Source organism: Strix aluco, chromosome Z (assembly GCF_031877795.1).
Source record: "Strix aluco isolate bStrAlu1 chromosome Z, bStrAlu1.hap1, whole genome shotgun sequence".
NCBI lineage: Eukaryota > Metazoa > Chordata > Aves > Strigiformes > Strigidae > Strix > Strix aluco.
In genome coordinates, this window is record NC_133971.1 from 47,498,615 (window position 1) to 47,642,793 (window position 144,179).

The 144,179-nt window shown below is 38.8% G+C and overlaps 2 protein-coding genes across 7 annotated transcripts; one reads left to right on the plus strand and one right to left on the minus strand.

Moving 5' to 3' along the window:
- The first annotated feature begins 5,919 nt into the window (after positions 1-5,919).
- Positions 5,920-19,653, plus strand: LOX (lysyl oxidase). 2 transcript variants are annotated; one of them, XM_074811991.1, is made up of 7 exons: positions 5,920-7,024; positions 7,520-7,628; positions 8,903-9,040; positions 11,264-11,420; positions 13,961-14,056; positions 14,192-14,307; positions 15,855-19,653. In XM_074811991.1, exons 1-7 carry the CDS (start codon positions 6,292-6,294, stop codon positions 15,859-15,861), a joined length of 1,356 nt encoding a protein of 451 aa, XP_074668092.1. In that variant the 5' UTR covers positions 5,920-6,291; the 3' UTR covers positions 15,862-19,653. The 2 variants fall into 2 exon arrangements, with proteins under 2 accessions (XP_074668092.1, XP_074668094.1); XM_074811993.1 differs by lacking the exon at positions 15,855-19,653 and having other exon boundaries at positions 14,192-14,311.
- A 4,183-nt stretch (positions 19,654-23,836) lies between these two features.
- SRFBP1 (serum response factor binding protein 1) lies at positions 23,837-100,848 on the minus strand. 5 transcript variants are annotated; one of them, XM_074811995.1, is made up of 9 exons: positions 100,491-100,848; positions 90,429-90,553; positions 77,313-77,401; positions 76,296-76,368; positions 47,446-47,517; positions 27,476-27,557; positions 25,769-26,513; positions 25,320-25,357; positions 23,837-24,606 (listed from the first exon to the last, which is right to left on the minus strand). In XM_074811995.1, exons 3-9 carry the CDS (start codon positions 77,390-77,392, stop codon positions 24,419-24,421), a joined length of 1,278 nt encoding a protein of 425 aa, XP_074668096.1. In that variant the 5' UTR covers positions 77,393-77,401; positions 90,429-90,553; positions 100,491-100,848; the 3' UTR covers positions 23,837-24,418. The 5 variants fall into 5 exon arrangements, with proteins under 5 accessions (XP_074668096.1, XP_074668097.1, XP_074668095.1 ...); XM_074811996.1 differs by lacking the exon at positions 100,491-100,848 and adding an exon at positions 99,837-99,853; XM_074811994.1 differs by lacking the exon at positions 90,429-90,553.
- Positions 100,849-144,179: the final 43,331 nt, after the last annotated feature.

Below are 144,179 nucleotides of genomic sequence, written 5' to 3' on the forward strand. Positions count from 1 at the left end.
CACAGGAGCTCTCTGCCAGTTCTTTATTACTTTCATCATTGCCTCACCTTTTATGCATTCACATTTGCATTATGAACGGCATTATTGATTACTATTTTAATTGAGCCTTTGTATGCACCTTATCAGTATAACACAGACTTCTTTTCCAATGTCAATTATGAAAATTCAGGAATGGAGTTAAGGAACTCCTTTCTGTTATTTTTACAAAGTTAGCTTTGTTTTAGAGATATCACTGCCACACTCTCTAACTATCTTTGATGACATGCATAGTAAAATCATGTTCCAAAATTTCTGCCAATGTGTTCTGCTCTTATGTTACGTTGGACAGTGTTCCACTTTGTGAAGATTTACAAGGACTTCTCCCCTGCTGAAGAGGAAAGGAAAATGACAGATTTGAAATGTTATCCATTCCTCTCCCTTTATATATAATGTTCTTAATCTCAGAACAATCTGGTGAATGCCTCAATTCAAAACTAATTGTTTTCTCAAGTCTTCCTCATCTTGGACTTACTAGATTTTTTTTTTTTTGCTTTTGTGCGAAATACGCAGAAGGGAAGATTCATTTTGGAGCCCTGCCACAACAAAGCCATGCCTGTGTATAGAACTGCTCAGCCAAATGTTTGCTTTTGATGAATTTACTTAGGTTTTCCAAGTTTATCATTATAACCTCTTCTCGGTATTCAAAAACTTAAATAAAATCAGGTAGTTGTGTCTGAGATGGTAGGCAGTTGAGAAAATGCCCTGCTTATGAAGACAAGTCAGGACTGAACTCCCTAAACAAAAAAGTACTGTTTACACATGCACTGTACAAATCTAATTTTAATTTTATTAACCTTGACAAATGAAACTAACTTGTACCTATCATAGACATCAATGCACAGATAGTGGGTTCTTTGAGTGTCTTGAATTTCTGTTCCTTTGTACACACCATCAGACAACTTACTGAAATCAAAACAAATACACATGGTTATACTACTGATGGTAAGTTTTGCATACCATTGCAATGAAAGCTTCAAATACAATAGTTAGGGAAGCTCTCATTATAGACGCTGATGTGTAAGAAAAGAAGGAGTAACTCTGGTGGATTTTCAAATCTCTGATTGAATTTGCAGTAGCTGCCTATTTATCTATCTCACTTTTTTAGAAATCTCACTTGTTATAGAAACCTTTGGGAAACTAACAGAAAACAAATAGAAAAGTTAGAAAACAATATGCAGGGATGAAACACACTATAAGGTCAAGAAGGGAGAGGCTTTTTGTTTAATTCTCACTCTGCTCTTTTAAAATCTAGGTTCAATTAAGAAACCATGTAACTGCATGCTGCGAAACCATTCATATTCACCTTTATCAACTCTAAACTTAAAAAATACTGCTATTAAAACCTCATTGCAAAACCCTGATTTGACAAAAAATCTACTGACATCAGAAGGCTTTTGAGCAACAGCTATCTCAGGTAGTGTAGATGATTTTCTTGATAATGCTGCCGGATCCTTCAGAGAGAGACAAGTGTGCTTAATTTCCTTCACTGGGTGTAGACATGTGCAATTCAGTAGCTCTACCCACAGTGTATAAAACAAAATAACTACAAACCAGTTTTGTAATGCAGATAGATAAACCCAAAATATTAGATAGGGGCTAGGTGGCATTTTGGCTGATAATTTTGAATGAGGAGATTACCTACTAATAAAATTCTAACCATTTTCTTTCTTCAACAAATTGACAAGTTCATTGAAGCAACAAAAATCTATGTGTTCCTTTATAAAAAAGTCTGAAAGTTTACTTTTGCACTTTACTTATGGTCATAGGAAGCTGCCTGATTAGTGACTTCAAAATCAGACCTACAAATGGTAGCTAAATTTAAGTAGAAGGTAAATTTTTGTGAAAATAAATTCTTACAGTCTGCTCCAAAGACTACTGATGTCAGAAAAAGTCTATAACCCTGATCTCTAATTAAGCTGGTTTGCTAAAAAAAAATCTCATTACAGATCTGAATCTGAAAATACTCAGTGTTTTTAGTTTCTAGTGAAGTTCACATACTGTAATCTTAATTCTAACTATTAAGGGGAATTTATAATTAGGAACCTTTTAATCCAATGCATTGACAAGTGAGTTTCTGAATAAAGATATCCAGACCTGCTGTGAAACGTGCTTCAAAAAAATCCACAGTGTTCTAATTTGCAACAAAATTACCCAATTTTGAATATTTTAATGCAAAAAATTACAAGTCGTAAAAAAATTATAAGTAAGATCTGCAAAAAAGATAAATTTGAATAATCTAATTTCAACTCAGTGTTTATGCAAACAGGAGAATCAGAATAAGTTCTTCATCTACTCAAGCATAACTTGGATGAGTAAACTAAATTTTTCTGAGACACAAAAAACTGAAACCAACGCCTACTCTTCAAGCTTTTTCTCATAGTGACTTCTAAATAACCAACCCTTCGATCCCAAACAAATAAATACCAGCTTCAAAGAAATATACTCAATACGTATTAAGTTTGTCTACTTTCATGTTAGGATTTTATAAAATTATTTATATTTCTTGCTTCACATATGTGATTCTAGCTAAGCATCCCTATTCATTACTAAACAAGAACACAAATTTGCGATCCTATAAAAACAGAACTGATGATTTTTTAAAAATAACACTAAAAGTAACAAATAATGTGATTGGTTAAACTGTCATTTAAAATAACTTCCCTTTTTCTACACTATCACACTTTTTTCATTCATACACTCTACGGTAGGTTTAGAGAACCTTAAAATGTCTTTCTTAGGACATGTACTAAGACATGCCAAAGTCAAATAGCTTTGGTCCTGTTTGGGGTTTTATTGTTGTTTTTTTTTCAGAACTGGTTTATGTTTTTCCATTTTTGAGATTCAAAACTGCTGTTTAACAGTGGTGTACACATAAGGAGGACTCAAAATGCCACACATGCCATTGAAGACATTTTTCCATTCATAACCTTTGAATGAGGATTGCAACAATCTACCAATTAAATTTAAATATAAAATACCTTCTGATCTCAGGTTTTGAGAAATTACTGTGATTACTTACTGATATCTGCTTCAATTAGTGTCATTTTCTGGTGAGGGAAATTTAATTTCTCAGTTGATATAGACTGTATTTGTTTCTGTAGATGGCAGAAATCAAAATCCCCAGTGCAACAAGTACCCAGGCATACCAACCATTCCAGACAAAAAAGAAAGGGGTAAGCAAATGCTTAAGTAACTAAATGAACTGTGATCCAGCATCAGAACTGGGCTTTGCAAAGAAGCTCTATTATTCTCATGAGAAAGCTTAATACCAAAGTACTCAATGGTCTTTAGGGCATTTTAAAAGCAATCACAGTACCTGCCTTGCTTACAAAACTTCCAAGGTATTTCAGAGATTTTCACTCCATACCTCTCGTCACAGACACTGGTGGGCTTTTTGATGGTCTAGACAGACCCAAGGTATAAAAGCCAGGTATAATTAGGTAACCTGTGAGGAGAGGACTATAGCTGAATGGACATAGGCACCTGATAATAAGGGAAGGACATGATTCTCTAGAGATGCTGATAGTGCTTTTCATGCATCATGAAACCTGAATTAACTAACAAATAAAAATTGTGCTATGGAACAAATGGCAAACAATGTGAATGGCTGATAAATGGGCAGAACTAGCCTCAACTATGTTTTCTCCATTTTCATGAAAAATAGTTACTTAATCAGGAAAAAAAAAATGGCTAGAATCCCACTGTGCGGAAACATTGTCTAATATCACACATTGGGCAACAACCTGCTGTTTGTAACACTAGTAAGATTTAGAGGAAGATTAGAAAGACAGAAACCTCATTCCTTCAGTGTTGTATTTTCCCTATCTTCAACCTTTCCATTTTACTCAGTCTTAGTCACTGATTGTTCCAGCAAACCTTTAAACGGGAAATAATATTGTCGAAACCACAATGAGAAAGATCAGAGGGGATGAGCAGCCTGCAAATATGATGAATAAGAGAACCCAAACCCAACCACCCCTGTAGCAGGCTGCCTGGACTAGTACTAACTGGAGCACCAGGACACAACCCGCTTGTGGAAGGACACCAATTACTGGTTCTGGTTGGGGGCCCAGACCAGCAGATGCTCCTCACTAGCCTGGTGCTGGCTAGCAGTGGTAACAAACATCCACTTTGCTATTGAGGGTATTCCCAAGTAAGAAGACTTTGCTGTCTTTGATGCATACCTGCCTTGTGCTCGTCAGTGTTCTCCAGAGTCGGAATTTTTACAGTTAACTGCTGATTTCCCAGGGATTCTAACCCTCCAGGTTGTTTGGGTGACTGGGGCGGGGGCGCGGGGGGGGGGGGGGGGAGTAAACACTGCTTAAGTGAGTCCACTAGGCTGCACACTTGTCTGCAGCACAGGCCTCCCGAGATCAAGAGCTGAGCAAGCAAGCCTGACTTGGTGAGCAGCTGGTACCAGACACTGGTCACAGCCTCTGACCCACCTCTCCACAGGGGTAATTCTGACGCCCAGGATGGCACCACTGATTTCAGGGGCTGTAAAAAGCCACTTTAAAGCTGAGTACTACTACTACTACTAAGTGGATAGCAGTGTAAATCAGCATTCACAATCCATCACAGCCACAATGCAGGACTGCATTTTGCAGGATTTTGACTATTGTTAACCTTTTAAAGTAATATGCAATTAAAATAAATTACAATACAAAAAATGACAGGATAACTGTGTCAAGAACATCAAAGTGCAGTGGCAATATCTGCCCAGCCAGTAGCATGTGGACTGTTAACCTGACCTGGGGAAGACAGCAGCGGTGGGAAGGTGCTTTGCATCTGCCTCTGTACGGTAAAAACTTCCAGCCTGGGCTGATCATCTTTGATGGGAATAACTTAAGAAATATCCTCACCACCAAACTTCTGGTGTAGAAGAACTTTTGTGTGTTGTCCTCCATTCCTTTGCAAGGATTCATAAGCAAACAGCCCTTGGAAAAATACACCCAAAAGGAGTTTTGGCTGAAATCCACGGAACTTCATTCGTTTGCCTCGCTGGGTGATTGGACACAGCGTTGATGAACTCTTGTAAAAGCAGGAGGGGAGGGAGAGGCTTTCGAGCATCAGCCTGCTCCTCTTCCCCAGCACGGTTTTGGGGAGATGCTGGCTGAGCCAGACTTAGCTGGTGACAGGGCTAAGCCTCTCCCATGTGAGATTTCACTTTTCAATGAAAACTTACTCCGGGAGGAGCACCGCCAGTATATTTCTCGTGTGACTCATACGCAGAAAACGCAAAAGTCAATGGTCAAGAGTTTATTTGATGGACGTTTTCTCCTAATTAAAAGGTCATTAAGGGGATCCGACTGTTACTCAGAGCTGAGACGAAGGTCCCCAGCAGCTGCTCCAGCCCGGGAGATGTGCCGGCCAGCACATTTTCCAGAAACATGTTTCCTCTCTCGCTAGCGGCCCCTTCCCCCTCTCCGCCACCCCGTTTCTAGTCTCTCCAGCGCTGATGAGCTAATAGCATTTTTCCTTTGCATACTTTGGCGCTGCCCCACGGCATACTCTGGCAGTCTACGTGTGTCTGAGCGCGCCCGCCCGCCGCAGGCTCGGCTCGGCGCGGCTCCGGGGCGCGGGGGGAGGCAGGCAGGCAGGGGGAAGGCAGGCAGAGAGGGAGGGAGGGAGGGAGGATGGGGAGCCCCCGCCGCCGCGCCGGCCCTCGCCGCCCCGTTCCCCCCTCGGCCGCCCCTACGCGGGGCGGGCGGCGGCGGCGGCGGGCGGAGGGCGGGGGGCGGCCGTGGGGGAACTGTCAGGGCCGCACGTTTCCAGCCGCATTACGTGAACAAATGGCGGGGGCGCAGCCAGCCCAGCCAACGGGGCTTGTGTAACTTTGCGAGCGTGCCAGCAAGTTTAAAGTCCCTGCTTTCTCCTCCTCCTCCTCCTCCTTCCCTCGCTCCAGACACCAGCGCGGGCCGGAGGACGATGAGAGGCTGATTGTTTGCTCCGGCTCCCATTCGCAACCCCTCGCCTATAAATACCGGGGAGAAGAAAAGGCGCTCCCGCCGCCTCTCTCGGGCCGGGTTTTCTTCACGACGGCCCGACCTGCCCGATGGCACCGCCCGGGTGCCGCTGCGCCTGAGACCTCGCTGCCCGGCTGACCCTTCCAGAGGCGCATCCCGCACCACCCGGCCTCCCCACACACCACCCCCCCGCCCCATCCCAGGCAGGAAGGCGCCCCTCGCTCTCCGCTCGCCCCCCCGTTTCGTCCGTTTCTCTCCCCCGCCGGCACCCAGGGAAGAGGAGAAGATGCATTTCGCGCCGCCGGGGCTCCTGCTTGCCCAGCTCCACGCGTGCATCTACTGGAGCTGCCTGTGGCCCGCCGGCTGCCAGCAGCCGCCGCCGCGCCGCGACCCCCCGCCGCCCCCCGCCGCCTGGAGACAGCGGATCCAGTGGGAGAACAACGGGCAGGTGTACAGCCTGCTCAGCCTCGGCTCCCAGTACCAGCCCCCCCGGCGCAGGCAGGCGGCGGAGGCGGCGGGCAGCCCCATCCTGCTGCTGCGGAACAACGGCACGCTGCCGCGGAGAGCCGCCGCCCGAGCCGCCGCCGCCGCCGCCACGCAGCCCCAGCCCTCCGCCGGCAGCCGGGGGGGCTCCGGCGCACGGCACTGGTTCCAGGCCGGCTACCAGGCGCCCTCCGAGGGTCGTGCCGCCGCCGGGCAGCGGAGCCAGGGGTCCGCCACCCCCGCGGCTGCGGGGGAGGCCAGGAGCGCCTCGGCGGGGGCGTCGCGACCCAGCGCCCCCACCAGCCCCGCCGGCGGCACCGGGGCTGACGGCAACGGGAGCAGCACCGGGGCCGGCAGCTTGCCGCCCCTCAGCAGCTTCAGACCCGGGCGGGAAGATGTCATGGTGGGAGACGACCCCTACAACCCCTACAAGTATACGGACGATAATCCCTATTACAACTACTACGACACCTACGAGAGGCCCCGCCAGGGCAGCAGGTACAGACCCGGCTATGGCACCGGCTACTTCCAGTATGGTAAGAGCCCTCCTTTCCTTGCCCGTCCCGTCCCGTCCCGTGCCCTCCCTCCCCTCCCGCCGCGCCGCCCCGCTCGCTCCCGCGCACGCCAGTGCCAGCGCGGCGCGTCCCGGCGGGGTGCGGTGCGGGGTCGGGGGTCCCGCCAGCCCCTCACTCGGGGCGAAACCTGCCCGCACAGGCGTTTGCACGGCTCCCGGCCCGCGGGAAGCCCGGTGGGCCGCAGCCCCTGCGGCTGGGCAGGCGGGGGGCTTGGGGGGGTGGGGGGCGAGCTGCGGGGGGCACTGCGGGAAACCCCCCGCGGGCGTCCGAGCGTCTTGCCTGCGATGCGATCTTTGAGAAGAGCCGAAGGGCCTGAGCAAAAGGGAGAGCGAGCTTAATGGGGGACAGGGGTCCGTGGCAAAACGACGTCTCCTAACGATTGGGATGGAAGCCAAGTATTTGCAGACGTGTCCTGGGTTGATCTTGCTGTTATGTGGTTGGTTTGATGAACTGCAGGTCTCCCTGACTTAGTCCCGGATCCCTATTACATCCAGGCGTCCACGTATGTCCAGAGGATGTCCATGTATAACTTAAGATGTGCTGCCGAGGAGAACTGCCTGGCAAGGTAGGCATCACCCCGGCTTTTGCCTGCTTGCTGTAGGTTCTTGTGCTCCTGCGCCCAGCACGGCATACCTGAGGACGCAGTGAAGAGCGGAGAAAAGTGAGGCTGGAGGGCCTGAGGAAACATAGCCCAGTTTGTAACCTCCTTCTAAGCCTGTGGTAGATGGTAGGGTGTGCACGTAAGAAAACAATACTGTCATATTAGAGGAACTACAGATGATTTGAAGAACCTACGTTTTGTGAAAAGTTACATTGCACATTTCTATTATCAGGCTCATTTGAACATATCTTAATTTTGCAAAATGGAGGTACCTAAAAAAACCACTTGAATCTGGTGATTTTCATCTCCCTCTCTAATCCAACCAGATCTATGGCATTCTACTCTGTTAACCCCCCCCCCCCCCAGCATTCTCAACCAGTGCAAATTACTGTTAAAATAATAACATGCTAATTGTTTCCGGGCCTATGCCTTGTAATGTCTCTTAAAACTAAAATCTCCCTGAAAAGTGTTTCAGAGTCTTTTAATGGGTTGAAATAACAGCTTTGCTATGAAGTTAGGTCCTGTGCGGTTGGCAAAGAGGGATTTTTCCTGTTTTGTTTGGAAAGAAATTAACATGGCTGTTTTTAACCAATTTAACTTGTTTGATACCTTATCATGCAAACCAGATTTATTTATTTACCAGCATCATTAATTGATGCCAGACTGTTTCCAGGGTCATGCTCTTTCTTCACTTACTGGTAAAAGAAAACATGGCATAAGAAAGAGTACTTTCTGTGCTAACTTTACGGTGAAGACTAATTGAAATGTCCTTGCTGGCTATCAATTGATTAAAATACTCTCGTATGTAAAAGACCGTAGATAATAGCTTATGTGCAATAGGAAAATACAGCCTGAGGCATATATTATTAATTTTTTTTACAACAGAAACAGACGTTTGTTCTGTGATCTTACATACACAGTGCATTATTTTGGTTAACAGCAACTAATGAAATTGTATTTTTGGTACCAGAGGAATTTTACAGCTAAGCGGTGATCTGTTTCAGAGACAGAGGCAGAGAGTCAGTGGTCAAACTCCTGCTTATATTATTAGAAGCATATCTGAATCTTACTCAGGTCTTGGTCTGACCCCAGGCACTTCTGAGCACACCGTGTGGAATTCTTGTGCATCTCCAACGGGGCTGAAAAGACCTGTGCTATCAGTTACTTCTGAGACAGTATAAAGTGTTTTTTAAAGTGTTTCTTGCCTATAATTACAGCTCTTTTTTGCATTATTACAGTTCAGCTTATCGAGCAGATGTTAGAGACTATGACAATCGGGTGCTCCTGAGATTCCCCCAAAGAGTGAAAAATCAAGGCACGTCAGATTTTCTGCCCAGCAGACCCCGTTATTCATGGGAGTGGCACAGCTGTCACCAGTGAGTGAAGTGCTCAGTATGGTATCTTCTAATTATCTTTTTTGCTAACAAATTGTCACTTATAAGGTGACATTTTCTAAAACTGCAATGGAATGAGGGGAAGCCATGGGGAAACTTTAGCCTTTTACTGTGTGATTAATTTTATGATAGTGGTAATTTCTCTTCATATAGCCACATGAAACCAAAATGGATATGAAGTTTATCTAGAAGTGTAAAACTCTTACAAGTATAAATTCATTATAAATACAAGTCTTAAATCTGTTCTGACAGTGGCACCTTCTCCCTTTAATTATATTTTACATAGGTTATAGTCCAGTTATACTTAAGTTGAACCAGTTAATAGACGTCCCAATCATGTTAAAAAAACTGTGGAAATCCCAAATTGTACATTTACTAGAATGTTCCCAATAATACATCATTGTAAACACTGAACCATACTTGACCTGAATTTTATGGGTTAGTTCTTGACAAGAAATGGCCTGGTCAATATGGACATGAGAAGATACTGAGTTGACTGATCCCAGTATCAGTATCCTTATCACATCATACTTGCACATAGTAGTACTGCTCTAGAAATAGCAAAATTGCTGGAAACACAGCAAGGCAAATGTAGTAGAACATTTTCAACATCCTGGGAGCAGGTAACACTGCAAACTTTTCAGAAAATTCACATTCAAAAGTTAGTTTGCAGGTTTGTTCCAGTAGGACCAATTATAAAATACTAGAAAGCTTACCTTTTTTCCGCCTTACTTAAAAGGGGTACATATGTGATAACATAATACAATTTTATTAAAAAATAATATGTGATGTGGACTTGATTTAAAGACCCCTGGAGTCAGTGGAATATTTCTTGCTAGTTTCAGAGGCTTTAAGGTTTTAATGAAAAATCAGTATCATTACGACAAATTATTTTAAAAAAAGGACTGATATTACTAGTTTATAAATCTTGCAAGGATTAAAAAGTAAAAACTAAATCAAACCAAACAAAAAAAGCCTCCATAAATGCTTTAGTTAGCCCCTACCCCTGCAAAAAATACCACCACCACCAAAAAGAACCCTAAACCCTGGTGCTTACAAAGTTGATAAATGGATGAAATGGATGAGAGCAATTGAAATCTTCCATTTGTAGAAAAGCAGTTTCTTACTCTGCCACAATAGCCAATCTATTGCTATCCAGATGCAGAGTGTCTCTGATGTTGATTCTGTTCTTGGACAGAAAAGACATTGTGTACAAAAAACCTGCATTTCTCGTGATCATTTCCATGACAGTGAAACAAGCTCATTTGGAAATGAACTATAACTGCCAATTAGTTTGGCTAGCCATCAGACTTCAGTGTTAGTCATCACCATCTGTGGACTGGTTTTAGTGTTCTTGACATGCATGCTTGTGAAACTTGTGTGCTCCTCTTTGTTTTAACAATACTTTTGAATTCTGTTTAATTACATCTTTTTCATATACCCCTTGAGCTGAACACATTCATAAATAATGGCAGCCAAATGCTGCACAAACTGCAGGTAGATAGTACAAGTTTAGTTTTCCACATGTCTGGAAAAAGTGAAAACACAATAATAATAGGCATTCAAGTCCACAGTAAGAGCTGGAACTCACTTTGTGTGAGAGCCAGAAAAACCCAAGACTGTGCTCAGATCAAAAGCATTCACACTTTTGAAATAGAGACTGCATTAACTATAGACTACAAAAATTGTTGACATCTGACAAGATCTGCATTGCCAGTACACAGTGGGTTTTGATTTCACTAATGTTATGAATGTGTTACATTGATTGAGGGACATGGAAATGTGAAAGTAAATTGTTGGGGTTTTGCTAGCAAGTAGGAAACTTTCCTGGTATTCATAGTATGTAAGGTAAGCATTCCTAGCGAAACTCTGCCTAAAGGCAGTTATAAGATATACAATTCAAATATGAACTACTTAATACTTGCTATTGTTATTGGAAAAGAGCTGAAGCAGGAAATTTGGAAAAACGGTGCTGCTATGGAGTCTTTCCCTTAACAAATTAAAATCTATTATTTATTTATAAAAGATGGCATTTTTATAGTAATTGAAAATTAGAATAATGAAAATAAAACTTAATTGAATGGTCAGTAATAGGAGAGTATACTAACACACAAGTTCCATGTAATAAATAAAATTTGGCCAGATCTAACAAAAGGTAGATTAAAAAGGAATATGCTAAAATGTTACTGACATATGGTTTAACAGACATTATCACAGCATGGATGAATTCAGCCATTACGATTTGTTGGATGCAAGCTCACACAGAAAAGTTGCTGAAGGACACAAAGCAAGTTTCTGCCTTGAAGATACCTCCTGTGATTATGGATATTATAGACGATACGCATGTACAGCGCATACTCAGGTAACAGTTGGTTCAGAGACAACCAAGTTTCTTCTGCCCCCCTAATGTATCTTTGGATATTTTTTCTACTGATCATCTGATGCCCTAAATTATCTGATGCCCTAACTAGCTCTGAAATTCTCCATCATAGACACCAGGATAGCAACTTGGAGACCTATAATTTACCCAGGTGCTGCTAAATGGGAGTGTCTCATTTAACACTCTGAGGGACACTCATTAGCCTAGCATCACTAGTAACTGAACTGTATTAAAACACCCGACAAGTTCTTGTGGTTATAAGACTGGTCAAGCGAGCTAAAGGGAACACAAGGCAGAGTCAGTAAAGAAGTAATCTCCAGTGTTCATCCCCCAGAAACTGCTCGGTGATGTCCTTGGCTGGTTTCAGAGTTCACAGCTAGTATTTTCTCCCTTACAGAGCATGAGGCTGCAAGGTGCTTGCTGATTCCCTTAATACCTATAGCTACTGGCTGGCAGTCCAACACAGAAAACGTAAACCATACTTTTATGCATGTATAGAAGGCTGTTAGTGAACATGTGAACATAATGATGGGTCATATACAACTGTAAAGCAAGGTGTTAGGACTTATTAAGGGAAGAGGTAAAAAATGGAATGTACCATTATGATATACAAATCCATGATAGACTCCTACCTTAAAATTGCATGGAGTTCTGGTCACCACCTCTCAGAACTGCTACAGAAAAGCTTAAAAACTCAAACCAACCAACCAACCAACCCCAGGAGAACAAGGATGATCAACAGTGTAGTACCACACTAAAAGATTTCTTAGACTATTCCATTTGGAAAACCAGAAATACCAAATCTTGAGTGGTCCTGGATGGAAAGAGGAAATTGTTGATATGTGCTGTTGCTCACAGTATAAGAATTTAAGGATATCCAAAAGAACTGTCAGTCAACAGCTTTAAAACAGATGGGAGTGGTCTTTTGACACATGAATAAAGTATTAAATTCCTTGCCATAGGATGTTGCAGAGATCAAAAATATCTACATGGGTTCAAAAAAAAGTTAGACAAAGTAATGCAGGCTATTAAACACAAAAATCTAATGGTACCCCATGTCTTAAATACGGTTAAATGCCTGGTGGAAGGAATTTGCTCAAGTAAAGGCCATTACACATCCCACTTCTTAGATTCTTTTCTCCTCAAGCATCTGCTGCTGGCACTGTCAGAGACATGACACTGAACTTGGTGTATCTGTGGTCTAACTCAGTGTGGCCATACTTAACACAGAAACTTGTATCCCTTATTCTGCAGTTTTTAATCTAGGAAATAGTTATTTTATCACAGAGAAATGACAACTATGCTTCACTGGCTGATGTGTCCACATTTGATTTTTAAATATAATGAATGATCTGCAATACATAAAGGCTTTGAAGAGGTTTTATAAATATCTTTTCTCCTTCTGTAGACTATGACATCTAACTAAGCAACACAAATATTTTACAGCTGGAGTATTTGTGACACTAGAATCATGGCTGTGTCAGCGTTTCCACTGGAAGCCCGTATTTCAGGGGTTTGTAATTGGACTGTAAAACTTTCCTCCAGCCTCAGACTTGGCACATATACGCGAGAGTCTGAGCTGATCACCAGCTGGGTCAAGAGGGAATTCCTGCAGGACTTTGGTTTTGTGCACTCTGTGTGTTGCCAGAACAGATCAACTTTGCCTAAAGCAATCTGTATTGGCCACAGTTAAAAGACACCAGATTTGAACCACCAATACATTCATATGTGGAGATCCTTACTAATGTTCCTAAGAGAAAAGAAGTTTTCAGGAAAGATTGAACTGAAGAAAGGCTACATTTTCAGATCTCTCAGATTCTTGTGTCACTATTTGCCTGAAGAGACACTATTTCTATGCAAAACTCAATGTGAAAATGGGCCTAGACTGTTCAAAGGTGGCACTTTGGCAGAGTACATCTATTGGAGATTTTTAAGATTCAGCTGGACAGGGTGCTGGGCCATCTTGTCTAGACCATGCTTTTGCCAGAAAGGTTGGACCAGATGATCCTTGAGGTCCTTTCCAACCTGGTATTCTATGATTCTGTGATCTACAGCAAAAAGTGGCATCATTCCTAAGGGTAGAGGCAGGTTCCAACATGGTGGTCAAGTTTGTACTCAGGGACCTCAGAAGCTACTTACTTGAGATTTACAGATATTTAGGTCCAGTCTTCAGTCAGTTTTGATTTTGTGCTCACCTTTTGTAAAGAACAGTGAGTAATAGCATCAACAATATTTACATAAAAGGAGTACTATAATAAGTGATAATAAAATACAGATATCTTACAGATGAACAACTATCAATAGTAGTAATACAGTGCTGTCTATAAAAGTGGTGTGTTAGACTTATGTGTTCTAGTTCAGATATTCAAATAAAATGCCTAGAAAAGATAAGCTTAATTTCCTGAGGTAATTTTCTTAGTGAAATGTGATGGTTAAGTGAACTTCAGTCCGAGTGTCCCTAATGTCTAGAATGTTACTATTCCTAATGATTTTTTGACATCCATCTTGACTTCATTTTTAAGGGACTGAGCCCTGGCTGTTATGACACTTACAATGCTGATATAGATTGCCAGTGGATTGATATTACAGATGTAAAACCTGGAAATTACATTCTGAAGGTAAGGGTATCAGGAGTGGGGAGGTTTGGGTTTTCTTTTTTTTGTTTTGTTTTAAAGAAGCAAATCATGTCCTTTTGAATGTAAGTTATCAGCTCAAACCTGGAAGTAGACAACACTGTGCTTTTTCCCCTTAAGGTGAGTGTAAACCCCAGCTATTTGGTGCCTGAATCCGATTACTCCAACAATATAGTACGCTGTGATATACGCTATACAGGCCACCATGCATATGCCTCTGGCTGTACAATTTCACCGTAAGTACATCCCTTTGTCTTTGCAACTGTTTTATATTCATAGTACTAAAGTTGACAAACAGATTTATAAAGCTTAGAGATTTACTTTATATTGAAAAAGTAACTCCCACCATTAATTCTAGTGATATCAATTTCTTCAGTATGTTGTTTCTTGGGTTTCAGGATGTAATGTGTTAATTCAAAATTCAGATGGTACTTCTCAAAAGTCTTTTTTGGCAGGTATGGTGGGAAAAGTTGCTTCGCTGTTGATAACTGCATAGCTTTCAAATATTGACCTCTGGTAATTATTTCTGTAAGGCTAGCACAGATTTTTAAAAATTACTTAGTCTTGAAATACAATCGTGAGAATTTTGCTCTTGCAATCATGCCATCAGGATATATAGCACTTTCAAAATCGCTGCTACTGTCTGGGCTGCTAGATAAATACCTCTGGCTCATGCCTTCTTTGTATTTGCACTGAAACCTTTCTGTGCTCATTCAATACCCATTTACAGCATCCACACAGAACTGTTGAGCAGTTATGGAGCTCTTAAGACATTCTGCAAAGTCCCACACATGTACGTTTGTTACTTTGCTACTGCTGAGCAGCCATCCTCCCTGAAACAGTTCTTTCAGACATACTCCATTTACAGTTAATTTCTTTTAAAGTTTAAACAATGGCACAATTATGCTTTTTTTTCCCTCTAAAAAGACAAATTAATTTAATATTCTCACCATAGATCTACTGTAGCTTAGTATCTGTGAAACACACACACAAAAAGCAATCAGTCTTCTGTAACACAGAGGTAAGTGGTTCTCAGGATAATATGTAAGTTGCTCATCCAAAATATTTATCATGTGGTCTCATTTGGACTGTATAAGGAGTGAGTATTAACATTGTATAGAGGTTCATGTGAGATAAATGCCACAGCAGTAAATGAAAAGTAAAATAAATGACCAGTATAGTCTGCTATAGCAGCATCAGTGAAACAAACATACTGAATTAATGTGATTACTGCTTAATCATCTTCTAAAATATTCATCCTTTACTTTGTATTAGGAAACCAGTAGTTAATGAGGCTAAAATGAGAAACATTTTTTCATGCCAATGTGGAGATCTGTATTTATAATCACACTTTGGTCATAAACGTGACAAGTTAAATGGCTTCAGCAAAATTGTCTATTTGTTCTTGCCGTGTGGTGGTCAGACTTGCAGGAAACGGAGGAAGAGAACAAAAGGCATCCTGCAGGTGACGAGTGATTATTTTTGGTGGATCTGTGGCAGGAGCTTTTAAAGCATTTCTCTGTAACAGGACTTACTAACTGGTACTTCTAGGAACACCGTCTCTGCTCACATTTACATGGAAATCTATGCTTCATGCCTTTTAGTCTCACCATCTTACCTCTGTAAATGATATTACATAAATATATTCATACAGGGTGAGGAAACAAAATCTGTGCTATTCTTTGTTGACCTGGGCTTTCAAGCTGATAAATGGGTATTAAGCAGATACTCTTTTTGTATCTGCTTGGTCATCTGCTTAACATTGTTTCTTTTCTTTTGACAGATACTGAGAAAAATGCAAGAAAATGGATGAGATGGTGCCAGATGTTTTGAACTGAAGTATCATTATATAAACTTCAATAGGATGTAAACACTATAGAAACAAAACTACAGAACATACACACATACACCCACACACCTTATGTGATTTTGAAGCACTTCAGCTGCTTCTCAACCAAATCTGTAACTGGATTTTAAGCATTTAAATTGGCATTACTTTTTTTTTAACTCATGAAATGTGTGGAACTGGTGATTCATGCACAGATACTTAAAATTTTGAAAATCTAATTGATAAAAACAGGACCATTTCTTAACTCCTGAAAATTTGGAGTTTAGGTAATAATAGACTTCAGAGGGAGTATTACTGGTTGAATGAGTTGAACGTATTCTAAAAATTAGCAAAAATTTATGTAAAATGAATTAAATAAAATGCAATAGAAAGTACTAGTATCAACTATCTCAGAAAATACCAGAATGAAAAACAGCTTACAGTACCATTAAAATAAAACTTGCTAGGACACGTTGATATGAATGAGAAAAGTATGTTCAGTTTTCAAGGAATAACATATAGCAGAGAAATAGATATATATATATATCAGTTATACCCCTGCAAGAAAAGTTACATTTTTAATACATTAGAAGTTTCTTCATTTTCTTAAGTAAATAAACAGATGGGGTTTTGAAAGAAACCTTTCATCTGTGGAAATGAATTAAAGACCTTATCCACCTTTCTATGTTCAAGAGATTTTTCAAGGTGGGGCTTTTAAAAGACTTCTGCAAACTTAATGTGGATGAAAAGAAATACCTGTCAAGAAAAGGGCTCTTGGAGATGATGAAGAGTCCCTGATGTAGTCATCTGTGAAAAACATCCAACTTGAACAGGTTAACCATCAAAATAATACAGGCAATTAACTCAGGTGGCACCACAAACAGAAGTAGGTCAGAATCTCTAACAAAGTATTTTTATCGTGAAAAAGCCTACTACCTGCTTCCCCCTTAAGTACTGTATTTGACTTTTAAAATGTATTATCTCAGTATTCAAACAATGAATTTGAAAATATACTATATGTAGAGGGAGAACAAAAGTCAGTGTATTTAACATCATACTTTAGGCTGTTCAGGAACCAAACACAACATTGTTAAGGGGAAGAAATTCCAGCCCAAATTAAAGTTTTTGCTGAACTGCTTAACTGGTGCTGGGTACACCACTCCTCCTCCCATCCCCAAATTATTTTGCTTTTGCAGTGCACCCTGCTGTAAGCTACAGTAGCTGTGATTTTGTTTTTAAACTGTGAAATAACATATCACAAGGGGATCTGGCGTTTTTTTCAGAAGATTTCTGATCATGTAAAATGAAGGATCTACTTTTGAAACAAAGGGACTTAGAAATATTGATTGGTATTGGTTAAGTTTAATTAGCAGTTCAAAACACCTAATGAAACATGGAAAGCTCAACAACTGTTTTTAAAAAAATGAAAAATACATGTGCTATTTGGTATAGTTAGAAAAATCTGAGGAGTGTGGAGAGGTTTTATTACCACTTAAGAATACTTCAGGCAGTATTTGGAAGTATTTTATGCAATAGAACCCTACGGATTTAATTTGGAAGCTTCATGAATTATGGTAATATCCTTTAAGGATCAACTTGTTCTTTACTACATATATTTAAGCTTATTTCATGATTATACAGTATTTCCTTCTACCTTAATCATAACTTAGTTACAAATTTGCACAACTAGTATGTATACTTAAAAAGAATCTAAGAACCACCAACCCAGTGATTACTACTCAACATTGGGAGTAAGTGCAGAATGAATACCATTTATACCTGCAGGTCCTTTTTTGTTTGCTGAGAGATCCCTTTTAGCCATCAGTCACCAGTATGGGCAATGAACAGAAGCAAAATTTGGAAACTAGATATATTAGAAAGCCATTTATTACATGTGTCTGCAAAAAAGAGGGTCTGTTTAAAGTCTAGGCTTCTGAAATCTTGGCCCAAAAAGTTTTTAAGATTAAGAGGTGTTAAGGGATGCAAGTGCATTCACCTTTCTATAGACATAGGTCAAAATTAGGGTGAAAGTCCTGACAGCAGCTTGGGCAGTGGACACAAAAGCTACTGTAATGGAAGCTAGGCTGTGGGCACAGGCTGCTTCCTGGTAAGAGGTTGTGTGCTCGTACCTCATTGTGCCTGATGCTGAATGTGGGATCAGAGAGCACTAACTGGACACAGAGCAGCCACAGAAATTGAGTTTATCCCTCGGTTTATGAGGCAGTAACCTGCTCACATGTCTATACCCAAACTACTTGCAGAACTCCACTGAAGTCAGCAAGGAGACAGAGGACCTTGAGCATCTGTGTAGGTGGAGCAAGTTGTAATACTGGACTTAGTCCTTTCAGTGGGAATGGCCTGGTTCGGAAAGGTGTTGAACGCCATAACTTTGAATATTGGGGATATTGTAGCTACAAAAATGTAGCTTTTTTTTCCGTAGCAAAATATTGTATTTGTTTTGAAATGTTTGTTAAGCAACATGACAGTGATGTACAATAGCACAAAAATTGCCTAAGATAACATGAACAGTCTATATAAAAAAACAAGGGATTTTAGGATTAAAAAAAATGAAGGAATGTGACTTTAACTTCCCCTGTTTAACTATAGTAAATCACAACGCAGTAGAAGAGTTTATTATATAGCATGTGTAGAAGTAGTTCTAAATAGGGAAGTGCCAACCAGTATTTTCAGTATCTTGGCTCTGCAGTTTTGACCCAGACACCTTAACTTACTTTTTTCATACTGGAATATAGTTATGGGATTACATGCATTTTTGATGAAAAACATTTATAAAAACTCTTTTGATAAAAGCTTATTTTATACAGCAAATTATATTTTGGAATTCTTTTTACCAGACACTGGGCTTATTCCCATCATCTTTGAAAGGCATCTTGCCATTGGTCTCAGTGGGAGCAAAATCAGATTTAAATTTTGTGAGAATTCTAGTATGAATTTGCTGTCTTGCAGTCTCAAATTGCCCTTGAAAAGCCAAATAGTAAAAATGTGTGTGAAGCAATTACCTCCCACATTTCAGATCTTTAGATAAAAATTGCACATAAGGAATGTATTATATATCAGGCTCATTACAGGAGGGGTTTGTTATATATTTTTTTTAATCCTGAAATACATTTGATATTTGCATATTTCTAGACAAAAGTGTAACAAAAATGACAGATTGGTCACCAATGGAACCAACATATTGTGTAGATGATGTTTTTGTGTTAATAAAAGTCTACTCATTTTCTCTCTGCTCCGAAGTTTACTATGCAGTGTCGAATGAGTGCAAATGTACCCTTCTATAGTCATCCATGCAGTTTGCAGTGTACTCATTCAAAACCAGCAGGGTGAATTTCATAAATGAGACATTGAAAGGTGGTTTATCCTGTGTCTCACATTTATGCTGATATGGCATTTGAATTTTCTCCAAATCCTAAAAGGTGCTGAAAGATTTTAACTTGAATTAAAACCAAAGAGTATGTTATTGGGAAGTTTTTATTATGCAACTAAAGGCTACAGATACATTGAAATGCCACTTGTTTTTGCAACTTTTTGGAGGTTTTTCATTACTTCCTTCACTTTTCTTCCAAGAGTCTTAATTTCAGTAACTTTGCATCTTTATCTGAAGAGCTCTAATTTATAATATTCAAGCACTAGCTTTGTATTCTTCATTGCACTTTCATATTCTTGTGTTACATGCCCGTATTATGGTTGCAAGTTTATGTGAAAATGACTTGAATAAAATGTTTCAAGCGTTCTACTTGTTGAAGTATTATACTTACTAAATGCACAGGCCAGATCCATCTCAATGAGAAAGCTTCAATTAAAGTTATTATATCGATATGAAAATGAGGAAGATTCTGTTATGCTGACATGGTCTCAAAAAAATGTCACAAGTTAGAAACGAGAAGGAAGAAGTTGCAAGGCATGATAAATTACCTCTTGTCCTACACAAAGGTTTAACACATGAAGGCATAACAGGATGAGGTATGGTTCATCTGGATATAAGATTTCCTAACCGTATTGGCTGTCTCTGTAGGAACAGGAACTTAGAAACCACTTTCAGAATTTCAGCTCCAACACCTTTAATGGAAGAACATTTGAGCAGTGCATGTTAGAAAGTCTACGTACTCTAGAAAATTGACTAGCACATTTAACAGTTACTCTAAAAACATTTAATCCTTTGTTATTTACATTCTCTGAGTACAAACCAACATCCTGCTGCCTCTTCAATCTGCACACTAAACTGATGAAATAGGCTGAATTGTGAAGCATCTCTTGCCCCTTCACTGAGGGATTAACACAGAAGAGCATCGTTAAAAACTTTGGAATGTTCACTCTAGTAAGCGGTTGTCAAGCACTTAAATATCAACTAATGGTACCCTTGGCTTTGAGTAAATGGAGACAAAAATAATGTAGTATCTTTTAAAAAATTCATAAAATAAATGTAGAATTATTTCAGATATAAACAATGTTGTGATGATGTTTCTATAATTTAACAGAATTATACCTGTACTACCACATATTAGAGCTAAGAGGGCCAAACTGAGAATTCCTGCAAGTCCTAGACCACAGAACCTGGTGTGGATCAGACTCCATGCAAACACAAAAATGCAGTCAAAAATGCATAATTATTGCAGAAAATATATTCAAATTTATTGAAAATAAAGCATCTCCTCGTTTCCAAGTATCTTCTATCTGCTACTCTACTATTTCATTTTCACAGTAGATCTCCTGTCTAGTATCGCAAGTATCTGTCACCAGTCTGGAAAGCAGCCCAACACTTTTGGCTAAGAAACTATTGCTGGAGGTATATTTTCATTCAGGCCCTATTTCTCCTGATCTAATCAGTCCATAAAAACTGATGAAATATTTATGCCGGTTCGTAAATCTTCAAACTCGTGCTATCAATAGTACACCTGTCTTTTTAAAAAAACATCAGATTTAAACTAATACTCTCTTAAACTAATACTGAAAAATCTGAGATCGTTTTGTAAGTCTGAAGTGAAAAAATTGTGTTCCTGAAGCAGTCTAGTAGATTCTTGACAGTATGTACCCTGACTGAGAACATTTCTTCTATGGTATGGTATTGAACTGGAAAGCACGGTTCTCAAGGTTTTTTAAATCTAATCACCACAGAATGAAATAACTTTCCATATCACTACAAAAATAAATTGGTAATACTTTGTGAGAAGTCTCTGTCTAAGCAGTATTACAGATATAAGTTATGTTAAAATCTGTATATACTGAAAATGTTATCTTGTTATGAGAAAATGTTCTGAACTTTATCAACCTCCAGGCAAGTTTATTGTGTTCATCAATCCACAAAAAAATTGCCCAGTTGCACATAAAAAGTACTGTCAAGTCTCAACCATCATTACTTGTTTTTATAGTGCATTAAGGCTGTGATCCAGGTGAGTCACTAAGCACCAGCTCAAGTAGTAACCCATTAAAATATGAAGTAATGCCAGTAAACTAATCTTTCTTCTCTCATGTTATCTTTTTTCTTATCTTTAAAGTAAGACCTCAGAAATGTTTCTGAAGATGAAAAAAAGAGATGTTTTGATAAGTCAGGCTTCCTTCAGGAAGAATTCTATGGCCACAAATTACAGCTGTAAGAATGGAGTAAGAAACTTGCTCAAATGCCAAGCTAAACCAATGCTCCTAGAGCTCTAAGCACAAGCAAAAACCCACTTTAGAACAGAAGCTCCTTAAAGAGTCTTTTTTTTCTTTATTTTTTTCCTTTTTTTTTTTTTTTTTTCCAGTTATTTGCATTATTTACAGTCTTTAACTTTTTGGTCTTTAATGTGAATCAACTCTTAAAATAGGGAGCTCATCTGCTAAAAGAAAGATAAGCTGTCCATGAAAAACTGGATTATAGCTGACGACATCTACCAAACGAAATTTCTCTTGCCTTTTATTGGAACCAGAGAAGTCACATACCAAACATTTGTCTGGCGTAGCATTCAGCTAGGATTTATTTCTTTACTTAGTTAAAGCATTAAGGATTAGCACTGGCATCTGGAAAACTTTCTAGTTTGTATATAGCAGGTAAACGCATGGCTTTTTCTACAAAATATGATCCTTCCCTACAAAACCACAATAAACATGTTTTCATGTTTTATTTTGATGCTTCTGGCGTTAAATGTTGTTCCATATGGTACAGTGAGAATAACACAAAAAACCCTGGGAAATGGAGAGTTATTTAAATTTCTAATTCCTCTGAGTGGCAATGGCATTCAGGAAATTGCCACATATATTGACATTTGTTGAGGATGCAGAAAAGAAAGCCTGGGTGGGCAAAGACATGCCTAGATAATAATACAAAATGGACCAACTTGAACCTTTAGTCTTCAAGAACTTAACATAGGATGGGAGAATGGGCAGAAAGTGCTGGGCTGTAACTACTAAGATACAAAGTCTGCATGGGGGAGAAAGAGAGAGAGGTGACCTTGTCAGCAACAGAGTAACACTGTATTAAAAAAACTAAACTTGTTCCCGCACTTTGCCTTTAATGTCATCCCAAGTGGAATACACTGAGGTATTACACAGTAACTACATGTTTTAAACACATCCGATAACTCCCCTGGGGAGCTGCTGATGGTTAGGGGGTCATTGCTTAAGTCAGTCCTAAGTATACAAAATCACAAGGATTAGATGATGTAGGAAGACTTCCAGATATCATTTAGTTCAAACCCACTGTCCAAGCGGGGTCATCTCGAGATGGCTACCCAGGACTGTGTGTCCAGTCAGGTTCTGAGTATCTCCAAGGATGGAGACTCCACAATCCTCTGGCCACTTGTGCCAGTGCTCCGTCACCCTCACAATCAAAAGGTTTTTCTTGTTTAAGTAGAATTTCTTGTATTTCAGTTGTGCCTGTTGCTTCTCATCCTGCCATTCAATAGCTCTGTATCACCCCTACATTCCCCTGCCCCCCTCCCCATTTATACATGTTGACAAGATCCTTGAGCCTTCTATCCCAGCTCTCAGTCTCTACTCGTATGTCATATACTTCAAGTCCTTGGCATCTTGGCCACCCTTTGCTGGACTCAACTCGTCTGTCCTTGTCCCTTGTGTACTGGGGAGCCCAGATCTGGACCCAGCGCTTCAGATTTGGCCTTACCAGTGCTGAGTACAGGGCAAGGACCACCTCCCTCAGCCTGCTGGCAACACTCTAATGCAGCCCAGGAGGCTGCTGGTCTTCTTTGCCAAGACAAAGACTGTTTTTCATAAGAGTGTAATATATAGGAAGAACTTCTACACCTTAAGGTATTACAGATTTTACAAGTTTACATGGATTTAAGAGCAGACAAATCTGCAGAAAAGAAATCCACTGAGGATTATTGAACACAGTAAGCTGCAATATCACAAGATGTCCCTGAGCTATAAAACTGGAAGCTCGACAAGTTGGAAGCTGGATGATGTATCACTGTGTGCTTCCTCTATCCCTGTACTTAAACTATCCCTTTTCGACTACCATTGAAGCTATTAGGTTAGATGGACCTTTGGTCTTAGGCATTACAAAATGCTATATGAATTGTACAGTGTATTATCTTACACCCACTGCAGTCATTTACTAAGTTTCTGAATTAATTTGATTATGAAAGCACAAGATTAGGAAAGATAACTGTATTTAAATAAACAACACTCTTAAAGATTAATTACAAGTACAGAACTTGTTTCAATTAAGCAGTAGGAAAAGTCCATGAAGAAAAACACAATAAAGCTTTTACTTCATATCCCAGTCAAATGAACTCCCAAACTCAGAATGGCACTTAAAAGTCAAATGTTTCTTAGTGCACAAAGATCTTACAGTTTTTCAGCATTCTTTCAGAAAGTGCAAGTCAGACATGTTGGAGCACCCATATATATCCTCCAGGAAAACAGTATTAAAGACACTCTTTCAAATCTGCAGTATAATCAAAAGACAGAGATCACAATTTAACAGGCCAATATTTTATTGCTCTCCAGAAATTTTCTTGATTGGCTTTTCCAGCTACCTGACACATTCATGAATTTGTGAAGTCTCTTCAAGTTTAAGAATCTCTACTTTTTCTCATTTGAGATGCGTTTGATATTATAGTCCTAGGATTATCACCTCAATACTTTGCATTTTCCCCTCTCTTTTGACATCCAAGTCCTCATACAGTTTAAAGTACACTTTTACACAAAAAACAAAAGCTCCAAAGAATCTGTACTATTTCTACGTGTGACAAATGGTGTTCCTACAAACCATTCATTAACGTTGGGGAGTATTTCATAAATGGTGGCACTACATAATGGGACTTATGAACTGACACTGTATGAGCTTTACATTAATCAACAGACAGCACACTGAATAAATGAAGCAATCTTCATTATTAACAGATGGTAAGTTCTAGCAGTTGCTATTATAATATACGTTGCAAAAGATTAGGACAGCATCACAAAAATGTTCAAACAGCAGTTGTAACTTTGTAAGAAAATACCACGGGATGCAAATCTGCAAGAATCATATTCTAAAATCTCAATTTACAAATAGTCTAGTCATCAAATTTAATCTTTCTCCCTTGGAATGCTGTAATTTGAGACATTTGTTCCCGGCGTCTCTTGCTTGCTTCCCATGATGGATGAAGAGGTTGCTCCAAACATGCTTTCTTATTGTCGCACTTAGCACCTGCAGCTTTTGCAAATGGTTGCTTCTTGAGCTCTGGTTCCTTTTTAAGAAGAGCTGTGCAAGAAGTACAAAATAAAATATTAACTACATCATGAACCTTCATAAAAATATGCTAAAACTACTTTGGGATTGCAGATATTTTCAAGAATCTCTTAATGAGCCATGGGGAACACGTTCATCTGAATGTTCACAGCAAGATTTCCTCATCTTGCAGCTCAGTAGATACTCCCTTGTAGACTGCAGGTAGTTAAGATTTACTATTACTGACCACATTCAACATCTGTATAAACAAACAGCACAATCTCAACTTTTTTCCTCACAATAAACCAATGAGATATTACACAATGTAACTCAATATAACTGAAATTATACCCTTGATGCAATGAATTCCAAAATGGAACCATATACTGTAAATGGAATAAAATATTGAAGGAATTACAAGATAAACTACTTGTTAAATATAATCTGACACCTTCACCTGTGCACAGGTAACAGTAACTGCTCAACATGAAAACAGACAGAAAAGTACTTAGCTGTGTAAACCCTACTTTAAGTATTTCTAATAGTAAAAAATAGGAAATAGCAAACAATATCCACAGATTAAAATGAAAGGTCAACATTTTTATCATTTTAACAACACATGTTAAAATATGTGCCACAAAATCAAAATGAAATAAAAAAACAGTCTATCATGACTAGACTGCAGAGGCAACAAAATCTCAAGATGTTTTTACTCTTATAACTTTACCAGGTTAAGTAATACATACCTGTTCCTCCATTTTTGAGAGGTTGGTCTTTAGTATTTCTAAAAATAAGAAGAGAATGTAGGATTTTTCAAGAAACTTACGACAAACACCCGTGAATAAATTAGAATCATCATCACCAAAACACTCATGCAATGACTTTACAAGCATAATGTGCAAAACCCTTCCCTCTTTGTTAATAAAGAAGTAAAATCAGAAGTATTCAGTAGTGATTTAATTCGGATGCAGGTCTAGTTAGGAATCCCATGTACATGTCAGTGCTAATGTGAATATGAAAAATAGATAAGTGTCAAGAAAGCACAAGAAGACTGCAGAACAGTTTATGTGAAAATGTTCTAAGCTGTAATTGGATGAAGTTCTCCTTGTTCGATAAGGGCTACTAAAAATTATAACAATTTCCATTACTGGAAGGAGGAAGGGAATGGAGAACACAACAGGGGGAAAAGGTTTACCTTTTTCTGTTTTGAGATTTCTGATTAGAGGTAGACAAAGAACTACAGAACATTGATTCTAGCTTGCTTGCTTTTGCATGTGGCTTGCTTTCTTCCATGATCAAATCTTGTGCTGTCCCAAGCACTGTGTTCTTTTCTTTCTTCACTATGTTTTTCTGTAGTCTATCTTTTTCTTTTGCTGAAGAAAGATCAGTAACTGCTGCTATCTTTTTCTTTCTTTTTACTTTGCCAATGAAGAAATCATCATTGCTGTCACTGTCAGAATCTGATGACTGGTTATAAAACCTCTCTTCAGTACTATCATCAAAGTACTCCTCTTCATTAGGATGTTCCTGGTTGCTATCATCATTAATTATTTCTTTTATTGCATTTAATTTGTTCATGCTCATATTTTCTTTCCTTTTTTGATAGCCAAGTTTCCTTCCTGTTTTATTCTGAGTGACTGCTTGCACTTCTACTGCCTGAAATGAAGATTCTTCTGGAGGATATATTCTGTCCATTCCCACAATTTTCTGCTCAGATTCACTCTCACAAACTTCTTCAGACACCCTGTCAGTTTCTATTTTCATACTCATTTTTGTTTTGTGTTCACATCCTTGCTGGTTTTGAGCTAGTTTAACAGCTTGATTATCGAAATTGCTATTGAAATGTTGTGCTGATTTAGATTGTTCTTCTGACTTAGCCATTTTTGAAGGAGTGGCTTTGGTGAGGTTCTTTCTCGCGTCCTTGAAAGCTTTTACAGCAGCTATATAAGAGGCAGAAGAAAAACCTTTTGTTGCAGCTACACATGAGTTTACATTTTTTTTTAATATAATAAAACAATTTTGCAAGTTTAATGTTATATTGAGTAAGCATATTTTGAATGTCCTTATCAATATCTACTGAACACATGGGGCAAGAAATACCTTAGAACACAGCATCAACAAAAGTGAGGAAAATAACTTGAAATTATTACTGAATACACTGTTAAACTTGGGTTTAAACTGCAAACTTCTCTTTGAGTAAATAATTTGCAGCTGACAATCCTGTTCATTTAGGGCATTACTTTGTGTGTAAAAACTGGAAACAAATAGTAAATTGCTCAGATACAATTAAATTAGTATTTGGCATGCTCTGTTATTAACAAAATGACTTAGTGACATTATCACTAGGATTTGACCCTTTTTAACATCATTTTTAGTTGGAAAATTTGAGTTTAAAGACAACAGGAAATAACCTAAAGAACCAAGAAAGATTCCCTAAGGATTCTGGGGATGGTTTCACGGGAAGTTTAAGGGAGTCATTTGCAAATGTCTCCCCTGCAAATGCAAAAAGTCATTTGCATTTTAGTTGCCTTTGGAAACCCAGTTGTAACGCTCCTTCTTTGTATCTGCATGTTATTGTGCTCATTGACAGTTCAGTCCTATTTAATTTAGTGATATTCCATTATATCAATTAGATTTTTAGAGTTCCCATTATAAGCCCTGTTTATCCTACACCCTTTATCTTAAATGTCTTATAGCACACTGTCACATATAAGTCCATTTCAACCAATATAAATGCCTACAAGCTTGTGACACTTGGTTCACTGCAGCCAGTTAAGGTAATTACAGGAGCTTTTTTGTTTTTTACTTTTCTTTTTCTATTGGTTGTTCATGTCAGGAATACACAGGAACAAGTAACACACCAGTAAGCTACTGAAGTCATAAACAATATAATATTTCATACCTTTAAGTTCAGCAAATTTGGCTTTCAAGATGGGGTGTGTTGCAAGTCTTGCAATGGCTCGCTCAGTTGCAGTACAATTTGGCTATACAAAATAAATTCAAAGGCATGAACTCAATAGAACAGTGAATACTTACACAGGTCTGTATCAATTATGCTCAATGCATACTAATGTGATTCTGGACTGTTAACTGCACAGGATGAAAAGCTTATGACACTGTGGTATTTGAATATTTCTTATTCTTCCTGTATTACTGTCATTCTAAATGAGGAAAATCTGACTGCCCATCATTGACAAAAATGTAAGAGGCATATACACCTGCTATTTCTCAGGTACGGAAGAGGTATAACATGATTTTTATTTTAAAAGCATACCAGACACATCTTTCAGAGCGAACACATGGATTTTACATTCACTATTTCTTACACATTGTTACAGACTGTTCGTAAACAAGAAACTGTTTGTAAAGAGGATGTCTCAAACAACTCAAGTGGGACACCCTGTGGGGGAGAAGCGCAGTGGGCCGTTTCTTTCCCCCTCCCTCCTGTTGTTGCCCAGAGACAGAACTTAGGCCTAACTGCACAGGTACAAGCCAGAGAAACTGAGAACCTTCTGGAACAACCTATAGTGCATGTGTAAGAAAGACTATATAAAAGGCAATACCCCATGTGTGTCTTTCGACCCATCACCTATGGACTAACCTGGCTACTCTGTGACAACACAGGATCTAAGGGCGGTGATCCCCCTTTTCCTATCCCCTCCCCTTCTCTTTTCTCTTCCTGTATTGTAGGAAAGTTTTGTTGGATTTGAATTGCAATCAGTCCACGCCAAAACGCCATTATTCATTCTCCGTATGGTTATCAGTTGATTGTTGCCAGATTGTCTCCATTTGTTCACTAAAGTGATCAGTCAATACAGTCAGCAGCACAATTGTTCCTCTGAGTCATTGTGGTGACTTGGCCCGCCCTGCCGCTCTGCCAAGCAGAGACTGGCTCTTCCACCTGCACGCAGGCTCTCGGGGAAGTCAAAAGATTCACCCCTCTCGTAACCCACCACGTGGGACGAGACACACGTGCAAAGCAAATTCATGAACAGGACGTGGCTAACATCTGCTCACCAATGGGAAGTAGCAAATAAATCCTTACTCTCCTTTGAATGTACACACAGCTTTGCTTCACTTATTGAACTGTCTTTACCTTAAGCCACTAGTTTTCCCCACTTTGGCTCTTCTGATGCTATCCTCATCCTGCAGGATGTGAGCAGCTGCTGGGTGCTTAGTTACTGGCTGGGGTCAAACCATGACACAAACACTACCTAATACATCAGCAATGCATGTTTAAAGTATCTGCTTTGCTTGACGTAAGAGTACTCAGTTGGGAAGCTTGGTTTTGTATGCATTTTCTTCCAGCAGAATTATGCCACTTAGTATAAACAGTTATGTATTCATTGCATAAAGACAGATGGACACTTCATGCCAACTACTAGTGCAGAAGAGTCACTTTCAGTGCTTTGTTCTGAAGGAAATAGAGCAGAAGACAAGACTACAGCTACAGCAGAGCCAGTACTTCTAAATGTAGAAACATTTAATTGGTTTGCAAAATGTACATCTTGTTCCTCAACCAATGTAAAGCAAATTCCATTTGTATTTCTTTTGCCATAGTTCTAGAGCGTATAAAATACACTCTGGGTATGTCCAGTCGTATTTTATGTTTGAAGTGCGCATCTGGGAATTCTAGTACTTTCCTTTCTCCTCAAGTCTCTGCTATTACAATGTTATTTCTTCAGGTCAAAAAAAAAATGGAAAAATATTTTCTCTGTAGACTGTCTACAGAACTATGAACACTGGCCAGAGAAGACGGGTCAAAAGACGGGTCCATTTCCAAGGGCCACAGACTGGCTTACTTTCAGTCTAGCCTAGCTCTGAGAACTTGAAATCTGAATTTTGATCCCCATGTGACAGTGCTGCATGCTGCCACCAGATTCCTGGGAGAGCAAGCTCACATTTCTGAAGATCAAACGCTATTTTCTTTGGAGATTTTTCTATAGTTGGAAAATCTATTTCTGAACTTAATTAATACACTTTCTCCCTCAGTTACTTCCTGTGGGTTTTGAAAGAATATACCATGAAGTTCAGAAAGCAGCAGCAGCTTCTGTGCAACATCTGGTGTCCTTTAATTCAAATATTTATAGAAAGGGTGTACATGCCAATCCATACGGAATAACCATATTTTTTCCTTATAGCAAAATACTTCACAAACACTACTCACACTGATAGACAGTAGCCAACATACATACACTATGACATTCACGTTCTTTAAAATTTCCCATTTTTCTGTTTTTTTTGGCACATTCAGTGCTCAATTTATTTTTCCTTAAGTATTTTCCAGTACATAAAACCTTGGCGGAAAATAAAACTTAACAGAAAAACATCAACTGTATTTACAGCAAGAATACCCTTTCCCCCTCCCTGGCCCCCCAGTATGTTTAATTATGCAGATACTAGAATTGTATACATATATTCTCACATGTTCCTGCTATTTCTTGTATTATTTCACACTGTTAATTTCTTCATGCAAGAATGTCCTAGTAATTTCCATAGGAACACTCTTCCTTCAGTGTGCAACTGAAGCGCTGCAAAGTCAAGAAAACAACTGAGCAGTGTATAATCACATTTTTCAGTGAGAAGCTGTAAGCTACATGCTGAACAACAGGAAAGTCAGGGTCTCCTCAAACTTTTTATACTGGTAAGTGATGTACTGCTTCTGTATATAGTATTAAAGATATCTATCTATCAGCATCGACATATTTCATTAAAATCCATGTGGACATTTAACTGAATTAACTGCACTGACCTCTGTATTTTCAAATCTCTTAAAATTAAAAGAAATCCAAACTGCATAAACAAACATTCTTCATCCTGAATGGTAGATGTGCACACACCTCAAAACAGAACTTACCAGTTATAGAATAATAGAGCAGCAGTTGCATAACTTACACACGTACAAACACACATGCATGCCCCACGTAAGAGACACAAACTTTGTACAATATGGCAATAACTGGGAAGAGAATGGTCATTACAAGCTTGGTAAGATACAAACAGATTCACAATGAAGTTTTGAGATGTGCTGGAATAGGGGTCAGAAGTATGGAATGGCTCTAAGAACTGGAAGAACTGGGTAAAAAAAAATGTCAGACAGAAGTTGTGTGGGTAGTACCTGCTTCATACAATACAGGTGTGCACTTGGGCCCCAACAACCCCCAGCAGCGCTACAGGCTTGGGGAGGAGTGGCTGGAGAGCTGCCAGTCAGAGAGGGACCTGGGGGTGTTGATTGACAGCCGGCTGAACAGGAGCCAGCAGTGTGCCCAGGTGGCCAAGAAGGCCAATGGCATCCTGGCTTGGATCAGAAATAGTGTGGCCAGCAGGGACAGGGAAGGGATCTTACCCCTGTACTTGGCACTGGTGAGGCCACACCTCGATGCCTGTGTTCAGTTTTGGGCCCCTCACTACAAAAAGGACATTGAATTACTCCAGCGTGTCCAGAGAAGGGCAACGAAGCTGGTGAAGGGTCTGGAGCACAGGTCGTACAAGGAGCAGCTGAGGGAACTGGGGTTGTTTAGTCTGGAGAAGAGGAGGCTGAGCGGAGACCCTCATCACCCTCTACAACTACCTGAAAGGAGGCTGCAGAGAGCTGGGGATGAGTCTCTTTAACCAAGTAATAAGTGATAGGACAAGAGGGAATGGCCTCAAGTTGTGCCAGGGAAGGTTTAGACTAAATATTAGGAAGTATTTCTTTACAGAACGGGTTATTAGGCATTGGAATGGGCTGCCCAGGGAGGTGGTGGAGTCCCCATCCCTGAAGGTGTTCAAGAGGCAGGTTGACATGGCGCTTGGGGATATGGTGTAGTTGGGAACTGTCAGTGCTAGGTTAATGGTTGGACTAGATGATCTTCAAGGTCCTTTCCAACCTGTGATTCTGTGATAAAGTGAGATAAAATGAGAAACTGAGTGTCTCAGGGTCTTGGGGCAGATGAGATTGCAGGAGTTAAAAGTGTTACCTTGTTAACATGCTTGAGACAGTAGAGCTTCAGGAAGAATTAATTAGATGGCAGAAGCCTGGGATTAATTTGGGAACCTGAAATGGAGACTTCGAACCATCACTTCATTCCTGTTCACATCTACTTCTGTTCATACCCTCTCTGCTATAATTATGACGAATAATAGGAAAGAAAAAGGTCATACTTCTATTCTTCAATTTGCTTTTGTATAGAAGGGGATTGCCTTGTTACAGGTCTCACCAGAAACAGGACTGCTACTAGAATTTCAACTGGGTCAAAGGACACTGCTACTAAACTGGTAATGCTTGGTGGCCCTGCATCTGCCACTTTAGATCATCTCTTGGTTATTTAAAATAATGACATTCAAATGGAGACAGTCAGAAACCCCACTGATAAGTATGCAGTATATGACAAAAGTCATGACACAAAAAGTAGCCTTGAAGCATGTCATACTCAAGTTTCTACACTAACTAGAAGAGCATTTTAATGTTGAGTGTAACAACAGCCTGATTTTATGCAAAAAAACGGCATAGATAATGCTAACCAAGGTAAGTGTAAAAAAAAAAAAAAAAATCCCCAATTCTGGGCCAAAACAAGACGTCATTGCAATACCCTTTGTAGCAGCTTAGGAGAAGAGCTGTCTCTCTACTGAAAATAAAAACCCAGAAAACCTGTTAATCCACACGTTCTTCCCAGAGCTCTAACTAGTTACAGCTGTCCTTCATTATAACAGATGTGGTTAATGTGGAGTCACAGGGTGGCTGAAGGTGCCAGATTGTGGCTGCCACCCAAGTCTATCCCATGACCTCATACTGCTTTGGAATAAGACCCTTGAGAAAAGCTATGTTCTGACTGTGAAATGCTGATCATTCTCCCTCTTTATGTCTATAAGACAGAGAGTATGTGATTTGTGGCCACCAGACATGGTGAAGATTCTTCTATGAGAGGCAATTGTTACCGGTATCACTCATAGCAGCATTGTTGTCTCTGAGTTCCCAACAGCAAGAGATTGTTGACCCTGGCTGGACACCAGGTGCTCACCAAAGCTGCTCTATCAGTCCCCCTCCTCAGCTGGACAGGGGCACGTTGTCTTTGCTGCTCCTTCCTCCTCAGGGGGAAGACTCCTCATGCTCTTCCTCAGCTCCAGTGTGGGGTCCCTCCCACAGGAGACAGTCCTCCTTGAACTTCTCCAGCATGAGTCCTTCCCACAGGCTGCAGTTCTTCATGAACTGCTCCAGCGTGGGTCCCTCCCATGGGGTGCAGTCCTTCAGGAACAGACTGCTCCACCATGGGTACCCCATGGGGTCACAAATCCTGCCAGCAAACCTGCTCCAGCATGGGCTTCCCACAGGGTCACAGCCTCCTCCAGGCATCCCCCTGCTCCAGCGTGGAGTCCTCCATGGGCTGCAGGGGGACAGCTTGCCTCACCATGGTCTTCACCACGGGCTGCAGGGGAATCTCCGGTGCCTGGAGCACCTCCTCCCACTCCTGCTTTACTGACCCTGGTGTCTGCAGAGTTGTTTCTCTCACATATTCTCACTCCTCTCTCCAGCTGCAGTTGCTGTGCAGTTTTTTTTCCCCCTTCTTAAATATGTTATCACAAAGGTGCTACCACCATTGTTGATGGGCTTAGCCTTGGCCAATGGCGGGTCTGTCTTGGAGCCATCTGGAATTATCTCCACTGGACACAGAATAAGCTTCTAGGAGCTTCTCACAGAAGCCACCCCTGTAGCCCCACCTGTTACCAAAACCTTGGCACGCAAACCCAATACACTCACCTTGATAATAAGAGGACGGATCAGCTAGGGAATTCATAAACAGGTCTCTGTTGGATTTGGCAAGAGTTTAATAGAGGGTGGTTCTCCCAAATACAGAAATAACAGAGAGCAATCTCACAGGATTGAAAGGAGAGAAACATCAGCACAAGTGCTTCAGACTTTGCACTGGAAATGGATGGCCAAAACCTGACAGATTTATAAGCAACTTTTACCCAGTTTTCGTTCAAGCTTTCCCAGTTTTGTATGTAACAACAAAATGATGGTACAGGTGTTATAAAGAGGTAGCTGTACAAGCTTATTAATAGCAAGACAGGTGAGAAGTTCTTAACTGCAATTACTTTTGTACGGATCTCAGGAAATCATGCAAGTTTCAACTTTTTTTTTATTGGACTATATACGATTTTTAAAATAGATGGACGAAAAATTTCCAACTGAAGCTAAAATGTATGTCTTAACAGATCTAAAGCTTTTGCAAAAAACCAGGATAATGCCTTGTAATAGAACAACAGAAGAAAAACTGAACAATTTCTTACAAAACATCAGATACACAAGTGAACCGGAAGTCCACCTTCTCTTGTTATTCTTTTCAACACTTGCCACAGTTTATATTGGTTTAGATTGTTTTCTGTTACCATGGCAATATTTACTTTATCTTGCAAGCATTATGGATGTTGAAGACCCATGGAAACATGAGGTACTCTGGCCAATCTTTTCACTCATCTGCAGAACTGCACACAATAGAAGGTAAAGGTCTGGAGAATCTAACTGACCTTGCATTGGCAGTAGCACTGACTGTCGACTTATTGACTTCTGCAGACTCTTGAATCCAGCATCAGGGAGAAGCATGAGATTCTTCTAAATACCAAGGTGCTTACACTGCCCTAACTTCATTTGTATGTCCGGACTAAAGCTGTTCTTTTCCCCATAATTTGTTCATTTATATTTACCTTCAGTCCTACAACCAGTCTGGCTTGCCTTTTATCAAAAAGGAGTATGAAGTATAAACTTGTCTACTCTTCTTTTAAAATAAGAATTTTAAAATAGGCCATAAGTTCAAACAAAAGTAGATTGCTTGCTGTTCTTTGTCTGCATGCATGATAAAAAAATCTTATTATCCAAATGTCTTGAAAAGTTTAAAGGCCTGTTAAGAAGCCTAGCACTTTACAAGTGTTAAAAGACCATATTTAATGGGAATATAAAAGTCAATAGAGTTCCTCTGGATTAACCTGTCACAACCAGTTTAGCCAACCATACAAGTGTGAGCTAAATGCTTATTTTTCAGATTGGGAAATGGTCAAAGAGAAATGGAGTGTTTCATCCAAAACTACCACAGTGATCTATAGCAGAGCTTGGCATAAACCCCAGACCTGCCCAAGTTCAAATTACGTACTTAATCTTCTACTAATACTTTCCTTCTTCTCTTTACGTATAAAATAATTTCTATTATTGTTTCAATAAAGAGAAGTCAGAGCAAAAAAATCCTGAATAAAGCAAGCACGGATTCTTAACTATCTCCTCATGGAGAACGGGGTCAAATCTACGTGTAAACTGAAACAAGATTGTGGGAAAACTCAAATGTTGCTAACTCATCTTCATTTCTTCCAGGGGTAGTAAGACTATGTGTCTACAATCCTCTCAGTTTAGCATCCCACACAAAAAATGTACACATTTTTAAAGAAAAAAATGTTAACTTCTCAAGGTTATGAAAGAGGACATAAAGCAGGCACCATGCCAACTTCCTCCCACAGTTGTGGTGGTCTAACTCATTGGGATGACCAACACTGAAAGCTATGCTGGCCTTTAAGAAAACCTAGAAGCATGCTGAACGTTACTTTATGCTATAGACAAATGGGTCTATGATGTGGACAAATTCCCAGTGGAAAGCAATTGTGAAAAGAGTACTCCCCCTATAAGAATCTAAAAAAATTATTAAGAAATATCTGTAATGTAAAAATATTACACAATTTGAATTGATTATTCACTACAATTAACCTGTACAAAATATGTACAGTTCTGACTTACAGCAATGTAACATCAAGTACATAAAATGTAACCATATAAAGGCTACATGCTTTTGCTTTTTACATATAGCTTTGTATAAAATACATGAAATGCATATATTTTGACATTTGAACACTATAAAATATATGTTTTGCCAAGCTGAATAAAAATTTGTCACACAGCACAGTAAAATAGATGCCACTGAGAAAACAAACAAAAGCCCACAAAAAAACCCCAATCAACCCCTCCCCCAACCCAAATCACCTGAAAAAGACAATCATACTGAGAAACTAAACTGGAAAGCAAAATATGATGAACTATAAACCCAAAAAATGGACTTCAGGGGAACAGAAACAAAATGCATCTTGGATAACAGGGAGTAGCTGTGAACAATACTGAGAGAAAGGTCTTTGCCACAAAACTCACATAGATTTCTTCAGAGAACATAATGAAATTTGGAGAAAAGGTCATATATAAATTAGTTTGACAACCACATCAGATCTGAAGCCACAACTGACTTTTGCAGAAAAGTGAAGTTGACAGATCATTTGCTTGTAACTGGCCATCTAGAATGAGGGTCTGGAGACTCAAAACAGGCAACTGGTTATTAACTCTGAACAGGCAGTTAAGCTGACTAATCTCAAAATGAAATTTGAAAGAACCACTATTTGGAAAAACAAAATTTTAAAAAGTGATTACTTATTTGTTATAGAAAAGAGAGCAGAAACACAAAGTAGACCAACAACACTCAGGCAGTGCTGCAAACTAAGCAGGAAATAGAACTGTTCAAGTTCACTAAGACCTGAACGCATTTGAGCTCCCAAGATCCAGCTGTGCATCAAGGGCACGTCCAAAGACTGAGTGGAAGCAGATGGCAGCAAATAAACTAGTGATATACACGCATGAGCTCTGCATTATTAAAACTATTTAATGAACCAAGAAGTTCACAATATTCTGTCTTGAATGAACTTGAGAAGTTTCAGAATTGAGATATCAATCACTCCCATTATGAAGTCAATTTGGTGATAAAACTCTGTACTGAACTTCCAGGGATGTAATCTTAAGACATCCTTAATGGTATTTCACTGTAAAACAGATGCTCAAACCTCAAATTATCACTTGTCAGATCAGCCTGATACAGTACCATATGTATAAGCACATATGCATAAGCACAGTTTAACAGAGAAAGTAGACGTAGTTCAGATCTTCAAATATAAAACAGATGAAAAGTTTCAAAACTAGCTAACATTTGAAAAACAAGCTCCAATTTAATCAGGTATATTTCAGATAATTTATACTGTAAAAGATTTATAAGGTAGAAGATGTACAATGTATTTATCCCTGTCAACAAACGCTGCCTTGCTCAGACCTTCACATTTACAAGCACTACCACCAGGGAACACACCTATATATAACTAAAGTATTGTCAGGTCAACATATTCAGATAAAACTCTCATGAGAGATGTATTTATGTTCAGAGCCCTGCTGAAGGAACTAAATGCGAGAGAGATCCAGGGTTTGGAGGCACAGACGACTTAAAGACTTCACGAACTCTGCACACACTAGCCAGGGGTAGGCCATGTTATAATATGCTATTCAAAACAAGACAGAATTTCTTGGCATACCACATTGCAATTTTCATGCACAATTGAAAACAGATTTCTTTTAATCTATATGTTTTTCACCCACTTTCTGAAAAAGACAATGGAAACACAAATTCTGTTCACTGAAAAGCTATTAAAACATCTGAGATAAACATACCAGTTCTTTGGCACCAACATGTAGATTTTCCATCATTAAGTCTATTGAGGGAATATATGCATTTGAAACTTACTCTAATGATAAACACATGTCAGATATATATGGAAGTCCTGATATTACTTGAGCATATCAGCAGATGATGGATGTAAAATAAATGGAAATCCTGAATGCTCACATTTTATAGCAGGCACATAGAACAGTCACCTTCATGGTTTAGAGGCTCTTGGGCATCTTCTAGGCCATTAACATTATTATTACTGAAGTCTGGCATGCAGAATTTTCCTAATGTGTAATCACTCAACCATTTCAATAGTAATGCAATTATTTGTATTCCAAACCCAAGGAAAACTAGACCATCACTCTTTAAATTTAATGCTGTTATCCTTTCACTAAGTGACTAATTACCTCACGTTTCCCATACCTTCTCTTACCTATTAATCTTGCCATAGAGGGGCAATATGCTGTATAATTATGCTCTCATTTTACCAAGCTGTAACTTTTTAACGTCTTAGCAGCTCCATTCATTCACATCCCATAGATGAGATTTGTCTTTAAATAGAATTCCAGTAATTCAAGAACTTCTAATTTTTCTCCTTCTACAGTTAAGTTTTAAAAAGTTCAAGCCATAGGGCCTCCAGCATTTTTCATCTAATTTTCCAGTGTTAATAGACTGATGGACTTCATATTGAGCTGAAAGAGCCCTCCTAATTCTGTAACTTCTTTTTTTTTTTTTAGTCTTTATTTTTATAAGCATCAATTTCTTAATTCTGAATTGTAGCACTTTAAATACAGATCTGGATAGGAAAGGGGGGAAGAAATCAGAATGTTTTTATACTTTATTTTTATGATATATAATGAAAAACTGATAGAGTTTCATTTATAAAAATAAAAAGAGCAAAAGACAGCAGCAGCTGTTTTTCATTTGAGAAATATCAGGAATGTCAGATTTAATTTCTTCTGATTTTGTAATGCAATTCTGGGTCAAGCATATATACAGAAAGAGCTTTTCCAGTTAGTACTGTGTGACTAGCTGTCAGTCTTTAATGTGATTACAATTGTTTATGTAACATTAAAGACATCTTAACACCTTAAGTCCTCTAAGCAACCAAAATAATGAAAGATTCCAATTCATGTATGTTCTACCTCACGTTCTCGTTCCTTGCATTTATCTTCTGTGACAGCTCTGTGGTGCTTCTCAAAACAAGATCAAGAGGTAATGAACTATGGCCACCTTTCCCTCATGATACACTGATCTCGGTTTCTCACACAAAAATCCTGTTGGAAGTTAATGCTTTTAAAACCACCTCCAGTAAGTTGAAATTGCTCAATGGGTACTAATACTTAGAGGATAAGCAGAAAGACAGATGGCAAGACAGGGAAAAGATTCTGCTTTCTTGTTTGGTTGATCACATCCTTCTCCCTGCCCCTTCATGTGGATCAACTTTATAAATAGATTACTTTTCCTATGGACACATAAAGGATGTAATTCAAAGATTCTCTCTTTAGTATCCAAATGAATTAAGGGTAACTGAAAACTCTCATTATCAATACCCATCCTAAATTAGTAGCTTCTCTAATCTCATTTAACATCTGTTTACAAACATCACTCTGACTGGCAGCTGTAGAACATCACCAGCACCAAACTTTTATGAAAGTTGAAACTTCCATTCAAAAGGCTTCTTAGTGCTTCTCTTTTCCCATAATACATTTGTGCCGTTACACTTAAAATACAGTGCTTCACAACACAGCATCACTTTTATGCATGTAAATTCTACCCCATTATCTCAGTAAAGATGGTACCTTTCATTAATTATATTGAAGACCTGGCAGAAGGATGATACTTACTATATCTGTGATAAAGTTTTATGCCAGGTATTCTAGTTTCTCCCCACTACTTTTTTCAGGTCAAGGATTGGTATGGAAGCATTCATACTTTACACCCTTTCTCTGTAGCTTAGTATTGGAGGTGCCAATCAACTAGGATTGTAGGCAGTTAGATTTAACTTTGTTATTTATTTGATCAAGCTGTTTCCTCCTTGGCCTTTAAGAGACATCCTGAAAAGCAGCCACATGCCCACTGTTGGTTATGTCATTGTGAACCAAATGTTCCTCCATGCATATCATCTTCCCCTTGCTTATAGTTTAAGTATTCCTTTATAGCCTTTAAAATTTTCAGTGCCAGCAGCCTGGCACAATTTTGATTATGATGCAGCTCATCCTTCCTGCCAGCTAAACACCTAAATCTCTCCTTTCTATACTCTCATCCATGCATTGACATTCTGTACCTTTGCCTGCCTCTTGGGCATTATGTGCAAGTCTGAACAGTATTTTGGAGATGGATACCAAGAAGATTCTGGAACTTGGCCTTCCTTTCTTTAAAAAAAAAAAAAAAAGCCAAACCAACCACCATACCTTGAGAACCTCTTGTTATGCTACATTTTTTTTCCTCCATTTTTTTCAAGGAAAGCATAAAACCAAAACTACTTCTAACATTTTCCTCTATTGTTCCCATGATAGCTCACATCCAATAAGATATTTATACACATCACTTAAATACTAATTTAAAACAGAAATGAAAGTTGAGAGTTGCTTGTCATTCGTGAGTGCTATGATGTAAATCTTTCCAGGACTGAAAAAATATAGCCATATGCATGTGAAGCACCATGCATCACAACATCACTACCAAAGGCATATCTGAGCTTAAAAACACTGCTCTTCCCCACCCATCTTTCTATCCATTTATGCTCTTGCAAGTATGTTTATTGTGTCTGAATTACCTAGATAATCCAAGCCAAATATTGCTTACAAAAACGTGCACTGACTCCCTCTGAGCTTTTTTAAGATTAACCAATTAAGTAATACAACAATATGCCTGCCCACATTCTGGTCTGACACAGTAAGTGAAATTAACATATTCAAAACAAAAGCAACCACATCGCTTTTGAGAACAAGCCTTGTCTAAGGACAGGAATACACTTCAATAATCTTGAACAATCAGTTTACCAGGCAACAAAATTAAGTAATACAACTTCACAGGAATGCAAATAAATGGTAGAAAAATCCCTGGACTAGTAATTCAAAATTTGACAGGAGACAGCTTTTTTTGTGTCAGATAAACACAGTATCTTTGAAAAACTGCCAAAGGTACTTGCAGTTTATTTAAATACTGAACTTCATAAACATTCTTTCCGGAATGGACAAAATCCAAGCCATAATTAAACTGAGATCACTGCAATTGCTACTCTGCTGTTGAAGATGATGGTAACTTTGGTCTAGTCTATCTCCTTGCTCTCAACTGGTGACTCTACTGAGGCACATGTGTGGCAGCCTAGTTTGAATGCAGAGGGGCTAATGGAGAAGACATATACAAATTGGCCCAGAGAAAGTAAGGGAAAGAGTGGTGGTGGGGATGGAATGGCTAACCAAAGGTGGGAGGGCAATAGACAGCACACAGCATAGACATGAGCCTGAACTCTCCCACTGGAAGCCTGTGAAGGGATTGATACTGGCTCGGCTAGCAGTCAGATGGACGATCAGGTGGAGAAGTATGTGGGAGAAGAGTGGAGAAAGACGTAAAAATTGACACACTTAGGTTTTATAGTGACACAAAACTTGCAGTGTTTTATAGTGACATAAAAGTTGCAGCTATAGCAATTGATTCTAGGCTCTAAAATATAGAGGAATATATATATAAAAGTCATGCTAAACAGCTTGCAGTTCAAGTGATCAAATCTGGAAGATGAGAAACCTTCAGGAAAAGAAAACAAAAACCGATCGGTCACACAGAGAAAGTATTTACGCTTGAATGTGATATTCACCACTGAATGCAAAATTCTTCACTTCATCAGTAGTCTTACAAAGACCACAGACATTCCTGTTTAATGTTAACATCTGGTGTTTGACATGGAAAATTCTCAGGAAACAGTGGCTTCATACATTCAGTGTAACTTCCATTCAGATTCAAAATACTCAGGACAAAAAGAATTCAACTCTGCAACACTCATTCCCAGCATCAAGCCAATTATTTTAGCCTGTGTTACAGGAAACTGTGCTATTAAATCAATGCAACACATTTCCAAAAACCATAAGATGTTGACAGATACAACTATTACACAGAGAAAAGTATAGCTGGTATCTGATATGCAAATAAATACCTTTATTTCCATACTGAAATAAGAAAGGAACATAACATTTTAACATGTATGAAAATAAATGGAGTATTATTATTTTACTATTTGCAGCATAAACACATTGTTGGAGAATGAAAACGTCTTTATATGTACAAGGCACTACATTCATTCTGAACCAAAAGTAAGTAAAGTTTATAACAAAGTTTCTAATAAATGAATAAAAGAAGGCAGGTGTAGAAGAGGAATGAGATCAAGATTGTTAACAGAGTCCAGGCAGGTGACCATTAAGCCATTAAATTATCACATATTCTTCTTATAATTATGCTCTGATTGTCTATACAATTTCTAATTTAAGAAGAATGTAACAACCAGAATTTAGATAAAAAGAGAATGAAGTTTTTATGGGTCCCTCAAAACCACTAGCCCCCACATTGCCAAAATCAAACCACAAAACAGCAAAGTGCAAAGAATTAACGATAAGCATATTATCAAAGCTGATGGACTATCACATCTCTTTTACACAAAGACTGATTCATACAGTAGTCCTCTCCCTATGGCTTATGGATTGCACACAAAATATTTTTGTAAGCAAAGAATGTTAAAAATCCACGTAAGTACTTACGTAGTTATGCTGCTATTAAAGGCATTAACAACAGAAACAGAAGTTTTGTATCAATAATAACATCTATCCTAATCAGAATGTTTTTGGAGCAAGTAGAATTCTTCAGGGGGGGTTGGGAGTGCAGTAAGAAAGGAGGAGGTTGTGGAAAAATCCCCCAAAGCTCAAACTAAAGACAGCAACTATTATGTACTTGATCCAAAGCCTTTGAAGTTAACGGAACGTCTTCAATTAAACTGCAAGAGACTTTGCATCAGGCTCCTTTTATGATTTAGTGCATTTCCTCAGATTAAATCCACAGAGAATACAGACATTTTGCTTTCATATACTTTCCACTAGAAGGTACATTTTAAAAATAAATTAAGGCAAAGATCACAAGTGTACATTTAGGATTGTCAGCTAAAATAGAAACTTTTATATTTTTCAAAGTTAGACAATACAGATAAGACTGTTCCTCCTTGGATGCAGATGTGTTTAATCAAAAGTTCTACTCAATTCAGAAATAACATCTTCCTTTCTTTCCCTGTCACACAAAGTACTAGCAGTATCACGTTTAAAATTTCCATAATAAATAAGTGTATTCATTAGAATAAATGTTATGCTTTTATTGATTGTGTAACCATGTCTTGTATGTGTTAAGTGTCTTGTAACCAAAGATTACCATCTAGTGATATACTCCAGGGAACTCGATGCTCCAAATAATTACTTACTGACTGTTCATTAATGTCTCAAAGTTAGTAGCCTTTCATAAACTGCCTTTCACAGATTGATGGTGTAAAACACATTTTCAGTGTAAATCTACAAAGAAGAACATAAAACAACACAAGCACTGTGACTGCCCTATCCTTGCTCTTTTTTTCGTTACAGATGAGAGAGAGGTTGTGAACTGATAAACTGCCTAGTTTCAAGCTATCACCTGCATAGTTTAAAAAGAAGGTGGTATGAATCTGAGAAATGCTATTTTGATAATGTGATTTAAACACTCTTTTGAAAGACACGAAGGTAATACATAATCAGTCCTGTAACTTCATCCCCTTTTGTTCCTGTCTGTCCTGAGCAAAATTACCTTTCTACCTCTTTCTCCTGTCCTTCTTGCACAAGGACTTCCTTAGTCCCACACCAGAGATCCAGTGAATGCATGGAGGAGCTTGGGAGGTGAAACAGGTTTCCTCACATGTGAAGCAGTAGAACTCTCATTTGATAAATCACAGAAAAACTTTTCTTACTACTGTTAGTATTTAGCTGGTTCTCCAATCCCAAATTCATTTGAAACATATAGGTAACGAGCCACAGATATAAAATTCACTCACGCCTGAAATAACCCCCAGAACTTTAACTGTAGCATAAAAGTCTCTGGGTATCCATTAGAAATACCTGGACCTAAAGCTAGACAGCAGTAATGTCATCTGTACATCTGTCCTCACCAGGCAGCTTAAATTTTTAGTGACCAAAATCATACTGTGCACCAGGCTGCTCAGTCAAATCCTGGCAAGTCTCTCTATGGCCATGCATGAGCTGCCTGAGATCCTGTTTCTAAAGCCTCTGAATTCCTTTTAAATTCCAAACAAGACAAAATTGGTTCGTGAACAAGAAGCAATCCAAAATAAGCTCATGAGGCCTCACATTAGCAAAAAAAAGCTTCTAAGAGCTAGTAATGGCTTACATTTCTGGTCTAGAAGAAGTTTCTCAACACATTTAGAAATTATGGAAAGCTTTTCAGTAATCTTCAGACTCAGAGCAACGTGGCATGGCCCCAACAAATTTGAAGATCACAATATACTCAAAATTTCCTGGGCAGAATCCTCTTTGCAGACCAGCATCTGCATGATTCAAACATGACAGGATTAGAGTAACAGGTGAAAATACAGGACTTAGTAGGAAAAGGTGGTGCTCTTCTCAAGGAAAACAGATTAGGGCTCAGTGCAAAAAAAGGAAAACTGTGCTCCTAAGGTTATGTGAAGATTGTATCTGGAAGCAAAGAACAGAAGATGCATTTATCATCTGTGAGTATTTGTTGGTATTTCTTCAAGTCAGAAGCATGTGCTCAATTCAAGCTCTGACAGTAACGTATGCTGGTACTCTATTCTTCACTCAAAGAAAAATACAGTAGTTATTTGCAGTTGTAGTTTCAATTACTCCCCCACCCCGCCCCAAAATCTGAAAGTCATTTAATTTTGAAGCACATAGACTTTATTATTTAAAAAAAATTAGTAGTATTTTGACTTAAGGCGAGATGACACCCTAGATCATTGTTTGTAGTAGAGTTCTATTATGCTGCATTCTCAGTGTTTAAAACACAGTGGGTTTTTTCTCATGTCCTACATACCAAAGACTTACTGGAAAAAAACCCTAAATGAGATGCTACAGTAAATTAGTATCTGTTAGCACTAGTGCACGTGCAACAAAACTAACTGCAGTTACGATGGAGTTGTTCACAGGTGGACCAATGTCCCCTTTTCTGGAGAAACTCCACAGATGATACATATAATTTCTCTAATATTGGAGAAATAATACACATTAACCTATCTATCCTGCCTATCTTAACCTAAGTTACCTTAAATCAATGTTAGTAATAAGTAGAAGACAACAGTTAAAACCTCTGTCAGTTCCCTGCTTGTAACGAACAGCATTTTTAGGATTAGCTTCCAATTTACAAGCTTGGTGCGCTGGAGCACAACACTAATGAAGCAAGCCTCCCGTAATAGTTCAGGTACATACGCTGTAAGGAGCACTTCAAAATGCAATCACAGCTGGAAATATCAGTTTTAAAATACATTAGGTAACAGATCTGCCACATGGTTTTTAATTTTATTATTGGTGGGCAACTACTGCAGACAGTACACAACTATGTACAGAAAGTGCACAAAAACTTAGTCAAAACCTAGAAAATACAGGTTCCATTCTTCAACAGCTGTAACTAAGCTCCAACAATGTAAAGCCTAGTTAAACTTGCATGGCAGCATTCATTACAATTTCTACAGTAGAATTTATCACCTGTTGATAGCAATGGTGTCAGCTGCAGCAATATTAAAATGGATTAAAGATATTTCAGCAGAGATGCACAAAGAACTGTTTACCTACTGCTTCTTGTGTTACAGTAACATGGTAAACCCATTTTTATAAATTAGGAAAGGAGAAGTCTTGTGTCATGTGGTTGGTCACCCTTACCAACTCACTCATAAATCTGATTTGCTTCCTAGCAAATGTAATATAGCAATATTGACAGCTAAATTGTAAGAAGTCAAGTTAGACTGCTACTTGCTAAACACTTAGTACAATTTTATTGTACTTGACTGAAACCTATGCACACTCTTTTTAAATAGAAAAGTATGCTTATCTTACTCTCAAAAATATATGGGGAAACATAGTAATGGAACATAAAATCTCAGTGGGTCGAAGGAATTAAACAAGTATCTTGACTACATGTCCACTATGAAAAACTAATATTCAGCATTCCACAGTGAATTAAAAGCAGACTGAATTTTATCAATGAAAACAAACCTATTCTGAAAATGAAAACAGCCACAGGATGTTTCCCCTCAAGTGTTTCGAAACTCAAGTTAATGAAAAGGTAAACAGTGTGGTCTGCATTTCATGTGACCTACAGAATACTGCTAGGGATAGATAATCAATGATTCTATTTTTTTTTTTTTTATGTTTAATAACTAACTGTGGGAAAAGAAGAAATAATACACTGGAAAATTAATTTTTGTTAAAGCACATGAGGGATGCCTTCTTTAGTTGAGGATATGCTATGGCTGACAAATAGCAACCAAAAAAGTTATGATGGCTTAGCCACCACTTGTGAACAGTACTGTAATAATTAACTGTACATGTTCTTCTACTGCAGTGAGGTTAAAAACCTTCTATGAGTTTAAAAAAGCATCAGCACCCATCCATAAACTTGCTTTGAAACATGAGACCTATTCACTACAAGGTGTGAGATTGACTTTCATACCACCAAAAAAACAAGACCAGCACCAGAAAGTAGCAGAAATAACAACAGTTCTAGAAACCAAAACTATTCCATGAAGATACCCATATTATCTGTTTTCAAGGATTACAGCCAAATGAAAGCCTATTTTAAGTAAATATGGAACGCATACAGTCAACCATGACTATGGATACATCAAAAATGATGGAACAAAATAAACTGGTAATATTAGTAATATTCCTTCTGTATTCTTGGCAATAAAATTGTTCTCTTAGAAAATAAAATTCCAACTGTAAACTCCTTTAAAACAACAGCATCAGTTATTTAATTTTGGCTTCTATACTTTATGCAACCAGCATAAGCCTGATGCATTTGAATTGTTGGCAGAAGAATCTCCTACAGGAAGTGACAAAATGTCTTACCGTTTGAATTTAGCATGAAATCCCTCTCCATGTGTCCTCACACATCCAGAATCTTCACCTCTGCACTATTTCTAACATTACAGTAACCAGTTTCTGACTAGCTCACCTTCAGACTGGAAAACTGTGGTCAAACAAATTTAAAAGAATGTTGCTTTTTAGCTCCACGTCAGTATATCTGTGACCTTTTTCTTACTCTCTTCTATCATTAAAGAGAAAGAAAAGCAGTAAGATGCTGCCATCCAAACACTGCTCCAGAAATACCAAATTCCTATGATATTTGTTCATGTGACTTTGTTCACATGAAGCATGAAAATCCTGATGTGCACTATGCTGATAGGTGAACTACATCACACATTACTGTGCTTTGCAACAGCATAGTTATATTAGAAACTAATGATGTCATTATAGAAGGAAATGACCCAATTCTACATTAAAACTTAGCCTGCGGACTATAAAAATTACAAGTTTCAGACCCCCTCAGTGGACTGCCCACATGAATTTAGGATAACGTGGAGGAAAATATACAATTTCGTGTATTGGTATTTTTGATTGAGAATTGCTTTCTGGCATCACTTCTGCAGCACATCCCTTAAAACAGTACTTATTTCTGCTCTTCTTCACTCTTCTTTTAGAGCATACTGTCTGCTCTCAACCTCAACTGCTTACTTCAACAAGCATCCTCCCACTTGTACATCTTCATGCCATCTCTTACAGATATCACTAGTTAGACAATATTTAGTAATGTACTATCAGTGGGCTTCAGGAGAAACACTGCACTGAAATTAATGAGCCACAGGGGTGTTAAAATTCCACCTTTATTCCAGGCTACTGTTTGTCATGTTTTGTTCACATGTGGAAACTTCTCTCTCCATCTAAAAGTATTTAGAGCCTTTTTCCAACTGTTGTTGAAAGCTTAGATTATTTACACTAACTGAACCATGTATATGTACTATATAAACAAAACAAATCTATTTATAAAGACTCAAAACCCACTACTATGCTTCCTGCTATTCTATTCCAGTTACTAGGGATTAGCCCACCAGCCTAGACAAGTCACTTGTACTAAACAGATGTATTATTTTTTGTAGATATGCCCTAGTGGATAAATTCCTTAGAAAAGGAAGTAAGGTCTACAATGAAGATGCAGTATAACATAAAGAACACACTGTGCAAATGCACGTAATCCCACCCATATACGCACCCTTCCGAAGGAGTGTTCTCACAGCTATAGAAGCAGGGGTAAGAAAACAGAAACCAACAAGACTTACCTTTTTGCAGACACTTTCGAAATTAATTTCTGTCCTAAGAGCAAGTCTGGTAACTTCATCTGGCTTTATTTCCTGTGGACAAAAGATGTATTTATTATTCTTATGATCAGACTTTACAAAATCTTTCTAAGGTTCACCTTCCTCATAAATATTCTAACTTCATGGCATCTCCCACTGACCTGTTAAAGGAATAAAATCAGTTTGTTATACAGAGATTATTTTTGTGTGTGTGTGTGTATGTAAATACTACATTTACTGACTTCTGAAACATTATTTACACCTAAATTGCCTATATCTACTACTACTAAGGGCAATAGAGATTTTCAACAGCAAAGTATGCAGAATGGTGATTTTATTTACAGAAGTGTTTAAATTGCCTGTATTGTTGTACTATAAATGTAATTTGGAAGGTTTGAAGTGAAACTTATCTTAGACTCTGAAGTCACATTAGAACTTATCCACATATGTGAACATATAAGTTTAAGACAACTAAAACGAAGTTCAGAAGGAAAAACAAAATTCTCTTTTCTGAAGAGACTCACTATACATGTAATTTTCATTCCTGGACTTAGGCATTTCCACTGGCAGCTGAAACAGAGGAAAGAAAATCTTGGACAAGTGGATTTTGTTAAAAGTTGAATACTTTATGAAACATTTCCCCATGACAGATTTCTCGTTATTTTAAAATATATATTTTATACATGTTGTATTACAAAATGTCTTATTAACCTTATCAATTGAATGCACTGAATATTGGCTTTTTCCTCCTCCTATGTCAAAGAAATCATGTTACATACCGGTTGTTTGCCAGATGGCCATTTTAAAAGCAGTTTAACTACTGTTATGCAGAGCCCAAATAACTTCCACGCATTCATAGTTCCAAAAACATAGAAACTTTGTACAAAAAACCCTAGTTATTTGGATAGCTTTCATCTAGATCTAGTCTATATCACAATGCTGGTAGCTTTGACACCTGATCTGTTTGCTGAATTTCTAAAACTCCAGGAAAGCAGATGACTTAAATATAAAATACATCAATTTTGTAACACTTGTGGTCAATAAAGAAGAAGAAAACCTAAATCTGAAATGCCCATGCAAAGTATTGTAGTTTGAGAAAATGCAATGTGTCCAGGTGCTTGGGCTGCACCTGTAGTTCACGTTATGCTTAGATCTGGACAAGACAGACACTAACTGAAAACCCTTATAAGCAATTACTGTAACTATTGGTTCAGAATAATTATTAGCAAAGATTCAAATCCAAATCAAATTATGGGAGACATGATAATTTAGAAATGTCTAGGAAAAAAATGTACTATATAAAAGGGAAGGACTTTCATGTTTAACAACTAAATTATACTTGTTCCTTTCACTCTTCTTCCTTACTTAATCATCCTTGATAAGTACTCCAACACTTAAATTTATCATCCTGCTCCACCGTTAAGTTTCCATAGTCTATACTGTTGCTGTCCTAAATCTGGGGCAGTCTGCACACTTCCTTAAATGTAAGTTCACGAAGAATCAAGTAGCTTACTTTCTTATAGAAGGTCATACTTGCATTTCAAAACCTTACGTTGTCCTTCTTTCTCTATATTGGATAACTTACAGAGAGTTTGCATCTTATCTAGATCTTTAAGGTGTTGCATAAACTGCATGTCTTAAAACTATAAGCAAGTATATAATAATGCGAATAAACTAACAGAACGAAGTTAAATTTAAAAAAAAAAAAAAAAGTCTCTTATTGTGAATGTCAGAAGAGCTTCCTGACAATGAGGTCTAGAAGTCTGCAAAATCATCTCCCAAAGGTACTGGTGGAAGCTCAATCTCTTGGAAGACAGAATCCAGACTGGAAAAACACTGGTAGATGTAGGAAACAATCTTCTACTGGCAGATGGACAGTTGGATGACCTAACGGAATCTAGAGATGGAAAAGACCTATGATTCAGTTTTCCAAAGCATTTCACAGATGGTGAAAGTAGGACACGGTGGTTAAGTGACATGCTTACTGTCACATAGTTGGTTGGGGGCTATGAATGAAGCTCTGGAATCCAATACTATTCATTAAATCAAGCTGTTTCTTTATTCAAAAAAAAAGATAATTTATGTGATCTTCATCCCAAATAAAACTGCCAATTTCCTGTCTCTTTAGGATTTAAATGCAGCAACCTGGTTCAGAGGGGAGGCAGGTAAACTTCATCAATCCGTACGCTAGAATGTCAAATGTTTAATTTTTGTATTACAATATTGCTGAATTCCCTTAACATTGCAGAATCATGCAAAATAATGGAGAACGAATTACAGTTTGGAATGTGAAGTCACGAATGGAACTTCACTGAAATTCTTAGAATACAGAATGAGCCCAAGAACCTCCTGCTAAGGCTTAAACCCCCAAATTTATAAAGCATCTCCTTCACTTCCCTTAGAGTTAAGGCAAAACTAGCATCTTTGACTTACAGTCTTCAGCAGCACCCTAGTTTTGTAAAAGCAGACATATAAATCAGGTTATTGGAATACATAGACCTTTTTCCTGTGTCTATTAATGGTCAGTGGCAGACAAGAAAATAGTAAAAGGATATAGTGATATTTTTCTCAGCACAGTTTTCTCAACTTTGAGAGGCACATAGCTCAAGAACTCCTGACTCACAAAGGGGGCCTTTGTATTGAGTATCTATTATGAAATCTTTTTTCACCAGTTATGTTAGGGGATATTAAGGGATGTCCACTTGAGCAACGTGATCTAGTGGAAGGTGTCCCTGCCCATGGCAGGGAGGTTGGAATTAGATGATCTTTAAGGTCTCTTCCAACCCAAACCATTCTATGATGTTATAAGTGGCTGCTGCCTCCAGCATCTCTGGGATCAGTCCAGGGATTCCTCCTGCCCTGCTGGTGGAGCCCAGACCAGTGCATCCAGAGACCTGGAAGTCTCCATCCCAGGTCTACAGATGCACTGTTGCTTTCTCATTATCACGTTCAACCAGTAGTGAAGCCCAGCTATGCAGCTAGCTGCCACAGACAAGGCACTGCCTTCAACAGCACCCACATGTAACACTCCCAAGACTCACATGAACTTAAGTATAACCATCCAAGACCTCTTACTCCTTTTCATCTGTCCAGGATTAAAACTCACTGAGAGTATGCTGCCTCCCACCCTCCTCTAGATTCATGAGCACATGCACATTCATCCATCCCTCAAGTATCAGCACAGCATATCCCTCTGTCCACCTAACAGGCCTCTGCCTGGGTCCAGAGCCCTTTCATGCACCTCATGGGCCTCCTTACTTGCATGCACTCACACTCCAGTCTTACAAGTACTCTTGTGTCACAGGCACCCCTGCACTCACAGGTCCCTCCCAAATACCATCATGGGTCCTCTACCCACCTGATACCCCCACCTGGACCTAGCGTCTTCCATTCACTGCTAGTCTAACTTGGAATTTGCTAGTGAATTACACATGCCAAAGACACACGTGCACAGGGTCAAACCGTGTGAAAATACAGACACTCTGACTGCCCCCATCAGCAGCAGGCACCAGGCACATGGGCTACAATCTGCAGTCCCAGTCCAGATGCTGTACTAAGAGCCTCACTTGATTCACTTGCCCCAGTCTCACCTGTAGCCATGCCCAGGACACACATTGTCCTTGTGCTCTCAACTGGGACATGTGCTGCTCCCACCCCTGTGGCTGGAGCTGAGATCCTCACCCACTCCTGCTGCTGACACCACAGGCTCAGGACACCTACATTGCTGGTCTGACTCTTGTTGCTGGCCCTGTATCCACTCATGCTGGTCCCCTCAGTAGCTGGCACCTAGTCCTTACAGCACTCATGCACACAGGATAAAGAGTGAGATTACAAAGAAAGTTAAGAAAAGATTTATAAAAAGATGACAAACTGGGGCAATCAGACAGAAGGCTTGGTCAGATAAGTGTATTGACTGGCACTGGTTGGGACTGGCCCCTCCAATACCCGCTCCCACCTATGCCCTCCTAAACATTGTTTACTAAGTTTTGCATAGTCCACTGGTCCCCCCATACCCTCATGCTCATCTTGTTTCCCCTTCTTATCAGTTACAAAGTCGAGGTTGGCCTTCCCCAAAGCAATACCAGTAGTTTCTTAATGGCCCTTACTTAGTGACTGGAGACTTTTTGTCAATGTCTCTGTTAACCCTTGTCCACCAGCTATGTTCCTCCCTGTGTTTTTATTTACCCCATCCCCCTTCACTTATTATCCCCTTAGCATTGAACAGGTCCAGTACTGGAGGCTCATAATGAAGAATGCTCATCACCTTCCACGTGCCCTCACAGATTATGGCTGCTTTCTGAAATCGTGTTAATACCTGGTATCATAACCAGAGTTTAGGGCTGGTGTGCCAGGACGACCCTCACCCTGCCATCTCAGCGGAGGCAAGGGATGGAGACATGCAGAACAACAAAGATGCAAGGGATATTGATGGATCAATAACTGTGGTAACACCTGTGAAAACTCAGGCTGCAGTTAGGACCTCTAAATGCAAAAAGGTGCTGGGGACATCAGCCCATCTGAAGTGCATCTATACCAATGCACACAGCATGGGTAGCAAACAGGAGGAGCTTGAAGCCGTGATGAAACAGGAAAATTAGGATGTAGTGGCTATCACAGAAACATGGTGGGATGCCTCCCATGACTGGAGTGCGCCTGTTGATGGCTACAAGCTCTTTAGAAGGGACAGACAAGGAAGGAGAGGTGGTGGGGTGGCGCTATATGTCAGGGACTATTATGATTGCTTTGAGTACAAGTGTAGTGAAGACAGGGTGGAGTGTCTTTGTGTTAGAATCAGGGGGAAGGCCAACAGGGCAGATGTTGTAGGGGGAGTCTAATATAGGCCACCCACCCAGGACAGAGAGGTGGATGAAATATTCTATAGGCACTTAACAGAAATGATTGCTTACCCTTGTTCTTGTGGGAGACTTTAACTTCCCAGACATCTGCTGGAAATACAACACAGCAGAGCAGGACCAGTCCCGGAGATTCCTGGAATGCGTGGCAGATAACTTCCTGACACAGCTGGTGAGCAAACCGACCAGAGAAGGTGCCCTGCTGGATCTCCTCTTTGTGAACAGAGAAGGACTGGTGGATGATGTGGCGGTTGGAGGACGACTACGGCACAGCGATCATGAAATAATAGAGTTCTCTATTCTGAGAGAGGCCAGAAGACGGGGTAGCAGAACTGACATCCTCGACTTCCAAAGGGCTGACTTTGACTTGTTTAGGCAACTGCTTGACAGAATCCTTTGGGAGATAGTCCTGAAGGGTGTAAGGGTCCAGGAAGGCTGGACTCTTTAAGAAGAAAGTCTTAATGGCCCAGGAGCAGGCTGTCCCCAGGTCCTGTAAGAGAAGCCAGCGCCAGAGAAGACCACCCTGGCTAAACAGGGAGCTTTGGCTGCAACTCAGGGAGAAAAGGAGAGTTTACCGCCTTTGGAAGAAGGCGCTAGCCACTCACAGTGATTACAAAGATGCTGTGAGGCTATGCAGGGCGGAAATCAGGAGGTCTAAAGCCCAGCTAGAAATTAATCTGGCTTCAGCAATCAAGGACAACAAGAAACGTTTCTAATGTCAACAAGAAATGTTTCTAACGTCAACAGCAAAAGAAAGACCAGGGAGAGCCTCCATCCCCTGCTAGATGCAGGAGGAAACATGGCAACGAGTGATGAGGAAAAGGCTGAGGACCTTAAATGCCTTCTTTGCCTCAGTCTTTAATAGCAAGACTAGTTGTACTGAGGGAATCCAGGCTCCTCAGCCAGAAGACAGAGACTGGGAGAACGACACACCCCCCCCTGCATTCCAGGAGGAGACAGTCAGTGACCTGCCGCATCACATAGACATACACAAGTCTATGGGACTGGAGGGGATACACCCCAGGGTGCTGAAGGAGCTGGCTGGGGTGCTTGCCAAGCCGCTTTCCATCATTTACCAGCCGTCCTGGCTGACCAGGGAGGTCCCACCAGATTGGAAATTGGCCAGTGTGACACCCATCTATAAGAAGGGTCGGATGGATGATCCAGGAAAATTACAGGCCTGTCAGCTTGACTTCAGTGCCCGGGAAGCTGATGGAGCAGCTCATCCTGAGTACCATCACACAACACATGTGGGACAACCAGATGATCAGGACCAGTCAGCATGGGTTTATGAAAGGCAGGTCCTGCTTGACAAACCTGATCTCCTTCTACGACAGGGCGACCTGCTTATTGGATGAGGGAAAGGCTGTGGATGTTGTTTACCTTGACTTTAGGAAGGCCTTTGACACCGTTTCCCACAGCATTCTCCTGGCAAAACTGGCTGCTCGTGGCTTGGATGGGCACATGCTTTGCTGGGTAAAAAACTGGCTGGATGGCCGGGTCCAAAGAGTTGTGGTGAACAGAGTTAAATACGGTTGGCGGCTGGTCACGAGTGGTGTCCCCCAGGGCTCAGTTTTGGGGCCACTCCTGTTTAACATCTTTATTGATGATCTAGACGAGGGGATCGAGTGCACCCTCAGTAAGTTTGCAGATGACACCAAGTTGGGTGGGAGTGTTGATCTGCTCGAGGGTAGGGAGGCTCTGCAGAGAGACCTGGACAGGCTGGAGCAATGGGCTAAGCCCAACTGTGTGAGTTTCAATAAGGCCAAATGCCGGGTGCTGCACTTGGGCCACAACAACCCCCAGCAGCGCTACAGGCTTGGGGAGGAGTGGCTGGAGAGCTGCCAGTCAGAGAGGGACCTGGGGGTGTTGATTGACAGCCGGCTGAACAGGAGCCAGCAGTGTGCCCAGGTGGCCAAGAAGGCCAATGGTATCCTGGCTTGGATCAGAAATAGCGTGGCCAGCAGGGACAGGGAAGGGATCTTACCCCTGTACTCAGCACTGGTGAGGCCACACCTCGATGACTGTGTTCAGTTTTGGGCCCCTCACTACAAAAAGGACATTGAATTACTTGAGCGTGTCCAGAGAAGGGCAACGAAGCTGGTGAAGGGTCTGGAGCACAGGTCGTACGAGGAGCGGCTGAGGGAACTGGGGTTGTTTAGTCTGGAGAAGAGGAGGCTGACGGGAGACCTCATCACCCTCTACAACTACCTGAAAGGAGGTTGCAGAGAGCTGGGGATGAGTCTCTTTAACCAAGTAATAAGTGATAGGGCAAGAGGTAATGGCCTCAAGTTGTGCCAGGGAAGGTTTAGACTGGATATTAGGAAGCATTTCTTTACAGAATGGGTTGTTAGGCGTTGGAATGGGCTGCCCAGGGCGGTGGTGGAGTCCCCATCCCTGCAGGTGTTTAAGAATAGAGTCGACATAGCACTTAGGGATATGGTGTAGTTGGGAACTGTTAATGTTGGGTTAATGGTTGGCCTAGATGATCTTTAAGGTCTTTTCCAACCTAGATGATTCTGTGATAACATCCTGTGCCAGTAAATTCCCGAGATTATTGTGGTGTTATGTTCTAAGTTAAGAGGCAATACAAGTTAAGAGGGAACCAGGTAAGTATCCTACCTTATGAAGTATCTGGTCCACAATAATCCTAGATTAAGTAAATACAGACAAAACCCCCTTACCAACCAATACACACACTCTTCTTCTCACCTTGAAAATGATGGCAAACTTTTCAAACAACCCCAAATGCCTAACAAAAAGCCTTAAAAATAAGGTCTTGAAGTACTGACTGCCTCTTGAGGGATGATGAAAAACAACTGTTGGGATCAACAGACCCTTCTCCCCTGCATGCTGACCATGTTTTCCCTCTGGAAAAGAGACTACAATTGCAACAAGAGCTACTGACTTTCAGATACACTGCCAGCATTGATGGCACCAGTGCCAAGCTGGGAAACACTGGTACACTGATGGATAATGGGTAGTAAGCAACAAGGGGAACAGATCGCTTCCTTTTAATTTCAGACTGCACCCCTATGTCAACTTCTGTCAGAAAACCCTTTAAGAGCCAGGGACCTGAGCAAGGAAAGACTCTGCAGGCCGGCGTACACGACACAAAGTACAACGATGTAGTTCTCTTTGTCCTGGTGCCTGAGCTGAGCAATCAACTGCCACAGGAGCTACCAATATGAGACTGGAAGGAGGTGGTGAAGGCGACAGAGCAGCATCAGGACCAGCCTGGCTCTCGGCTGGGATTTGAACAAATTTTCAACAATTTTCACAATGTGGATACTGAGGCTCCTCCAGGTGTTCGCCACCTGAGTGGCTGATCCATACTCTGGTGCAGGGATGTTAGATGAACCCACCTGTCAGCCAGTTGGACATCATCAGGTCTTGGCCTGATATTAAGCTGAATAAACAGGATGTGAAAAACTACTGGACATGACGTAAGAAAACTGCTGGATGTGACAGATAATGCGAGAACCTGACAGATTTTATAGATCGTTAAGGGAGAGTTACATGAAAAACAGACAAGTTCAATGGAAAGGTGAGTATGGGGCAGCTTTTGTGGGGGTATGTCTTGCAAGGCTGATAGTACTGAGGTAACCATACTGGTAATAGCCCGTGAAGCCAAGACCGCCTATGAAGTCATACTGAAATACGAAATTTGGGGAAAAAAGTAACTATGGGTGGGCAAAGACTGGACTGGGTTGGGAAAACGGAGTGCTAGGGCACAGGAAGAGATATGGCAGCGCACAGCAGGGGTTGCTGTGGGGCAGCCCTGCAGCTCTGAAGTGAGTCCCAGTACCAGAGGCAGCGAGCTCACCCACTACTTACAGAAACTTAGAACAGCAAAGTTTGTTTTTTGTTTTTTAGATGATGAACTTATTCAAATAAACCATAACTGCCTTACACTGATAGGCAAGACTATATCAAACAGAAGTACGTCAAGAATAAATGGCATCTGAAAATACAATTTCATGCCGATATTGATCGTGGTTCCTCAGATGTCACTTATCGAAGTGATACTGAGGAAGCTACAGTTTCTAACTTAATGGGTATGGAAATGTAATTTATGGAATAGCCTTCAGAAGACAGGAAAGAGAAAAAAACCCTGTCGGATGAGGCTTTAACATCTCAGAAATGCAAGATTCTTCACATAAAATGTATTCCCAGCTATGCTGTTTAAGGCAGTTTTAGATGACTCAGGAAAAAAAAAGCTTGCCAGTAGTGGCCTGTAGAAACAATTTAGGAGTCCTCACCATTAAAAACTACCCAATTTCAATTTTCTTTTGACTAGTATTTTTCTTTTACCTTTATCATACAATTCATTCATTTTCCTCATTATTTTCTCACATTTTTGTAGCTGTATGAGTGTTCAGCCTTTCCTTATGAAATCACTCCATATACATCATCTTTGTGAGATGATATTTGTCTTAAAATGGAGGAATTTCTATAAAAAAAAAAGTAATAGAATCAGAGTATATACAACTACATAACAGAACACCCATACCAAAAATCAAGTATTTCTGGTGAAATCTCAATTGTAATTTGTTAGCCATTACTGCACTTACATTGTTTAAAATATTATGATAATTTTTACCCTTGAACAGATGTTTCAGACTACTTTCTTGCATTTTTCCACAGCATTCAGTCTCGTTTTGCTGTTTTCTGTCATTTTTCTAGGTTTCTTAGTGAGGAGAAAGGGATAGGAAAAAAACCCCAAACTCATTTCAGAACAGGTTTTCAGCTTCTTTTTCCTACAATCACTGCATGGCTTCTTGTCAGAATCAATTTGTTCCCCATAGCCTGTAAAAGTTCACTATTTTAGTCATTCAGAGCAAAAGTAGTCTTTGACTCTTAGTGTAAATAATACCACTGTGAAAGTACACAAAAATGGGATCACACACTTAAAAAGTAGGATATCTTCAAAATAGTGAAATAAATCAGCCACAGTTCACCTGAAAGTTTGTATGCTTTTCAAAAGAAGCTAAATCCATGATAAGACTACAAGTTTGTTTCAGCTATGGAGGCCTGTTTTCAAAAAATGCATTAATCTAATTGGTTATACCAAAGTGATTATGAAAAAAAAGTGACCCTTTTTCCCCCTGAACAAATCCAAATCCTTTGTCAGTAACTGCCTAAATATCTATGTGTATATATATACACACAAAATAATTTCTGTAGATGTAAGTCTCATTAGTGGACCACCGTAACAAACTAAATGGCATGCTGCCTATGTAAAAAAAATAAAATAAATCCACTCCCCAGGCCATATCCCTGCAAGCCCCCATTTTACCAGATGTGAAACCAAGATGAATAGTATTGTCAGGAGGGGAATTTGGATAAAATTAATAAACAGAACAGTAGGACAGAACCTTTAAACTGTTAAGTAAAAATCTGATATTGTCAAGTTAAGTGTGGCTTAAGATTATTAATAAGTTTATTAAACAGGTCAGTGCTACACTGATATATCTGCTTTGTTATAAAAATCACTATGTAATTTTATCAACAGACAAAATTAAGCACTTTAGAGTAGCTGGTTGCCTTCCTGTCAGTATTTATAAACTACTACCAAGTCACCTCTCAAGCCCCATTTTGAGAAATTAAACGTCCTGAACTTCATCTACCACAGAATGAAAATTTGTCCATATGTAACTTCTCCAAGTCTTTTCTACATTTGCTCTCATTCTCTATCTACAGTTCTAAAAACAGGAATAAAATGGGATGCAGTATCTGTCTTGGTAATATCATATAGAAGAAAACTCTCATTCTACACAAAGAGCCCATAGCCTTCCTTACTCCTGGAAATTTAATCTTCCATTTGGCTTTACTTTTTTTCCTCAGTGGAATCCAGGCAATCCAGGTCACAATCATCTTTATCCATCACCTTTAAATTACATAAAATCCTTCCAGAGAGGTCTACTGATTTGTGTTCAATTTCCCTAACTGTAACCTGATGTTAGATAAACTCGGTACACTGTATTTGCTACTTGTTTGTGACTGTACCTTCTGCAGTAAAGCTTTTGACACCTAAAGACTCAAGACTTCTGTTTTAATGATTTCCTGATTTGTTGACTGTGCCAAGTAATTCCAAAACCATATTTATCTTCTCTGGCTGAATGACAACATGAGAATGCCCGAATGATGCAACTGCCCCATTTATTTTACTTGGTGCTAAGAAATAGATTGGATAATCACTGAAATGTTTCATTCCTGATTAACAAAAATATAAACTGATACATTAATTTAAATGGATACAGTAGCACTACTTTGATACTAAAAATTCTGTTGCTAGCAGCACCCAGAAATCTCCAGCCTTTGCACCCATATATTTCTACTAAAAATACAGCACAATCTGAAAGCGTGGCAAATAAAAACCAGATTTTTTTCATCAGGAATTCAATCCAGCATTTCATCATTTCAATTCTAAAAAGACCTGCCATGCGTCCTGTTGCAGCAGACTGCAAACAGATACTTTATATAATGTTTCTCAGCCATGGATGTGAAAGCATTAAGCCACAGTTACCAAGAGTTCCAAATTACTGCTTAAGAGAACTGAGATTTTCAACCCACAAGTGAGAATCCAGTGAGGGCCAACAGCAGTCTCATTAGGTAGACTGATTCACACAGAGTCTAGGATGGAGCTGTTAGAGCCACCCCTGTCACAGGTCTGAATTTGACTGATTCCCAGAAAATTAAGAAGGTATACAGACTGCTCAGAATATTATTGGCCTTCATGAGTTAAGCAAGTATCTAGATAACTCCATGCTAAAAGCTTTTCTGACTTTTTTTCTCTTCTTCCCAGCAGTCATTTAGAAAAAACCTGCACCCACTAATCCTAGAAGTGTCAGCTCACACGCTGGCCCATGCAGCTGAAATAGGGATTTCTTCTTAGGTTCTTGGGATGCTTGCAGCTCATGGCAGAGGATGTGCTAGGAAAACTTCAGCACTTCAGTTCCCCCAGTTTACAGAATCACCCTGTACTACACAGAGAAGGGCCTTGCTATGCTTCACAAACTACACTCAGTTCATTCTTAAAAGCATTTATGTGTAATACTCGAAACAGACATAGTAATATTTATAAAATGCTTAGGTAAAGAAATTAAAGCCAAGATATGCTTAATCTACTCACACTAAGGTAAAGATCTCTCTGCCTTGCTCAGGTTGACTTGACATTCTTCCCGGCAAGGTGACACTCAGGATTTTCAGTGTTTGTGCATATTTATGCCACAGTCTGCACTTTCCAGATAGACTCCCTCACCTTCTTTATTTGGGAGCTACTACCATGGTTTCTCTGGTGACTCACTGGCAGCTCACCGGCATAAACCCTTGCTTTCCAAATTACAGATGTACACAAAATCTAAGTGTTACAAACATGTAAAGCTTACAAAAATATACTGCGTACTAACAGAGACCACAGAAGACAATAATTAGCCGATTAACCACTGTAGTGTGAATGTGTTTGGGAAGATGGATTCCCAGTCCTTTTCATCTAGTATAATGTAATTTACTGACACAGTAAAGACTGCGTGTTGAGGCATAAGTGCACTCAAAATTAATATAAACAAGATAAATCAGGAATTACTAATAGATTATTTTTTCTAAATTAAAATAACACATCACATTACAATGGGGGTAGGAATTTTCAATTAACTGCATGTTGTAGGAACTTTTATTAAACTGTTTTCACACTATCAGTCTTACAAATATTTACTAATAAATGTTTGAATAAATACTATTTCAGAAGTTCGCACATTTTCAGGAATGACATCTTCTTTAAATACATGACTTCAAAACTTTTGCTAAGCTTACAGCCAATGATAAAAGTTCAAAGTATGCAGACGTACAGATTTAGCTTTCCATAGACATCAAATTTTACTGTAAATACCTGTGTCATAAAGAACAGAAAACTACAGGAAAGCAAAACCACAATAAAAGCTTCCATAGATTTTTTTTGTTCCACCAGTCTAGCCAACAAAGCTTTTCCCAGCAACCTGACTGGATGACTAGATTCCATATCATCACATACTGGTTTTATCCAGTAGAAATGAAGACATACTCTCTCTAATTGCAGACAAATTAAGGGAATTATAATTTAAATACATTCCCCTGTATCATTAGGGTTTAAGATTACTATTATGTCCTACAGTAATTATAGTATTTTTCACTTATCAAGTATCCAGATTCTATATTACAAAGAGGAAGGAAAGCATAAAAAGAAAGGGTTCTACAGTTGCTAATTTTCCTAAAAGTATACACTAAAGAAAATTTCATGTATTTTTTAATGACTTTGCATGTTTCATCGATTGTCTTACATTTCAAAAGCTTTATGGAATTTAATGTTGTTTTAACTTGCCTTTTATTTTAATGACTTCTAAAAATAAAAAATAATCTTCCTTGAAATCATTAATTTTCAGCCTTGGTGGATTAATAACAACTTGGGCAGGAATGCTACAGAACAGATTAAGAAAAAATAGTAAAACTTAATGCTCATTTTAAAATAACAAAACCAAAGAAGGTCCAGTGACCAAAGTCACTGGAGGAAATTATCAGAATAGAACTTCCCAAAAAATCAAAAGCTGTACAACCATCTCACTTAAGATGAATATATGGCATTTGATTTTGATGGGAGTTAACTATTACTAACCTGTTAAAAAAAAAAGAAGACTCCAAAACTACAGTTAATCATTGGGAATGAAAGAATGTATTTCAAGTGGAATTTGTCTAGCAATTGTTCTCTTTGTAAACTACACTGGTGTCAGGTTTTTGCTGGCACCAATTTTAAACATTACTAAATGTCTACAGTATTGCTGTCTCAGTTTAGATCCAAGTGAAATTCAATGTCAACCTGTGAGTTTTCATCTACTAAGTTTCACAGCACAAAATTTTATAGTTTTATGGTTTTATTGTTATCTGGAAAATTAAAGTTATTAAAATACTCATCAAACAAAACTGTACAATATTCCTATAAACATAGTTTTGTCCAAATGGTTACCTTCCTCTAGCTAAATGTCCTTATTCAGCTATGCTATACAAGCTCTCTTAAAAGCAGAGCATGCATCTGAGGCAAAGACTACTTATCCACGCAGTTTATTAACAAAATATAATGAAAAAACAACTCTCCAAAAGAAGAGTTAACATGGCTAGTTTGTTTAAGCTGTTGTAAAATACCCAAACTTTATTTGTCAAGTGTAGGCTGCTCTTGTCTGCCACGTTTATAAACTAATTTAATATTTCAAGAGGTATGCAAGTCAAGTGCCAGCAATTACATCAGTCTACTGAGATGAACACTGTGAACTTGGCATTTTATTTAGTCAATTAGATGAAATGAATTGTTTAATTTTGGAGGTTCCCATCTGATTCAGTAGCCACATTCAGGGAGCAACAGTCATTGTTTTCACCATCTGATACAAAAAAAAAGTTAGCAAGTCTGTAATCTTGTGACAATTTCAGAAGTAGAAGGTATTATGAAAGTAAACTACAATGACAAGCATTCAAAAGAAAAGTTACAGAAGAGGAAAAAACAAGCTCACTGGATTATTTAGCACAGCAAGCATGATGATGCCAAAATTATTGTTATTTGAATACTCTTTTTTCTTCAAACATCTTTTAGTTCTGAATGTCAGTGTTCACTTGGACTGGTACAATCTGTAATTTCACTCTGTACTGGCAATTTGTTCCATGCTGCTTTTCTAATATTAAAATAACAACCACATGCAATTTCAGGGTTAACATATTTCCAAGCAGTCCTGTGTTGGCTGGAACTATCTTTGGTTTTGAATTACTATCCCCGGTATTCACAACCGTTGCCAGTATCGCTGGTTGCCAGATGAACTCCTTTTGTAAAAATTAAAGGAAAACAGCATTACCTGCCAGAAGGGGACGCTATGCACAACTAGCAGAAAGCCACCTCTTTCTCAGTTTAGCCTCTTTTGTCCCAGCAAGAATTTGAGCCAGCAAGACTGCCACCAAAGCAGCCAGGAAGAGGGTGTATTATATTCTCACAACGTTCCCAATATAGACAGTGACTGACAAATGTTCCCACCCGCTAGATTCTGGTTTGGAACACACAGAAACAGAAATTAATAATGAAGACAGAAGAACCCAGAGAAATGCAGAAAGAGGCAGAAGAGTGAATGCACAGAGCCATATACACAGCTCTTTTGTCTGCTTCCAGAGGGCATAAAAGGAGTTCAAAGATTAGACACAATGGAGAAAGAAAGAATTTTCTTTTTCCATTCCTCTTCCCAGTATGCACTATCTCCAGGAAAAGTACTCCTCGCCCAGTCTTCTCTTAAAGTGCCATGGGAAAGAAAATAAATTACTTTTTGTCCCTTCCTAGAGATCTTGAAACTTGACAAACCTGCTATCTCATTTGCACAAGCTGAGGGATAAAGGTGGAAATAAAAGATCTGGCAACAAAACATGAAAAACATGATTTTTTTCAGTACCTGCAGATTTCCATGTTGGCTGCTAAAAGCTCCTGAGTAAATATTGGTATACAAAGTGCAAAAGAACTACCCAGGACAAATACATGACTTCTGTAAACCTCCAACATCAGTAGTTCACCTTGTATTCTGGGGAATCCTATCTTAATTTTGTTACACCTTCTGTAGATGCTATGCTGTATCTCTGACCTTCCTTGATGCTTCTCCTTATACTTCTACTAGTTGTTTTGGTTTTTTTTTTGGTTTTTTTTTTTTTTTTTTTTAAATACACTAGAAGATTTCTGCAGTATACAGTAAAACAATTGATTTAAATAGGAACAGACTGTCTGAAGACACCAAATAGCAATACAGCATTTTCACACAGGTATCTATGGTAACTCAAATATCCACCTCCTCACTGGTAATAGCCAATTTTGATCCAATGAAAATGAACCACTGGAAATGTAATTCTCTCTCACCACCACATGCATTACTTTGCATTTATCACTATTGTATTTCCTTAGTCATTTTATTGCCCAGTTAGTCAGTTTTGTAATATTATTCTGCAGTGTCTTAGTATCTTCACTATCCTGAAATTATGGATCATCCAGCTCTGTCATTCATTCTTTTCCTGAATCATTTCCAGCACTGATCTCCACAGAACTCCACTGTTAGCTTTCCATCTATTTCTCTCTTCCACTTATTATGTTTAACTCTGTGACTAAAAAAACTCATATTCAGAAACAGCTTTTTTTAAAAAAAAAAAAACCACAAACAAAACCACAAAGAAACACCAGAGGCTTTGGTGAAAGCTGGACAACAGCTTTTTGGAAATTTTAAAAAATATACAGGCTCTATCAGCAACATCCACTGTATGTATTTATTCCTTCAAAGAACTCCCACTGTTTTGCAAGGCATGACTTTCATCTCCTAAAGGTACAATTATTCTGCCTCATCCTATTTACCCATGCGTTCACTAAATCCATTCTTTAATAAAAGTGCCAATGAGTCTGTCCAGCACTGAAGTCATATTTACATTAGTATTACATTCCCAGAACAGACTTTATATGTTTTTTTGTAAGCAGGAGGTAACCATGGGGGAAATAAGATTTTACACACAAAAGCATCAATAGGAATAAAGTGTCGTAGCAGCTGCAGTCACCATTCTGAATTAATTAGTTTCCAAGTGACTATACAGATAATTACAGTAGGTCTCCAATTTCTCTCCCCAACCCCTCCAATTAGAAGAAATAAGAATAAAACCTTTACTACAATACTCAAGAGTGATTTCTTTTATACCTGTGAAGAACAAAAGACCTAATTTCTGTGGGAACTTTCCTCAGAAGAAAGAGTCCTAAGAAGAACAGTTGATTAAGGATACTGAGAGAGTTTAATATTGATCCACCATACTAAGTAGATTCACTACCTACTGGAGATATCTTAGCTCCTCCAGAATACATTTAAGTACAAAGACCAGCTAGCATGCAACAAGAAATTAACTAGAACTGCCTCAGAGCAGACCATCTTACTTGTCAACTATTAGTACACCTCAGCATGGGATAGCCAAAATGTAAAGAAAAGGTATGCAGTGCTTACAGAAACTTTATTCTCTATCTCAGGTTCAGATGAATTATGGAGAAGGTTAACAAAGAGGGCCAAGTTGGTGCACTAAAGTGAAATAAATATACATTGGGATGATGAAAAAAGTCAACAACAAAAAAGTATCTATTTTGAATATGCATAAATATTTTCAAAATGAGCACAAAAACATGCTGACATTTCTGTCATTATTTTGAATAATAACAGGTGTTTTGGTTTTCTGTCACTGCTCAATTTTCAAATAAATTAAGGCATATGGGTTGCATTAATTTGTTTTTTGTACTACTGCAAAGGTTGCCTCTTTATTAAAATAAACAATAAAAATACTTATGCAGAATTCAGAAAGGACATGGAGTCTCATCTGCAAGCCATACTTTTTAGAAAGTGAAAATAGCTTATTTTGCATCCTTACAAAAAATAAGATAGTAAAATTCTTACGCAAGACTCAAGAGGAAAAAGCTTCATCTGCAAGCCATATTTTTAAGATAGTCTTTACTGAGCACCTACTTTAATATTTTCCTTAAGTTGTCTCAAATCCAACAAAAAGCTGCCTTTGTGATCTGTCTTCACTTTGTAACTAAGAATCTAGTGCATAAGAAAAAAAACACATTATAACTGCTTCTATTTAAGTATCTTGTCAATGATGAAGTCTTGAAAATGAAGCTGGCGATATTTTTACTGACTTCTATTATTTAAGAAATGCAACCCATCTTTTTTTATGTAAACCAAAGCAGTATTTGGTGTAAAAAAAAATCATTACTTCTATTATCATAATGAAATAGAACAGTAGGAATGGCTGTCAATTGTTTTCTCATTCCAAATTATAATTGTACAGTCAAGATTTTCCCCCTACATTTCTCTCTCAGTTTTTCTTACAATTCTAAGTATTATTTTATGCTTGCTACCTAGAAAAAAATGTATCATATTCTACAGCTTTCCCATGCTGAGATTAAGCTTGCTTAGTTCAGGTATTTTGATCCCGCAAGAAAAGCAAACAGGAAAAGAGTTATATTAAATATGGGGTTTCTCATTTTAGCATAAACATGAATGGAAGCAATGTATCAATGAAAGTAACGTGAAATGTTCTGAATATTAAGAACAGAACTCAGCGAGTATCCAACCCGCATTCTCACTACTTAAAGCATCATGTCAGTAAAAGGTGGTAGATACGGTCTGCTGGGTCAAGCACTGGCTGGATGGACGGTCCCAGAGAGTGGTGGTCAATGGGGTTAAATCCAGCTGGTGGCCGGTCACCAGTGGTGTTCCTCAGGGCTCAGTGTTGGGACCATTTCTGTTTAACATCTTTATTGATGATCTTGATAAGGACATAGAGTGTATCATCAGTAAGTTCGCAGATGACACCAAGTTAAGCGGGAGTGTCGATCTACATGAGGATAGGGAGGCTCTACAGAGAGACTTGGATAGATTGGATCGGTGGGCCAACGTTAACGGGATGAGCTTCAACAAGGCCAAGTGCCAGATCCTGCACTTGGGCCACAACAACCCCATGCATCGCTACAGGCTTGGGGAGGTGTGGCTGGAGAGCTGTCTGGAAGAGAAGGATCTGGGGGTTCTCATTGACAAGCAGCTGAACATGAGCCGGCAGCATGCCCAGGTGGCCAAGAAAGCCAACGGCATCCTGGCTTGTATTAGAAATAGTGTGACCAGCAGAAGTAGGGAGGTGGTAGTGCCCCTCTACTCTGCACTGGTGAGGCCACAGCTGGAGTATTGTGCCCAGTTTTGGGCACCTCAACACAAGAGAGATATCGAGGTGCTGGAATGAGTGCAGAGGAGGGCAACGAAGCTGGTGAAGGGCCTGGAGAATAAATCCTATGAGGAGTGATTGGAGGAAGAGAAGGCTAAGGGGAGACCTCATCACTCTCTACAACTACCTGAAAGGACATTGTAGAGAGGTTGGTGCTGGTCTCTTCTCACAGGTGATAAGTGATAGAACAAGAGGGAATGGCTTTAAACTCCAACTGCGGACGTTCAGACTGGACATTAGGAAAAAATTTTTCACAGACAGAGTGATCAGACAGTGGAATGGGCTGCCCAGGGAGGTGGTGGAGTCACCATCCCTGGATGTGTTTAAGGGTCGTTCAGATGAGATGTTGGGGGATATGGTGTAGGGGAGAACTTTGTAAAGTGGGGCTGATGGTTGGACTCAATGATCCCAAGGGTCTTTTCTAACCTTAATGATTCTGTGAATATTCAAGGAAAGTGGGTATACCGAGGAGACATGGTTATGTAGCCTCCTGACACGCATTCCTCCCTCATTCTTATTAATCAAGAAGAGTCAACTCTCAGACCTCCTAAACACTGAGAAAGACATCCCAGGAGACATCAATTCAGCTCATCACTTCTGTATGCTTTCCACCTGAGCTAGGAAGACCAAAACATCTGTGCTTTGACAGAAAAAGTTGTCATCATTCACTTCTAAGGATAAGTGTATATACATATTGGTAGACAGGCATAAGCAAAATTTCCATGAAGTAAATTCCATTCAGAAGCCAGATCCTTACTGTCTTGACTGGAGAGCAATTACACATACCAACATTTGCTCCAAAAATAATTTGTATTTGTTCAGACTCTTACTTCTCTGTGGAAGTGTAACATTGTCTTTGCTCATTATTTCAATGTTAATGTGAAGGTTTTAATTTCAGAAACAGGAAGAAAGAAGTTTTTTCAAGTAAGAGTTTGTTCAGTATCAGAAATTCATAATATTTCTGAAACAAAATGCTCATGAATTGCTGAGGAATTATCTCCTACAAGGATATCACAGAAGAGGAATTCCATGGAAATTCATGATTAGAAAAAAGAAAAGGTATTAGTGAGCATATCCAACCACCTATCATGATAGTCTTGATAGACGAGCTGGAGAGAGAGCGTACTGTAAAAGTGAAAGAGACAAAACCCTGACTTTGAAGTTGAAGCAACCAACCCTTTTGCCCTTCTAATCCAATGCCCAGGATGCTTTAGTATTCATATGCAAAGGATGACAAAACACTGTGCTGCAACCAATTAAATACAGAAATATATGATGCTTTCTTCCTCACTTCCAGTCATGAGACATTGATTGTCAAACAAATTATCTTTGCTGGTTTTGCACAGAAAATGTACTAAGAGCCACTTGTTTACATATTCTCTAAAACAGGTCTATTTACTGGTAGTACCAGTTCAATAATACAAACTAGCACAGAACAGAATATCCATAAGTTCATCAATTTAAGCATTATTAAAATGCTACTGTCCAGACAAGCAGAGGTATGGTACTGCTCCATACAGTGTATTCTCAAGCAACTGACCTAGCTGCCTATATTCAATACTGTTTATGATGCTCTTCCACACACTCTTTGGAAGGTAAATCTACAGTATAGCAGTTACTTATGCATATTGAAACTTAGGCATGCAACTCTATTGACTTATTCCCAAAGCTATTTCTTAATGAGGAAAAACAACTGACTGAATGAGATGGTTTTCACTCCTAACTAAATCTAAAATATTTTATTGTACATCTACAGTTTTAGTGTTCCTAACTTTAAAATCCCTTTTATGTTTCTGCAAACGTAGAATTACGTACACTGGAAGAGACCTCCATATCTAGTGTAACCTTCTGCCCAAAGCAGCTCTAGACAGAGAAGGCTCTCCAGAGCCCTTGAGTTTAGAACACCTTCAAGGACTGAAATCCCACATCCTCTCTTTGCTTTTTCAGCATTTTATCACCCCACTGGTGAATTCCCCCCTGCTCCCCACACAGGAAGACAGAATTCTCCAGGATATAATTTATACCCACCATGCTTTCACTGGATACCTCTGAAGAAAGAATGGCTCCATCTTCCTAGGCATTCTCAGGGCTATGTCCAGATGGGTTTTGAGTATTTCCAAGGATGTAGACTTCACAAACTCCTTGGAAAACCTGTTACAGTTATTAATCACCCTTACAGTGAAAATGTTTCCTCTCAGGTTTAAACAGAGTTTATTGTATTTCAGTTTGTGCCCATTGCCTCCTGTCCTATCAGTGGGCACCACTACTTCCATCAGGTATTTATACACACTGATAAGACCCCCCTGAGCCTTCTCAAGGCTGAACAGTCCCAGCTCTCTCACCCGCTCCTTGATGCTCTAGTCCCATAGGCACCCTCATGACCCTTCACTTGACTTGATCCAGGATGCCCTTAGCTTTCTTGCACTGGGGAGCTCAGAACTGGACTGAGCACTTCAGATGTGTCTCACCAGATCTGCATAGAAAGGACCACCACCGTCAACCTACTGGCAATGCCCTTCCTAACGTAACCCAGGAGACTGGCAACGCCTTTGCCATGAGGGTGCATTGCTTGCTCATGGTCAGCTGGGGTCCACGAGGACACCAAGGTCCTTTCCTGAAAAGTTGCTTCCCAGCCTAGCATAGATGGTTGCAGGGTCTCTGTTTCCACCTTGTATGGTTCCCTTTTACATTTGAGCTGGTCATGATCTTTTCCTTTATCCTGCAGGCCTCCTGCTGCCTTTGCTTGACTTCCTTTATGCTGGAATGGTTCATTCTTGAGGTCGGCCCTGGCAATACCTGAAAAATCAACCTCTCCTGGACTCCCCTCCAGGACTGCTCTCCTCAAGTCCAGGGTTGTGATCCTGCTTATTTTTTTTGTTCCTTTCTCTCAGTATCCTGAATTCTACCACCTTGGGGTCACTGCTAGCAATGCTGCCCCTGACCTACCTCTTGCTGACCAGTTCCTCCTTGTTTGCATATATCAGGTGCAGAAAAGCACCATCCGTCATTGGCTCCTCAATCACCTGCATTAAAGAGGTAGCATCAGTGCTCTGCAAAAAATCTCCTGGATTGCTTGACAGCTGTCGTTTAATATTGCTGCAGCAGATAGTGGGGCAATTCAAGTCCACATGAGGCTGTGGACATGAGACTTCTTCTAGTTGTCTGAAGAAGGCATCACCTATACCCCGGGGAGGGTGTGCATGGCCATGGGGGAAAGCTGGTGCTGGGGAAAGTGGGGATGGGCCAGGCAAGGGGGCTTAGGCCAGTGCTGGCAGGAACAGTGTGTGCAGCCACACCACCCTTAACGTGCCCTGTCTCTAAAGCTAAGCAGCGGTGGGCCTGGTTAGTACTGGGATGGGAGACCGCTCAGAGACACCCTTTTTTGCCCCTTTCCATTTTGGGCTTTTCCCCTTCCTCTCTTGCCCTGGGTTTTGTTGTTGCCTTCTAAAGCCTCCTCGCACACATTGTGGAAATTGGCCGTATGGGTGCTAACAGGTGTAGGTCCTGCCAGCGTCATGGTCTGCAGTGTCAGTGCCTCTAGTGCTGGCCTGTAGACTGGGAGACGCATCTTCCACCTCCTTGGGGTGGTGTGGATGTAGGTGTGAGGAGGACTTTCTGCCCAGCCAAGGTGGCGGGGGAGGCTTCCTTCATCCCCTCTGAGGGGCAGCAGCAAGTCCCCAGACCTGGGCCAGGTGGAGCGTGTGGTGTCCTGGGAGGCAGTCGGAGGCAAGGGCAGTCGGAGGCAAGGGCAGGGCACTGATGGCAGATTATCTGCTGTGGATGCTGGTGGGAAGCCATCTGGAAGGGGGTCTTCACCTCTGTATCAGGAATGGTGTGGCCAGCAGGACAAGAGCAGTGATTGTCTCTTTCCACTTGGCTCTGGTGAGGCCACACCTCAAATACTACATTCAGTTTTGGGCCCCTCACTACAGGATGAGAGGAAAGGGCCTCAAGTTATGCCAGGAGAGGTTTAGATTGGATATTAGGAAAAATTTCTTCACCAAATGGTGAGTCACCATCCTTGCAGGTATTGGAAAGACATGTAGATGTGGTGCTTAGGCACATGGTTTAGTGGTGGACTTGGCAGTGTTAGGTTTACTGTTGGACTCTATGATCTTAAGGGTCTTTTCCAACCTAAAGGATTTTATGCTTCTATTATCTGTTCCCGATCTGGTGGTGTGCAGCAGATACTCACAATATCATCCATGTCCAAACATCAGTAACCTGTTTCAATTATTGTGACCTTTTAAAAATGGTGAAAGCAGCCTCATCATGACATTGGTCAGCTCCTTCTGTGCCCCAAGTACAAGGTATCCAGTCCGATGGACTTGTGTACTTACAGAAGCCATTCCTGTAGGCCTTCATATTCATGAGTTGGAAAACCATCCGAGTTCTGTTTTATAACTACCTTTTTGCTTTCAGGTAGTGTCTCTACATTCCTCCCAGGTAGTCTGTTCTGGCTTCCACCTCTCGCAGACTTCCTTTTTGTGTTTCAGCCCAGGAACACACTGTTTATCCATGCTGTCTTCTTCTGCATTACATTAGGTGCTCTTTACATTGTGTCTTCTACTTGGAAAAGCTTTCTACTTCAGCCCTGACAGAATTTGAGGTATTTTCTAAATGAATATTTGGAATTCGTATAACAAAAATAATCTGTCTTACTAGGGCATACATTACCTAGAAGAGCCACATAATGCCATTTGCAAAGTAGAACGTGCTGTTGAGAACACAAGCAGTGAAATCCAGTGTTTCCTAAAAGTGCCTTTTTGCACATGCATTCCTGAGTAACGCACACACAGATCTATTCACCACTCAAAGCAGAGAAATGCATCACGTGTAGACAACAAATCAGACACTTGCCAAAGCAAGGATCTGCACTGCTCCACTGAGGGACTGCTGAACGACTTTGAGTTCTACTCCCTCTTCCTTTCCTGAAATGGTCTAAGTGGCATCTGGCCATACTGTTGTGGAAGTTGGACTACTCCTGTGTCAGTCTTTTGCTGAGAAGCAACAAGGACCCTTCCTAAGCTGATGACACTAGAGTTTAAGAGCTTCCCACTACTCTTTCGAAACCTTCAAAGGTTAAAGATTCTATAACATTAATATGAAAGTCTGCTATCTATTACGAAAGAAAATATGCAAGACTGTTGGAAATGTGCTGTGAGGAAAAAAAAACCAGAACTGCAAAGTGCATTAGGCCTCATTCTTACTTAAAACAATTCTACAGTGAGATTTTAACTGAAGCCAAGGCTATAGAAGATTAAAGCATTAACCAAAAACCAAAACACTACTGTTAGAAGAAAATGATAAGCCTTTTTGAAAAAGCCTGGTATTTCAGGATACAAAAATTCCATGCAAAAAGCTCATACTAAAAGAAAGATCTATCAAGCTCCTTAAGGCTGAGCTACTCTAAAATCATCAGTTACCCAGTCCTGAGCAAAAGCCATTTGTCACCCATATCACTATTATGTTCACAAAATTGGATTATTTTTGTTCCAAGGCCAAAGACTGGCTCTGCCTCTACAAAATGATTTGGTTTTCAAAAGCTTGACAGTAATATTGGAATTCATACTTAACTCTACTTCTGTTCATATCTTGCTAAAATATAAAGTTGAGAGAAAACAATTTAGAATAAAGCATTATTTTTTTCCTGTGTCTCTTGTACTAAACTCATTATTCTGTGATAAATACCGTATATTAAGCGTATTAAAAAAACCCCAACACTGTATTGACTTATCTGTTTCTCCAGTGATAATTTTCAGGATAGAGAATGTATCTTTCCAAGATATTTAACAATGGCTGTAAACCAACTGCTGCTCATTCTCAACAACTGGAAGACATTTTCCCTTCAAGCACTGCAAACAGCCCTTCCATATCTCATTAACGGGCACCCTCCAAACATGATATTGCTATAGTAACACCTGCCATAATACCAAGGTTTTCATTGTAAGATAAAGGCAAAAACTATTCCTAAATACACAGTAAAGTCAACACATAAAGTTGTACTAAGACCTAATTTCAGCCAAGAAATTGAAACATTTCAAGGTAAGCTACATGTTGCTAAGAAATCACTAGACAATCTGTTATTTTTGTGTAAAGAAACTTTTAAAAATATCATTCCTTCCTAAATAAGGTAAGAAGTACTTTACAATGGATAATGAATCCATTTTGACAGTATCATCAAGCCTGATGTAAAAAAATTCCTGTAAGTATACACAATTTTATACGTTAAAAAAGTAGTATCATAGGAGGACTAGAAAGGATCATACTGTTCTTTTTTTCCTGTTAAATAAATATTTTATATGGTTTCAGCAAGACATCTGGAGAACTCAAAAAACAGTGTACTATTTCAATAGCTTCGAGAAATCCTGCAAAACAATTAACCCAATTCCTGCATCCACGTAGTTGGAATTTTTAACTGCTCTCATTTCCCACAATGTTTACTTCTGATTGTTGTGCTTGATACATTATTAATTGTATTTGCTAAATAAGTTATTTTTAATCTCCCACAATGAAAACATATAGAATCAAAAATTAAATGTCATTCCAACAATAGCACAACAATATATGCTATTTTCAAATTCAAGTAACAGGAAGTTTCTTAATACAGCCCAGCACTGACACTTCCTAGGTTTTCAATATGCGCAGAACTGTGCATGTGTATGTGGAGGATATACAAACAAAATTAGACACAGACACTATATTTAACCTGAAAAGTGATCGTCTAATTATGTCCCACTCCTAGAAAACAGTATATTTACAGTGAAAACATGTTACCAGTGTCTCTTCAGAGTCTACCTGAAGACAGGAATAAAGCATCCCCAACAGTCAGTGTTAAGACAAGAGTTATCAAATAACAGCAAGCATTTTCTCCTTCCTGTAATATCAGATTGTAATTAGCAAAGATCCACACTAGAAAAAGTTAAGAATTTGTAACTGAAAGTTCACATTTGTCTCATTCAGAAGGACAGCAGCTCTTACAAGTCCTGCTGAGCTGCAGGCAGCCAGCTTCCCACAACAGATGATCATTAAGCAATTGATGTTTTTTTGTTGTTGTTACAGTCTGGATGAAAGGTAACAGTTGTTCCACGAAGTGGCAGAGCCATACCAATACTCTGTGATTCCCCAAGTAAATGAACTAGAACAAAAGGTCTATGGGTTTACAGGCAGCTGAATGCAGAAGTGTAATTCTGAAGAAGGCAAGGAATTCCCCCTTACGGGGATTTCAACCCCTCAGATTTTTTTCCTGTGTAAGGGAAACTTAAGCCATCACATTAAGGACTTCTTTCCAACTAACTGGTTCAAGGTCCCAGAATGTCAGTCTCACTTTCTTGGGCCTGAAACAAATTGCCTGTGAAATGGAATCTGCTTCTTGTGCCTTCTGAGGTCATCAAGATACATAAAGTCCTTCACAAAAGATACTGTTCATGGTGGCAGTCCCCAGAAGGCTTTTTAATTCTGGATATGTACCAGGGGAAAGGTGGTCTGGGTCTGTTTTTGACTGATGGAAGAAAAATGAGTATTTTGAAAGATGTGTGCTGTCTTTCACAACTGGGAAAAACTCAGGAAAAAAATTGTACTATTTTCCTTTTCTTTCAAAGATGTATTTTCTTCGACCTACAGCAATCCTCTGTGTTTTTGTCCAACCAATAAAGAAGTTCTAGAAGTTGTAAGTAGCCATCTCAAGAAATCTTCTAATCTGAAAATACACATGCTGTCAGACTCTGGTGTAACATCCACTTTCTGGCTCCAAATCATTTTGCGTGGTGTAATTATTTTTGTTGGTTTTTGTCTTTTCAGCTGAAATTCTCTTTGCAGCTTGCTATACTCCTCAAGACTAAACATTCAGTAAGAGAGAAGGCAAACATTTTTTCTTACATAAAACAGGTGAGTAGAAGTTTATGGATTATTTCTGCATGTTACCTGGAAAATGACCGATTTCTATATTCTGCACACAGACAGTCTATCAGTTTTGAAAGGATTTGTACCACCTCTCACAACTGTTTGGGATCCACACACTGAAACTGCTTTAATAGTCCGGATAATACAAGCCTGTTCCAAGTTGCAACTTCGTAGACAGCTTACCAAATTTACCTTATTAGCCATTTCTATTCTATCCATTCTTTCCTAAAAATTCTAAACTATCCATTCAGGATATGCAAAGAGTTCTTTATGAATTGTATGATCAATTACTTAAGACAAAAGGTTGCTAGGAGTAACATTATACCAATATAAAATCTCCCACTATCTCAAATAATATCAATGATTTTTGTGTAAGTTGTCTTGTTATTCTTCCATGCTGAATGAGGAATATTTCTATGCCAACTCTAAAAAGCTCTGTTGTCTAGAAATCAACAGTGGAGAAGAAATATGTAAACTAGTGCCTTTTAGGCTGTGACTCATAAGAAACAGGGATTTTTCTTTCGTCTAAGAAACAAATATATTGCAGAGCTAGTAAGTGTTTATTAGTTCATTTTTAAGACTAAAAAACCCCAAGAAAACTAACCTTTTTGTTATATAGTATTAATCTAAGGATGCATTTTTTTTAAACAATGAAGACCACTTACAACACGATCTCAGATAACTGAGCACATTTACTAGCTATTTGCCTGATAAGTGGGAGAACTTTTTCTCAGATGCTCACTTTGAAGACTCCTCCTTTTCTATAAACTATTTCAAAGCAAAATTTGTTTGCCTTCACCTCTCCAGATTACAAATCTATCTTCCCTTGACAATCACTCTTAAAGTTAACGCTTACAAGTCCTGCACTCCTTAATGCCAATTGAAGAAACAACTTGAATGTACTCAGGCAACACAGCCCCGAATGCAGGCATCCTTTAGGATGTCTGCATGAGCCAGTCCTGGAAAGAAAAGCACAATGTGGACAAAGCGAACACTTCCGGGAGATGTGTGCTGAATGGATCTTGCAGTGAAACCCTCTCAGGAGCGCGCTCAGAAGCTCCTTAAAATATGGACTTGTAAGCTCAATGCTGCACCACACCTGATCACTTGATATATACTATTACAAATCAAGACACTTTTCCAGGATCCTCATCATGCTCCAACAGATACACAAATGTGTCATCAAAAAAAAAAAAATAGCACTCACAAAACCAAGTTTAAGACCAATGGCAAGTCAGAAAAGCAGAATGCTACAATATGACTGTCATGTTCTTGACCAGTGCTGTATCCTTTAATACAGTGCTGCCCATTTTCTTTTTCCCTTTATTGATTTGTGAGGACTCTTGTTTTGTAAGTAGTGGGCTAAAAACCCCTATGATTCCACGTGAGGAATCTGGCACAAAGCACATCTAAATGGGTCAATGAAGCCTTTCCAGTTACCAGATTTTTTGAAGACTAAGATCTGTGCAAGGATCAGCAAATTAAAAAAAAAAAAAAACACACCACCAAAAAAAGAGAGGAATGTTAACACCCAACACCGCCGCCCCCCTCCCCCCCCCCGCCCCCCCCCCCAAAGGGTAATTTAATCACTACAGGAAAAACAAACAAAACAGGCATATTATGTGAAAACAGTTTTCCTGGCCAATACAGGACTCTTGTGCTCAAGCCTTATGACTGGAATTTGTACCTTATTTCAACACACACAATTTTAAGCAGTATCAGTCAAAACTGGGTTATGACTAGTACAAAACACGAAGTTATAAAGTTTCGGAAGCATTTGCTGATGTGTCATAACATACAAGATACAGAAACTGTATCAATTGACAGCAAGGCTGAAGAGAAAAAAAAGGTCTGACTCAAGTGTTGCCAGTCCCTTGCAGCTAAAATTTCAAACTACCACAGAACTTTGAAGTTGAAAATAAAATACAAGTAGCATCACACTTGAAGCTAAGAGAACTGACAATGTATTTTCAGGTACACAAAATGCCTTCCATACTCCTGAGAAGCATGAGAACCTTAACTTTTTGCACTTTAACCTTTATAGTAAAAACTTCAAGCACCACGCATTTCTAAACAAATTCATGTTTAGCCTGGCAAGCTTAAGACTCAAACTGTCTAACACCTTGACAGATGCAGCCAATGTGGAAATATGCAAATATTCATAATTTTCCAGCTCTGGAAATATTTGTTAAGTTTTAGTAATGCAGTCCCAGAAAACAGACAAAGCTTTTTGTTACTAAAATGAATTGCCTCTAATATTTAAATATCCAAACATGGTATTACCTTCATGGCATGGATTTCTTCTATTAATCTCTCAACTCGTTTTTGGTTCTTTAATTTCAAGTCTTCTGAACCCCTGCAAATAAAGTCAGTCTTTAGTAAAAAAATCTGGGTTTTGTTCACTGTATTTCCCCCTGGACTAATACTAAATAGCAAAATAAAAATATCACAAGAGTGATATTCCCTTGTTGTTAAATGAATATTTTAGCAAAGAGTCGAACATAATCTAATGCTTCTGCTGTTCCAGACAGAGGACAAAACATTGAGGATTTACCAGAACTATAAGAAAGACAAATGTTACTTTATTAGAAAATAGTAACTACAATTCCTATCAACAATACATAGGAGAAACTGCTATCTCAAATATAATTGCATTAATATCTGTATATTTAAATATAAAAGATCATTGGGCTTGCTTTTAATTTTGTACAATTTGCTAAAATTGTGGGAGAAGAGTAGCCTCAGTTTACACTTTGAACATAGTAACAGATTTATGTTACACCATCTCCAATAATACCTCTGGGCCAGTTATTTTTAAAAACATAATCTACAAAATGTTGCTTTAACTATTTACTTAAATATTAATCAATACTCATTACTAAAAAACAAGTATGACCTGTACATCTATGCAAACTGCACAGTATTTTTTGCTATAGAACACTGCAGGCAACTGCAGTGAGACAATGTTCCACAACTTACGTTCAACAGCAGAATAATCTAAAAGATCCAAGTCTGACACTGTTTAAAAAGTGCTGTAAAAGGTTCTGTAAGTGATTTGGATTAGTTTCCAATACTCTAAACCCTTTTAAAAATGTTATCTGAACTGAGCTTTATGAAACTGCTTTTTAGTTAGCATTTTTAGTCTATCTAAAGTGATGTAAAAATGACAAGTAGAATTTATAGTGCCTTAAGTTTTCAATATAATACATATTTCTCCCAGTTCTCCATTTTTCAAAAAACAATTAAGATACTGTTTCATTTATAAACACAAAAACAAGAACACTGATATTTAAAACTGGCCTTTTCAACTTTAATTTCCCAATATGTCTGGTTAGTCTGCGAATAGTCAGGACTCTGGCCTTCTTCACATCTTTTCTCATCTTCACAACCTGTCAGAAGGATGGAAGATATTATTAAGCTTGTTTTCCTTGATTATTTTCCACATACAATACATTCATTACATTGACTTAAATGTTCGAAATTAGTTCAACAAAAAGAACTATTTTTGAAAAGTGCATTCCCCTGCTAACCAAATCCCAGTTCAAATGAATTCAGATTTCATTTAAAATCAAACTGCTTCCATAAACATCAGAGGAAGAACAACCAACAGTCTAAAAATGTGTCTGAGGTCTAAACAGAAGACAAGACATTCCTAACTAGCCATACTTTAATATTATTCTTAGAGCTAGACTGAGTTAGAGATTTGAAAAGACTCACCTTTTGCCTTCACTTTATTTTTGTCCCAGTGAAACAGCACCAGTACTTTTCCATTAGACATAATACATAAAAGCATTTTAATTATGAAACATTTGGAAACTTAAGGACTCTCAAATTAAACATTATTTATTATAGAACAGAATTTGAGATATGAAAATCTTTTTACATATTTAATTTTTCTTGAAAATAAAATCAAAGTGATTTCCAACTCACTGCAGTCTCTCAACTTTCTATCCTACCAATACTCCGTTCCCAAAATGTATTTCAAAGTAGACAGTATTAAATAAAACTTGACAATGTTGTTTTGGTGTTATTTCTCACCCCAAAATAAACAGAATTCTAATTGTTAGTAGACAGATGGTACAAACAGACAAATATTTGGAATCTTTTGTTATTAAATTCCATCATGGGGAACCTTAGGTCTAGGCATTGTGTTGTCAACGATGTACATTTTTGAGATATAGGGAGGCAACAGTGACTTATAACCTTATTTTTTACAACTCAAAAGAACCTCTTATTTATTCAAATATATCTTACTATCAAGATTTTGTATTTAACAGTTAAACTTAGAAAATATGATATATTAAACAAAAAAAAAAAATCAGTCTTCCTGACAAAAAGCTAACTTTCCCTTAAATTTATCCAGTTGGATAAGTTTCAAAGAAAGTTGACACCTCTTTACCTCTTTCTTGAGGAAGTTCTTCAACTCAGATTTTTATTTTATCTTCTAATTTCTCAGAGATAATATCAAAATGATTGCTTAATGGTGACTGAACCATCAAGTCAGTTCCACCAGGAATATCAGTGTTACAGACCTGCATCAAGCTTGACCAAAAAAGAGAGAAAATAAATCTTCAAAGCTCACAGAGGATCAATTCACATCTGTGATGAGAGGCCTGGCTCGTATATGACCCCTGTGCAGAGACCATAAAGCTGAGACTATATAATTTATTTTAAAAAACAGCTCCCATATTTTGGACATCTGATTATGTCTGCAGCTAGGTTACCAACACAAGCAAGCAGTTAAGCCTTGAACTGTACTCAGCAGTGGCTCTACTGAAGGCTGAATCAGTCAGAGCAAGACAATTTCTAGAGAGAAGCACATGCTGATTGTCAGCCCCACCTCTGCCAGGGCAGAGGAGGAGTGTGTGGAGCATCACTCCCCTGAAAAGTAGGGGGAGAGGAATTGTACGGGAGCAGCATTACTGGCACTTGCACAGAGAGGAGGGAAAAGGCAAAGAAGGTTTTTGGGACAAGAACGACTGACTTAAAATTGGCCTCCTGTTCTAAAATTTGCACAGCAAAGGTCAGTACTTACCTCAGCTAACCTAGTGAAAATAACTGTGCACACAGGCCTACCTACAAACATTTCTACTTCAGCTGACAGCAGAAACCATGTGCCAAAAAGCACCTGTACCAAGTCTCTGCTAGACAGCAGCACTGCTCAAGTCTCCACGCGCTAAGGAAGAAATCCTTAACATTACCCTTTGCCATCTGAGCAGGTAAACATTTCTTTTTGTAAGACAGTGAATGGAATTATCACAGCTCCCTATATTACATCTTCTAAATGGAAGAAAGAAAATAAAGCATCTCCTGGTAGAATACCTCTTAGATACTATGTATGTTCAAAGAGTTTGGCGCTTCAGATGCAAAGTGGGTATGGCTTCTTAGAAAGTCGGGGTGGGGTGGGGTGTTTTTTTGTTTCCTTTTTTTTCCTTAAATAAATAATTTAAATAACTCATACTCTACATATTAGTTACTGTGTAGCCAAACTTGAAGTATATTTAACTTTCAAAAAATATTTGCAATGTATTTTTTAATAGAAATATTAATGCAGACACAGCATGCTTCTGGGGCCTACACGAGCCAAACCCCAGCCTCCACCACTGCCAGCCAATGAAGACTGTATAGACATATGACAGCAGGAATGAGGGAAGGTATTCAACTCCTTGGCAGGCTAGGAATATCAATTTATGTAATCCAGTCACTTCTTTCACACGGGACAGTATGCATCAACTGTGTTCTTGGAAGTACTCAGAAAGTTCTCAGGAAAGCAGTCAGCTCTTTAGGACAGAAATCAAAAAAATTTTGCTTTAGATTTAGAGTGTGTCTGAAACAATGGGGCTTAGACCACCAGGGTGGCTCCTAAGAGTCACTGGACTATTAGCCTCTCATGTTACAAAGAGAGATATGCAACTTCCTCTTGAGTTAAAAATAAAATAGCAAAAAACCCCCCACCAAAAACAGCAGTAGATTTAAAAAATAGTAACAAGTATTTACTCATAATAAGTAAGACATTTTTTGTAAAGAGGTTAAGAAATACAATAAGAAAAGGAGAAGTCTTTCCACTGAAATGTAGAAAGGCTACAGTGTAAATCAGGGTCAGATTTAACAATGCTTTAAGATCGGGCAATAATGATTTTTAATCTAGTTAGAGGTCACAGTAAATGAAAAAGAATAATTCCAAACACAGGCGAATCTCAAAGCAAACAATTTCTTCAGTCAATAGGAACACATTCTAGGATTCCTGGAAATTGAGGAAGCCTGTGATTGTAAGTGGAAATAACCACTTCAGGGATTCCTTGCAAAAAAGAACAAGAGATGCTTTCCTTTGTTGAAGACATTTATTCATTCTGTAGGAAAACATTATCTGAAAGCAATTAAGCCATTACTATTTACTAATACTAACAAATATCTGTGCTTATTAATGATTAATATATTATTTATTACAATTCTTAAATAGTAAGAATAGATAAAAGTAAGAATAGATACAGATAATATATAAATGATTAAATCTAAGAGAAATCATAGGGGAAGTGAACTCATATTTAAAAACAAGCCTAGGCAGTAATACATACAGTATCCTGAAAGCACATGAGCATGTTTCAAAAGCTATGGTTAGGAATAAAAACGATGTCAATTCTGCACTATGCCTTCCACAGTATGCTATTGGTATTTATATTACTACAGGACCTAAACAAAGATGAAATGAAAAAAAATTCCATGGCTGCTGGTATTTCACAAAGGGAGGCTTTAATAATCTCAACAGTTTGCAACCTACAGTAAGCACTGACACAAAATATGACATGTACCAGCCAACTGCACACAAGCCATTTCAAGCCATAGGCAGACAGTAGCTGCTGCTGTTTCAAGGGAGAAAGGGCAAACAAAGAGCACAGCATGGGATCAGCAGATTACTAGTCAGACTAGAACTAGAAACCCTCTGCTGCTATTTATCTTTGCCCGAGGAGTGCACATTACTGAAGGGGATTATAACAGGAATTGCTAACTTTAGCACTACCTACACTGAAGTGGTATTTGGCACAGAGCTCCAGGTACTCACTTCCAGTGGCAGTAAAGAGAGCCCTGATTTGGATGGTACACTTGGCATGGTACAAAGGAACAAAAGGGTGTATGTCAAACAAAGAGGGTGATTGCCAGCTAACAATGCATCTAAGAAGTGTGTGTTTAAAGGCATCACAAGAACTATATTTAACCCAGAATTTACAGCTGAGGAAGGGAGAAGCCAAGAGCTTCAGCCACTTTGTCTTATTACTCCAGTTTGCTCCTGCTTCTGAAGGGTGAATGACTATTCTCAGAGATTTGTCCTCCTATATGGTAGTCTAGTCAAGCCTCCTCCAATCCTCAGCATGTCCAAGCCCTTCTCATGTCCAAATAGGGGGAATAAAGGGAGAGAAACTAACACAGGATTGTTTAATTGTACCTTTGATCTCTAAGGTTCATTCTAGGGTTTTTTTGCAAGAAAATAGTTTGGTTTGAATCCTGTTATTTCAGTCATAGTTACAAGTTACTTAATTTCAACAAACAAAAATCTTGGAAGGGCTGAATCAGTGCCTGAGTTGGACTCACTGGAAAGGTCTTCTGACCACATACATTATCCATTTTAAATTAATGGGACACAGTTATTGTATATAATACAAGACAAAACACATGTGTAATAGAACAGAAAGTTATCTTTTAAGAGCCTCCCACACAATTAAGCTGTTGCAAAAAACCTTTTATGAAAATTTTCAAGTTTCTTAAAGAGAAACCTAAGGTATTTTTAGTTGAAAGAACCAAAAAAATATCTGGTTTAGGCTCCAAAAACCTAAATCACTACATGATTGTCCTCATACTGGTGCTGGCAACAAAAACACATCAAGCAATGGACAAAATGACAGTTCAGGCACAACATTACATTCAAAGTCACATGACTAGTCAAAGATATTTGCCTTCACATTTTTAAGACAACGGCAGCAGTTCTCAAACGAACAACTACATTAGAATAAAATGTTATACTTGGCCACTTCTGAAACTTGTTTTGAGGTCTGTACAAGCAACATGCCTCCAAACTAAGCTAGTGTTCAGCCAATTGGGAAAAAAAAAAAAAAGAGGAAAGTGTGACTAAAGATTTGTAGATGTATCAAGAAAGGTACGTGTCTACTCTGAACTATAGTATCAACTATACTTGACACAAAAAAAACCCCAACCCTAAACCGTTCTTCAAAAAAATATTAAGCCAATGCATTAAGAGAAAAAAAATAATAGCATATTTCTGCCCATGACCTGTTCAATATATTCTATTCCAAAACACTGAAATACTGGAAGAACTACTAGAAAGTTTACGATATGAAAAGTGGTTTTTTTCATGTTACCATGTATAAAAGCTAGTACTGTACAGGAAAATACGTGAAAGACCCAGAACATCTTAAATTCTTCTTAAGTCAAAGTTAATAAAAGCTTACTTACGCAGTCAGCCCCAGCTATACAAAATGCATGAAAGCCAATAAACTGATAGCCACGTCCTTCTCCTCTGAGCTGCCTGAAGCACATACAAATTGTTCTCCTTGGGCTTCCATCCATGAGGTGCTGAACATTTTGGTCTTGACCCAATAATGCACTTAAATTATTAAATCCTTAAACAATCAGCACTAGATAGACTTGCGTTTCTTCATCCACTTCTGCTCTATGCCAGCACACAGTCTAGTCCCAGTTCTTGTACAAGTAACCAGAAAAGTAGTTCTATTCTCCTCAAAGGACACTGCACCTAGCCTCATTCAGTGAAAAAACTCATTGTAAGAGTTTAGTGTTCTGAAATATCCATGTTATATAAACACACACCCATTAAACAGAGGCCTCCCTACTCTCCCCCAACATGGTGAAGTCTCTCCTATATGAAGAATGTCTTCAAGGTTGAGACACAACTGCAAAAAAATTTCATTTACAGTTTGAAGATACCATTCCTAAGCAATGTTTTGTAATTTTACATAGACATGTCCAAATCCACTTTGCAATATAAGGTCTCTTACGTCTTTTCTGTCACTTGATGCTTGAAAAAAAAAAAAAGAAGGTATTCTGAGTACTTTTCTGCTTCAGTTTCTTCCTGTGCTCTGAAGGCTAACAGGCTATACCTGACATGAAGGTCACACCTGAGAGTGGGATGACACTGAGAAAACATCAAGAATCTACCTTGTAAATTCTGTCTCAGGAAAGAATCTGTTTTAAATATACCTGATCATATTGCTATCAACAAATTACCACATGCCTGCACAAACTGGGTCTAGTGAATGAATGACAGCAATAAATGAAATTATAGGGACAAGATATACCTCAATCCTAGTGGAGCCCTTTCATGTCAAGGAACCCTAGCAGGTTGAATGAACTAAGAGTCTGATCCATTAAGATCAAAACACCTCAAAGCAAAAAATTATTTAGATGTGCATAAAGATATACAATAGCTTTTTGATTTTACTGCATTAAGAAATTTGCTTCTGAACACCCTCAAGTTTAAGCAGCACCAATGGAGTTGAAAGGGAAAAAAGTAATTAAAAACACACCAAAATCAGTTGTGCATGTTGCTGAAATTATGCATCAACAAATGTCAAAGCAAGAAATCTAGCTTAAAAAAAGCCAAAATGTATTTGAGTATTCAAGGCCTCTCCAATACCTACAAGAAAAACATGGAACAAAGTAATGTTTCAGTTCTCACCGATCTTCTTTCCTTGTTTTAGGGCACACCAAAAGCATTCGTTTCATTTTACAGTTATTTGGCAGCCTTCTAACCAAGAAATTACCACAGCAGCAGAGTATTCTAAATGTTAATTTTTGGTGCTATTTGGAAAAAGAGTTTTAAAATTCAAAACACCTGCAGCTGGATCACATATTAGCCAGAACTAACAATAGTACATAATCTTTTGAGTGAATAATCCAAGGGAAAAAATGTTTCTGGAACTTCATTACACATATTTCTCTCTATTATCTGGACTGTCAGCTTGAAAGACCTAACAATTTTTAGATTCTTAGGAAAAGTTAGGAATTACCAAGTTTACTTTTTTTCTTTTTTAGAAAAAGAATCACTATATTAGAATACATATTTTATACATGTCAAAATATCTGGAAATGGCCAGTCTTAGACTTATTACAGCTTCATATATTTGCATTATAAAAAACAGAAGTAAAGAAGGTAAATTTAAGGTAATTAAAGGAGGTAAAGGCAGCAAGAACAACACAAATACAACTACATGGAGTACCAGATTTCAGGTGTTCAGTTCCAGGAGTTTTACACAAACACATATCCACAAAATCAAAAACCCAAAACATCCTAACCTTACAAAAAACAAAGGTGAGTTTTCAGCCAGATCAGTTTCCCAATCTGCTATCCCTTATGGTCAAATGAATGCTAACTAGTGCCAGGGCAAAAGAGCTAAGAATGTACAGGAGACAGAGCGGGCTACAACAAACCTGACTACAATAAATGAGCTATCCCTCTATTTAATATAAGGATCAAATCCCAGCAGAGAGATTGCTAAAGAACTCAGTTTCTTCAGCTAGTGTCTGTGCCCTCTTCAGCTGCATGCCAACAGGTTCGAACGAAGTGGACTGAATTGTATCACAATACGTGTAATGAAATGTAAACAAGTTCATGAAATATGAGGCAACTTTTTCTAGATTAAAACACAGCACCCTGCTGCCCAAAGCAGGCAGAAGTGCCATCACTAGCTGGAGGCACCCACAAAGCAAAACACCAGCAGCCTCTCAGGCCTCTGGGCACTCACCCTGTCAGGTTCCCGAGGAGGGTTGCTAAAGATGAATGGGAAGAGCACACTGCCCACTTGGGCATGTTTCCACCTTTCTCACAGGAGAAGTAATGCACACACTCCTTATGAGTTAATGGTCAAACCCTTCCTCCAGTCTGTCCATGATGCTTTCTTTGTACTTTCTCAACTGAAGCACTGAAATACAAGTTTCTTTTTTCAATATAGCACTGTATTTCCTCCTGCAGGAGAACAGCTGTAATTTCTAGCATAATTTCTCCAAGTGGAAGCCACAATGAGTACTCAGACTGCTAGCAAAGATCATTTTCATCTAAAGGTTTTGAAAAGCAATTCCAAATATCTCAGATAGTTGGGAGGGAGTAAGGTTAGTCTAGAATTACTTGCTCAGTGCCAAAGACCAAAATTTAATGGATTGATTGCTTCAAAGTTGGTGTCTCACTGTATGGAGTCAGGCTCTATGCAGTACTTCAGAAAGCATTCGAGCTCTCAAGGCCAAACCAGGATCATGAGCTGGCTAGACACATTTCTAAACCCTAAATAGATAGCAGCAGTTGTAAATGTCCAGGTAAGAAGTAACTGTGATAAATTAGCCCCAAGATGCTATATTACATAACTTAGTGTATAGGTCACCACATGGAAATAAAAATTACACAAGTCTCCCAGAAACATAACTACCCAGAGGTGATTTCGAACAATGAATGATTTCTAATGATGATTGATCAGCTGGACATGAGTTTGAAAACCTCTAGGTAGCACTCTGCTAAAAATATTTCCATGGAATGTCGCAAGGGGATACGAACAAGGCAGTCAACACAGCCAAGCTCAAATCAATGGATTTCTATGTCTAGGATTTGTTAATTAGACCAGAGCTCTAGCTAGAAGCCACATGTGAATTTCACACATCCTTATGCTTTGATTTCACAGGAAGACAGTAATAGCAGAAGCTACAGTAGTGGCATAAGAATTACCAGGATGAACACACGTGAATAAATAATGAGTGGTGAAGGTTTTTTCCTCTTTTTCTCTTCAAATGGTGAAGTTTTTAAAAGTGGATGCTAAAGAGAGCACTGGTCCCATGGCAGTGTTATGAATCTCTACATTACTTGCACAATCTGAAGCATAACACCATACCTTGACTATACTGACTCATAGTCTAATTTGTTACATCAATTATACAGATCACAAACATTATCCAAACCTGTAGAGTTGAACTGCTATCATGAAAAGAAGATTGTGTCAAAATTGTGTATGACACTTTTCACATAACAAAGTCAGAAATGCCATAACAGTGTTTCCAGTATTTATCTGGGGGTATGTGTGGGATTGCTTTGGCTTGGTTTTTTTTTTTTTCCTCCTTTAAAGATGCACTGTCATGTTGGTACTTCTTCCACTTCAAGATAGGCAACTTTTTTTTAATGACCGTGCAATTTCTACAGAAGAGATAGTCAAAAGAGGTTTACAAACTTACATGTCTGTTCTGAGGATATTTTAAAAAATATAACATGACTCAGGTTAATGTATAGTTTTTAAAGATTAACCACCTTTTATCTAAAAATGAGCCTGAATAATGCTGTTGAGCACTTGCCGCCCTTTCACTTACCACAATTCACAAACCACAGTATTAGCCTAACCACCAGTGAGGAGCTAGAACTCTCTCTTCTGACTGCCTGATACCAGATCAGCAAGCACTTTAAACGCAAGTTAAATTCAGGTCTGTGAAAACGCCAAAACATCAAGGGATGGGTTTGTTTGACAGAACTAAGAGATGCAAGAGTCCTTGCTACTCAAGCCAGCAAGATGTCTATTAAGTACCAACTCATTTGAAACAGAATGTAAAACTAAAGCATTTGAATAGATATCATTTCATCTTGCAAGGAAAGCAACAGGAGAAAAACCAGTTGGAAGTTCAGCTGAGAGGAAAAACCAGGCCATCAGATCATTTTCCCTTATTCTATCTCAGTATTATTGTCTCAGTCATGGGTATCAGTCACTTGTAGAAATGTTTACAAGAGGGGAATGGTAAGAGAGTACATTGGCAAACTGTAAACACACAGCAGTTTCCCTTACATTCTTCTCTAACTTCCCTCACATTTACTTCCACATGGTACTTGGCTGTTGAATATTCATAGAATAGTTTGTGTTTGAAGGGACCTTTAAAGGTCATCTAGTCCAACCCCCCTGCAATGAACAGGGACATCTTCAACTAGATCAGGTTGGTCAGAGCCCAGTCCAACCTGACTTTGACTGTTTCCAGGGATGGGGCATCTACCACCTCTCTCGGCAACCTGTTCCAGTGTTTTACCACTCTCACTGTAAAAGATTTATTCCTTATGTTCAATCTAAATCTACCCTCTTTTAGTTTAAAACCATTACCTATTGTCCTATCATAACAGGTCCTACTAAAAAGTCTGTCCCCATCTTTCTTATAAGCCCCCTAAAGTATTGACATGCTGCAATAAGGTCTCCCCAGAGCCTTCTCTTATCCAGGCTGAACAACCCCAGCTTTCTCAACCTTTCTTCACAGGAGAGGTGTTCCGCCATTATGGTCATTTTTGTGGCCCTCCTCTGGACCCAATCTAACAGTTCCATGTGCTTCTTGTACCGGGGACCCCAGATCTGGACACAGGACTGCAGGTGGAGTCTCACCAGAGTGGAGTAGAGGGGGAGATTCACCTCCCCCAGCCTGCTGGCCACACTGCTCTTGATGCTGCCCAGGATATGGTTGGCTTTCTGGGCTGTGAACGCATACTGTCTGCTCATGTCCAGCTTTTCGTCCACCAGTACCCCCAGGTCCTTCTCTGCAGGGCTGCTCTCAATCCCTTCATCCCTCAGCCTGTATTGATACTGGGGACTTCCCTGACCCGTGTGCAGGACCTTGCACAACCTTATGACAGGCTAGGTAAATTGCACTTCATTAAACATGCATTTTAAGCATCCTTATACCATTCCCCTGGCCAGCCAGTTGTTCTTTGCACGCTACAGTTCACTTTCAAGTAACTACAAGACTTCAGCATTCGTGGATCATCCATCCCTCATCTGTAGGCCTCCAATATCCTATGGTCAATCAGTCAGCAGGTCAACTGTCATACTGGCTCACTCTGATTAGCATGCAGTGTGCTTTGTCATTAAGTAAAACATCAAGATTCATTCAAAGCTGCTCAGCTCCAGCTGTAAGATCAGTCTGCTGATCTACTGTTACTATTTGGGGGTGGGATGGGAATGGGGAAATAGGGACAGTGGCAGTTGTATACTAGTTCGCCCTACAAGAATGGATGCTACCCCTTCTTTTTGCACTGGTAGAATTGATCTCACTCATGCATTCATTTGGTTTGGAAAGGCTTTGGACAACATCCACTGAAAGCAATTACTTGCATCCAGGAAGGTGGCACAGCACAAACAGAAAATCATCACCTGAGCTGACTCAAAGATTATGATGGAAATTCTGAAGACTGCCAGCTAAACTGATTCTTCCATGTATAATTTTGCTTTCTAATAGTTTATTTAGACTTGAAGTTCTTTAAACATTACATCAATTTGTAGAACTACTTTTATGTAACACTGATGTTATGATAAATTACTTTATTTACATGCTCAAAAAATGAAGGAAAATATATCCTATCCTACATTTAAAACATATTTTGTCTGTGCCATCTTAGAAGTCCCACTTTCTCAACTTTGTTTCAGAATTTAGATTTTCAAAATTTGTTTGCTGCTCAATGTTTCTAATTGAGTTTAATTAATGATCATTTCTGCAAAGAGATAGTGGTATTGGCCTCCTAAGCTACCAGCGAAAAATCTGAAGAGTCCTGAGAGTCAATACATTACAACTTTTCTTAGCTATCCTGAAGTGGAAGATTAAAAATGAGTACTCTGGAATTAAATTTGTTAACCTGGTTTCTGAGGAAATTATGTTTGTCAGCACATTGTCTGCCTGTCAGCATCTTTTAGTCACCCAGTAACTTTTGGGCTTACTAAACAGTAACCAAGTTTGACAAATCAGCACAGGCCAGAGCTCCTACACATTTTGTGAAAACTTGTAGTAAAGTAGGAGATAAGGACTAAAATGAGCATGCCTAGGAAGAAATATGCAACCAGAATTTAAATCTTTTCCATTTTGGCTGCCAATTAGTACATGCATACCCATTCACCAGCATGTCTGGCTCTGAACCAGCCACAGAACACCAGTCACATCTCCTGATCAGCCAAACAGGTGGGAAACATAGGCCATAACTACAGTTACTGATCAGCGCTCAGACAGTGCCATCACAGCAAAGAGGAATCAAAGAATCACAGAAACATTTAGGTTGGAAAAGACCCTTATAAGCAAGCCAAACCATTAACCTAACACAACCATGACTCTAAGCACCACGTCTACAAGTCTCAGTATCTCCAGGGCTGGTGACTCAACCACTTCCCTGGGCAGCCTGTTCCAGTGCTTGAGAACCCCTTTCAGTGAAGAGATTTTTCCTAATATCCAATCTAAACCTCCCCTGATACAACTTGAGGCCATTTCCTCTCATCACTTGCTACTTGGGAGAAGAGACCAACACCTACCTCACTACAACCTCATTTCAGGTAGGTGTAGAGAGCACTAAGGTCTCCCCTGAGCTTCCTTTTCTCCAGACTCCCAGTTCCCTCAGCTGCTCTTCTTAAGACTTGTTCTCTAGGTCCTTCATCAGCTTCGTTACTCCTCTTTGCATGTGCTATAGCACCTCAGTGTTCTTCTTGTAGTGAGGGCTCAAAACTGAACCCAATAATTGAGGTGCAGCCTCACCAGTGCCGAGTACAGGGGAACGATCACTTTCCTGGCCACGCTATTTCTGATCCAAGCCAGGATACCATTGGCCTTCTTGGCCACCTGGGAACACTGCTGGCTCATGTTCAGCTGACTGTCAACCAACATTCTTAGGTCCTTTTCCCCCAGGCAGCTTTCCAGCCACTCTGCCCCAAGCCCATAGTGTTGCATGGTGTTGTAACGCAGCTGCAGGACCAGGCACTTGATCTTGTTGAACATCATACAATTGGCCTTGAACTACTGGTCCAGCCTGTCCAGATCTCTCTGCAGAGCCTTCCTACCCTCAAGCAGGTCAACACTCCCACCCAACTTGGTGTCATCTGCAAATTTACTGAGGGTGCACTCGATCCCCTTGTCTAGATCACTTGATAAAGAAACTAAACAGAGCTGGCCCTAATACTGAGCCTTGGGAAACACCACTCATGACCGGCCACCAACTGGATTTAACTCCGTTCACTACAACTCTTTGGGCCCGGCCATCCAGCCAGTTTTTTACCCAGCAAAGTGTGTGCCCATCCAAGCCATGAACAGCCATTTTCTCCAGGAGAATGCTGTGGGAAACGGTGTCAAAGGCCTTACTAAAGTCCAGGTAAACAACATTCACAGCCTTTCCCTCATCCGAAAGCGGGTCGCCCTGTCGTAGAAGGAGATCAGGTTTGTCAAGCAGGACCTGCCTTTCATAAACCCAGGCTGACTGGGCTGATCACCTGGTTGCCCTGTACATGCCATGTCATGGCACTCAGATGATCTGCTCCATAAGCTTCCCCAGCATTGAGGTCAGACTGACATCCCTGTAGTTCCCCAGATCCTCCTTCCAGTCCTTCCTGCAGATGGGTCACATTTACTAACCTTCGGTCAACTGGGACCTCCCAGGTTAGCCAGGACTGCTGATAAATGAAGGAAAGTGGCCTGATGAGCACTTCTGCCAGCTGCCTCAGTAGCCCCCTGGGTAGATCCCAAGGGTATAGCTGATTCTGAAAATAATGAAGATAGCCTGTTATCACAGTAGAATTTTTGAGATGCCCTCTATCTCACACATCACAATGGCTACAAATTTAATGGAGAATGTTCCCCTAACCACAAAGATTCAGATATCCATACTTAGCATTTACTATGCCAGTGATATACTGTATGTATTGCTTATATAAAAATATAATTCCTGTTTGCCTTGCTCCACCACTAGCTTTAAATATTTTTTTTCTTCAAAAGGGGTGGGCTTTCTTGTGAACACTTTCTTTCAAGACAAAGTAAATGTTATTTCAATATGTTTAATTCAAAAAGTACTAACAGTTATACCCTGAGGAGTAAATTTTGTTTTTCATTGGTCAGTTTTATTTTGCTGGCTAGTTTTCATTCTATATTGAAATTATCAAGGTCAGAATCTAGGGAAAATGAGCTAAGAAAGTCTGAACTGCAGAACAAAAAAGAGAACAAAAATAACAAAGGAATAAACACAATTTTGTAGCCACTTTAAAGCATGTTTGGAGATTTTTATTTGAAACTGGCTTATTCTCATTATTCCAGTTATTTGGAAACTGAGTAAGCCAAATCATAAGATGGCACTCCTTTTCTAAAATAGCTTCCAAACAAAGAGCTGTTCCAGATTCACTGCTTACATTTGCACCTTACTTTAACACACAATATCTTCTAGGAGTAAGACAAGCCCCAATTCCAACATTTGACTCATTAACAACAGGAAACAAAGTCCCTCACATTTTACTCTGAGCTTCAAGCTCCTGCTCCTAATGGAATATTACTCATTTCTGCTCCTGGTCAGGGTAATGAATTTTTGAGATTGAACTCTTTCACACTGTATCAGTTTTTAAAAGACTTTGCAGTCTAACTTCTCACCCTAGCAAGCTGCTATACAATAATATCTAAAATTGATAGTTCTTTAATTCAACTGCCGAGATCCACTTTATATCCAAAGTTTGCTTGACCACAGACAAAAAGAATTTAAACAAGTCTACAAACATATAATAAACTAGCTTCCAACACAATGAATGAATCCAACCGGATCTCTAGATAGTACACTCAAATTTGAGAATTAGAGCCTCTAGCTTATTTTTATGTCATGGAGATCTCAATATCGAGCTTACTGGTGATTTAAATGGGAGTTGTCTAAAAGCCATTACACAAATACTCTGTTGGACTCATTTTTCACCTGTTTACTCAACACAAAAATTACAGAACAGAAAAGCATGTCAGATGACTACAGAACAGAAAGTACACCTGAATAAAAATTAACAGAATATTTACATTCTAAAAAAAGGTATTAATTTACATTCTAAGCAGTTAGTTTTGAATATACATATGAACACACGCAGAGACTTAATTTGATATGAATAAACATGTACCACTGTGACCTACCTTTGCAACAGAAATAATGTAATGCTAAATTTTTTCATATAAAATCAATACAAGAATTTTAAATCCCTTTCTCTTATATGATTTAAAGGACAATCAAAACAGTCATTGAATTTAATAGCTGGCCATTTTTGTGCTAAAAACCCTAACTAAAACAGTTTTGCCTTAATTCCTCTTCACTGCTGACCTCCACAGCATAAGGCAAACTGAAAGGAATTTTATCACTGCCATATCAACTAGTAATTTGCGACGAATTCACAATTGATTACTATTCCTCCTTTTATGAACCCCCCCAAGCCCCAGATTTTGTTAGCAAAAAATCCCACTACCACCCCTTTCCTTCTACACCCATTTCAGCCTTGCTTCCTTCTTCATTTGGCAGCAAGCTTCAGGCCCAGCAATGCAAAGGTTGCAGAAAGATGTCTGCAGCGACAGCAGTAAGCAATTAAGCACATTTACTGTAACTGAACCATGTTTTAAAATTGTATTTTATGCATGTATATATCCCCATAAATTACATCTGATAAAAGACTATACTGTGTACTGCAAGTATTTCACAGTTCCTTTAAAATAAAAGTTACAAAGTTTCCCATGACAGCCTTTGCATGTTTTTTTCATTATTGTACACTACCACACCAAGGAACCACAGATGTTTTGTTTTATGAGAGCATCTTACTAGTCTACGTGGCCTACCACACACACTTTATATAAACCACTTGAGCTAAGGAAAAGTTTTCATTTCTGTCCTGAAGTACAGTAGTTTGATAATGGCTGTATACAATATTGCCAGAAGCAAAAACTGCATAGTTTGCCATGTTTAACTGCTTCAGTAATATGCTGAAACAAAATCTGTGTGAATAGCAGATCTGAATTTGCTGTTAATATTAGTATAACTGATGATGTGGCAACTCCAGAAACTTTAGAAACAGCTGCTGGAACAGTTCCTAGGAAAAAAAAAAAAGCCACAATTCCTCAGAATTCTATCTCACAGAGTATAAGTTTGGAAATTTCATAAGCTTTCAAAAGGACCTTTTCCTTAGGACATTTACATGGTCTGTAAAAGAATGTCAGTAATTTAACACTTGAACTGTTTTAAGCAGAATTCAAGCCCAATCAAGCACAATTTTCTTCTCCTTCAAGAAACTGTTGTGCACAGAATTATTTATTAGTAACACAACTAATGCAAGAATTTTTACATGCACTTCCATAGAGCTAAAATGACTGCTGCCAAGTATTCCAGAGTTTAAAAAAAAGTCCTGTTTGCTTTTTAACTTTGCACAGAGTTGTAATTTACAGAAAAAAAGTAGTGATTTGCCAGTACACTGAGAAATAAATGGAGGGAAAAGATTAGACATTTGGTTTTGAATTGTGTAGAAATGTATTTTTACTCAGTTCTCGTAACTTATTTATATGCCTTTCCAAGACTTTAGACTGATTTCAGTGACATAAGAGACTGTATGACTAGGTTCAAAGAAGTATTTAAGACCACATGTATGCCAGGGATACACAGATCTTGGTAGTGCTAGAATTCAGCCACAACTTCAGTTTTGATCACAAAGCTAAGTACCTGTACTTTTTTGAAAGTATCTAAATGCTAACCACTTTACCTTAAGAATAATTCTGAAGTGGTCACAGATGAACTTAAAGCTGACTTAAGTTGCCCAAGAGCCAGTTTCTCTGATATAGCTTAACCATACTGGCAGATAGCTCAGAACAGCACTAGAACTGGTGTCCACGATCTAAGGTACAGTTTAGATGTTGGGGCACTTACCAGAACTGAAAAGCTTAAAATTACAGACCTTCTTCAGTGTGAGGAGTCTGAGACAAATGCTTCTACTTCAAGAGAGTAGCTTGGCCAGCATGCTGGATAGGTGCTGGAACAAACAAGGCTCATAAGCCAGAGACAAAATAACAAAAGGGAGATCATCTGTAGACCAGCAAGATGAATTTCTTCAGGGGTAAAGAGTTCCAAGTTCCTGTATTTCCTTTGAGGGAGCTCATGTATTTTATGTTAATTGTTGGATAAGCAGCCTTTGGAGCACTGCCAAGGACTTTTCCTACGGAAATGCTCCCACTGGTGAAATACATGCCCAGGCTCCCCTTATCCCATAAAATCTCCCTTCTTTGCCCGACAATAGCCCAGTGTTACTATTTGTGATTAGTGCACTCTGCTGGTCATTGAGATCACAGGATTCAACTCATCTCAGACTGAGGGAACCTATACACCAGCTTTCTCAACTACTGGAAGGTTTTGTAAAAACTAAGCCATTAAACAGTAAATGCAGCATTTCTCCATCAGAGGCATGCCTTGAAAGAAGGCATGATATTTTGAATTATGAGCAGCAAAACATCTCACAGCTCAGTCCAATACTGGGTAACTGCTCAGATACCTCACTTCATGCCTCACCTCCCCTTTAGGCAGCTGTAAAGTCAGCACGCAGGAATATTAAATTGCCCTAAAGGAACTCCTAGATTCCCACATAGCACAGGAAACAGCACAGATCTTTGGGGGTAGTTACTTTATTTCAAAGACAAGCCTGGATCACCGCACTGGGCTGGTTGCCCAGTATTTCAGACTGCTTTAAACACTAATGCGTACAGCACTCAGTCACTGTTATCTTCAAAGTGTCCATCTAGGATTCTTTTTTATCACCAGTAAAGAAGGTCCAGGAATGCATTTAAAAATATCACAACATACCTTAGGTAACACTAGCTGTTTGGATATAATACACTAAAAAATTGAATGCCCACATCAGCTTGTTCATGATAGTGGAAAGCAATTTTAAATAAAAGCCAAGAAAGAACGGCTAAGTGTTAATTTCTCTGATTACTGTGGAAAACACAACTCCTAAAAATTATTTTTGCTTTACTTACTACTGGACTGTAACTTGTTTTAAAAGTTCTTTTGCAACAGGTAAGAGACCAGTTGGGTTTTTTCCCCCTTGATATATCATTGGTCGCATTTCCCAAAAATAAATATAAATTTAAGTATAACAGTGAAATTATAAGAGTCTTCTTTTCAAGCTGATTTGTAACATGAACTCATTATGTTACATTAACAAGATCAGACAAATATAAGGGCTCCTTTGGCTTCCTCTTTGACCCCTCACGCTCTCTTGCCCTTATAGCTGGTAGTTAACTTCCGTAATGTAAGCACCTGCCAGACAACCTAACTGCACATCATATAATCATCCCAACTCTTTTAGGTTTTGTTGGTTGTACACTCTCCCCAGATCTTATGCTTATTTCACAAAAATGCCACTGCCTAAAGATAAACGCTTAAGTAAGATGCAGAACAGCACAGTTCTACCAGCCCCACAAGCCAAGTGAACAGCTTACTGTGGTGGAAAGCAGAGTTTGTCTCCATCTATCCTGCAGGTCCCTCCCATTCATCTCTGGTCCTATGTTCCTGCTGCTCTCACTCCCTGTAAGACCCTGCTATCTCAAACCAGTAGCAGAAAACTACCCCAGCAAAAAATTTTTTCTGCCCACAGAAGAAGGAGGCACAACCATGCAGCCATGTGGGTAAGGAGCAAGAATGAGAAGTCCCAGCTTCAGAGGCAGTGAATCCAGCTGCCTGTGAAACCCCAGTTGGAGAATCACTTTCCTTCGGGGGCACATCACGTGTTTGAGACACCATACACTGAACAGCAAAGCAATTCTTCACAAAAAATCTTATACAAAAGGCCTTTCAATGTTAAAAAACTGTCCCAGTTTCTATAGTCTAAAACGTGGGGGGAAAAAGTCATTAATAAACAAAATTTTGAACTGTATGTCTAAACTGTCATCTTCAGTCAATGAAAACACAGAGAAGCGTATGACAGTGATGTGGCAGTCAATGCTGAAGAAGGCTGGAAATAAGGAAGATCTTAAGTAACTGCAAATAAGTACCACAGAGAAGTCTTAAACTCAATTTGTATGGAATGTTTCTCTGCAAAAATAGTGATCATTCAATGACAAAAACCCCTTTACTTCGAATCAATTTAAAACTGACATTTATACAAGCACGCTAGACCTACTGTATCAATAACAGAAATACATAATGCACTAAGGACTAGCATGGATAAGTAATCAGGTTTTTCACATTTAATGCACCTTACAAAAATCATGATGCAGTTCCTGGCTATACAAGCCAATTCAGCTTCAGGAAGAACACATGACCCTCTCGAATTCCTGCCTCTTCATTCTTTAATAATTCCACCTGATATCCCAGCCAGACCATGTTTTTTTTCACTGCTACAGAGAAACTCTGGTCACCAAAAGTGGTTTACTTTTAAAAGCATGCACTTGGCCTTTCAGCAATTTGTGATCGAAGGTACACGTAAACACAATTTCAGTAACTGTTTTTCTGTTTACATTTGTTATCTTAGCTGTGTCTGACCACCTAATGACAAACATGACACCTACCCATATAAAGGCCAACCCAGCCTCTACATAAGCATTTCCAAATACACATTTACTTCTGGTTGCACTGTGATAAAAGATGCAAGTTTCACAGAATTACAGATATAACTCAGACTGCAGTTTCAGACTTTCACAGACTGTCAGTCTTTCTTTACAAGTTAAGGTTATGAAAAATATCAGACAAAAAGCCATAAGAAATAGTCAGCTATGCTATCCATCTTTGACTCTGCTGTACACTGGTCCAAATCCTCAGCCACATGTCCAGATTGCTTTCTGAGCATGCCATTCATCTAAATTGCAGTCCAGATAACTCAGAGGTCAGGATGTCAGTCCTAAATCTAAAGAGTAAAAGGGCCTGAGTATTGCTTCATTGAGTAGCACAACACAAAGAGTGGGGACCCAAAACACTCCTGAATGGAATCTACCACCTTAAGCTTCATAACTAAGCTCCCAACATGTAATTTTTTAAATCTGCCCTTTGTTTAGCAGACTGAACAATTTGCGTGCACTGATGTGTTACTCTGAAGATATACTTTTATCTTGACTCTACCTCTTCGGAAAAAAAGAACACTTCAACCATGGATGACAAGCATTATGTAGACATCAGCTTTTATTATCTAAAAACCTGTAGCTTTGTAAATAAAGCTCAACCTTTCCTAATTCAGTAAAAAGTCTGTAACATTCTTACGGAAAAAAGTTATTTTGGATGCACGCAATTGATTATTATCAAGACAAATTTAAGAGGAAACTTCACCTCATACCAAAGTTTCCATACACAAACAAGTTCAGCAAATTCATGTCCCATGGACTGAAACAACTCTCAACTCTGAGAGGATTTAAATTTGCTTTACATAATATGATGCCTTATTAATATTCAACTTCAGTGATTATGGCACTCATGTAAATACACATTAGAACACTTTTTTTAAAAACAATTCACAGAGACATCTGCATTAGCTTCATGGTCTTTCTGCAGCTTAATGCCTTGAGGTAGTTGTAAGAAGAATTTAATTCCAAAAAAGTAAAAAGGGGGGCAGAGAGAGAACTGTATTTGTTGTAATTGTTGTACTGGTAGCACAGCATGACTGTAAAAACAGAACAATTTAATTTAAGAAGCATGGGTTCTGAAAAGCACACAAATCTGGGCCGGTTCCCATTCAAAAACTTCAGTTTCATACTACTGAATATTGCTGATCAACGACAGTAATTTTTCACATTAAACATGAGCTATCTCCCTTTAAACTTGCTCTTGTCCATGGCAGTTGATGATTATGTGCTGCCATCTAGCAAATGTTTCCAGAAAAGTTTAACTTTGGAAGCTATTCTGTGATATGACACCTGAAAATTCCTAAAGCTTTTTAAAATATGAAACATTATGAGACAGCAGTAGTTTTTAAAAAGATTCCATCAGCTGCACGCTTATAAAATTAAAACACAAAATAAGAATACTAAGCCTAGTTAGGCTCAATAACAAAACCTGTAGAAGTGTGATCATATACAGTTGATACATAGTAATTGCAAAACTGAATTTTTCATTCTACAAGTTATGTGTTCCCTCATATAAAAGAATGTGATGAGTGGAGAGTGGTAAGAATTACCGAATTTTCCTTTTCTTTCTCAAAAACTATAGTTTTCAGTTTAACTTTCTTCTAACTTTCTGCAGTCTTTACTTCCTCCCCCTCTCTGTGCATAGAAATCAAAATGCAGTAATCCATACAGGAATGGGATGCCTGAATTACAAAAGCATTTGTGTTTGTTGATTCTTTTCAATCTTAATTTTTCAGTCATGCAGTCACACTGAAACTGTACATTATTTGCCAGCAGCAAGATGATGGCTTCTTAAAATTACTGGACCTTGCTAACTGTGGGTTCTGCCATGATCTTGCTTTTTTCTATTATCTAGGTATATATGCAATTAGAGAAAAAGAACATATTCTTGACACGATACCTATTCGTTAAAATGGAAATAAGGTGAGTTTCTGAAGCTGCCTTTGCAGAATTAAAACCTGGAATATGTAAATTTAATACAGCTGAATTTACAGGGTCTTACACAGAACTATTGTAAATCCAGCTGAAACAAGTTTATCAGCTATACAAGGGTCACAAAGTTGTTCTTTCTGCAACAACTACCATCATGCCTATTTGATACAGCCTAATGGGGGAAGAAATCTGTATAATCCCTAGCACTGGTTGATTGTGGAATGCCAAAGGTGCATAGTAGAGAGCTGCTTTGTAATTACAGCAAATCTTTCCCTTAGCAAACTGGAAGAATACACAAGGAAAATATGTTTGTTTAAAACATCAGACTTCCTAAAATCATTATTTATGCTCAAATTTCATGGTTTCACCTGTGAGGAAGATAAATATTTTTTACCAGTACACGTTCTTACAAGGGCACCTCTGTAATAAATGCACAGAAGATATCCAGGTATTGGTAAAGAAAACATTTATTTCAGATTTTATGACTACTCACCACAGTAATTAATACAACTCTGATGCTTATGAAAAAGCATAGATGTAGAATTAGAAAAAATTGCTTGATCTACTCACACTAGGTGTCCATCCTACTCTTAGCCACCCTGATCTTCTGTCCCTCTTGATAAGATGGCATCCAGGATTTCGGTCTCTGTACTACCTTATGACCTTACAGGTCTCGCATGGACCTGTTATAAAAGAGTGTCTACTTTTTGTCCTAGCTTTGATGAAAGCTCCCACTTCCAGAAAATCTAAGAACTTACTTTCAGTTTCCTCTTAGGATAGGGTGACAGTTGAACTATAAGAAGGAACAATGCACCCCCAGTGTCCTTAGCGAAATTTTTGAATCTTTTGTACAGAAACTCATTGTATTCTACCTTTTTCTGAAGAACTGTTTGGTCATTCCTCAGTCAAGTTATGATTCTTTTTTCATCCTTTGTTAATACTAGTATCTCTTTAGTGAAAGACTATGAATCACCACCTGAACTTGATCAATCAAAAAAAATCCTTGCTTCAACAACGAACTAAATGCGCTATTTTTTTGCTGATTCACTGGCATATTTCAACGTGAAGTCATTCATATTTGATGTTACATTTGTTAAAAGCAAAGACCAAAAGGCTGTAATAAATCAAACTTTCTCAGAGTTATTATATGCCTAGAATACAAAACTTACTTTAAATAGAAGTGTAATCTGGGAATGCTAGTATAATCTGTCATTTTGGTTCTGGTAAGAATTAATAAATTTAATCACACTATGAATTATCTAGGAATCCTGGAAGCGCACAATGCAATCTGCAGAAGCTGATACAACAGACGCTCAGCAGAACTGTCAGTTGCTTTTTAGGTGTTGCAGAAACAATTTAAAGAGGCCAATTTAGTTGTGTCAGACTTACTGCACACAACGATTTGCAAATGGGGAGTCAAAATCTATCACAAGAGGAACACACCTAACTAATTTAATTCACACTACAGAGCAGGCAAAAATTCAGAAAGAAACGTGAAACACCAACCTTCTTACAGAACAGGAAAAAGTCAGCTCTAACCCATTAATTGCTCATTCCCAGCCCCTCCACCTTCAAGAAAATAGGGCAACATCTTATCTTTGCTATCCAGGAGACAGGCAGCTGAGAGTTTGGTAGGTCTGCTAGAATCACCTGCAAAACTCCAGTGCGAACAGAAACATAGTGAGTCATGCCATGATACGATGACGATATGCCAGCACACTGAACCGAAGCATACATGTCGACAATTGCGTATCACCCCCTTAAAAGTAGTTTATCTTCGCAAAACAGATCTTTATTTTCATCACACAGCCCTTCCGCCGAGAGCAATCACTGCGCGCGGCGTTTCCCAAGGGAACAGCGGCAGCCGTCTCAGGCCACATGGCCACAGCCGCGGCCTTCGCCACCGCTCCGAGCAGCCCCGCCAGCCCTGGGAAGGGTCGGGACGGGGACGGCCCGGCCCGGCCCGGCCCGGCGTCCTCGCAGGGTGACACGCCGCCGCCCGACTCTGCCACTTTCCTCCCCTTCCGCTGCCCCGGCCCCCTTCCAACGGCCGCAGCCTCCGCCTGCCGCGCCGGGCCCTCCCCAGCCCACAGCCTCCCCGGCGGTCCCCGCCGGCCCGCTGCGGCCGCCGCCCGGAGGAGGCGGGGGCGGATGGCTCACCTCGTTGTTGAGGTTCAGCACGGGAGCCATGGCGCCGGTCCCCGGCCCGGCCCGCGCCGCCGCCCGCCCTCCGCGCGCTCCCCACGCCGTCTCACAGGCAGCGCGAAGCGAAACTGCGCGCCTGCGCCGCGCGCGCGGCGGCGGGCCCGCTCCAGGCTGAGGCTCTGTGGGTAGAGCCTCCCTAGGCCGCCTCTCAAAGGCCTCAGTCCTCCGACTCCGCCCTAGCCGCGCGGCCGCCGAGGGGCGCGTGTCTGCCTGGCGGCGCGGCGGCCCCCGAGGCCCTTCCCCAGATCCCGGGCCGCGGCGGCCGGCAGGCCCGGCCTCCCCGCACGCTCCCGCCTCGCCAGCCCGCGGTCGCGTTTCCTCTAGGAATGGGGTAAAGAGGGTTTTTTTTCCGGTTCTCGCGGGTGATAAGCCACCTGGGCCGGAAGAGGATTCTGAGCCTGAGCCGTCTCAGGCGCGCAGGGGGCAGCTTTTTGAAAAGAGCTCGCTTCGCGTGAGGTTAAACTTGAAACTTCTCACTGTTGCGTTGCATTTTATGCTGTTACGCTGTATCTTCAGCTGCTGAATCAAAGACTTGGAAAGATGTACACCTCTAAATCGTTAAACTAAAGGAATATCTGCCTCTCCGAATGACTTACAATTTTAGAAATAATCTGGGACTCTTGCTTTTCTTACCTTGTTGCTGCCATCATGGAACTAGCCTAAAAAAAGATTACATGAGTAAATGGTGAACAGTGCCGTGGAACAGACTTTGCTTTATCCTCCCCCTTCCTTTTCCCTGTGACACAAAAACAGCCTCCATTTTCAAACTGCTTTAAAATTTTCAGATTGATTTTTCCATTTGTGCAGAAGGCAGAGTATGAAATGTGTAGAAGTCGTTTGAAGCTTTAACTGTAAAATTCTACATACACAGTTCATTTAAGAAGCTCTAGTGAAGTGGGACTGAGCATGTGTTTTGGACTTCGCAAGATCGTGGTCTGAAAGGTTCAGCAAAGTTGCGTCAGAACTTTTCCTTATTATTTCCAGTCTGTTGTGCTAGAAGGAACTGTTGATTTAAATTCTTAAAAATATTTTTTTATTTTACTGAAATGAGACTTTTACGTAAAACTCTTGCCTAATTGTAAACAACTCTTAGCATGTCTAGAGAATAATTGTTTCACATTACAGTTTTTCTGCTGCAGTATTGAAAAGAACTGAGATTATATTTGAAAATATTTGGGGAAATTGTTTTAAATATAAAACCCTTTTGTTTATACAAATAAAATCAGTTTCAGGAAATTCTTTGGACGCTCACCAGCAATTAGCTGGCCCCTGGATGGCACTGTTGTGCCTGGAATTCTGCTTTGAAGTCTGAATATTTAAACAAATACAACTGTTGTCAGCTGTCTCTGTAATGCATTTTGTCTGCAGCATCTAGTATTTAGATCTTGCTATATTTTAATGTCTGATTTCTAACTGATGCTCAGGCATCTTCTGTAAGTGAACTGCAGCTAAATCACCTTTGGCTGTAATTTTTATCAAGTCTTGCATGCAAGTGGGATCAGGTCAGGCTAGTCCTTCAAAGTAAAACTTTCAAGTTCCATTTCGGATCTTTCGGTGGTACTGTTTTTTCAGTAGCAGTCTGGGTTTCATTTGGATTAATAAAGAGCCAACTGAAACTACTTTGAACCCATCCCTTCATAATGTAGTAAAGGTATTTTGTTCCAACAGGAGCTGAATTTCAGCTTAAACAGGAATGCTTTGGCTCTAACTGCAGGTGAGGGTCATTTACCGCAGCTGCTGTTTTGGAAAAATTCTGACTTGAGCAGTTATATCCAGCCTACCTAGAGTCAGCTGACCATGGTAGAGTATTCTTTGCTTTTTAGTACCACTGATGGCAAGCAGCTATAGTGTTCTACATGAGAAGTAGCTGCATTTGATTACAACTACATATAAAGCAGTCTTGGATGTAATACACTCAATACTGTCAATGTATTTTTAAAAATTAATATGATCTCTTATCTAGATTGGATTTATATGCACTGAATGTAAAATTGGAATCAGAAACTCAATAAGGAAGGATTTTCCAAGGAAAATAAAGAGGTGCTTCCCTTGGTCTTGATCTTTCATGCAAAACCAATTCCTAAATATGCCAGTCTTAAATTCCGTTGTGCACGTTAACAAAGAGAAAGGCAAAAACGGGACCAGGGAACCAGCAGCGGTTCTGTGACTGCAACCAGTGCCAGCCTGGCCTCACATCAATTAGAGTTCTTCCCTGTCTGTGTAGCCTACTGGGTCATAACTTCTGTTTTCCTTTCCATGTCCTCTGGACACTGAAATAACTTGCTTTGGAGGTTTCTCATAGACCCTGATGACATACTTCTGGCCCTTCTTCATCCAACAATATTGTTTTCTTGTTAGTCACTGATGAAAATATATATTTTTGTTGCTTTCATCTTTTTAAACCCTAGTGGCCTTCCAAAGTTTAGAATCGCAGTGCCGCACAGCTGGTTCATTGGCTCTTTGTCATACTATTTTTTGACTTAAATTCATTCTAAGTCAAGATTTTCTTGTCAGCTTGTCACAGTCAGGATGCTTTGAGGCATTGTCCCATATAACAATTCAATACTTTGATTCTTCGTACTGACCTTCCTTCCTTTCATGTCAGTATTTCACTCAGATCTTTTGGCATGCTTTCTCAGTGTCTGAAATGCATTTTTCTAGACCATCTTCTCTACTTTGAGAACAGCTGCCTGTGTGTGCACATGGCAGGGCAGCATGTATTTGTAGGACATAATATGTTGCAGAACAATACAGGGGAGTCAGAGTGGTGAGCTATTTAAGGAAAAAGGGGGTTATGACTCAGTCCCATTTCCCTCCCTTTATCTTGGCACTCTCCAGACTTACGTGATGTGGTAGCAGCTGCACAGACCATCTTGCAGCTACATCTGGCCTTGATCCCAGAGGCCATGCATATAAGTCGTATTTTTGGAGTACTTACTGAAATTTGTGATTATTGCAGACACTTGCACCCATATGCACAGTACAGATGCAATGAAATATGCATTGTGTGTTTTGTATTGAAAATTACAAGTAAATTTTAGCAACTTCAATTAATAGTTCATGTTTTCTGAACCAAATTTAAGAATTTAAGACGTTTCACAGAATGAAAGTGACAATAATGTTAACTAGACTTTGAGGACCACAAAACCAGGTGTTCTGTGACTTGTAGCTTCCTGTACAGCAGCTTGTGCTCCGACTTTTCCCAGAGGACTTTCTTTTGACTGATACCAAGGCATCTGTTCTGGGCTTGTTCCCTTTCTTTTATAGGAAATTATATTATTTTTTTAATAATACAATTATATATAATATAATTATTATAATAAAACTTAAAGAATCTAGCTAACATTAGGATACTGGTTTTTACTTAGCTTTCTGTGTATGTGTAGTAAGAAAATTTCAGCATCACACAACAAGCAACTGAAATAGCCAGGCCAGCGACTGAAACTACTTACAAAAGGAAAATGTAGGATATAGGAATTATTAAGTGATTTATGATGGGTTGCAGAAGAAAACAGTGTGCATTGTGCATTTAAACTTAAATGTCCCAGATTGGAGTTCACCACAAGATCATCTTTCCAGGCCCTGTTTTTCATATACATTAAAATATTAATTGAATTCAGAAATACTTTTGCAATTTAAGTTAGTTCTGCTTCTTTAATAACAGAGGGATGTGATCACTTAGGATTGAAATACAGTGAATTTCACTGAGCATGTTCTAGTGTGTACATAACAAGGGCAGTAGCTGGTAAGTGTGTATGAAGACATAAAGATTTTTAGAAGTGAAGAAAGTAGTAAGAAAAATTAGTGTGCACTAACAAGAGCTAATTTTTCTCTTCTGTCCTAAAAGTCAAAACAACTCATTTCATAAAACATTTTAATAGACTACCAAGGAATTTGATATATATTTTTCAGTCTCTTTCTTATGAAAATAATAGTTCACGTTTCAATACAATAATAAAATTATTAACCAGATTCACTATGTATTCATTAAGTCACCCATATTATAGCAACTACATGGCATTCACAAAACACACCCTTATGGAAATAATGACAGTAGCATTTTGTGGTATGTTGGCTTGACTGGAATAAGATCCAGCTATAGCTGGGCTCATACATACACGTACAGCATAGTAGATTCTGTGTGTTGAGAATATCATACAAGAAACTTGAGTGGAAAGCATTTCACATGTTAAGCATGATCTTATTTTTTCTTATATGATGGGCTAAGACTTTGTAAAAGTGTAAAATACCAAATATGGGAGAGTCTAGAAACACTCTACCAGAGGAGTAATGTTGTCTGGTATAGCAGTTTTTGCAGCTGCTTTGCACACAGTGGATTCTGTCAATGTATCCAACTGAGATTGCTATTAAAAGGTATTCCAGAACAGTGGCAGTGATCGCAAAGGCACAGAGCAAAACTTCTTGAGAGAAAGGTGCCAGCATTTTAGTAACTTTTCTAAGACAGTAAAAAGCCTATTTCAAAATATATTAAATATGCCTTTTCAAATAATACTAAGAAAAGATTCTTCAAAGTATAAAAGTAGTTTGACATCAGACAGAGAAGAAAGAGCATATAATAGCTGGTTTTCTTCAAACGATTATTGCCTTTTTGCATTTTCTAGTTTAATGCCATTTTCATGTATCTTTGTTCTCCTTTTCATGCTGCCTTGTAAATACACAATACACTGTGGACGGACATGAAAGTGTTGTTCTCCCATTTCAAGTACTGTTTGCTTGTATTCAGAGCAGGCTCAGCTTGTTTTGCTCCTAAATTGTCCAGAAGCCACGTGAATGTTATCTTTATGGCACTGTTGCTTGCTTGCACCAATGAGCAGCACTGAGAGCCAGACCTGTGGTTTGACACTGCTTGCTCCCTCACTTCACTATAGCAACTGTCTATACACAGTTTTCTGTTGACTCCGGTAGTGTCTGGGAAAGAATATTAAGATCTTGAATGCGAAGATAAGCTTATATTTAATGCATAAGGAAGGCTGCAAAGAGAAGGGTAGCAAGGTGAAAATTACTTTCTAGGAAGATGATCTGTGTGTACAGTGCCAAGGCACAGAACTGTATTAGTCAAGGCCGTGGCCTACCATGTGGCAATAATTGTAATGTAAAAGCAGTAACAGAAACCTTGATGAGAGTATCAGCTCCATGAGTGCATAGGACAGACTCTCTATGTTTGAGGCAAAATCGTTATGCCTTAGACAACAAAGTTACCTGAATATTCAAGGTCCAGTATATGGGCTCTGATGCCCAGTATATGTCTATTGAAAGGATGGTGCTGCTGTCATTGTTGATTCAGGAAAGACATGGGAGAAATGACCAGAGGGTAAAGTTAGGGTAGTGGCGTAGTTGATGATTAATAACAGGAAGACAGGCTGAAACACAAGTTTGACTGAGGGGCAAGTCTGGAGTAGAAAGCTACATCTGTATGTTTCAGTCCAGAAATGACTGCTGAATTTGTGACAGCAGAAAAGATTACTCAAAGGTAAGATTCAGGGGGAGAAAAGGACAAAAGACTGAGTTCTCTCCAGTCCCTTGCAAGAGGATCACTTGAAAATTAAGCTGCAGAAGCACTCTAAAGAGATCCCAGGAGTAGAAGCTGTGTGAACATACAGTATCAAGATTAACAGTGGCTCTTCACAGCACACAAACAGCTGATGTTCTGCGAAAGATGAAAGTGAAGCGGGTCTGACTCTTGCTCAGAGAGAGGTTGTTGTAATTCATAGTAAAAGATGCACTGGGAGTGGGCTTCTAGGGTGAAGGCTATATAGGATGAACCCTAATAATACCAAGTCCTGGGAGGGGAATTCAGAAGTGGGCAATGGAGCTGGGAAATGGATGGGGAAAGGGTCTATGGGATAGTAGCTGAAGAGACTGATGGGACTAGTGAGTCTGTGTGCTGACTGTATTGTAAAGAAAAAGATTCAGAGAATGAGTGGGCAAGGAAAGGATAAATTGAAGTATGAAATTGAAAGTAAGTGGGATGCGGAATAGCACAGGGTCATTAGTGCAAATGGAGAGGTGTGAATAGGTGAATAGATGAGAAACTTCTTGGTTAAAATGAAAGAGAATTTAGCATCCATAGAGTAATATTAGGTAATTCCGTGAAAATACAGAGCAAAGCATCATAGTTTAATTGTACTCTGACAATTCAGAAATTATTTTATTTCAGAGTTTAAATTTTTTAAGCTTAAATTTTCTGTATAGAGAAGTCTGAAGAACAAAGTTCATCACACCCAATGCTAGGCTTTTAAGCAACATGTTTAATCAGGAGTCAAATCAGCATTAATTATCCCTTCTATTCCCTTCAGAGGGAGACAGAGGAATACTTCCATAGAGCACCTAAACTTATCTAAAATCTTGCTGCTGAAGATAATAGAAGTCTAGGGTGACTAAATTCTTAACTTAAATGCCTCAATTAAAAATCAGTTAGGTAGGATGAATCTTAACATGGGTATCATTGTTGTAGTTGTGAAGTAAAGCCCAGAAATGTGAAGAACGTTGTTGGTATTTACCGTCTACCTAAGTAGACATTATAAAACAGATGTGATTTACTCCAGATATCACAGGGTGTCCCTTGAGTACTTCCCATGGTAATTAAAGGTCAGTGTTTGAGTCACTGTCATCTTTCATCAGGTTCATCTACAAAGGCAGTTGGGGAATTGAAGTCTCATAGTGTATTTCGGGGGGCATATGACTAATCAAGCTTGCTCTCTGTTTTCTTTCCCCTTTAAAACTGACCTATGAGTTAAGTCTGTGGAGCTGAGCCAAATTCACCCAGGATTCCTCCTTCAGAGGAGTCAAGTCAAAGGAACTCATCAAAGTCCACAGACCAGAAGGTGATCAGGTGGAGCCTGCCCACTTCTCAAGTTTAGTTTGGTAACTCAAATGATTAGAGTTTGTCGTAATCAAAGTTTGGAAGAGTACTGCTTTGGAATTACATATTTGCACAATATTGTTAGGTGGTGATTAATGAGAATCCTGAGAGAGATTAATGAGACATACAATAACAAATTTGTAAGTCCTCTGAATTTCTTTCAGTCTACTAATTAACAGTTTTTACCAAAATGTGCAAAGGATTGTTGCATTTTAATCTAAGCTTCTTAAAGAGATTGTTTCCTCATATCTTGCTCTCAAAGTAAACTAAATTTATGCTACAAAAAAATTCACATTTTTTTCAAAGCAAATCAGCAAAATGTAAACAAAAGTCTAGAGTGCACTATAAGTCTTCTTAAAGTAATTACTTATTCACAGTAGTTCTTGGAACTATCACATTTTCTATCACTGGTCTTCTGGCTTTAAAGAAACAGCTGATGGCACTTATGAGTGTAATCACAGAGCTAAAGGAGGTTCTAAAAAGTTTGGGTAGCTAAGAACATGAGTAAAAGTTGCAATAATAGGTGCATACTCTATTTTATGTTCTCATATGTATTTCATAAACTGTCGTTATATGTCTTCACCTGGCTATCTGTTGCAACTCTGAAGAGGAAAGTACATTACTGTTCAATTTAAAGATACTGTTGTGGTTTGAACTCAGCCAGTAGCCAATCACCACGTTGCCAGTTGTTTACTCCCCTCCCTGCCTCCCCCTCCACCCCCCCCCCCCCCCCCCCGTGAAATAGGGGAGGGACAAAAGAATAAATTCATAGATTGAATAAAAAAAATTAGTAAAAGTAACAAAAAACAACAGTAACAATAATAGGTCCAAAGCGGGTAAAAATGCAGCAGTGGCTTACCGAGCACAGTGACAGGTACGCAGCCCTCCCCCCCACAGCAGCGATCCAACCACACCAGAAAATCCGCCACGCCAACCCAGAAACCGAAATTGGACACGAGAGAGCCCGCATCTGCCTATATACACTGAGCATGACGTCACATGGTATGGAATACTCCAGTGATCGATCTGGACCCGGCCCTCCAGCTGTGCTCCCTCTCAGCCCAAGGGAAGTTAACTCTGTCCTGGCCAAAATCAGGACAGATATGTATAATATAACAGATGGATTGTAGCAACTTCAGAGCAGTAAGTTCTAAACACATGAGTCCAGTCAATGAATACTCATTTGTCATTACAAGTTTTCAAAGATGAATGCATCATTTCTTTCATTAAAATGAGCAAAAGGTTAAAACTAAATTTTGGACAATTGCTCTTCAAAATTTGTTTTATTAGACAGGCTGCTTTTTGTCTTATACAATTTACAGGAACAAAAAACCTGAGAGACTTTATGCTTTAAAGTTGTTTTTATGGGGTCCTGGCTTAGAAATAGTTTACAATTAGTCTTAGAAAACAATCTGTTAATGCCTAAACACAATTTTATGGTGTAGCTTTGACAGTAAGACTCTGTAGTGGAAATTCTGACTGATGAATCTGTAACTGCAGCAGCGTTTGCAGAATCGTGTTTCAAGGTTTTTATAAATGGAGTTGAAAAATAACAGGTGAAAAATTGTCTTCTTAATTTACAAGGTTGTCGAACCAGCACAACCAGGAAAAAGGTTTTTATTTAAAATCATTCTGTATCATTGCAAAAGACTACATTATGTGATATACCCGGAGTTCATGTAACGTGATCCTTTGGCAAAGATTAAACTTACTGAGCTTTCAAGCCACAAAATGATGAAAAAAATCTGGAGTCTTTCCAATGTCAAAGCAATTGTTGAATGTTTGCTGTGAAACCAGTGAAAATTGGACATAATGTCCTCTATTCTGAAGACTTAAAATATATTATTTTTGACTTCAAATACATCTGTTCTTTATTACAGTAACATCAGTGGTTACACACTAGTTTCTATATTCAGTTTGAAGAGATCTGATTTTGGTATGAAAGTGATGATAAGGAAATCACTTCTGTGATATTTATGCTACAGCCACAGATATTCTTTATTTTTAAGCTTCCAGGAAATTGATGATGCTGACTTTATGTTTCATTTTTGTTGTGTTTTCAGTGAAAAAATTAATTCTTTGTGGGAATTTATATACAAAATTTCTAGCAGTAAACAACTTGTATTTCTTAATCTGTTTCACTGATTGCTTCCAGTTTGTGAGATAATTAAATCTTTTGGTTATACTTTGGGATTTGGCTGGTTTTGAAAATCTCGCAAAATCACAGATTAACCAAATCACACATTAAAAAACCTCACTGAAATTTTAACTCAATTTCAATATTACCAGCAGAATCCAAAAATTACAAAGTTGTTTTAAAAAGAATCTTTCAGACATTTCCAATTAGGAAAAAAAATGTCTTTTTTTTAATGTCACAAACAGAGAATTGTTCTGGGATTCATGAACATTGGAGAGTGGATTCTGAATATGGCTAAGTGACCCCTGAAGTAGGTAGTATTGTTTTTTTAGGTTTGGGCATTGTTCTCAGGTAATTAGTGAAAACATAGAATCTTTTAGGTTGGAAAAGACCCTTAAGATCATAGAGTCCAACAGTAAACCTAACACTGCCAAGTCCACCAATAAACCATGTCCCTAAGCACCACATCTACATGTCTTTCCAATACCTGCAAGGATGGTGACTCAACCACTTCCCTGGGCAGCATGTTCCAGTGCTCAAGCACCCTTTCAGTGAAGAGATTTTTCCTAATATCCAGACTAAACCTCTCCTGGCATAACTTGAAGCCATTTCCTCTCATCACTTGCTACTTGGAAGAAAAGACCAACACCCACCTCACCAAAACTTCCTTTCAAGTAGTTGTAGAGAGCGATAAGGTCTCCCCTGAGCTTCCTTTTCTCCAGGCTAAACAACCCCAGTTCCATCAGCCGCTCCTCATAAGACTTGTTCTCTAGACCCTTCACCAGCTTCCTTGAATGTCTTTGGACATGCTCCAGCACCTCAATGTCTTTCCTGTAGTGAGGGGCCCAAAACTGAATGTAGTATTTGAGGTGTGGCCTCACCAGAGCCAAGTGGAAAGAGACAATCACTGCTCTTGTCCTGCTGGCCACACCATTCCTGATACAGAGGTGAAGACCCCCTTCCAGATGGCTTCCCACCAGCATCCACAGCAGATAATCTGCCATCAGTGCCCTGCCCTTGCCTCCGACTGCCCTTGCCTCCGACTGCCTCCCAGGACACCACACGCTCCACCTGGCCCAGGTCTGGGGACTTGCTGCTGCCCCTCAGAGGGGATGAAGGAAGCCTCCCCCGCCACCTTGGCTGGGCAGAAAGTCCTCCTCACACCTACATCCACACCACCCCAAGGAGGTGGAAGATGCGTCTCCCAGTCTACAGGCCAGCACTAGAGGCACTGACACTGCAGACCATGACGCTGGCAGGACCTACACCTGTTAGCACCCATACGGCCAATTTCCACAATGTGTGCGAGGAGGCTTTAGAAGGCAACAACAAAACCCAGGGCAAGAGAGGAAGGGGAAAAGCCCAAAATGGAAAGGGGCAAAAAAGGGTGTCTCTGAGCGGTCTCCCATCCCAGTACTAACCAGGCCCACCGCTGCTTAGCTTTAGAGACAGGGCACGTTAAGGGTGGTGTGGCTGCACACACTGTTCCTGCCAGCACTGGCCTAAGCCCCCTTGCCTGGCCCATCCCCACTTTCCCCAGCACCAGCTTTCCCCCATGGCCATGCACACCCTCCCCGGGGTATAGGTGATGCCTTCTTCAGACAACTAGAAGAAGTCTCATGTCCACAGCCTCATGTGGACTTGAATTGCCCCACTATCTGCTGCAGCAATATTAAACGACAGCTGTCAAGCAATCCAGGAGATTTTTTGCAGAGCACTGATGCTACCTCTTTAATGCAGGTGATTGAGGAGCCAATGACGGATGGTGCTTTTCTGCACCTGATATATGCAAACAAGGAGGAACTGGTCAGCAAGAGGTAGGTCAGGGGCAGCATTGCTAGCAGTGACCCCAAGGTGGTAGAATTCAGGATACTGAGAGAAAGGAACAAAAAAAATAAGCAGGATCACAACCCTGGACTTGAGGAGAGCAGTCCTGGAGGGGAGTCCAGGAGAGGTTGATTTTTCAGGTATTGCCAGGGCCGACCTCAAGAATGAACCATTCCAGCATAAAGGAAGTCAAGCAAAGGCAGCAGGAGGCCTGCAGGATAAAGGAAAAGATCATGACCAGCTCAAATGTAAAAGGGAACCATACAAGGTGGAAACAGAGACCCTGCAACCATCTATGCTAGGCTGGGAAGCAACTTTTCAGGAAAGGACCTTGGTGTCCTCGTGGACCCCAGCTGACCATGAGCAAGCAATGCACCCTCATGGCAAAGGCGTTGCCAGTCTCCTGGGTTACGTTAGGAAGGGCATTGCCAGTAGGTTGACGGTGGTGGTCCTTTCTATGCAGATCTGGTGAGACACATCTGAAGTGCTCAGTCCAGTTCTGAGCTCCCCAGTGCAAGAAAGCTAAGGGCATCCTGGATCAAGTCAAGTGAAGGGTCATGAGGGTGCCTATGGGACTAGAGCATCAAGGAGCGGGTGAGAGAGCTGGGACTGTTCAGCCTTGAGAAGGCTCAGGGGGGTCTTATCAGTGTGTATAAATACCTGATGGAAGTAGTGGTGCCCACTGATAGGACAGGAGGCAATGGGCACAAACTGATAATAATAAAACACAGAGCATAAGTAAGTTTTGGGTGTTTATACAGAGCATAGGTAAGTGATGAAAAGAAGGGACTGTACAGTTCCTAACTGATCAGTGTTTATGATGCAAGTCTCAATTCTTTGGGTTTTTTTGTGCAACTTAAATGTCATACCTTGGGGCAACACATCAGTGGCAGAATCTAGTATTTTGGTGATCTGGCTTTCTGCCTGAATGGTAAAGAGATGGTAGTCAACATACTTGAATGATCTGGAAAAAAGAGGATGCATTCCTATTTCTGATTTTTCATTTTCTGACATGTAATTCTCTAAGATGGTGGATTTTGCTTTCTGTGACGAGTGGAGGAATATGCTAGAACATGTAAGACTCATGGATGGTATTACGGCATAAATAGTTTGGGCACCTGCCACATTTTTCTTCACACTCTCCAAATTAGGCCTGGCTTTTCAGTCCACTGAAGAGTACACTGAGTAGGGGCTCCACCTGGTGATTGTCAGGGTTTTCCTGATTTTTCCTCCCGTCTTTTTTCAAATTGCCTAGATTATATACATTTAGTCTTGGTTCTTACTTGTTTTATCTTTCATTTCTGTAATAAAAGCCTGTCTTTGATTCAATAAGCTGTGAAACAGAATGTGTAAGTAAAACCTTGTGTTGTTTTTTTCATTTTCTCTTACAATGCATTAAAGTTTTCACCTAGGACTTCAGCAATTTTATAACCTGTGCATTTTAATTTATAGTAACTGTAGGAAGAATATCGTAATTTCTTGTTTGCTTTTTTAGTTGATTTTTTAGTATTAGCAAATTTGTTTAGCCTGCTAATAAATAAGTTATCATACATTGGTGTTTCTTTTTTATCACTGTTTGACTTCTGTGTGTGTGTGCACATGTACGCCATGGACCTATTTTTGTGTCTTTATTTTGATACTACATGAAAGAATAAATAGAAAAGTCTCTTGTACTATTGCAAAAAATTTACAGGAATTAATTCGCAAGGTCTTCATAAGGCTGGTGCAGCAGAATCTGCACAGTTGACTTAGCGCAGAGACAGCTCTGTCCAGATTTTGTTTCTTTTGAAGCAAATAGAATAGGAGAGAAGCTATGTGAATTACTTGGCCTCTCTGTTGCTTCTGTTGCAATAGAAGACTCCTCAAAGCGTTGGCAAGAGTGGCAGGCAATCATTCAGTCACAATATTTTGGGACTGGCTGTAGGCTCTTTGTTTTTATTAGCTTTGGAAAGTGATGACTGGCTTGATATAGTAAGTAAATGTGCATATGAGTTCTCCTGAAAATAGTCACCATAAGTGAATATCCATAAGTGGATGACAGTTATGGTGATATAAGTCTCTGAATGAATAGCAGTTATTTTATGAAGAAATGCATGCACGTAGTGATGTTGTCTGGTTCTCTGCCAATGAACGTACAAAATCCCTACAGCCCGTAATAGCATCTTGATTAATACCTGACTGTAATTCTTCTATTCATGGCAGTCATGCCTGGAAAATGAGCAAGTATATTTAGTTTGTTCCAATCATAAACAGGCAGATTTCAAGAGCAATTTTCAAATGAATATATGAATAAGATATCCTGTGATATTATTTCACTTCCTCTGATTTCTTGCTGTCCAATGATGCATACGCACCTCTGGGATAATTTTAGAGAGGACAGCCATAACAGACATGTTAAGAAGGTCTTTTCAGACTGCTCAGGATTTAAGAATTTAATTTGTCATGGATGGAGTCATGCGCTTCACTCGTAAGAGAGAAGCAAAAATATACTTTATTGATATAAAACAGTGAATTAATAAAGTTAAATGGTACATGTGACAGTGGTTTAACAAGATTCGATGGCAAGGTACGCTTGAATATTTACTGCATAGGGGATAGGGTCAGACAAACTGTCAAGAACATCCTCCCATTGAGTAATGATATTCAGAAAGGATGCCCTTGCTTTCTAAACTCCTTCTCAGAGAGGAGTCTAGGTGCCGCTGGATCCACTCCTAGTCCCAGACTTGGTCAACAGATTATGTCGAAAGGATTATATATGTACAGTTAATCCTTTATATCACTTAGCTAAGAGTTCAATGTTTAATGTGCTATTAATCACTTACCAAGAATCTGTTGTGGCAAGGCATCTTTCAACCCTGAGGAGTAACCTTGAGAGGCATCCCTGCTCAAGGGGTGATCCTGGCATGCAGCCTGCTGCCATGCAGGGATGCTCAACAGGCCCTGGGCTGTCCACTATAAAGTAAGATGATTGACTTATAGTCATATTTGCATGCCAGCAAGATGGCTGGGCCACCATTCAAGACAGCCTTTGACTACTGTGTGGCCATCCGTCCCCCAAAGTCCAGAGTAAGCTGGATGCAGCCGTCACAACTCCCACTAGTGGTTATGGCTTAAGCAGGGTATGTGTGTGTGAGCATACCACCACACTCCACTCACTGCATGACTATAGTCCATTCATCTTACCTTTACAGAGTGGTGGTACAGTCACCACTTGTCTCTATACTGTAAATAGTATATTGATAGCTTGTGTGCTTATAGATCCATGGTAAGTAGCTAGGGAAGCACTGCTATTCGTTAGTTTGTATGTTTTGGGTGATTGAAGTTGGGTTATTTGTTTTATCATGTACCAGACCTTTATATACAACATAATTATAAACAATGAATATATTAGAGTCAGCAAAATCACAACTGGGTGAGGCATAAGATTAAACACTCCTGTTGCTGTTGGTGACCATCCAGGAAGAGTTTCCCACCAATGGTGTTCTCCACCCTTCTTTACTCTTTCCAAGACATGGTGTATCGCTTCTGTATTATGATGGATGGTGATTAGAGTTTTGTGTCCATTGTTTTGGACGTGTTCTAGCAGTTAACACAGGTTGTAGTAGTTTCTTCATCAGTGTGAGATTCATTCTGCCAGGGGTAGGCAACAAATCTTGACTCAATGTACAATTAGATTGTAATATTTGTTAAGGTCCTAAGTGACTTGCTCAAAGTTCTAGCTCAAATTTGTGATCAAGCCAAGGAAATTAATCTGGTTTCTGTTTATCAGCTTCATGGCCTATCTACTGCATTAACAACATTTTAACCACTGGTTTCCGAAGGAAGATTATGTCAGTCCTTCTTCTTTCCTCATTCATTTATAGGTGAAAGGCCTGACTCTGCGTGACTGTTGTGCAATGCAATTGTTTTGGAAAGTAGATAGAAAGTTAGTAGCTCAGCCTCCATATGACTTATCTGCATAACTTTTAGAGGGTGAAGAATGCTAATGGATTATGATTGTACTTCTCACCTTGACATGGAACCTCCTGGGGAAAGGAAGCAAGGTTGGAATAGTCCTTTGCCACTGAATTGTTCTCTGCAGTTACTGGCAGCAGGCTATTGGGATGCTCTAATTTATGTGAGGGTCAGGTAAACCAGTTGCAGGGCTGCTGGAAGTTCAAAACTGGCAAAAGCTTATTGCTGATCATAGCTCAACTGGGAACCAGAAAATCTAGGCTGAAATCAGCGTATCTGAAATCTGTAGCACCTAAGCATAGGCTTCACACATAAAGAGTTTGGCTTCAGCTCATGTAATTCATCTACTTAGCCAGACCTTTTTCATACAAATTAATTTAAAATCTCTTGTTAAAGCTCACTAATTAAGATTACTCTAGAGTCCTGAGTGCTTTGGGAGGGGCAGAGAGTTAGTCTCATTATAATGATCAGACTGATGGGGATTTTTCTACTACCTCTAGGAGATATTTCTTTTAGAGATGATGAGTTTGTTTATGATACCATTAAAATGAAAAATTGGTGGAAAAGACCAGAAGCCAATTTTCACACTGCTTTTTGAGTGATTATACAGTCATTGAAGTAATACATGAGCGTCCATGGACTATGCAAGTATAGCAAAAGGAATGAGAAGATTCACCTTGCATGCATAGCCTGAAAAATACTGTGTGAATATTTTTGTGGCCTGGTGTCAAACCTGGAAACTTGAAGGAAAAAAGTTCAAAATTACCTGACAATAAATTTAAAATAGTGGTCATTTACACCAATTTTGCACTTCCCATTTAAACCACATATTCCCTATGTATTGTGTAGAATACCATTTGGAAGAGCATCTAGAAAAGAAAAGTTTCCCTTCCTACATCTTTCTTTATATTAATGTCTGACACATTATTGAGAAGTTATCAATAAATGACCACCACTTTATTCAAAGAAGTTGCTGTGCAGTCTTTGTTTTGTCATTTTGCAATGGATGTGTGAATGGGTAAAAATCCCCACTTTCTGTCATGTATGATGCTTTGGATGATTCTGTTATTGGCTCATAAGGTACCTGCCTGCTCCAGCTGAGGTCTCTGATTTGGGTTGTCTGTGGCAGATTACTCTTGTAACATTATCACTATTAAGTGAAAAATTCTGATTTTATCAAAATTTAGATATTTTCAGCATGTTTCACTCTGCATCTTGAACATTAGAGAAGGCATATGTGTTCTTGCTGCACAAGAAGATACTCCTCATGTCCTTAATATTAATATCAATATCAATATCAATAACATTAATATTACAGTCATTTGAATATTTACATCAAGTCTGTTATAGAAACTGAATTTTAAATTTGATCATGCATTAAGAATTGCAGTTTCTCTTGGTTGGTCTTCATAGATCTTGTGTATGAACTTCTCAGCTATTTTATGAATTTGCCTTCTGAAGTTATACAAATTTACTGTTCAGTACAGCAAGGTCTAGAGTCCAGGTTTTGGTATTCTTTGTGTTGTATTCCTTAAGGAATGGGTTTAGAGTGTTCCTCACTTTCTCTGTCTCTCCAACACTGTAAAAACATTAATGGAGCAACTTCAGAAATAGAAAAATCCACCTTGAAATATAACCTAACATGATGTTTAGAATACTATCATAGGAAATATCTGTTCTAGTGCCTGTGATGAAGGATAAAGCAGAAATAGACTTAACCATTGGACTTGAGTAAACAATGCAATCTATTCTCCCTTGGTTTCTGAATTCCAGTTTCTATTCCTCCATTATTCTTCTCTGAAAACAGTAAATTTAACCCAGATTTTTTGATAGCTCTGAGTTGGCTACATCTGGATTTTTCAGCAAATAATTTGTTAAAATTTGCTCATCCCTGTAGCAAATCATTTAGAACCTCTGTAACTAAACCTTTTTCATGTTATGTTTGTCAGTTCAATGCCAAAAAGTGTTAAACACATTTTGAACATGTTCAGTAGATTGGGGAATGATTGTACTGGCAGCAGAAGTCAATACTTCCCCTAATGGTTTGAAAGCTGAAAAAAATCACAAATCTTGCAAAAACTTATTTTATACAACTCTCGGAAGGCTGATTTGCAATTAGAATAATTATTCTAAATGAAGAAATCCTACAGAGTTTTTTATTGGCTATTATCAGTAGGAGGTCCAAAACCCAACATTCATTTACATGGGTGTTCAGATACATTTTGTAGCAAATTTTTAGTGATACACTCATCAAATGAATTTTCAGTCTGCTTAAGTCAACAGAGAGAAAATATAATGATTTAAAAGTAATACTGGCCAAAATCTGTCTCCTTTATGAACACAAATCCATGAAAGTGCTTGGTGAGCAGGTTTTATATCATGTGTCTGATGTGTGGTAATTCTACATGATAGGAATAGTAGCCTCTCAAAATAGTTAACTACATGATATGGGCCATGGGGCACACCACATGTATTGGAATGGTATGTATTTTCTTTCTCTTACAAGAAAGAGTGAAAATGTGAGACTGATATTTGTAACTTCATGTTACACAACTACTAATTAAAGTGGATATGGAAGGAGAAATTCTCCAGCTTTTAATAGCACCGAGCAATGCCTTCAGACATCACTCAACAGTCAGATCTAATCATGTATTACAGCTGTTCTTACAAATTTTACCCACTAACAGATAAATAGTCTGTCTTCTACCACCAAAACCTGAAAGCACCTTTGGGAAGGAAGTATTCACTGACTGAAGGAGACTTTTAGGTGTTTATGTCTGTGTGTCCCACCTTTTGTTGTGTTGATATTGAAATCCTTTTATTTATAAGAAAGAAAATTAAGACTACTGCTGTAGTTATTCAAGGACTCGACATTGCTTGAAGGGACAGCTTTCTAAAAGTTCACACTATTTTTCTGAATGTTCACGCTGTTTAAGAGAGTTATTTCTTTTTCATTCTTCAAGGGAAATCTTGACAGCAAGGGTGAGATGCAGAGATGTTCAGGTCATGAGAGATCCCTTTTTCAAGATAACAGCTCTTAACACTTGTGTGTCGTTAGTTAATTTCACTGCCTTGGAGTTTCTTCTCTTAACTGTGTTTAATATCTGAGACTCAGAAAATATCTGAGTAAATTAAAAATCTATTAATAATTTTTTGAAAGTTGAATTCAGTCACCAGATCCTTGATATTATTTAGCTATGAGAAACCAGTCAGGTGTTTTTACTTTGTTTTGAAAGTAAATGATCTCTAGTATTACAAGTTCAACATCCATTCTTCCAACATTTAGGGTCTGGTTTATTTAGAATATATAATATATACATATAATATATATATATAAGCACATATGTATAAAATGCATATATGCATATAATGTAATGCTTAGATATGATTTGACTTTAAGGATGTGTTTCCCAGCTTTTATGAATAGGGAGGGACTTAGTTTTAAAACTGCTTTCTTTCATGAAGACCTTGTAGCTTTATATATTGGTAGAAATCAGTTATATACATCCTTAAATCCAGTGCTTTCTTGGGAATATAAAACTTTTTTTTAAAAAGTCCATGAAGATTTGTCTAAAGGTTACTTTAGTATTCACCTCCTTAAAAGTAAATATAAATAACAGTTAGAACTTTGGGCTTTTCTGAAATATGTAAAATCAATCCTTCTATCTACAAGACACTGTTATTCAGGTTTAGATGTGAACACCAGCTCACATCTGTAATGTCTAGTTCTTGACAGAACAAGAAATGTGAGAAACGGAATTGTACTAACAATACTATTACTGTTGATTCACTCCAAATTGCTTGATACCAGAGTGATTACTGCAGCAGCTTTCTGTAGGAGAGATGTTGTTACAAATGGTTGTTGCCAATATGGTTTGTGGCAAAGAATATGATGGGCAGTAGCTGAAAGCAAAATTGCAACATCAGATTACAGCAGCTGAAGTTAGAGCACAGTGTTTAAAAATTACACAAATTTTTGAACTCTTTTAGAAAAGACCTCTTCACTGCTGCAGAAAAGGTGGCAAAATTCAAGATTTGTGATATATGAAGTAGTGAGATATATACTCTAATACAGCTCAAGTAGTATAATAAATATATGAATGTGTATGTGAAGTAGTCAGATAGATAACCAGATACAGCTCAACCAAAGCAAGAAATATCTTTCTTCAGTTGTTCCTTTTGACTTTTTTACAAGGTATGATAGCAAGCACTAATGGGACTGAGTTGGTATTCCCGTCAGAAAAGTATAATTGGACAAAGTGCCCTTGAAAACCCTTTAGACAGGCTAACCAACCACCTGCAATCTCCTGGTTGCAAGATAATATGACATTGACCTCTTGCAAGGGAAGAAAATGAAGGAGCAAGTATTTCACAGGATGTGTTCTGTTCTCTTTCCAAACTCGTGTATCATATGGAGCAGGAGGTATATATAACGGTGTGATAGAGAAGCTGTCTTGCTGTACATGCTCTGAGCTCTTCACTGGAGACATCACTGTGTTCATCTAACTGAAAAGGGCAGTTAGCTTGCCTGTAGAGATAAAAAAGGTGCATGAATATCCTTAGTTGGGTCAGTCTACTTTGTGACTTTTGAAACAAAATAGGACTTTAGGTTCAGAAAAGTCTTTGTTGTCATCAATGATTTAATATTATGATGTTTAGTTTACAGATATTGAAACCACGGCACTCACAAAAGTTCCTGCTGGAGCTGCTGGAAAGTTAACATTTCATTGCTAACTCTCATTTCAGTTATGTTTTTGCCTAAGAATTTAATTTCAGAATAATTTGCTGTCTAATAACTTGCAAAATCCTATTACCAAGCTCTGTATTGTTAAGTTAGAATGTAATTATGTAAATCACAAATGAATTAGTTCACAAATAATTATTTAAATATGAAATACTGTTTTCAGTACTTTTTACTTTATAAGCTTTTTTGCTTTTTTACTTTGAAAGCTGATGTGTTATTAATTTCCATCACTATACTGATATATGCTTTATCATAATATATTTTCATTACATTCTTGGGGTATTCAGCGTGCTGAAACAACTGGCTGTTAGGACATTGGATACTGTTTCAACACTTCCTCCCAACATCTGTTTCTTATTTGAACTTTCTATACTCCCTTATTTCTCTGCTACATCTTGGCTTCACTGTGAAATGGAGCTGCCAAAAAGAAAAAGAAATAAAAAGAAGTTTCTGGTCCCCTGAAACTGTGGTCAGGCAACAATGTTCTGCAGTTTTCTCTTTACACCACCAGACATGTGAATGTGTGCTCACCTTTATTCTACAATATTTTCTCTCAGGAAAAACTCTAGCCAACTTTATGACAGAAGAGAGGCAGCAAAAAAGGCTGATAAATGGTTCTCAGGTTCCAAAAGATGTTTTAAGAGATTGTGATCTGCAAATAGATCTGCCAGGTCTATTGATCTGGACTAAGTCATCCTTCCCAGGAAAATCAATTACCAAGACTCAGTGGGTAGCAATCCTTTTTTTGAGAGTGCTTACCACAGAAGAGCCAAGATGCTCTGAAGAGTTGTTAGGATGTGGCACTCTGCTAGAGCTGGTCCAGCTTTTGCTCTTAGGAGATGTCAGGACATGGTACTCTGCTAGAGCTGGTCCAGGTTTCACTGACAAGAACTTGTAGTACTACCCATCTACCACCTCATCAAGTGTCCAGTGGAAACATTTTAGGAACATGTTGTTTCTTAAGGAGTTTTAGTGAAACTGACATGTCTTTGGATTTTGTTTGGAAAAAAAAAAAGCAGATAAATATTGTCAAAAAATTCTAAAGGGTTTTTACATATAAATGGGGTACAAGAATAAAATTATACAGGAAATTTTTCTGAAAGAGTGAAAATTTTTCTTAGAATTCTGTGAAGCTGAAGTTCCTCTAGAGTACATTGTTAGGTCACTCATGGGCTGACAAGAAAAAGGACTCTGACACTGGAAGTCTGACATGAACTACTTTGACACTAAGAATGCACTTAAGTGATAGCAAAGTTGGTGTATTTGCAGCGGGATCCAACACAGAAGGTGAAATCTGTGCTAGGAGTTAAAAGAGTGTACTATGCACAAAATGTGGTAAAGGAAGATTAATGGAGGCTAGGATCTGTTTTGTCCAGGCAGAAGTTCAGAGAGACACCGCTTTGAGAGATACCAGTCAGGTCTCAGCTTTTTTTTTTTTTTAAAAATAATGTATGACAGCATTTCAGTGTTGCAGTAATCAACAAGGGAAAAAAAGACTAATTTTAACACATTATTAAATGCCTTTTCATCCAGGATCCTTTCTGCTTTCCAGTTCCTTCTAATATGAATTAAAATTTCTCTCTCATGTAGCACCAACCAGCTTGAACAGAGAGAAGTTCATATTGCATTGTGGGAAATGTTATTTGGAGATCCTAGGCCAAAATGGAATGGAAGCCTGACACATAATTTCTGTAAAAAAGTATAGTGCCTCGGAAATCCTATTTAATATTTTGTTATTTCAAAACCAAGAATGTCCTTTTTGGTGCAGTATAAAATGTGAGTGAGAGAGACCTGCAATGAAATATTTACTTTAGACTTTACATCAGAAAATCAGTTTTTAGGTAAAGTCATTCCCGTGAATAATTCACAATGAGCTATAGTATTAATATTAATTAAAAAACTGTTTATTCACTACACCTGTGAAACTGTGGTAGATGTAGTAAATTTTTAATCTGAATCCAACAGCCTTCAGAAAGACCAACAGTTCAGTAGAAACTGGTGATTTAACATCAGTCATGTTCTTTCTAGTTAAAAATAATGCGGAACTTATTTCTAAAGACTATGTACAATTTCTGTCATACAAATGTTTATACTATGAGCATTGTGAGTACTTACACTGAATGGAAGAGTTTTGCATGCCAACCATAAACATGCAAAACCAATTCCTTTCTCCTGTGCTCTCAACCCCTACATATGGAATTCAGTTCTTCTGAATATTGTTCCTGAAGCATTTGTAAACATAATTTCCTCTACAATACTCACTATGAAAGTGTTTTTAAGTAGAAGCTGATGTTTTCAGGCAATAATCCGATTCCAAGCTGCTGCTCAATCAGTTCTATAGATGACATCTGCCTAGTTTCATGCCCAAATGTGGATCAATTTATACACCTTCACACTCTGCAACTCTGTTTTCACAATACTGTCTTGCAAGCAAGTCAATACTGTCCTGTGTAGAGGTGTGCTAACAATTGCATATTAAAAGTAATCTACACAGTTTGGAAACAATAGCAGACAAGGTTAAATGATTTTAGCAGTAATTCTTTGTTACTGCTATAAAACACAGAAAATCCTGTGGAGAGTAGGTAGGGCCTTCTCATTTTCTGCTAAGAGAAGCAGACAACTAGAGTGATGCTTCAAAAATTGTTAAAAATGGGAGAGGCCCAGGTGTCAGTCTTGAATACTTGTAGACATGAACCCAGAAGGAAAAGTTGTCATCCTGCCAGATCCTGGTTCTTACAGTCCACTCCACATGAAAGAATAGTGTTGTGTACTTCATTGCTTTCTGACAAACACTTCATTGCTCTTAATAGCACTGAAGAATAAAGCCTCATGTGTACTTTTTGCTATTTGGCAGTTATTATTATCAGTGTTTTCAGATTTGGAAAACAATGAAAGGTTATTAAGGATCTGAGACAGAGCTAGGGAAAAGACAGAAATTTGTTGACCTCCAGTCCTTTGCCTTAACCAGAGGACAATCTTTTCGAGACTGTATCTCCTATTTCTGGGTGTTTTCTTAGTACACAGCTGAAGAAAGATAAGAGTTGGTTTGATTACTTGAGATTTTTTCTGTTAGGTCTGAATCTCCTGAAGGTAATGTGTGGGCTGATTTGCATATCTTGTGTTAGTGGATGAACATCAGGAAAAAAACACTGGGAGCATGTGGTAAAGCAAGAGTAAAAAGATTTTTAAAGAGAACTTGCTTCAAAGTTCAGGTCTCAGTAGATCTTGTGAAAATATTATGGGATCAAAGTCTGGGACTTACTACACCACAAACAGTAAACTATTGGCACATGCAATTGAGGCTACTGTTATGTGTGCATGAAGTTCCTTGCTGAGTGCTGTAAGTGTAATGTTATCAGTTAGTGTCTTGAAATTCTGAATTTTATTACTGCCTAGTGCAGACTAGAAGTGTTTTCAGAAAACCCGTCAACAGTTCTGCTAAGGCCGCTGTACAACAGCTTTCCACATGGTACCAGTTGTATCACTGGAAATGTAAAATTCTCACACAGGATCTGAAACACAAATGGCAACCTTTTTCTACTTTAGCATTTTGTGTGACATGGAGAAGAATGTGATTTTAAATCAAGATCTGTGTTGCAAAGCTGACTTCTGTGAGGTAGAGCTATGGAAAGAGGTTTAGCAGTATCACCTAGAATTTCTCCAGGCCTTTCTCCTGTTGAAAAGCTGCTTCACTAGTTTTTGAAAGGAAATGAACGGACATCCCTGTGCAGAGTCTGCATGAAAAAATACTGCTGATGCTAGCCAAATACAGTCTTTTTATTCAGAGGACCTAGAGTTTATGATTTATTATTAAGTCAAATGAGTGGCAAGAAGAGATTGCCTCCCATTTATGAACACACAATGTACCACTGAAGCAGTTCACTTATAATTGGGCTAGACTGTTGCATAGATCCAAAAGAAACTCTTAGATGTTACATACTCTAGCTTTGAATTATGATTTTTTATATCTATCAAGATTTTAAGTGGAAATTTTCATAGAAAGCTGTTGAATTATAGAAAAGTCTGACACAGAACAAAGATGTATCTGTGCTCCATGGGCTCTAAGTTTTAAAAAGCAGAAGTCTTGCTAACTTCCTTAAATACTTGATTGCACATTGTCTGTGTTGGAGAGCTTCCAGTTCAGCTAAGGACACTGAACTATTGCTTGAATAACAACAGCTTATAAGAGGTTTTGAAGACTTCCACAGTATTTACATTAATAGGGGTTGTGCTACTGTTGAAGGAAAGAGCACTTTTCACTTCCCCCTCCACTGGAGCATAATGATCAAAGTCAGAAAGCCACATTATTCTTTAGAAACAAATTTACACACACACACACACACAAAGGTGAAATGCAGTATTCTCTTGTAGTTACTCTTAGGCTGCCTGCCTGTGCTGTTTTGCATGTCAAAAAATCCTTTCATCTAAGAGGCATTACTGTAAAGTCTAGGCAGGCATCTAGTCTTTCTGATGATGTGTCATTAATAGCTTCAAGCAAGCACAGATTGTAAAGTATTGAGTCAGTTTTAACATGCTCCTAAACTCTTCTGCTCTCTCTCTCACAGATGCACCAAAATGCAGTACTAACAAAAGCAAAAAGCTCAAACCTTCATAATTCCCAAACAAATAATAAATCAAAACTCCAACCTTTAGAATGAGTACTTCTGAAGTGCAAAAGATGTCTTGTATTTCAAGGTATACAGGAAATTATGCTGCAAGATTTTTCTGCTTTAGCAAGAAGAACTCTTCTATGTAGCTGTGCATTGAGGTAAAAGTCATCAAGTCAGTGGTTGGGAGATGTAAACCATATTTTATAGAGACCATATTTTTTATATTTATATTTTTATATTTATAGAGTCTATATAGAGACCATATATTTTAGAGACTCCTCTAAATAGCTTGAAGGTGTAGAAATACTCATAGTAATACACTAGAAAATATTACAGACTTACAAAACATTAAAACAGGAAACTTGAATATCATTTGAGGCCATGAGGGTAATTTATTATAATACGTTGAAGTTCTGAAGTAGAGATGTGATACAAATTCTTCCCTGTTGTAATATGTCGCAATGAGTACCTTGTCAATTTTAGCTAACCACCATTACCAGTAGTCCTGGTTAGACACTGCTTTAAAAATAGCTGATGATCTCATGGGTACTGGAAAATTAAACTCCCCTGCTGCTATATCTATTTAATTTTTCCATCTATCTACATGCAATTTGTAAGAAAAGTTTAAATTCCTGTTATTTTTTGAACAGGGTTGTAGTATCTCAGTGATTGCACATTTCATTTCTGGTTGATGAATTTGAATATAAGTCCATTCAGTCTTCTCTGAGTTAGTAGACTCTGATCATGCTGTATAGGGAATAAACTCAGGAAGGAGAGGAGCTATAGCCTTTTGCTTCTTATTTTGAACTACTGAATTCTGACTAATTTTAGAGGTTTCTTGACACTCTGCTGAGGGATTAATTCAGCCTTTGTTTTACTTTTATTGTCATGTATAGGATCTAACAAGTGTATCACTCCATTCAAAGAACACCTTTGTACAAAAGGTAAATCCACTACAAGTTGTTCCCTGTATGCTTTCATTAATTTGGATTATTTTTTTTTAACTAAGAATGCAACTGCAAAAAGCAAACATATTAACCAAAACACCATCAAACATTATTTTGCATTAAAATTGAACTTTTCTACTTTGATGGGAAATAATAAAAGACTGTTATGTGGAGAAGGATCTTCAGTAACTGATAGGAAAACAGACTCTGGAACATCAGCTCTCTGTGTTTGTGTTGAACCTGAGTCAAGGAATTAATTGCTAGCTAAACAGACCCTTGAAAAATAATATTAAACAGTTACAAAGTAAAAAAAAAACAAACAGGTGAAGCAGCTGAAACCAGGACAGTATATTAAAATGAAAGAACAAAGGTAGAAGTCAAGAAATCACATAGCATTGCCAATTAACTTAAGTGCAAATGAGTAAAGGGAAGAAGTTATTAACAATTCAAGGTGAAATCTAAATTAAATTGAAGGGGATAGTAAAAAATTGAATGGTTGCAGTATTAAATCTAATTTTGCCCAGAGGGAAGACATGACTAAACCATACTGGTTTCATGGGTAATAAAGCATCAGTGATAAAGGAGGTACAGTGAAACAGAGTAACAAATGTCAGTAAATGTATATACTTTTTTAAATTAGTGGATCTTTTAAAAAAGTATATATGCACTTTTGGAATAAAAGATTAATATTTTAGTCTTGCTTAATATAATTTCATTTTAGACAGTAAGAAAGAATGAGTCATGGCAAGAATATCAACTAGAAAAGCATAAGACAGAATAACTTTTTCACTTGCCTAAGGCTCATCCTGAATTAAAGACCGTGCAAAACATCAGGGGCCAAATTCACATTTTGTGAAACTACTGATTTATGCAAAGGGTAATGTTTTAGCAGTAGTTACAGAAGTTCAGATAGAAAAGGTAGATTAGAAAACACCTTAATCTTTGGGTATCTGTAGCCAAGTCCAGAACAAAATGGTGATTAAAGCCAGCAGAAGAACTTACAGTGAGTGTTAAATTTTACATTACAGCTCACTGCAAATGAAATAAGCTTGAAGATCTCACTGGGGACCTTAGTAAATAATTACAATCAGCACATCTGTGTAGGGCCACTATAAATGATACTTTTATCAACATGAGTAAAGTGTATGCTTCTTGTTCCAAAGATTTTGCAATTTACACAAGATATGAGGAACAGCTACATAACTCAGAACAGCAACGAAGAAAATGAGGATGTGCAGTCAGTTTCCAAGGTACAGGAGAAAAGGTTGACTGTTCTAGTTGTTTGAAACACAGATTTGTTTGTTTAAAACACTCCGCTCTCGTGAGACCCCACCTAGAATACTGTGTCCAGCTCTGGGGTTCCCTGACATAAGAAGGACATGGGCCTGTTGGAATGGGTCTAGAGGAGGGCCATGAAGACAACTTGGGGCTGGAGCACCTCCCTTATGTGGTCAGTCAGAGAGCATTGGGGTTGTTAGGCCTGGAGAAGAGAAGGCTCAGGGGAGACCTTATAGCGGCCTTCCAGTACTTAAAGGGGGCTACAGGAAAGATCGGAAGGGACTGTTTTATCAGGGAGTGTAGTAATAGGATGAGAGGTAACAGTTTTAAACTGAAAGAGGGTAGATTTAGATTGGATATAAGGAAGAAATTCTTTATTGTTAGGGTGGTGAGACATTGGAACAGGTTGCCCAGAGAAGCTGTGGCTGCCCCCTCCCTGGAAGTGTTCAAGGCCAAGTTGGATGGGGCTTTGAGCAACCTGGCCTAGTGGAAGGTGTCCCTGCCCATGGTGCAGGGGGGTTGGAACTAGATGATCTTTAAGGTCTCTTCCAGCCCAAACCATTCAATGACTCTATGATTTGCTACCTGCCACTTTTCAAATATGCAGAATGGTTTTAATGGCCAGTTGTCATGCATAGACAATTATAGATCATTTATTGCACCCATTTGTCTGAGGTGACATTTTCCAGTAGATTAGGACTGGTGTTGGAGCCACATGTCAGAAGGCATGAAGGCTTAAGCAGGCAAAGATGGAACACTGAAGAATTGGTAAGATAGTGAGGTTATTTGGGAAAACAAACAAGAAAAGAAACTGAGGAGGATGACATAGGCTTATGAGAAGTTGGAAATTGTAATACAAGACGTAAGAAGCCAATGAACAGATAAAAGGGAAAATGTTCTGTGATTTGTAAGTGTGAAAGATGATTCTGACAGTGACTTTCTAAACTGAAAAGGGACAAACAAATGTAACAATAACCTAGACAACTGGCAATACAATTCCTATAGGAGACCAATATATAGCAGGAGAGTTTTAATCAGAGATTACAAAAACTCCTGAATTTTGAGGAAGTTAAAAGCAAACAACAGACTGGATATGGGAGAGGAAAGAGCAAAAAGACTGTAGTTAAGGACCTCTACAGAAGATCTCTTGGTTATTGAAGCATGTTAAAACTTTCTTTTTGAATTAGGCATAACACTGCAAATTCTTGCTATATACTGCCTACATACCAAAATATAGTTGATATTGTGTAGAGGTGGGACCTTTAGAGACCTCAAGGAGAGCTGATTAAGGAAAAAGATTGTATAAACAACAAAGCAATGAGAACTTCCAGTTATCGTGGAAGCAAATGTTTCCTGGGGTTAACTGTCAAAATTGATAAAGCTGAACAGTCTCTTACATAGCTTATTTTAATGCTTTAATAGTTCATGAGAGGAGATAAAAATGAACTTCTTTTCCAATCAGTCACGGGAATTTTATTGAGTAACAGTGTAGTGACATTTTGTGGTGCAATGGTCAGTTAAATCTTTATGAAGTTATGATTGATATTAATCTCATTTGCATTATTTGACCTTTATTACATTTGTGGAGTTTTTTCCCTATAAAGCTACTGTATTTAATTTCTTCTTCCAAGATCCTGGACCGTGACCTAGTTGTGACAACATGATTCTGAAAACAGTTACTTACCCACTTTGGGTAGCTGAGATCCACAAGTGAAAATGTGAACTGGATGAGAGAATACACAAAGTACATACATGAACTTTAGCTCATTAACATTTGGCATTTTGACAAATTTGGAGTTCTAGAATAATATAGATGAAGAAAAACATTTCTTGAATTAAAGGTATAGTTAAGTTTGACAGCACCATAGAAAAGGTCCACAGTTTGCTTAAGAAAGTCCTGTGCTGGTCTTGGGTTTTGAGTTCTCACTCAGTTCATTATAGTAGCATTATAGTGGCAACAAAAACACAGTTAAGCAAACATGCTGAATTTCTGTGAGCCCCAAGGGTCTTTTTGATTCCTATTATGGTTGATACTGGAAGTGTGAACCAGTTGAAATTGTACACATTTTTTCTGTTGACTACAGGCCTGTGTTTAATGATGGCATATGGGATATTAATTTAACCTATGTACTTCCAGCATGTGATTTTGGATTTCATTCTAATTTGTCATATCTTTAACAGTCATAAATAAAACATCCATGCCTAACTGCTTTTGAGCATATAAGACCAGATCTGTACCGGGTACAGGTATCAGGCAGCAAGTGAGTAGGCAGCTCCACACGGACAAGGTGGCCAACAGTGCTATGCCACACCACAAGGGCACAGGCCCACCACCCCAATGAGAAGGGTGGTGCAGGGTCAGGACCATGACCAGGAGCAGCCAAGGGACCTGTGACCACCACACCAGGCCCAGCCATGGGGCAGGTTTGAGGCCAAGCCAGGAAGCCAAGCCAAGGGGTTGGGGACAGCAAGATGCGAGGGTGAGAACAAGCAGGCAAAAGATGAGAGCCGAGCTGAAATGCATCTTCTGAGTGAAGGCAGGGAGGCCCCAGGGAGGTTCCTTTCACATTTTTTCTCCCAAGCTCTTTCCCAGGAGGCTGCTCCAAGGCTGTGGGCCTGCACCATGGCTGTGAGCATGAGCCTCTGTGAGATGGTGGCAGCTGCTCAGCACCTCAGCCTGGGCTCTGACACTGAGCTTAGAAATTCAGATATGACTTCAGGTTTTTGTTCACTTTACTGATCTGAAGTGTGTATGTATATCCCAAGGAGAAGTGTAGAGTACAAGCTGTTTCAACTGAAATATGGACTGATAAGTTTTCATCTTTGCTGTTTTTGCATAGTGCTTCAGCTTCTGTTTATGATTCTCATGTGCTCACACATTTCATGCTCAATCCCCAGGTCTTTTATTCCTCCAGCAGTCATAATTGCCATTAAACATTGTAGATCACCCTCTGCTGAATAAACCTGACTCAAATAAGAAGTTGCAGTTGTGTAACTGAATGAAACTCTATTCATGAACAAATCATTATTATCTCCATTTTGAGTAGACTTATATATACTGTTTTAAATTAAGTCTCAGTAAAGCAATTTTTTTTTACTATCTGCATGTATTCCAATCTCTGTCTCTTTATTTACAGAAATAAGGGTTTTTTTAATGTTTGCTAAAAATACGTAGTTAAAACTCCAGAAAAGTGGTCTACAGTGATGTAGATCTGCAAAGCAGTTTGTATTTCATCTTGTGTATTGACTTTCAGTTGCAGAATTGTAACTTTGCAGCATAGAAACCTTGCAGCAAACCTATTTAGCCTTGAAATGCATTTCAGATAGGTTATATTATTGTTGCCAATTAGAAAGAATGAAAGAGTAGTTTGCAGTTAGAGAAACAATAAAACAATACTTACAGATTTCCTTTTCAGAACAGAACTGCATTTTAACTTTACCTTTAAAAATACTACCATTAAGTTAGAATAAGAAAATAAAGAAATCACTGGGACCAAATTTCTTTGTTTCTTTTAAGCAGCTGGTGAAAGGGTGCATTCAATTCTAATGTCTGTAGAAATGAGTCTAACTTGTGTCCACTCATCTTGCAGAATGGCATCCAAATTTAATTTACATATGAAAATAATGGAAAAGTTTTTAGTCCTTGAGATAACTTATACCTTTTACCTTGTTATGATTATCAGGGTCATGGATGTGCCATTTTACTCAAATAGTTACAACTATGATCCCTAGTATGAATGCAGTGCTTTATCCCTGTATGTTTTGAGAATACACATCCCCTCAGAAAGCCTTTCATACCATGAAACTGCATTTATGTTTTGGCAGGTTTTCCTATTCCAGCTATGACGATGCATCAGTGCAACTTGGATGTTTTACAAGTGGTGTTTGTCAATTAAAATCATGGTGACTGTTTTATGCAGACAATTGAAGTGTGAGTGATAGATGGACACTGCCTGTATTAGTGTGTGTGCTGGCAAGGAACCTGCTGAGTTGGTTATTTTGGATAGACAATATCAACTTATAAACTACAGGTCATTGGTATGTCCCTGTTTATGGAGAGTAATGTCTTCTCCTGAGTTCATCTATCAAATGTTTATGGTTATAAAGATTTTAGATGTACTGGAATCTAATTAGAAGCTCTCTGTGTGTCAATCTGGCAAAATCACTAGATCTGCATGGAAACTGTGGCTTCAGGAATAATCAGATGTCTACAAGGGTGTTAAGAAACAAATATCCAAGACTGAGACATAATTTTGTGCAGCCTGAAGAGAGAAACTTTGTTGTATTTTGTTCATCACAAATTGATATACCAAAACCCTTCACAAAACCAGCGTTAAATAATTTGTGTTACATTCTCAGTTCATCTTTTTTGAGGGTATAATTGTCTCAGCTATCTGCTAAGTCTGATTTATACGTTCTTGCAATCTCTAGTACTCTTTAATTATGTATTTACACAAACAGTATTATGTCAAGCCACCTTAAACTCCTGTTTCTGATACCCACTGAACTGCTAATGGATATTAGTGTCATAAGTCACCATAAGAGAATATTGATTAATGCATAAATGTATAGAAATCTGTTAAGCGCATTTTTTTAAAGCAAGGATTTCACTAGAAAATAGTACTTCACCTGTTTTGTTCATTTGTTCATTCATACATAGATAAATCTCTCTCAAACTTAGAATAAGGCAAATTCCAATGTAATTCTTCTTATGTATCAGAAACAAGGAAGCATGAATAATCTCTTAAAGAAGAATGCCCTAGGATATGTATTCCTGAATGGGCATCCCAGATTCATGGTACTGACTATTTTTTCTGTATGGAACACATAAATTTGGCTGTAACCATGATCAAAGCAAAAGGGGCAAATGTTTAAACCTCCATACTTCATACATACTGTTGCCACAACAACCATGTCAGGTATAATAAAAAACTAGCAAAGTTTTTACCAGGTCTGAGTTGCAAAATGCAGATACTCTTTGGGTAACAGGGAAGACAGAAGACTCCCAAGTGTAATGTCATGAGACAGATCTAACAACCCAAGATGATGGTCCTTTTGTCTTCACTGTTGTCTTCCTTCTGATACCAGCCACGTCCTCCCATCCATCCTTCACTAAGTAAGCGATAATCTCACTTTTTACTCGCTATGTAGCCAGATTGCCATGTAGCCAGCTCAGCTCCAGAGATGGTATGAAGGAGATGGACGGGTCAAGATGGGAAAGAGATGGGAAAAGGGATGGGCAGAGCCTTCCTGTGGTCTGGCTGAAAAAGCCTGAGCACATGGAGGCCTGGAAGGAGCAGCACCGGCATTCCTGGGCACCAGGCCAGATGCAGGACAGCAGTTTACTCAGTAGGGCCAGAGTGGCTGCCTGGAGAGCACAGTCAACATGAGACCGCCCATCTCAAAAGTGGCTTTCAACCTGGCTCTGCCTAATTATGAGAAGGACTGGCATGAGTTGAACAAGGCTGCTTGCCTCCAAAGTCCACTGCAGGCATCTCTCCTGAATTGTGGCAGCTTTGGCCCTCACTGAAGTCTCAACATTGTTTGCAGGATAAGCAGGTGCCAGGTTGAGGATGACTGCAGAGAAGGACCTCTCCTCCAGGAGCTCCCAACTTTTCTGCAAGGGTTTGGGGTGTGCTCCATGCTGCAGCCCACTAGCTCTTGCTTTGTTTAGCTTTGGACTTTTAGTTTCTTCTGGGTGAATCTGCATCTAATGGCTTCTGTTAGATGTTTTCTGATTATCTGGTTCTTGATTACAGAAAGTCTCCATCTTTAGACTTTGATACATGATTTGCCTATATCAGACGACTGGCTGTGTGGAAGCATTTATTTTGTTAACAGGAGTCCAGCAAAGTACATCAACTTTGGCAGTGAAAGTGATGTAAAGGGCGCTAGAAACTCTGCTTTAGACAGCATGGGATTGCTTGACACAATGCAGTGGTGATGTGCCAGGATGATCCCAGTACCAGCTAGAGAAGCTGTCCTGACACATCAGAGGCATGGACTTAGCTGCAGCTCTGGAAGGAGAATGTTGCTGTCCAGGACTTGGAGTTCAGGAATTGCCTGTTGCCTCTCCTCCTCTGGAGGAGATGGTGGTCCTGGTTGAGTTGCAGAGGAAGAAACTGTGGAAGAGGTGAACAGACTGTGTAGTGTCAGGGTGGGCAACGAGGAGGCTGACAGGTTCTTGAGTTTCCTTCCCACCAGAATGACCCTGTGATCCTCATACAGATTCTGTCCATTTTGTTGTCTCTGGCAAGGCACAGGGACAGAGAAAAACAATGAGAAGGGTAAATTCTTGAATTGTCCCATTGCAAATTGCCACAGTTTAAGAGTGAGGAATCTTAGGTAAAGAAAGAATGTGGACAAGTCTGATAAAGCTTGTGTTATTTGGAGTCAGCTTGCAGTAATCCATTTCCAAGAGGGATGCCTGCCTTCTTCCCTTCAGCTGTATCTGATAAAATGCTAGGCTGCATCTTTCACTGGCCTTAATTGGAGAAGAATATTCATTCTTTTGAAGTCTCAATGTACTTTAAATAACTGAGATGAGAGAGTCTGTAAATCTATTTTAGCAAAGCAGCCAGAATTTGAGAGAATAGGTGTATGGCAAGATTTCTATGGTGGCATTCCCCCTGCCCCTTTTGTCCTTCTAAATGACAATTAGAAATGTTGACTTTTTCCCCCTAACAACATATGAATAAAGAGAGATTTGTAAAAGACTGACAGTGCTTTATACAGTCTTTGTAAATAGATCTTGGGCAGACTGGATCTAATAAATGGAGACTTAAATGAGACTCATACATGATATTTCTACATTATTCAGTGTTCAATCATCCTAGCAAAGTTATGATGCTAATAATGATGTTAATTTGTTATATACCTGACAGTTTTCAAAAGCAAATATAATTAGACAAATTGCGTTCGGAGGGAATAGTGATGGTTTTGAGGATACCTGGGACTGCACTTGAATGCTCTGGGGATTTTGAGAATAGTAACCTGTTGGTCAGCTCTGGCAATTAAACAGGAATGTCTCCAGAATTATTACCCTATTTATGAAATATTATATAAGCATAAATTGTATAAATTGTCACATAAATTGACAATCATTCAAATTAATTTTGGTACTGAAGCTCTGTTACATGTTTCTTGGAATATCTTTGCATCTCAACAGTTATGTACTTGTCAATACGTGTATGCTTGAATGGAAAATATGAAGATATTTACATTCTGTTCCTTAGACTGTCAGTTTAGAAGCCTGCCTGCTATGGTACAGTTGGATAGGCTTAGTTGTTAAGGCATGGAGAGGAACTGTCAAATCACAAATCAAATCAATTTCACTGAATAAAGTGAAATGTTAGTGACCTCTCCAAAGTGTACATCATATTTCAGTGTACTATCAAGGAAAAAGTAATACAATAATGTGCTTTTCACTAATATAATTTTGGTAAATGCCACTTTGAAATAATTTAGCAAATTACTCTTTTCTAGATGAACTCCATTATTCATTCAGCTGTTATTTAAGAATCCCATAAAGGTTTACCAAACAGAATAACAATTCACTTTTCTCTAAAAGAATTTAATATTGCCAAGAGGTTATATATCAGCATTATTGACAAACAACCTTGCTTATGAGTTGAATAGGTAGGAAATTGGAAGTAACAAGATAATGTTATTAGAGTGCTTCAGATCTGATTTGGAGGAGGTATTATGTGGTCTGTTAATATGTAACAGTGTTGATCAGGTCTGATTAACTTATCAGAGGCCCCTCACTGAGGTGTGGGTTGGTAATAGTTCATGCTAAACTGTGGCACGGATTAAAATATAATTTTTCAAAACCGGTTTTGGATCTCAGGTTGGATTCCATGTAGGAAAAATTCTGCTGCCTTTGTTATAAGAAGAAAGCTTTACAAGTACTTATGCTGAAATAATAATCCCTTCCCTTCCCTTCCCTTCCCTTCCCTTCCCTTCCCTTCCCTTCCCTTCCCTTCCCTTCCCTTCCCTTCCCTTCCCTTCCCTTCCCTTCCCTTCCCTTCCCTTCCCTTCCCTTCCCTTCCCTTCCCTTCCCTTCCCTTCCCTTCCCTTCCCTTCCCTTCCCTTCCCTTCCCTTCCCTTCCCTTCCCTTCCCTTCCCTTCCCTTCCCTTCCCCTGCCCTTCCCTGCCCTTCCCCTGCCCTGCCCCGCCCCTCTTCCCATCTTTAACTCACTTATGATCTTCCAATGCTCTCCCCCATCTCGCTGTGGGGGGAAGGGAGCGAGTGACAGGGTGGGTGGGCGCTTACCTGCCAGCCAGGGTCAACTCAGCACACAGTTTGTTGGTAATTATTAATGCTATTTTGAGAGTTGAAATACCAGTAAACTTCTATTCTTACTAAACAGCATTTACTGTAATATTCAGTACTTAACTGGATTTCACATATTCCATTGTCAATTTTTTTTTTTTTTTAGTGTCAATTATTTGACAAGGAAATAGTGGAAATGTAAAAACTTTGTATCTTATCCACCAAAGCACTTATACATATATTTCACTTCAAACTTAGCTAACGCTCTGAAAAATAAGATGAGGCTTAATGTTTGGTTCAATGACAATGGGATTACTCATAAAATTAAGAATGCGTGTTAATATTTTGCTGGATTAGCAGCAGCATGCAACATGTGTCCTATACAATCTGTGGATCTATAAATAAGAAGGTCACTTTGAAGTACATATACTTACAGGAGTGAAAGGAGGAATTTTAAGAAACCAGCTGTATTTATCCTTAATTTAATAAAAAGCGTAAAAAGAAAACACTGTCTCTGTGCAGTTATATCCACTTGACTGGGTTGCAAATGACTGTCTGGCTGAGCTCCATATCTCCTTCCATTACAATTTCAGCACTGTGAGATAGTTAAGGAGTAGAGGAGAAACAGGCCATGTTTGAAGTAATGTTGCTTATATTGCTGCTTAACCAGTGAATTAATAGCTGGCCTTTAGGGAACATGGTTGGCATCTGGTTCATGGCATGACTGAGAGTGCTACTACAGAAGCTAGAATACTAGTTATTTTATGAATAAGTTGCTCTGATGTGCATATTTATTATGTACTATGTATATTAGGACTATTCTTCCTGTGCAGAAGCTTTATTTATGGTTCTAATTCATTTTGCATTATTTATCTACAGTGACCAAAGATGAACACTGAAAGGTAGGTGTTCTATATAAAGAAAAACCTGGTTGATTGACTGACTGAATCAATATTAATATTTATACTGTATATATCACCCAAGGTCCCCTCAGGACTTTCCTGTAATTATGAGAAGTAATGAAATATTGCCTTAAACAGGCAAAGTAAATGCTAAATCCTGAATTTATTAGCCTGAGAACTCTGCATCAGCACTCTCCAATCTTAAAAGTGCTGAAGCAAAAAACTTTTCACACATTACATGGTTTAGAAATAGCAACCAGGGACTTTTTAACAATCTGGTGGAAAGATAGCATGGAAAAGATAGATGTACGCAGAGAAAATAGTAATATGACTCTACTTCAGATTTAATTGGTTGCCAAGAGAAATATTTTTATGGCTTCATTTTCATCACAAATCCTACCCCTGCCCATGCTGTCACAAGAAGTCATTGGATGTTGTTGCCATAGTGACAGCAAATGAGGAAAAAAATCTGCTTTTTGCAAAATGAGTCTAACATTGACATAGATCATGTCAAAATCATTGGTTTAACTCTAGTATAACTCCACCACTGTAAATCAAGTTCAGTTTCCCTGCAGGTAGTGAAGTTGTGCTGCTCAAAAACTAGCCAAAATAAGATCACAGTCAGATCCAAAAATGAGATTAGAAGGCGTAGAATTAGACCCAGAAAAAGCACATGTAATGGTGGAGTAGGTTTTGTAATGACAATGGTTGCAAAATGATATCTTGAGTTAGAAGTTCAGATCCAAACCCACATTTTGCAGATAGTTGCATTTCCTTCAGTGGGTCTGTTGGAAGTTGTGGGTCTGGACACTGCCAGTCCCTATGGCAGAGCTGCCTCTCCAGTGCAACACCTGGTCTGGGAGCTCTGCTCTGTTGTCTCAAGTACCAACTTCTTTAGAACAAAGGGGTATAAATGGTATAATAGTAAGAAACTAACACATTGTTCTGGGCTAAGAATTGCAGATGCAGTTTTAAATAACCTGCTTCAGACAGGTTTATATGTGCCTAACAAATATTTCAGTGGCTGGCTGGCTGGAGAGGTTTTATATTATCAACAAATTAAATACTTGGTGCTCTACTCTAGCTGAGGATTTTTTTGAGTGTAGTTATCACCTTTTTTCTCAACTCACAATTGTAGAATGTACTTTAAATTTTACTGTTCTTCTTGCACCCCAACTTTTATCCTGCCCAATACTGAATTCATTATGTTTATTCTAACTTTTTGTGACTTTGTAAGGTAACAGCTGTCAACATATTGCTTTGTGTTGCAGAAGCAGTGACAGAAGTGTCTGAATGGAATGACTAACCAGAAGTAGGAATGTGCTACAGGCTGGCTCTCATAAACATAAATTTCTTTATGCATGCATACAATCCTTTAGAACTTGTAATGCTCAATATGGAGAACTACCAAGTCATGTCTGACATGGGCTTATGCAGCCCAATGGCATGGTATTACTACCCGACAAATCACTGGATCTCTGATCAAACTGTCAAGTTGTATACAACCAATTTCAGTGAAGATGGAAGCAAGTAGCTCAACTGTAATCTCAAACAGCTCAAATGTTGGCAGCAAAGGTGATAGAATCAAGGGTTAGTTTGCAATTTAATGAATTAAGACATGAGCACTCAGCACTGAAGGTATTTGATGATCCCAGTTTTGCTCTGCGATTGAGCACTTCACAAGAATTCTCACTTTTAACCACAGTCCAGCAGTGGGGAGTACATTTTATTGGGCATTTTGCCCCATACTTCATTTCTTACTCTTAGAGAAGAAAGGTATTAAATCCTTATCATTTTTCTCAGAAGTGGTGAACTCAACTGTTAGCCACGCCCATCCATCAGATGACACCTAAAACTGGAATTAAACTTCTGCATTGTCTGCTTTTAATAGTGTCATCCACTGGTGTGTGTTACACTAGTAAGTAATAAGTCCACAAGGATGTGAGCAGTAGATTGCCATACAAATCTATTTTAAGTTAATTTATTTTAATTTATTTTAAGCTCAAACACACTGGAGAAAATCAAGGTATTACAAATGATCTGGGACAAATTTAACAGTAGCATATTTCCAAACTATGTCCAATACTAAAATAAGTAACCTGTAAGTATGTGGAAAGACTAGTATAGAAGACCTTGAAGGTAATGTTTTCTCATGTCAGAACTTCAAGAACAACATTATAGAACATATACACAATAGCAGAGTGGTGCAAATGTGGAATAGAGTAACAGTGAAACTTCAAGTAATTTCATGCATGTGAGAGTAAATGAATAATCATTTGCTGATGATGGATATGTCCGAGTTATAATGATTTCTTGGCCAGAAGATGGCTAGTAGGAACACTACTTTTCTGTAACACTACTTCAGGTAACCTCTATAATTTCTTCAAAAATCTTTTTTATTCCTTAAAGAATTGTTAGCAGTCTTTCATTAAATATGAATTATTTTAGAGATACTTTCTCTTGCGTAACTTGAAAAATACTGTAAAGATTTGATGCCACTTTAGGCAAAGACTTGATCCCCCTGAAGTAACTATGATGTTTGCCATTCACTTCACTCTAACCAGAATCCTGCCAAAATAGGTCTTCTTGCTGTAGACACAGGACTGCATATAAGCTGTTCTAGGACAAACTTTATGTTTCCATGATCAATAACCTCCTCCTTGTTATTGTAATTATTAATGTTTGATGCATTTTTAAAATGCAGGAATGAAACTAAAGGTCAAACTTTGAAGTGATGAATAAACAAGGAACAATAGCAGTGAGACATCTTACAACAAAGTAGAGGATGAACTAATTAATGTCTAGAAAAGAAGATAAAACGTAATCACTGTGTATCATTTACTACCCTCTGCAAAAGGTAGTCTTGTTTTAATAATCACGACACCTTTCTTACTACTATGCTGCAGCTTAAAATAATTTTCCCAGGTTTTGATTTTTTATGATGAAAATGTGAAGTAAACTGTTTTTCTGTGAGTATATTTCTTTAAATGTTTTTGTGTCCCTGTTCTGACAGATACAAGAAATGCTTAAAAATTACAGAGGGGAAAAATGCAGTTTTCAGAAGTGTTAAAGCTTTGTTAACTTCAGTTATGAGAAGCTTTTTAATAAAGAGAGTCAAGGATTGTTTATCTAACATAAAATTTTGTTATTATTTGAAAAATTGTGTATTTAATAAAAGCATGCAGATATTTCTGTGTTATTGGTAGAGTTTGAGTGTTTTTGAAAATCTCTTCATATTCATGTGAAATTTACTAGTACTTCACTGATGTCAGCTGGAATTTTGCCTTTGACTTCAATGTACAAAGGAATTGACATATAGAGCCAAAGGAACTGAAGTTTCTAAACATTTGATCTGAAAACTACAAATATAGTTAACTGCACCCATATCTGAGCTTTGAAAATACAATGGGTTTGGTAGATTCTTACTAGATTTGCACTTAAGATCTTAAAAGTTTAATTTTTTATCATAATTAGACCATGAAGACAAGCTTTCAAGGTAGAAATCTTGATATTTTGAGCTCTTAAAACAAACACATTAATGATTAAAAGAAGGTGAGAGAAATGCTAATGAGTCACATTTTTTATCACCTTATCCTTTAGGAAAAATGCTCTTGTAAAATGGAAATGGATGATGATGCATTCTATTTTATGGGTGTTTTTCTTTGTTGTAACATCTATTATATTAATATTCTCTAACATTTTTCAAAATTATGTCTCAGTGTTTATAATTCTACCTTTCACATTAACCAGTTTTTTCAAGAACAAGCAGGTAGTCCATATTGTGAAGGATCACAATTCCTGTAGCACAAACGCAGTAGTATAGCATATAAATACAACTAGTTGCTGTGTAGTTTCTCTGTGACTGTGCTGTTTTAGAACAGATATTTGCTTTGGATTGGGTACTGATTTACTTGAAGTTGCACCAAAAGTACAAAGAGAAGCAGATCTTCTGAGAACTAGAATGAATTAAATGAGATCTTTGCTGAAATTCATATTACAATATACAAGTGCTTTAAATAATTAAAACTTCAGAAAAGAAGCCAGATAATATGTATTAAACTTCAGTTTATCATTTTAGGCAAAATAAATGAACAAAGTGTGGGTTCAAATGCAGAATACTGTCATGGTACTCTTTTGTTTAAAATATGCAAATGTGATTTTCCCTTCTTAGCGCTGACAATATTTTAAGGAGGAATATGCATGTCGGTAGCCGTTAAAAACTTGAGCTCAGGATTGGGAAGATTTTAAAAAAATTACTGTATATTGTAATTGCTTCCTTCATCCCAGATAATTATTATGTGACAAAAAATACTGTGAATGTACTATTACTGATAGAAGGGATGTATGATTATGTTGTGCCTCATTGCTCTGCCACTGTGGTATGTACACTGTTTTGATGGATCTTGCCCTTAGCATATCTCCACATAGTACATTCAAAACAGAGGTTAATCCCAAATCTGAACTTCACAGCCTTATTCATCACCATATATTATTCATTTTCTGAAAGTAAATGTCAGAATTACGAAAAGTCTTGGCATGTATTAAGGTAGATTTCAGAAGAAGTTGCAGTTAATTACTTAGTACCCATGTCCTGCTGAGCGTCATTGCATGGATGTATGCAGAATGTGAGAGAGAAGTATTTGTCAGGGCAATTCTTATTAATGGCAATAGGCAGAACTTTCCACATTAAAACAGATTATTGCCTTGAGCATCAGCTAATTCATGTTTCTGAATCACAGAATTATACAGAATAATTTAGCATCTAGTGCTTCTAGTCATGCCTATTTAGCTCAAGTTTTGTCTTCTTTAATCAAATGTAAAACTTTACAAAAATGTCACTTCTGTCTTTGAATGACCTTGACCTTATTGTTGTATTAACAGGTTCGCCGTAGTTGCACAGTTGATCATGAAGTATTCAACTCACATTTATAGGGACAACACCAAAGGGGCATCTGAGCTGACAGTTTACACAGTAGCATTTCCCTCTGACACATGAAATGATTCAAGTTAGAAAAGCATTTGGCCATGCCCTTAGCTCTAAATTGTCTCAGTTCCATTCACACCAACTACACTAGGCTGAATTGATATTAACAGGGAAGCTTTCTTAATAAAATGAACATAACCTTTCTAAAAACAAATTAAAAGCCCTAATAAAGGCTTTTTTTGTGTGTGTGTTGTAACCTCTCTTCTCACTTGTGTACATGCTCTGTCTTTCTCTAAATATCTAGCTACTGACACATATATCCATCACTAATGAGAAGTCTGACCATGCAGACTGTGGTAGGAAACCTCAATGGAGTAGCAAGAAAGTATGGTTTTCTCACTGGTAAAACAGAGTTTCTGGTTGTCAAAGACAGAGGAAAGATCTTACTTTGGTAACTTGTTTGGTCTCTTGTCCATTTACCATCCCCTGTCCTCCAAGCAACATAGAATTCTGAAGAGGGACATTCAGGATTTCAGGTTATTTCATATTTGCAGATGAATATGAAACAGGATGAGCATATTAACTTTCCACAGAAATAGAAGACAAAAAACCCCACAAGACTGACAGATTCCTTTGTGCTCTCTCAACAGTGGAAAGTGTTGCAACTAAGAATTTGCCCTTCTCCCACATACATGCATTGACTTGTAGGCTTTTCTATTGGGATAGCCCACTCTTTTGTTGTGAAGGAAAGTTACAAACCATTACTGAAAGTTTTGATGAGGGAATTGACATGATTACAACGCATTGATGATGGGCTGAATTAATTTTCCTGTGGAAGGCCTGGCAGATGCAGGATACTAATTGTGGAGCACCAGGGGAATGATGCACTATAAACTTTTCCCGGAGACTGAAAGCAGGTGTTTTTTTTTTTTTTTTACTAGTTTGTCCAATGTGTGTGGGAAACCAAAGATGATAACGCATTTTCAAAAAAACTTAACCTTTTCAGCTGTAATCCAGTGTGAAACAAAGTATGATATGTCATGCTGAAGTAATTTGTCACATATCTCAATATCTTGAGTAATACACAGATGGATTTGCAGGTTCATAATATGCCTCATTGCCTACAGTGAGCATGGATCTGGCTGTGTATGAACACGATGTTCTAATTTTGTAAATGGCTGGCTGAAAAAAATGAAACAGTTCCTATGCAAGAGAAATTGTAATATAATTGCACGTGTAAAAAGGGCCTAATCATGTTTTCACACTCCATTATCCAGAGCAAAAACATTACTCTTATGTCCTCTAGCCTCTCAGCCTACTTGAAATAAAGCAACATAGAGTAACTTCTTTTCATAGTAACATAATTATTTAACAATTAATTTGAGAAATATTTTTAAAGCTCTCACTCTTCATATACTCTAGCTAGCTGACAGACTGCACTGCAGAGCAGGACTTGTTATGTTTTAATATCCTTGAAAATCAGTTAGCAGACCTTAGCCATTCTTTATTTCTTCTCCAGCAAATCATCACTACACTGGACTCTAAATGCTGATTGAAGCAGAGGCTCACCACAGCTGTTTTATCAGTGTTCAGTAATGCTAGTCTTGAAGGTAGTCTTCTGTTTTCATTACACTGCCAGCATCTTCAGGTGATATTCACTTTGCTCTTCTAATTTGGGCAACAGATGTCAGATATTTGTATCTGCTATTTTCTACTCTCACTTTCCATGATAATGTCACTGACTATATTGCATGGATGCTACTGCTCTGTTGTCTCACTAGCCCCAACTTTTCAAAACCTCAACTTTAGTAGGTTTTCTATTGGTTTTGCTTTTCTCTCCTTTTTATATACCGTGTAGAAGAGCGTTGATCGTGCTCAGCATTTTGTATATACAGTAGTGTGTGAGCTCTTTGTAGATGAACTTTATAAATATATACTTCATAAATTTATAAATATATAAATACTTTATAAATATGTATAAATCTATGAAATTTGAAATGTCTTCCTCAGCACTCTGCTGTGGAGCCAATGCAGTGGAAATTCACACATGTACAGTTCATGGTATAGTCAGTTACATAATTTATGTTCAGTTGTAAAATTAACAGCTCTCCATATGAAAGGGTGTGAAGATTAATGTATTTAATTTTAGTTTTGGCATGCTATTTTCTGATGTGAGCTCAGTATCAGCTGCCTCTTTTGTGTAACTCATGAATGATTCATGAGTGGGTTACAGTCATTAGGGTACTGAGGAAGCTGTAATGGCCCAGCATCCACAGAGCTGATAGATATGTTCCATTCACATCACCAGCTCTGGTGCTAAATCGGTTGAATACAGCCAACTTTGTGTGCTACCTCTGCCTTGGTGAATTGGTGCACCTAAGAATCATGTGGCAGATTGCATTAAATGATTTACTCTATGTTCTTTCCAATATGCTAAATTCCTCTCTCGTGTGACTTTTATACTAGTATAATTTCACTGATTTTACAGTTGTTCTTGATACATGTATAAATGAGAATAAAATGAATCCCAGCGTCTCTGTAGCATATCTTTCTTTTATTTGTAGTACATTCCATTTATATTTTTAAAGATAAAAATATAAATTTTTTGCTGGAAAATGATTAACATAAAGCACGTAAATTGGTAGCATTGTATTCTGTTATTCTGTTATTTAAGGAACACTACAGTGTACCAGTGCTAACTCCTGTTGGCTTATAACAGGGACATATTCATCCTATTTTTTGTATGGATGAGAAACACTGAATAATGTTGCTTTGCTCATTTCCAAGATCTAGAAGGGGACTGGATAGAGTAACAGATCTTCCATCTAACACTGGTGACTCTATGGCCCACAGTAAGGCTTTCTAGTATCTTGGCTTCTGGTCATAGGAGGCACAAAAACGTGCTGTTTCTGGTGGAAGTTAAGGATGTTTTTGTTTCAGTAATGGTACCCATCATAAGCTGATGGTATTCTAAGTGATCTCTGCAGAAGCAGTCATCTGGTTTGGTCAGGTGTCTTGGGGAGCACAAAGATATTTTGGGCTCCCCAGGGAGGTGGTGGAGTCCCCATCCCTGGAGGTGTTTAAGAGTAGGGTCGACATAGCGCTGAGGGATATGTTGTAGTTGGGAACTGTTAATGTTGGGTTGATGGTTGGGCTGGATGAT

What these genes read in the sequence shown, in the direction of transcription:
- LOX (XM_074811991.1), top strand. Translation starts at nt 6,292, where the DNA reads ATGCATTTCGCGCCGCCGGGGCTCCTGCTTGCCCAGCTCCACGCGTGC. An exon ending in CACCGGCTACTTCCAGTATG is followed by an intron (nt 7,025 to 7,519) that starts GTAAGAGCCCTC and finishes GATGAACTGCAG; the next exon opens with GTCTCCCTGACTTAGTCCCG. An exon ending in GAGGAGAACTGCCTGGCAAG is followed by an intron (nt 7,629 to 8,902) that starts GTAGGCATCACC and finishes GCATTATTACAG; the next exon opens with TTCAGCTTATCGAGCAGATG.
- SRFBP1 (XM_074811994.1), bottom strand. Translation starts at nt 100,520, where the DNA reads ATGGCTCCCGTGCTGAACCTCAACAACGAG. An exon ending in GGGAAATTAAAGTTGAAAAG is followed by an intron (nt 76,369 to 77,312) that starts GCCAGTTTTAAA and finishes CTTTATTTGCAG; the next exon opens with GGGTTCAGAAGACTTGAAAT. An exon ending in TCTCAAAAATGGAGGAACAG is followed by an intron (nt 24,607 to 25,319) that starts GTATGTATTACT and finishes CTTCTTGCACAG; the next exon opens with CTCTTCTTAAAAAGGAACCA.